Consider the following 144,179-nt stretch of genomic DNA (forward strand, 5'->3'; position numbering starts at 1 on the left):
AGATTCAGAATCCTAGGAAGACGGAGATCATTCTCAGAGTCCGCCTTACTTTGAGAGAGTTTCACGGAGTCCTTATACCTCCCCCAATGTGGCTATCTTTCACTGTATCTCAGCCAGCCCTCTCATCTCTAGCTGAAGGACTCAGTGTTTGTTACCTTCCCAACTCATCTGATGTTTCTTCTTCAGCCCAGTGTCCTGACGGCTTTCATGATGTTGGAGTCAGGGGAGGGCTGGCTGCAAAGACTGTGTGATAACTAGTTAGATCAGTAAGTAACCTTTACCACTAATGGGGAGGCTGGGGTTGTCTCTCCTCTAACAAAGACAATATTCTATATGGGTCCTCAGAAGGGATTGGATTGGACATTTGGAAATGGACGAGGATTCCAGGCTGGCAGGACTGGAAAACACAATAAAACCAAGAAGGGGAGAAAGTCTACAGGATGTCTGAAGGATTGTGAGTAGATGTCATGGGAGGCAGGAAAAGCATAATTGAAAAAGTGATTTGGACCTAGTTTTATTAAACTAGGTTCTTAAATGCTAAAGAGTTTGTATTTTTTTAATTTTTTTTTTTTTTTACAGTTTTTGGCTGGGGCTGGGTTTGAACCTGCCACCTTTGGCATATGGGGCCGGTGCCCTACTCCTTTGAGCCACAGGTGCTGCCCCCAAGAGTTTGTATTTTATATAGGATGCAATGCCTGCGTGATACTCTGGGGAGAGGAAAAAGAGACCTAATAGGGACTATGATTCTAGAAGTTACTGAGTGTCCTGTTGTGTAAACCAAGTTGTAAAGGAGATCCTGGAAGTGGGGAGATGATGTATGAAGCCGGTACAGTCCTCTAGATTCCATCCTTAGACACAGAGAAGAGGGATCTCTTTTTCAGGTCCCATAGTTTCAAAGTTCACCTGTCTCAAATATAATAAAGAACCAGACAATCAGACACTTTAATGCATCTTTCACCATTAACACAATGGGTCCTGTAAACATGTATGTTAGTTCTTATGAAAAACACCTTTCAGACTTCAAGCCAACACTTCTCTCTTGCCTGTGGCATCAAAATAAAAATTGGCTCCTTTGGAATATGTGACAGTTTTTCACCTGGCCCAATAATATTGCCAGAGATGATCACTGCTTTTTTTGAATTTGAAGAGGATTTGAGCAGAAGTGCTTCTGTAAGAAAGAAGACAAGTGTGGCAACTTGTCAAATCCTTCCTCTTGTATTGCATGAATGCTATAGATTCTTGCAAAAGCAAGTGTTGTTTTCCTGTAGTGCTGTCTACTTTGACACCCCTCTTCACACTTTGATTTCAGAAATACATAAGACTGAACTTGGTAGTGGCAACAGGTTCACATGAGCCACATTTTGTAGTATTAAATACTTCAAGTTACTTTTATATTTATACATCTGTGGGTCTTGATGTAGCGTGTGATATGTGATGCTAATTAGAGCTGACTTTTATTATCCACAGTAGTTTCCGAGTTGCCTCGAACACCAAATTAGCCAATATTAACTGTGGCTTATAGATGAAATTTAGGGTAGGGTTCACAAGAGTCTCTGTTCACAGAGATTTTTGTTGACCCATCAATATAACCTTGTTTTATGTGTTTCTCTGATTAAAAATGCCTTATTTAATATATTTTCTTGGTACACAAATGCTAAACTTATGGTCAAAAGCACAATAACTCATGGCTGAACAAAGCTGATCTGATACATATGCTTTTTTTTTCTGATAGGAACAAAAAAATGCACATCTTAGCCATCTTGTGCTTAGATATATTAGACTGCACTTCTGCAATATACTTGTTGGCAATTTTCAACAGCAAAATCACCAACTAAAAGCACAGAATGCAAAAAAATGCGGCAGTAAATAGATCGGACAAGGATTCTTGTTTATGAAGGCTTTAACAAGAAGGCAGAGCTTTGCCTTGCTTGATCTCAGGCAGAAATTCATGCTTCAGAAATCCCATCTTTTTTTTTTTTTGGACAAGTCCAGAAATTATAACAAAAGCAATGTTGATTTAAGGGTAACAAATATATGTTAGTGACTAAGAGACTCTGCGAATATGGAATGCACAAATAATATGCATCTAATGTAATTATATTCACAACTGGATGGATATTAAAGAATGAAACTGTCAATTGGTTTTCTAAATTATTTAATGAGTTGGTTAATTTTTTTCTTTTTTTTTTTATTGAGGGCACAAAGAATCAGGTTACACTGATTGCAGTTGTTAGGCAAAGTCCCTCTTGTAACTGGTTAATTTTTTGTAAATAAATAAAAATTTTATCTTGATTTAGGTAACTTAAGATATTGGTATTTATTGGTGGTTTGTTTTATAATACAATTAATACATGAACTATATATCTTTGAAATAATTTATATTTTCATTATTAATCTTAATGAATTTGGATATTTAGATAAAATTAACTTTTTAGAAGATGGATTTGAAAAATAACCTAATTTTTTTTATTTTCTACATTTGTTATAACACACATTTTATAAATTTATTTATTTATACCCTATCACATTTAGAGCCTCATTCTCCCATGCTCTTCCAATCTTTGGGAAGTTTTGTGAACTTTAACTCATACTTTAATAAAATATATTAAATTTTGCTTAGTTTGAATACAGTTTCATTTTAAATTTTTTAATTACTTATGTAACATTGAGAATACGTGTAAGTCGAGATCAAGAGTAAAAGGAAAACAAACAAAATTTGGACTCAGACAAGAATTTTTTTTTTCTTTTTTTGAGAGTCTCACTCCGTTGTCCAGGCTAGCATATCGTGGCATCAACCTAGCTCACAGCCAGTTCAAACTCCTCAGTTTGGGCAATCCTCCTTCATCAGCCTCCCAGTAGCTGGACTACAGGTGCCCACCACAATGTCTGTTTTTTTAGTTTTTTAGACTAGTTTTTTTAATTTTTAGTAGAGATGGGTTCTTGCTCTTGCTCAGGCTGGTCTAGAATTCCTGAGCTCAAATGATCCTCCCACTTTGGCCTCCCAGAGTGCTGGGATTACAGGTGTGAGCCACCATGCCTGGCGGGAAAAGAATTTTTAAAGAACTAAAGATAAATGTTTACAGCTGTTAGGGAGGGATATTAAATATATTATTTTGCTTAAGAATTTGATCTGTAACTTTTAATTAGATGTGAGGTGTGTGAGCCTTCATTTGTATTCTTGTTCTGGATCCAACAGAGTCTGATGGGGGATTTACAGCTGGGAGAAAGGTGTGACTCCAGTAAGGAGAGAAGCAACATTCAGAATATCCACTGCTGACTGTCCCCTCTACCCCATATGCTGATTGCTGTTCCTGACACTTGTTGCGTGGCAGGGTGGGAGTGGGGCAGGGGGGTCCTATGGTTGAAGCAGGTGGAAATTAGCAAAGTCAACTTCAGCAGAGGAAGGCTTCAAAAAAAAAAAATGGTGAGATTTGAAGGGAAGTAGAGAAAATAGTTGAGAAAAGCACCTATCACTATAGAAATGAGTTATAAATTTAAATGCCTGATTATTGGGATTAAAAAGAAGGCAACTTCAGAAGCTCTACTCCAATTGCAAGAGCTTATTATTTATAATGCTTTGTTTAGATTAGGAGCTCAATGACACAGAGCTTGTTTTTATCAAATGCTAATAAGTAAGAATTGCTATTATCAGTAATACTACTTTTCATAATGACACAGTGGAATCCCTCTTTATGGCATCTGTTTAGGATATTTGTGGACAGTCTATAATGGTAAACAATTTTATGGAGAGACAAGAACACATGAACCTTTCAAAGGCGCTATCACCATATAGATAGAAGTAAAGCACTGTGAATAACAATACTGATTTTTCAGATAGATTTACCTGAGATCAAATCTTAAGAATGCCATTTATTAAGCTGAGCAATGTATTCAACCTTCACAAGACTCAGTTTCTTCTGATGAAAAAATAGAGATAAGATACTAATATTTTGCAGTGCTATGACAATTAAATGATGTACATAAAGCACTTGTTATGGGCCAAAGCATTCGCTAGAGTGAGACTTGACTAATAGCAGTATTATTAATCTGTTAAAATAAAAATCAGATCATGTCACCACTTTGCTCAAAGCTTCTGAGGGTGCCTCATCCCTCATGGAATAAAACTGATGTTATGACCATGCCCCAAGGAGGTGTTTGTACTCCAGCTGTCCCCTTTCCCACTCCCTCAGCCCCATATCTCTCTGAAGTCATTTACTGTCCTCTGCTGAGATTTCTCCCTCAGTCAGGTCTCGCTGTTGTTCTGTAGCAAGGTCAGACACGCTAGGCCGAGGCATCTGCGTTTACAGACTGTATCCTGGAATACTCTTGTATATGTACATCCACAGTTCAGGCTCCCTACCTCCCTTGGTATTTACCTCTATGTCCCTTTCTCAATGAGGCCTTCTAAGACCACTGTACTTAAAAGTGCACCCCTCCTCCTAACAAGCCCATATTCTTTTTGCCTGAATTATTTTTAATGCTGTTTATCATCCCTTCTACCACAACCCATCTCTTATGACATCCATTTTTTCTCTCTCCTTCCTGGAAAATAAACTCCCTGTATTTAGGCAAAGTATTTAGGTCTTATTTGATGACTGCTGTATCTATTGTGCTAGAACACAGGCTGGCCTGTCCTAGACCAGGCTTACCTATGATGGTGATGGTTATAACAATGACAGTAATGATGATGATATTAACAAGAAGGAAATGCATAGTCAGTCATAGCATCTACCAACCTTGTTTCACTGAGTTCTTTAATTGCAAGTCTGATTTTGGGGATGATTAGTGATGTTACTGAAAATCTCGTTAAGACAAGGCAGAAAACACTCAAGAGGCCAGCAACTGGAAAGTTAGCCCTGGTCACACTGCCAGGTAACCACGTGCCACACACAGCCATCACTACCTCTTTGTCTTAGGTGCCTCATTGGAGAAGAAGATTAGAGACCAAGAACTTTAGAGGATTTTCATGCACTGGCATAATACGATTTTATTGTTTTAATGTCTTGCTTCTTTATTGGTAAAATTATGATATAATCATACTTAAATATTTGAAATAATAACCTCCCATTTGTACCATTCTGCTTCTTAACATCCCACCCCAAATTTTAGTTTGCATTCTTATGGGAAATTATTTTACCTTAAAGCCTTTAAATTCAGACATTGTGCAGAAAACTGTTATCTGTGTCCTCGATATTCATTTTCCAATTTCCCCCTATAGTAATAGAATTTTTAAACTTGACACATAGCTGCCCAGATAAAGAATACATTTCCCAGTGTTATTTGCTAGTAGTCATGGCCACATGACTGGGTCTATGTTCTGGCCAGTGAAATGTTAGTGAAGGGGATATGTACCACTTCTGGATTTGTGGGTTTGAGAGGGAGTTGCTCCCGTTGGTGTGACAGCTAGTTGCTTTTGCCTATGAAGATAAAGATAACACCCTAAAGATTACCAAGCAAGGATCTTGATCCTCAGGACTCTGGAGCTATTCTAACTACCCTGGGATGCCTTCCAAAATAGTTAGATTTAAGAGAAAAATTGACTATGTCTTGATAAAGCAGTATATTTTTTAGTCTTTTGTTATAGTAATACAACTTCTATCCTAGCAGATACAATGGAACACCGTGTTTATAGCATTTTGTTTCTGAATTGTGTTGTCGAGAACAGTGCCACTATTAAAATAATGTGCCGTATTTACTGAACCGTCCCACATGCTAGAAATTCTCCCAGCAATGATCATCTATAACCTTCAAACCCATCCTATAAATTAGGTATTATCCTAAATTTATAGGTGAGGAAGCTGAGGCTTTGAGAAGTTATGCAGCTAGTTCCAGTTTGCCTTGTCAGCTAAAAAAATCACAAATACGTTTATCATTTCCACAGTGTTTCTTGTTACAGAGACCCCCATCCTGACTGCCCTAAAAGAAGTAATGATTGAGCTCAGAACTACAGAATGAGAGAGATTTATTCTGTGAACGAGGAAGGGAACAGTATTGCAGGTAGGAACTGCATGTGCAAAGGACACCATTGCAGAAGTGAGCATGGGAAGAGTGAGGGATCAAGAAAAGAGTCATGTGATTCCAACTCCTTTGGATAAACTTCTAAAAATGGAATTGCCAGACCATATGATAGTTCTTTTTTTTGATTTTTTGAGGAATCTTCATACTGATTTCCATAACAGTGGCACCATTTTTCATTTTCATCAGCAGTGCACAGGAATTCTGATTTCTCCAAATTCTCACCAACACTTTTTTTTTTAACTATAGCCACCTTAAAAAGTGTGAAGTGATAATATTCTGACTTCCATTTCCCCGATAAGCAGTGAGGCTGAGAATTTCTTCATATACCTGCTGACCACTTATATGTCCCCTTTGGAGAAATATCTATCCAAGTCCATAGCTATTTTTAATTGGAACATTAGGGCTTTTTTTTTTTTTTTTTACTGAATTGTAGGAGTTCTGTATATATTCTGAAATTTAACTTCTTACGAAATATATGGCTTTCACATATTTCCTCTCATCCTGTGGGGCGCCATTTCTCTCTGTGTATTGTTTTCTTAGCTATACACAAGCTTTTTATTTCGATGTGATCCCACTTGTTTATTTTTGCCTTTGTTGTCTGTGCTTTTCAAATCAGAATCTTGAACAGTTGTTCTCATTCCCATGTTGACCACTCCATTGTTTATAATCACCAAGATGTGGAAATAGCCTTAATGTCCACTGGAAAAATGTGGATAAAGAAAATACATGTGTGTGTGTATTGAGGAAATTATGCTAAGTGAAATAAGGCAGGCACATAAGGGTAAATAATGGGTGATATGAAGTATTTAAAACAGTCAAATAACAGAGAGAGAATGGTGGTTGTCAGGGCCAGGCAAAAGGTGGAAATGGGATGTTACTAATCAAAGAGTATAAAGTTTCAGTTTTTCTGGATCAGTAGGTTCTAGAGATCTTTTGTACAACATTATACCAATAGTCAACAATGCGGTATTGTACATTTAAAAATCTGTTAAGAGGGTAGATCATATGTTAAGTGTTCTTACCAGAATAATTTTCTTTTCTTTTTTTTTTGTTTGAGATGGAGTCTCACTCTTTTACCTGGTGTTGAGTGCCATGGCATCATCATAGCTCACAACAACCTCAAATTCTTGGGCTCAAGTGATTCTTCTGAGTAGCTGGGACTACAAGCACCCACCTCAATGCCCATCCAGTTTCTCTGTATTTTTAGTAGAGATGGGGTCTTGCTTTTGCTCAGGTTGATCTTGAACTCCAGAGTCCTGGGATTATAGGTATTAGCTACTACACCCAGCCCACAGTAATGTTTTTTAAAAAAGACATTACTGTGGCCATACTAGTGTGAGAAAGATTGGAGTGGGAGCTGAGAATGGAGAAGTAAAGACCTGTCTCTACAGAGTCCTAAATGATACATTAAAGAAATGTGCCTTTGAGTACTTGATAGCATTTAAGAAATAAGTGGTACACTTTGATTTGTATATTAAAATAAACACTTTGCTATAAGAGGAGGGAATAGATTTTAGGAGAAAATAGTGTGATTATGAGGCTCATTGAAATAAGAAAATATATGATTTTAAAAGGTATGATGGTATCTTAGTTTAACATATTCATAGTGGATGTGAAGAAAAGTGGAGAGATAAAAAATTTTCAGGAAGCAAATTGAGACAATTTGATGATGATAGGAGAAACTCCTAGCATCTCCATAGATTTGTTCCATCTTGCTACAATCTCCAAATATTTACAACGCAAATAACAAGCAATTCTGAAGATGGGGATACAGATGCAAAAATAGGTGGTCTGCATACTCAGGACTGAACCACTAATTCTGACCCTTCCTTCAAGCTACTTCCTTTATGCCAAAGGAGGAAGGAAAGATCCCCTAAAGTGTTTGCATTTGAACTGAGCTTTGAAGAATGCAGAAGTTCCTCATTAGGCAGGGAAAAAAAAGTTTTGTCTATTTAACTTCCCTTCTCTCAGAAGCCCAGGGTACCTGTCATTCTGTCTGCACCATTCTTTGCCTGTTGTTTGCTCCCCATACTTAGTATCCTACACACCTCCTACTTAGCCACCGCTGATTATATCCAGGAGTCTGACTTAAAGGCTGCTAATAATGGCTCTTCTCTAATGTTTGCCCAACAAGCGTACAAATTGGGCAGATGCCACGTCTCTGTCTATATCTTTGTGAAGACTGGCTTTAGCAATGGGAGTAACTCAATAAATGAGTCACTAGTGGCAGATGAGAAAAATAGCTCAATCATTTTAATGATGGAGTTTGAGGGTGAATGGCCAGAGATTCCTGTTTTTAGGGCTTGCTCATATAGCCAGAATTCAAGAATTAGTACCAGATAATATTTCATTTCTCCATGTAGACTGGCGATGATGTAGTATTTCAGAAATTTTCCCACTTTCCTTGATTTTCTGACCTCTGCATATATTTATTTATTGCAACAAAATGGTCAAATTGATTCTAAATATAGAAATTATATGCCATTTTAATATCTCACCTATTTATCACAAAATGAAACGTATCTGAGGCTTTAAAGTTGCAAAAGATACTTTGCAAATAACAATGCTTTTATTAAGTAGAAACAGTTTAATACTTTAAATTAAAATATACAGATTGTAATATAACCATGTCATAAAATTCAGAAACAATTTATAAGTGTGAAAATGTTGAAATTTCATTTTTTCCCCTAAGGATCCTTTGGATACGTAGGTTAACTGATGACAAATAATCGGTACCCTCTGATCTTTTTAATGTCTTGATGCTGTGTATTTCGGTGAGAAGATCTACCTTTTCCAAATCGATATTTAAATATCTTATAACTGTTTTAAAGAGGTCAACTTTTTAAATAATTTTTGTATGTAATTAATTCTTTATGATGTACATTTTCTTCAAAATCAAGACTAAATATTTATGGTTTTACCGGAAGTTACCAATATATTTGCAGATAGAAGGAAAATATACAAATTATAGTAACGAAAAGTTTGGTGTCATTAATATTAGTTGAAAGTTATTTCCTATATTCTATTTCTTGAACAGTTGTTTCACCAAGTTATACTAAAATAATCACCAACTCCAATGGTATTCTAAGTCCTGCAAAAAACTGAGATTTATTCTGATTGAGAATAAAGAATAGATCTCAGAATCTTACCACAGTTTCATACAAAGTCTGCATCAAATTAAAATACTAGAAGTTACGTTTAGAAATCTCAGCCTTTAGTATTTTCTGCCAATTGGTTTTGTGTAAGTAGGTAATTATTTTAGATTTGTGTCTTACCTATGTTTTCTTTCACTTACAGAAAAACATGTAAAAATCATGGAAAGGAACTCCCTTAATATCAAGAATTTCCATTTGGATTTTTAAGAAGTTTCTGGTAACTAGAATTGCTTTTTATGCATTATTTATATTTTCTCACACTTTTTTTAGTACTTTTTCTTTATTAAATGAATTCATATAAATGGCTGAAAAGTTCAAATGATACTATGAAACTTATGAAAGGCTAATGCTTTCCTGCTCAAACACTTTCCTTTTTTAACTGTTATTTTTGATATTTATGTTTATGTTTTCTAAATAACATATTCTAAAAACATATTATTATTTTATTTTTTTTTCAATTAAAGATGGTGTTTCTTGCCATTCTTCTATGACATCAAGAAAGGTTTTAACATATACATAAAAACTGTATCCACTGTGGCTCATACAGAGGCATCTCCATTCCTCCATTTCCCCAATATAGTCCTATCACAGTTTGTGATTTAATCAGTAGTCAGTTCATATACATAGTTGTGTCACACTGTATTAAGATTAATTAGTTTTTTCTATAAACCTTTTTGTTTTCCCTTGAGTTAATATTTGTCTTTTCATAGCTTAGTTTCTATGTATTACCATTAATTATCCTCTTAAATTCTTCACCAACAATGTAAAATTTATATCAATATACTCAAACACATAGATATGCTATTAGTTCTATCAGGGTTTTATTTGGGGGGAGAGGGGGAGCTGTTGTTCTGAGTTCTTTTTTCCATTTGCCTCACACTTGATAGATTACCTCTTTGCAGCTCTTCCTTCTTTCATCTGCATCATGGAAATTGTCTTCACTTCTCATTTATGCAAAGTATAAACCTTGACCCTTACTTAGCATCACACACAAAGATAAACTTACCATGGATCCTAGACTTCCATGAAAGCATTGCAACTGTAAAACTTCTAAAAGATAACATAGAAAAAAATAATGAATTTTGGTTTGACAAAGAGTTTTTAATAGAGTGTTAAAAGCACAAAGTATGAACAAGAAAATAGATAAATTAAAATTCACCCATTTTTTAAAAAAAAAAAACTTCTTCAAAAGATACAATGAAGAGAATTAAAATGCAAACTACCAACTGGGAGAAAGAATTGACAAAATATATGTTCAACAAATGAGCATAAAGAATATATAAAGGAAAGGAACTCTTACTACTAGATAACATGATGACTAATCAATTAAAAATGGAGAGACACAAAGATTTGGGTAGACACTTTGCCAATGAAGTTATATGATCAATATAAGAAAATTTGTTCAACATCATTTTTCATTAAAGAAATTTATACTAATACCACAATAAGGTACTGTTTTGTGCCATTATTAATCTATTGCTTTATAGCTCTAAGTTTGCCCTTTGGTACCAGATGTGATATTGGGCTGGGTTCCTTAATAATTCTTCCTTTACAGTGCCCAGACTGCTAAACATTCTTACTACAGGGCTCTTGCAATACACTGCAGGAGGAAGGAGGCATCTGTTGCTCATTCTATCTACTACTGTGGACATTCTCTGGTGCTCAGACCCAGCCCCCCGTCCAGACTTTATGATCTCTCAACACATCTAGAAATGCATATTAAAATCAGGAATAAGGACAAGGCATCTGAGGTATCTATCGGGGTCTGAGAGAGGATGACCAAGAAGAGCCAGGACTGGGCTAAAAAATGGTAACTTCTAGAGGAATGAACGAGAGGAAATGAATCTCAGAAATTAGTGGAGATAAGAGGTGTTTGTTTCTAACTTACAGGTTTTATGACTATATTTTAGTGAAGCCAAACTAGACATCTTTTGCTAAACAAAACAGTGCAACTAACTTACTCAGATTCTTGCATCTAGTATATGGAGGAAAGTGGATTTTAATCTAGATTTAGTAAATTCTGAAATTTGCCAACACTACAAATGCATTTAACAAACTGTGTTTTGTAGAATACTTCTTTGCTCAATGACAATAGTTATTATGCTGGGAGAGGGCTTGAGGAGAAGGGGTCTCATCTGCAATTAATTGTGGGAAATGCTGGTAAAAATTTTCTTAATTGGAGTTTTTTTGGTTATACAATGGTTGCAGAAGACACAGAACATATGTCAGATGTATTTCAACCTCAGAAATGTTTTTTCTTAAAGGAACATCTTTTAGGATTGGTGTTCTGTGGAACACAATTTGGAATTCTCTTTTTGTGCTTTACAGGCATAACACTATGTTCTCAAAACAATTTCAATAAGAGAGCCACCATTTACTTATTCTGAGCTTGGGAAATGTAAATTCTTTCACTTCGATGTGGTTTATAATACTCCAGCCTCCTATAAACAGGGAAGAGAATCAGGCTAATATTTCCTTGGAAAAGAAAATCTAGATAGCTGATGATTACTTGAGCTTGTGCTAATTACTACCTCTTGCGAAGCCTTCCTAGATATTTAATGAAACATATACTGAATCTTGTAGCTCTTTCCACTGCATTGCGGCTTTATCTTTGACAGTTTGAGAGACTTCTAAGGATTTGCAGGTTCCCTCCACCACCACTGTTTTTTGAAAACACATCCACTTCTCTAGGCTCTTCTAAAGGTTCTTCCCAGTAGTTACTTAAGCTGTGTTTTCAATTTTCCTCTCAGTCGTTTTCAAGTGCTTAGCGATATGTAGTCTTCAACTTTTAAAATCCTTTTCAAGAAGAAATAGGTTTCAAGAGAGTTTGTAACCCATTGAAGAGTGGCAAGAAACAGTTCTAGAGAACATGAACTACACCCAATATAGAAGGTGATGATAATACTTTAGCAATCTTGTAAGTGTTTTTATTAAAATATAAACACATCAGAAGCAATTAAAAAAACAGAAAAGAAGGCATATAATTTCACTGCTCTGATTCAGTACTGATGAGTGTCTTATAGTAATTTTTTCTTACTCATTTTTACCTTTATTATTCACTGAATTTTCTTGCAGTATTGCATCCTATTTCACTTGAGTACATAAACATTTTTTTCATGATGTTTCCTACTTTCCATAACCAGAACTTTAATGACAGAAGAATATTCCAGTGGTTTATTTAATTATTCCCCTCATGAAGCATATTTGGACCATTTTCAATTTTTTCTCTGTAAATACTTCCGTAATAAACATATGGCACACAAAGATTTTCACGGTATTTTGAACTCTTCATGCTAGTTTCAGTTAAGTAGAATTGCTGGGTCAATGGACATGAACACTTTTATAGCTTATTATCAAACAGTTAAGAGGTTCTCCCAATTTACAGTGCTACCAAAATCAGTCATATTAGATCAATCTTACTATTTAGGAATTTCTCAAAGATGCTAGTTTATTCAATCTTTATTTCCATTTTTTTATCAATATGCATAATACCAATAATACAAAGAGTTAGTTAACGTAGATTTTGAATATGTGTTATATATTGTATACTTACAATAAATTAAGCTAGAGAAAAGAAAATGTTAATAAGAAAACCATAAGGATTAGAATATATAGTATATACTATCCATAAAGTGGAAGTTGATCATCATAAAAGTATTTACCCTCATCGTCGTTACACTGAGCAGACCAAGGAGGAGGAGGTGGAGGAGGGATTGATCTTGTTCTCTCTGGAGTGGCAAAGGGGGAAAAAATTCTACGTGTTTAAGTGGACTCTTACAGTTCAAACCCAAGTTGTTCGTGGGTCAATTGTACATTTAAAATCAAAACATTCAATCACTACCTCTTACATAGTCTTCTACATGTTGGGGAATTAAAATATGAAGTGTGGTAGAAATGTGTTGGGGTTCCTGCCCAGTCCATATTGATTCTGAACTACTATGGTTCTTTAAGACAAGTTCTATTTATTATACTGGCTCTCTCCTTCCCAGTGGTAGCACTGGGAATTGACTTCTACCTGACCTGGATTCCCTCTTTTAAGGCCTTGAACTCAGAGGCTCAGAAGCTTTGAGTTGGTCACATTTTCCCTGGAGGTAAAAGTGTATGAAGATCCCAGAGCTGAGCCCCTGTTTTGTAGGTCCTCATATGCTGATGAGCAGCAGAGAGAGGGTTGGTACAAATGAACGGAACACATGAATGACATTTATTCTTTCCTGGTACAAATTAATAAAATTTATTCTTTTCTGTTGTACAAATCTATGAAATTTATTCTTTCCAATTGTAGTTGTTATATCATGATCAATGTGTTCACCGGGAAACAATTGGAAACTAAAGGAAAGCCAGATGCTATACAAAAAGAAGACATGTTTCTTGCCTTCAAATGGCTTACAATATAATAAAGATAGCAATTTTATTCATTGTACTTGCATTTATCACTTACATCTCCAGGAATTTCATATCCTTCTTTGGATAGCTTTTTTTTTTTTTTTTCAAGAAGTGACCATCTACCCTAGTTATGATTTATAAGACATATCCATGATTTAGTACTACTTACATCTTGGCATTTGATGTTAATGGGTTTCCACTTTCCTCCTTGGTAACTAAGCACCGTTGTATTCATGCTTTTTAGTACATTTTAATCTTGGAAGTAATTGTACTAACACTCTCTCCCCTTCCCTGAGAAATACTAACTAAATCTAAGTTAAGTACTTACCTAATCTTGAATGTATACTCAATCCAGAAAAAGCTAAGCTTGTAGAGAAGTCCAAATTTCAATAAGTTCTCAAAATTTCTAGCTGAGTCCTAACTTTCCAAGCTTTAAGATCTGTGAATAAATATAGTTTCATGAAAATACAAGTCTAGTGAAAAGTGCCAGCCCTCATCCGTGTAAGAGAGGATGACACTTTAAGCCAAGAGCCTATTTCCTCTTCAAATCTCTCTGAGCTTTATCCTTTAACCGCCGATGCGGCCTCCTCCTCGATGTATCTTTCTCCACTTAATCTCTATTCCACCTCTGGGCCATCACTTTGAAATATATAGTACCTGGGAAAAGAAGGCCTCAAGAGAAGATATGATTCCTTAACATATTTTATGGGTGAATCTACAGGAGGAAGACATAAAATTTTTTAAAAGCCCAAGATTTAATGAAAATGGGAACAAATCATAGTGGAATGCTGTTTCGGGTGTGAGCTACAAGCACATTCAGAAACACTGAAGGTGAGTTTGCTTTATATTCCTACTGTCTTGAGCACAGTGTGATTTAAAATGGTCATTAAAGATTCTGCAAAATGTGCAAAATTAATGGGTGATGATTTGCCTTTTGGTGAATCTCTTTTTTTCACTGTCCTTTTCCGCCTTGCCTTACTTTCCCTATTCTGTCTGCTAGCTTGCATTCAAAAACAGCAAAGTCGACTTATTTGACCTTGTGACCATGAAGTTTAACTTTGTAATAAAAACCACGTGGCAAAGTGGAAAGAGACAAGCACTTTAAAGTCATTTTTTAAAAGAGAGAGAGAGCTTCAGATCCTGGCTGTGTCACATGTTGTTTCTCCACATACAAATTTGTCTGGTTCTTCTGGTTTAGGGAGATAAGTAAGAAACCTGCTTGTTCATTTGCAGTTATCGTGAGGTTTACGTGAAATAACACATGTAACGCATATTAAATGTTATAAAGTACAAATAGCTCTTTTAACATTATAACAGAATTATAAACTAACCTTATCTTTCAATTATTGACAGTTCTGGGTAAAATGTTTGTTTGTAATTTTATGTATACATATGCAAATTAAGGGAGAGGGCCACATTTTCTTTGTAACTGTCTCCTCTCAATTCCTCAGAGCATCTTAGTCATATTTTAAGTAAGTGATAAATAAGCATGGAACAAATTTCAAATGATGAAACATAGTCATAAATTATGTATGTATGTTGCATTATTTTGTATTTTAAGATTTTTAGGCATTTAAAAAAATGAAGGAGTGTGTTAACAGTTTCGATTATTACAAAAAATATGAACTGCAAATGAATGACCATTGTAAAAACCTAACAGTGAAGAAAACTGGGTGAAATGTAGCTAGGCGTGTGATGGCTAATACCTGTTATCTGAGTACTTTGGGAGGCTGAAATAGGAGACTTGCTTGAGGCCAGGAGTTCAGGACTTCAATGTTAGCCTAGGCAACATAGGGAGACACTATGTGGGAAAAAACAAAAACAAAAAACCCCCACAACAACCAAAAAGTACATTTGCCAAAAGTACCGACACGTACATAAAGTTTTATGTACTCAGGAGGCTGAGGCAGGAGAATCACTCAAGCTCAGGAGTATGAGGCTGCAGTGAGCTGTGATAACACCACTGAACTCATGCCTAGGTGACAGAGGAAGACCTTGTCTCAAAAAATTAATAATAATAGTGAAATCTGAGGATAGATGTACCAATATTGGGAAGTAGGTTATGATCACTTATTTAAAGCAAGATATGTCATATAAGCTTGCTGGGTCCTTGAAGAACAAATTTTATGAAATACTATCTGCAATTATAGAAGGTCAGCTCCTTCCATAAATACGTTCTTTTTTTTTTAATGTAAACGATGTAAAGTTTATTTATTTATTAAATCATAGCTGTGTACATCAATATGATCATGGGGCACCATACATTTGTTTCATAGAATATTTGACACATTTTCATCTCATTAGCTGACATAGCCCTCCTGGCATTTTCCTAGTTACTCTGCCAAGACATTTACCTTCCATATTTGCCAAGGCTCACATGTACCCTTGTAAGATGCACCACAGGTGTGATCCTCTCAATCCCCCTCCCTCTACCCTCATCCCCCCTCCCTCCCCACGCATTCCCCCTTCCCCCTATTCTTAGGTTGTAACTTGGTTATAGCTTTCATGTGAAGGTCCTAAGTTAGTTTCATAGTAGGGGTGAATACATTGGACATTTTTTCTTCCATTCTTGAAACACTTTACTGAGAAGATAATGTTCCAGCTCCATCCATGTAAACATGAAAGAGGTAAAGTCTCCATCTTTGTTCAAGGCTGCATAGTATTCCATGGTGTACATATACCACAATTTGTTAATCCATTCGTGGATCGATGGGCACTTGGGTTTCTTCCATGACTTAGCAATTATGAATAGGGCTGCAATAAAGATTCTGGTACAAATATCTTTGTTATGATGTGGTTTTTGGTCTTCTGGGTATATGCCCAGCAGAGGAATTACAGGATTGATTGGCAGATCTATTTTTAGATCTCTGAGTGTTCTCCATATATCTTTCCAAAAGGAATGTATTAGTTTGCATTCCCACCAGCAGTGCAAAAGTGTTCCCTTTTCTCCACATCCACGCTAACATCTCTGGTCTTGAGATTTTGTGATATAGGCTAGTCTCACTGGAGTTACATGATATCTCAAAGTAGTTTTGATTTGCATTTCTCTGATGATTAAAGATGATGAGCATTTTTTCATATGTCTGAAGGCTGCTCGCCTGTCTTCTTCAGAGAAGTTTGTTTTCAATTCTCTTGCCCAGCCTGTGATGGTATCCCTTGCTCTTTTCTTGCTAATGCGTTTGAGTTCTCTGCAGATTCTGGTTATTAAACCTTTGTCAGAGACATAACCAACAAATATCTTCTCCCATTCTGAGGGCTGTTTGCTTGCTTTACTTACTGCTTCTTGGCTGTGCAGAAGCTTTTTAGTTTGATCAAGTCCCAAAAGTGTATTTTTGAAGCTGCTTCAATCGCCCGGGGGGTCCTTCTCATAAAAAACTCACCCAACCCAATTTCTTCAAGGGTTTTCCCTGCACTCTCTTCTAGTATTTTTATAGTTTCATGTCTTAAGTTTAGGTCTTTAATCCAGTAAGAGTCTATCTTGGTTAGTGGTGAAAGGTGTGGATCCAGTTTCAGTCTTCTACAGGTTGCCAGCCAGTTCACCCAGCACCATTTGTTAAATAGGGAATCTTTTCCCCACTGGATGTTTTTAATTGGCTTGTCAAAGATTAAATAACGGTAAGTAGCTGGGTTCATCTCTTGGTTCTCTATTCTGTTCCAGACATCTACTTCTCTGTTTTTGTGCCAATACCATGCTGTTTTGATCACTATTGATTTGTAGTATAGTCTGAGGTCTGGTAGCGTAAATCCTCCTGCTTTGTTTTTATTTTTGAGTAATGTCTTGGCTATTTGAGTTTTTTTCTGATTCCATATAAAACGAAGTATTGTTTTTTCAAGATCTTTAAAGTATGACAGTGGAACTTTAATAGGGATTGCGTTGAAGGTATATATTGCTTTCGGTAGTATGGACATTTTAACACTGTTGATTCTTCCCAGCCATGAGCATGGTATGTTTTTCCATTTATTAACATTCTCGGCTATCTCTTTTCTTAGAGTTTCATAGTTCTCTTTATATAGATCTTTCACATCCTTTGTTAGATAAACTCCCAAATATTTCATCTTCTTTGGCATTACTGTGAATGGGATAGAGTCCTTAATTGCTTTTTCAGCTTGACTATTGTTGGTAATATATAAAGGCTACTGATTTACGAATGTCGATTTTGTAACCTGAGACGTTGCTGTATTCCTTGATTACTTATAAGAGTTTTGTAGTAGAGTCCCTAGTGTTTTCCAGATATACAATCATATCATCTGCGAAGAGCGAAAGTTTGATCTCTTCTGACTCTATGTGGATGCCCTTGATCGCCTTTTCTTCCCTAATTGCAGTGGCTAAAACTTCCATTACAATGTTAAAAAGCAATGGAGACAATGGGCAGCCTTATCTGGTTCCTGATCTAAGTGGAAATGATTCCAATTTAACTCCGTTCCATATGATATTGGCTGTCAGTTTGCCGTAGATGGCCTCTATCAGTTTAAGAAATGTCCCTTCTATACCAAGTTTCTTAAGTGTTCTGATCATGAAGGGATGTTGGATGTTATCAAAAGCTTTTTCTGCATCGATTGAGAGGATCATATGATCTTTGTTTTTTACTTTCTTTATGTGCTGAATTACATTTGTAGATTCATGTATATTGAACCAGCCTTGAGACCCTGGGAAAAAGCCAAGTTGATCATGATGTATGATTTGTTTGATATGTTGCTGGATTCTGTTTGTTATGGTAGGATCTTGTTGAATATTTTTGCATCTATATTCATTAGTGATATTGGTCTATAATTTTCTTTTTTTGTTGGGTCTTTTCCTGGTTTGGGGATCAGGGTGATATTTGCTTCATAGAACGTGTTGGGGAGTCTTCCTTCTTTTTCTACATTTTGGAAAAGTTTGAGTAACATAGGTACTAATTCCTCTTTAAAGGTTTGGTAGGATTCTGACGTGAAAACATCTGGTCCCCGACTTTTCTTTTTTGGGAGGTTTTGTATGGTTGATGTTATTTCCGAACTTGAAATGGGCCTGTTCAACATTTCCACTTGTTTCTGGTTAAGTCTTGGAAGGTGACGAGCTTCCAAGTATCGGTCCATTTCCTTCAGATTTTCATATTTCTGAGAGTAAAGTTTCTTGTAATATTCATTAAGGATTTTTTGGATTTCTGAGGAGTCTGTTGTTATTTCCTCTTTGTCATTTCTGATTGATGAGATTAGAGATTTAACTCTTTTTTTCCTGATTAGGTTGGCCAATGGTTTATCTATTTTGTTGACCTTTTCAAAAAAACAGCTTTTTGATTTATTGATCTGTTGTATTGTTCTTTTGTTTTCAATTTCATTTAGTTCTGCTCTGATATTGGTTATTTCTTTTCTTCTACTGGGTTTGGGGTTGGAGTGTTCTTCCTTTCAAAGTTGCTTGAGATGTCCCATTAAGTTGCTAACTTCCTCTCTTTCCGTTCTCCTGAGGAAGGCTTGCAGCGCTATAAATTTCCCTCTTAGAACTGCCTTTGCGGTGTCCCAGAGGTTCTGATAGTTCGTGTATTCATTGTCGTTTTGTTCCAAAAATTTGGCAATTTCCTTCTTGATCTCTGACCCAGCTATCATTCAGCATGAGGTTATTTAACTTCCATGTTTTTGTATGATGAGTATGTAGATACCTGTTGTTACTCAGCTCAAGTTTTATTCCATGATGTTCCGAGAAGATGCATGGAATAAGTTCTATTCCTTTAAATATACTGAGGTTAGATTTGTGACCTAAGATGTGATCGATTTTGGAGTAAGTTCTGTGGGCTGATGAGAAGTATGTGTATTCAGTTTTGTTAGGATGAAATGTTCTGTAGATGTCTGCTAGATCTAAATGCTGGATGGTTAGATTTAAATCTAAAATTGCTTTACTCAGCTTTTTGTTGGAGGATCGATCCCTCACTGCCAAAGGAGTGTTAAAATCTCCGACTATTATGGAGCTGAAGGAAATCAAGCTGCTCATGTCTGTTAGAGTTTCTCTTATGAATTGAGGTGCATTCTGATTGGGTGCATAGATATTAATAATTGAAATCTCATCATATTGAGTATTACCCTTAACAAATATGAAGTGACCATTCTTGTCCTTCCTTGCTTTTGTTGGTTTAAAGCCTATTGTGTCTGCAAATAAAATTGCAACACCTTCTTTTTTCTGTTTACCATTTGCCTGAAATATGGATGACCATCCTTTCACCCTGAGTCTGTATTTGTCTTTTAAGTTAAGATGTGACTCTTGTAAGCAAGAGATATGTGGTCTGAGTTTTTGTATCCTGTCAGCTAACCTATGTCTCTTTAGAGGACAGTTTAAGCCATTCACATTAGTGGAGATTATTGATAAGTTTGGTGAAATTTTGGGTATCGAGTTTTTCAAAAGTCCAGTGCACAATTTTAATCTTTTCGCCATTGTAGAAGTTGGAGTTTGATCAGGAGTTTCTGAGTGAGTTTACGTTTGTAGTAGAGGATTGGGTTGGTCATTACGGAGGGTAGGTCTGAGAATATCCTGAAGAGCTGTTTTGGTTGTGGCAAATTTCTTCAACATATGAATGTCGTTAAAGTATTTAATTTCTCCATCATAGATGAAACTCAGTTTAGCTGGGTACAAGATCCAGGGTTGAAAGTTATTTTGCTTTAGGAGATTAAAAGTCGATGACCACCCTCTTCTGGCTTGAAAAGTTTCAGCAGAGAGATCTGCAGTCATTCTAATGTTCTTACCTTTGTAGGTAATGGCTTTCTTTCACCTGATAACCTTGAGAATTTTCTCCTTCATGTTGACTTTAGTGAAGGTAATTATGATATGTCTGGGGGATGACTTATTGGGGTTGAATCGTGTTGGAGTTCTGAAACTGTCTGCTATCTGAATTTCAGAATCTCTAGGCATGTCTGGAAAATTCTCTTTCATAATTTCATGCAGAAGGGCCTCTGTGCCCTTCAATGCCACTTCATCATTATTCGTATATTTGCCTTCTTCGAATTATCCCAGAGCTCTCTAAGAGAAAGATCTGTTTTTGCTCTCCATTTCTCTTCCTCTTTGAGAGTTTGGGAGCATTCAAAGGCTTTATCTTCCATGTCAGAAATCATTTCTTCTGCTTGGTCCATTCTGTTGCTGAGGGATTCTACTGTATTTTTCGTATCTTTAAGGGCTGCAAATTCTTGCTTCAGTTTGTCTAAGTCTTTGGTGGTTTTGTCTTTAAATTCATCAAATCCTTGAGACAACTTTTGAATTTCTCCTCGGATTCCTAATTCCATTTTATCAATCTTGTATGCAATCCAAATTCTGACTTCAATTTCTGACATGTCTGCCAGTTGTTTATGAATGGGAACTTCAATTACATCCACCATTTCTTTCCTTGGGGGGGTTGATCTATTCTGGTTATTCATGTTACCGGAGATTTTCCGCTGATTCCGCCCCATGGTTGTTTTACTCCCTTTGATTTTTCCCCTAGGGTTTTGTTGAGGGCCCCTTCAGAGTTGTAGTCTGAGAGACTGGGGCCCTTTCTGGTGTGGTGGGGCTGAGTGGTTCTGACTTATTGTCAGCTGGCTTCTGTTTGACCTCAGTGAAGCACTTACTCTGGGTTGAAGTCTCAGTTCTCTGAGTCAGCCCTACCTGGATGTTTTCAGGGTCTGTGAGTCACCTCAGGCAAATCCTATACTCAGGGGTGGCCTCCTCTGGTTGTCCAGGGAGGCAGGGGGTATCGCTTCAGCTGCCTATGGAACTGCCGCTCTGATGTGGGTCTCCCCCAGCCTCACTCCTGTGTCCCAGAGTCAGGACCGACCAGTCGCAGTTCAGGCACTGTCCACGGCCCGACAAATCCCTCAAGAATCTGGACTCCCAGGGGACAGGCCTCCAGATCCCAGAGTGAGGGTGGGGTTGGGTGCTGGGAACTCAGAGCCACTGGCAGCAAGCTCACTCAATTCCTCCCAATCTTTGGCTCTACCGCACCACTGCAGCCCAAGCCTCCAGGTTTCAGAGTGAGGGCGGGGTTGGGAGAGCAGCTGGAGCCCAGACTCAGCTCCACCCAGTTCCCTGCCCAGCCACATGGCAGGCGCTCAGGTCTCCAGAACATAAAGCGAGGGTGGGGGGAGCGTCAGGAGCTCAGAGCCAGCAGGGGCTCTGAGCTGCAGGTAGCCCAGTCAGCAGTGAGCAAATTTAGTTCTTCCCTGTCTCTCGCCCGGTTGTACCACTGCAGCTCAAGCCTTCAGGCTTCAGAGTGGGGGCGGGGTGGAGGGATGGTCTGGAGCCCAGAACCGCTGGGCAGTGAACAGATTCAGCTCTACCCAGTTCCCTGCCCAGCCACACGGCAGGTGCTCATGTCTCCAGAGCACAGAGCGAGGGCGGGGGGAGTGCCAGGAGCCCAGAGCCAGCAGGGGCTCCAAGCCGCAGGGAGCCCAGTCAGCAGCGAGCAAATTCAGTTCCTCCCTGTCTCTCGCCTGGTTGTACTGCTGCAGCTCAAGCCTTCAGGCTTCAGAGTTGGGGCGGGGTGGAGGGAGCGGCTGGAGCCCAGAACCTCCGGGCAGCGAAAAACAGACTCAGCTCCACCCAGCTCCTTGCCCAGTCACACGGCAGGCGCTCAGGTCTCCGGACCACAGAACGAGGGCGGGGGGAGCGCCAGGAGCTCAGAGCAGCAGGGAGCTCAGAGCAGCTGGTAGCGAGTTCTACTCAGTTATATGCCTGGTTGTATTGTTGCCCAAGGAGGGCTGCTGCACCTCGCCTCGGGGAAGCGCCGCCCTGGTGAGGGTCTCCCTCCGCTGAATGTCCTCACCTCTCTCTCATGCCCCAGAATCAGCGCTGACCAGCCGCAGCTCAGGGACTGTCCTCTCCCCTTTAGGAGTCACCCAAGAATCCGAACTCCTGGGGGACAGGCTTTCAGATCTCAGAGGGAGTAGAAGGAAGTGCTGCGTGCTCAGAGTTGCCGGCAAAGGATATTTACAGATTTATACAGTTTTATGCCTGGCAGGAGAACGCCTAGGCATCCTAGTAAGGGAGGTAGGTCCAGTTTATAGTAGGTCTCTCCCGTGAAGTGTAGTGGCATGGCCTTTGATTTCTGCCCTTTTGTTTGTGGGGCCTTTAAGCCGATCAGGTGGGGGAGGGGGACTCCCGTCCACTTGGTGATGGGTTTTGTACCTTTTGTTTGCTTCCTTGTGGTCGCAGCTCTCCTCAGTGTGGTTGATGTGCGTTCTTCAACTTTCTCGCTTGGTGTTGCTTGAATCCATCAGGTTACTTGCTAACTTTTTGTCCCCTAACTCTCCTTCAGGATGGGAGCCTCTGTGGAAAGCTGGCTTCAGTCTGCCATCTTCCCATCATCCCCCCCCATAAATACGTTCTTAGTGCCCAAAACAATGCCTGGTCCATGGTAATGCATGAGGAATATTTACTGAATAAAGAAAGAATGACTTTAATTAGTCTCCACTGATGGGTCTTTATTTATTATTTATTTTGTTTCTTTTGTTATTTAAACAATGCTTTAATGCACGTGTATCTTTGTATGTATCTGTGTATCTTTAAGTATATATGTGAAATTTTCCATAAAACTAATTTTCCGATGTAGAATTGATGCATATATGGAAATATGCATTTTCCATTTTGATAAATGAATAATCTACTAATTTATTTATCCCTGAATAATTTGATAAATTAAAAATTCAGCAAATCGATTTTTTCTTTGAACCTCAGTACCATTTATTTATTTTATTATTATTAAATCATAAACACATAGATCTTGTATACATTAATGCATTTATGGGGTACATTGTGCTTATTTCATATTAAATTAGGCATGCTTATTGATTTTTGTTCACATGTATGGGTGGATATGTAGTTTTAACAACTTGTAGAAGTTAAATCAAATGCAAACACCAGGGCAACCCTTACTCCGGGAAACCTGGTAAATGGCCCAAGTTTCTCATCAGAATTTTCTCCTAAAAGTCACACAATGCTATAGAAAGACAGACAGCTTTGCTTCCTACCAAGCAAATTCTGATTCCAAAAAATCAAATACTGATTCTTTACCAAGTAATCAGCACTTGGTAAAAAGTAATTTCTATTTGGGAAGGTACCTGTAGAACTTTTATAAAAAAGTTTTTTTCCCCAACAAAACAACTCACTTTCGGTGGCTTGGAATTAACATTGAAAATGTTTAATAAATCTCCATTTGCTCAAGAGCTATGTTTTCTTTGAATTATTCTCTTCCGGACTAAATAATGTTTTTTGTTTGTTTACTCAGGAAAAAACAAAAATGGTGGTGTAAACATAGAAAGAAAGGAAAATATCTTTTTAGATATGTCAACCATTTGAACAATAAGAAATTTAAATATCGATACTGAATTTACCTACCGAGGTAAAACAAAACGTTGAAACAAATAGAATAGTAAATTTGAAGAACTGCCCTAGGGTCATTATAAAATTAGTACCATAAGGCTACATGAATCTCTTTTACTGTTGGTACACCACTGCAAACTTCATGATGGCAATTTAGGAAAGGTCGGAGCCTAGTAGCTGTTGTGTGGTCATGAGGGTTGATGGAAAATCTTCTTTGCCCACCTGGATCTGATTCCGGTCTAGCACCTGTGTGCTGAAAAGGAAACTTTTAAGTGCACCCTCAATATTAGGAATCTGTGCAATTTCCGGAAAATTCTACTGGAGCAGGACTTTCTGCAAACCTCTGCTGACTTTAGAGACTCTGCTGAGAAACAAAGTTCTTAACTTCTTTTGTTGTTTCTTTTAAATATACACGTATAGTATAATAAGAGGTGACCTTTTCTTGTTTGTAATAGAAAACAGTTATATTCCCTCCCACCCCCACCGCCATGCCCCGGAACTTTCAAAGAGTTACAAGGACTCCAGGATATGTAGGTTAATATTTACTTATATTATGCTTATTTATTTTTTCCTAAGTGAAATAATACTATGTATTTTCCTAAAAAGCAGTACAAAACTCTCAAAGCACTTTCTAATGCTAAAATACTGTATTTTTTTCATGCTGTTCTCCAGGCAGACTGACAGTTTACTATTTTATCTAATTGACAAATGAGTAAAACTAAGGATTGAAGAGGATCAATTAGCTTGCCCTAAACCACAAAATGAATAATAACAACACTCTGTGACATTCTTGTTGCTTTGCAACATGCTTTCACTCATTACTTAATTATCAGTGTCAATCATTTTAGGTAGATATTTTAAAAAATATGTCTTTTATGTCCTCCTGTGAGGACTTGCTTTACTTTTCTAGATTTACCATTCTCCATCTTCCATCCCCCCTCGCTAAACTCAGCTACATCCACACTTAACATAGTGACTACTTGAGAATTTAGAGTCCTCACACCTCTGTTTTTCTGGCTTGGGATCCCTCCATTCCTGAATAGGTAATCATTACCTAATACTCTTTGTAGAATTGCATCTTCCTGTCCATTTCTCTTTCTTGCTTTCTTTTCTTCTTACTTCTGACATGTACTCAATTTTAAGGGCTGATTTGTTTATTTAGCATGGCAGAAGTTAAACTCCTTGAGGAAAGACATCTTTCTGCCTTTTTTTCCTCCTCCTTATCCTCCATGCCTTCAGTTTTGCATTAGCAGTTGTTGTTTAGTATGTGTTTTTGAATCTAAGGTTTGGACAGAGCTTCTGAGGTGTGTCTTTATTTAATAGCACTAACAGAAAGTAAACCTGAATACATCTCCATTTTACATTGAATCTCTTTTAACTTTTACATATAGCTTATAAAGTAATTGTCTTCTATGCTCATTTTGTATGTCCAAATGCTGAGGCTCAGAGAATTTATAAACTTACTAATGGTAACAGCAGCAGTGGTAGTGTGAGATTCAAACCGAGGTCTATCACATTCTAGAGCTTTCACTCTTTTCCATGATTACAACGTTTTGCCTCCCAGGAAGTATCCCACAAATATTTAACACATTTCATTTTCTGTTTGTTTTGGCTGAGAATTTCGTCTCTATGCTTTAGTGATCCAGGGTTCTTGTTAATTGCAATTAAGGAAGGACGGCAATATAAACCAGGATGCACCACCTTTTTATAAAACTTCAACTTATTTATTACATTTATTGATTTGCCTATTCCTCAGATTTGTTCCATAAAGGTATATGGTTGGAATTTACAACCACAGGGTCTCCACAGAGGTTAAGCTTACTGGTATGGGAATAAGAGAGGTAGAGGGGGGCAAAGCTCTTGAGGTACGGAATATGGTAGAAAAAACAGGAATGGACTGTGAAAGAGAAATTTTGCAATATTACCTAATCCTCACCACAGGAAGCTTTGGTGGGAGGAGTTGAAAAAGGGAAAGCGGTGGAACCAATAATTTCCTTTTTTCTTTTCTTTAAGTAAAATTACATTTGATAAGCACCTACCTTACATTGATTTTTTTTAACATCCAGCTGTAATTTGAAGGATATGAATTGTGACTTAAAAGAATGAAACTAAACCATACCCTTCCATTGTTCTAGCCAAAGGTATGTTTCACTCACTTATACAGATTATTGTATATTTAATTACATGTATTTTAATTAATTGTTCTAAATTGCTCTAATGGAAGAATAAAATCCCTCTCAACACAATGAAGACATACCAATATAACAGCCTCAAGGAGAACCATGAGGTTCTTGGAAAAATCCATTGACCAGCTCTTACTTAGTAAATAAGTGTTTACTTAACTCAGTCAGTTCACCAAAGATGTCTAAACAAAAAGAAGTTTGTTTTAATGTAATCTTACACTGTTAACCTGCATATTACCCTTTTCTCATCAGTAAGATCTAGCTTATTTTATACAATTTCAAATTATGGTTTAGAAACACAAAAATGGAAAGGGTCCAGAAACCAGCCTCGAATAGTGAGAAGTAGATGTCTATTTTAATGAGATATGAAGGAAAACATTAGAAGGGATTGTTCATTCTCATTGATTGCTTACCTTAATATTTGATCTTGGGATGGACCTAGCTTGGATACATAATGTGCAAGTTTTGAGCTATTGTGGATTAATAAGACGAGGTCAACCTCATGCCCCCCAGGACAGAGTACTTATCATTGTAACAATGACACACGGAGACCTGGACTTCAGAATATTTTTCTAGAATGAAACAGAAGTGCTTTAAAAGTTGATTGCCTTCAGACTGCATTTCTGATCTTTTCTCTTTGCTTCTTTATCAGCTACCTAATTTTGGATTCAAGCTTGCTTTTCTTTCTTTTCATCTTCCCAGGGTTTCATTTCCCAAACTTTCGATGTCCTTAACTTCTTCAGATCTCTCTTGTGGCATCAGCTTTAGCCATTATCTGTGATGTATTCCCCTATCAGCCTCAACACACTCGACTCCCCATCCTCAGTAAGAGGTCTTTTACATATTGTATTCTATCAACCACAGAGAAGACGGACACTTTGGTTTTGCAACCTAACTCTGTCTTGCATCCTTCTATGAGACTTTGACATGGGCCAGTCATTCAGAGTTAAGTGCCAATAGTCAATGTAAAACACATCTTAATAAAAACAGATACAGTACAATGTATAGCACTACCACATTCATTTGTCAATAATATTTTACAACTACCCTAGGTAAAGATAAACAAGTAGAATTGTGGGCAAAGTGATTTGCCCACAGAAGTTGCTGTAGGTAGGGTGTGGTAACTCTAGCCACTGCCTATGTGGTTCTTGTCTCTCACACTTAAAGTTAGTATTTTCCTTCTTTTTTTTTTTTTTTTTTTTTGCAGTTTTTGGCCAGGGCTGGGTTTGAACCCACCACCTCCGATATATGGGGCCGGCCCTCTACTCCTTTGAGCCACAGGCGCCACCCTCAAGTTAGTATTTTCTTTCTCTGATAACCTACTTTGAGGAAAAGTGCTGACATTGCTTCAAATTTGCATCCCCTCAGATCTGAAGCTTCAAGAGTATCAGGTTTTTGCCCTAGAATCATTTTCACAAGCCTTTATCACTTTTCCCCAGCATTGTAAAGAAAGTGAAATCATGCCTCAATTACTGAAAAGAAGGATTTTCTTTTGTTTTCACTCCCAGATTGTTACCTCTAAGCTGGAATACTGAATGCTGCTGCCACCAAAAGATTAATTTTTCATGCCTGACAATTTGGCAGATAATGTTATTTCTTTATAACAAGTAAAAATTGGTTGTTACGGGCTCAGACCTTCATCACCAGCCAGTCATTCTCTTGTGAAATGGGAGTATTGTGTGCTGGGAAGACCAGGAAACAGCCACACCAAGGCCTCTGTGGGTCCAACAAGGGGATCCACCATTTTCTATTCATTTCATTAGAGAATGACAGCTCTCTGATGAGGGCCAGAATCCAGTGACCTTCTTCCCCGATGCTATCAATCATGTGCACTGGAGTTAGGTGGCAATTCCATTCCACAGGCCTGGTGAGCCGTCTGCTAATGGATTTTGGCACCCTGTGTATCCACCAGAGTCACTGAACATGACAAAGCATCTGAACTGTGTGACTTCAAGGGAAAAATCTACCCATGTGAATACCCATGTTTTTCTTCCCTCAACTGCAAGGAGTTTGCTAATTTCCTAAGCATAAAGCAAGTTTAATTAAAGTCAGAGGAGCACGGGAGCGCCACAGTTGAACGCGTTTTTATGTGGCTCACATCGTTGGACCCAGGCAAAATATGAAATGTGATAATGTAAGTTTTGTTTGGTAAACAGTCTCACTCACAGCAGGCACTTCCCTCAGTCGCAAGGGGTACTTTAAGGTATTTATTGAATGGTGTGCCAGCTCTCCTTCCTCTTTGTAGTCCCGGCTCTTTCTGATGTATTAACAACTACATTCTGCTTCCAGGAAGCATAAGCCAGAAGCGAAACGACAGGGAAAGTGCCTCCGTACTTGACTTTGGCAGGACTCTGGGCTATGTCTGTTCCAGCAGCTCCTTCTCCCAGCTTGAGTAGAGAGGTGGTTCTGAGACTTGATTCAGGATTCCCATATAGGCTCTGGTGCCTGGGCAACAGCGTCCTCCTGTTTGCAAAGAAATCAGTTTTTGTTTTTGTTTTTTTAAACTTTCTAATAGTACTTATCCATTTGGAGACAGACTTTTTTTTTTTTTTCATTGCTGTTGTTTTGTTTTGTCTTTTTTTTTAAGGTTAGAACATCATAAAATGAATTTCTGCTTACTTTTACAGAATTACTTAGAAAATAGGTGTGAAAAGAGGACATGTAATAAGGGAAGTTTCCATCTATCAGTCTAGTTTATACTAAAAATTTTATACACTTGTACCATGAAATACATTTTCTATTTATATATGCGATCATATTTCTATGTGAATTCAGACATTTTATTAATAACTTATTTTTATTAATAACATTTTTCACTGGGTTTGGAAATGAGTAGATTTTGCGAATCTAAGTCATATTCAGAAACGTACTAACTCAGACATTGATGAATTAAATTTTCTTTTTTTTTTCTTTTTTTTGGCCGGGGCTGGGTTTGAACCCGCCACCTCTGGCATATGGACTGGTGCCCTACTCCTTGAGCCACAGGTGCCGCCCAATGAATTAAATTTTCAATAAATTGCTGAATGTTGGCTGTGTGCCAGTCTATTATTATAGATTATTGAGATTCAGGAGTTAAAAAAATCTCCTCTAGAGTTTATATTCTAATTGGGGGAGATAGACAATAAACAACATAAGCATTATGCAGGGAAATAAATGGGGTAATGTGACAGGTGCTGGGCACAATGGGTGCAATTTTAAATATGTTGAGCAAACAAATTCGTGTGAGGTAATATATTCTTAAAGCCTCAATAAGGTGAGGAAGAACAGAGTCATGGAGATATCTGGAGGAATTACTGTCCATGTAGACAGACACATACACTTGTGGCCCTGAGGAGGGACACACCAGCCAGGCTTGAACTCAGAAATCTGCGTAGAGCCCAGCGGGCCTGGATACAGCGAATGTTATGGGATGAATTGTGTACCTCCAAAAATTCATATGTTTATGTCTTGGTCTCCAATATTTCACAATGCCACTACATATGGAAATAAGGTTTTTAAAGAGGTAATTTAAAGTGTTGATTAAGTTAAAATGAGTTCATTGGGGAGAACCTCATTCCTATGTAACTACTACTTATATAAGCAAAGAAAATTTTGGTGTGCAGAGGAAAGACCATGTGAGGACATACAGAGAAAGTGGGCCATCTACAAGCCACGGAGAAAGTCTCAGAAGGGGCAAACCTTCTAACACCTTGGATATGGACTTGTAGCCCACAGAACTGTAAGAAAATGAATTTCTCTTGTTTAAACCACCCAGTCTCTGGGATTTTTTTATGGAAGGCCTAGGAAACTAGGAAAATCAATGAAGGATTATGCAGTAGAAAATGAGGTCCAAGAGCTGAGAGGGCAGGGATCAGACAGGCTGTGGGCTGTCACTATCAGGACTTTGGTTTTTACTCTGATTGAGATGAAGAGTCTCTGGGCGGATTTTTGATCATAAAATGCTTCTCAGTAGCTAATGCATTATAAATGGACCATATAGAGGACAGGAGTGGATGCAGAGAAACCATTTAGGAACCTCAGTGATATAATTGAGAGATGGCGGAATCTTGGATCAGAGGGTGGTAGGGAACGCAATAAGACGCAATCATATTCTGAATATATGTTGAAGGCAGAGCTGATAGGATTTGCTGGCAGACTGGATGAAGAGCATTGAGAGAAAAGAGTCTATCATTCAAGGGGGTCAATGACACACATTACGATGACACATGGCACAGAGGCAACACAGACCTTGTGGGAGATGATCTGACAAGCAGAGAATTAGCAGAGCACTTGCCCTCCTTTGAACTCACATAATTTCACAGCGCAGCACAGGCCAACCATAGCTGCCCTGCGTGTACTGAGCAGGAAGGGTCTGTCTTAGCCAACAGGCTGCACAGTTGTCTGAAACAGAGCTCTGAAAGAGAGAAGGGGCTTCAGCCCTGTAATTATTCTGATTGTGTCTCCCAGCCGTAAGATGTTAATTGTCAGGTAGAAAGATGGTCCTGATTCACACTTAGTCAATTCAATACTCTTTCTCAGAAATTAAAAGTTTCAAAAGGAAGTACAAATATATTGCTGTTGAAGCAGAATACAAGAAGGCCAGACCTGGAGGGGTGGTCCCTGAGCTTCCACTGATGGCTTTCTCCAAGCTGCCCTAGTTCTCATGCTTCTAGAAGCCAGTTCAGCTTTCCTTTGATTCTGGGAATCACCTCATTATCCTTCTAACTAGCAAGCTTTAATTCAAATAAGCCAGGGCTCATTTCTGATGTTTACAATCAAAGACCCCTGACTGATCCACTCAGAGCTGCACATTAGAATGTGGACTTTCTGGTCTCTGCCACAGTTAATTCCTAATAGCAACCTTAAATCTCGTTTTATCTCTGACTTAACCTTAAATGTAAGGAAGACACTATTCACTTGAAAGTACTCAAGAAACCTAGCTGCATAATTCATCCGGTCCTCCTTGGTATTCTCATTTTATCTTTGAGGACCTTTTGGCGGTCTATTAAAACGGTGAGCATGAATGAGTATGAGCTGAATTTTACCAAACACTCCTACGTGGATGGTATTAATAGTGCACTTTTGCTAATACAGCATCTTTAATAACTTTACTGTTGATTTTTAAACACATTAAAAATCCATCACAGAATTAATGTTTACGACACTGACAACAAGAATTTTTTTTGCAGTTTTTGGCTGGGGCTGGGTTTAAACCCGCCACCTCTGGCATATGGGGCCTGAGCCCTACTCCTTTGAGCCACAGGCACTGCCCGACAACAAGAAATATTTTATAAATGGGTCACGGTTCTTTTCCTACTTTCCTTTACTGCCAAATTCATAAAATGCATAGTGTGGCCTTTGCCTTATAAACACATTCTCTCTGGGTTTAGTTTGTTATTTACATGCTATTATTCTTTTAGGCTCACTTCAAATTACTGAAATTGCAACCATACATTTGAAAATAAACAAATTAGATAGCGCCTGTGGCTCAGTGGGTAGGGCACCAGCCCCATATACCGAAGGTGGCGGGTTCAAACCCGGCCTCGGCCAAACTGCAACAACAACAACAAAAATAGCTGGGTGTTGTGGCAGGCGCCTATAGTCCCAGCTACTCAGGAGGCTGAGGCAAGAGAATTGCCTAAGCCCACAAGTTGGAGGTTGCTGTGAGCTATGACGCTACAGCACTCTACTGAGGGCGATAAAGCGAGACTCTGTCTCTATAAAAAAAAAAAAAGAAAAGAAAAGAAACAAATTATTTTCCTTTGTGCTTTTTGACTTTATCAATCCCTCCATCCTGTAATTTTTTTTCCCTTGACTCCAATATATTATCATTCCAGCTTTCTGATCATAAACGTAGTTTCTCACTATTTATTGACATTCTGGACAATAAAAGTCTTCTGATCATTACTTCCATATGCAATAGTTTTCAATCTTCCATCTATATGCAGTTGGAGGGAAAGGCCTCTACTGCTGTAGGATGATCATCAACCAAGGGTAAGCATAAGACGCAGGGTAGGATAAACAAATTCTTCCAGACATTCACACAGATGATGGCATTTATTTTGTCCTAATCCCTGAGCTGATAACATTCAATTTCAGGAACTGAGAAGTGGGTTTCTGCTCCCTGATTCCTGCAAATGGGATTTTGATGAAGACTTATTTCCTCTAGAGAAGCAAGGTGACAAGAACGTATACCTATACATATATTACATTAGGGAAACAATTTATAGAGAAGGGAGGCATAGACTGGGGAGAAACTCTTTGAGACTTATCTAATATGTAATCGCAATGAGAGAGACATGCTTGCTTCAGAATAAATTTACAACAAAGAAAAAAAGATCAATCAGGGGAGCAAATATCTGTGAGTGGTTTGTTTTCGTTGTTTTATTTTGGGGGGCAAAGTCACGAGTTAGACCAAATTTCTTCATGTCCCTCCCCAAATCCTCCCAAAGGCAACTTTCTCAATCCCATTACCCTAGGTTTTAAATTATATTACAATTTGTTGTGGTTAAAAATAAGGAAGACAGAGGAAAAGATAGATATGGTAAGACCAGTACAGGTGTCAGTATGGTTTTGTGTGTATTTGAATTCAGTATTAACTTGCTTTATTTGACCAACTTCATGAAGTTTTAAGCTACATAGTATATAAGTTACATTTATAAAGAGAAATGCATCACGACTATTTCTTTTAAGCAAGTTTTATAGGCTTCTCGGTAAAGCCTGTAGATTAAATGTTCCCATTAATCTTGCTATCAGCTAAATACTCAAGAGAATTACCATAAAGCCAAATTTCAAAAGCTAAAACGTAAAAGAACAGGAAGTCGGTAGAGTAGACAACAATTAGGAAACAATAAGCCCTACTGCAGGCAGCAAATAATGAAATCTCCAACTAGAAACACGAGAAGGGTGGAAACCTCAACAGACGCAGAAGCCAGTGCCACTGAGTGCCTCTTTTACTGATCTGTCCTTCCTGACTCTGTGGTGATGAAATTCCCAGTCTCTGACCTAACGCCAAGCAACCTGAATCAGCATCCATCACTCATTTCGCCTGACAGATGCATTCTCCAAGCAGGTGTAAGCACTCAAATTAGACCACATCGAGCTCAGCACATTGAAATAAGAAAGTATCTCACTCCTACTGATCAATTATTTGCCACACGTCTCATACCTATCCTTCCCTTCAGCCCCAGCAGGTGCCCAAGATGCATCAGTTCTGTGTTTCCATCTGTCTTTCAAGACCTTGCCAACCCAGCGTAGTCTGGTTTCCTGTTGAGTCTCCACATAAATGGGTTAGCTGTCCCTTTTTACTATAATGAAAAGTGTGCTTGCATTTAGACTTAAGATATTCTATTTTTCTTTTTTTTTTTTTTTTTTTTTTTTTTGTGATTTTTGGCCGGGGCTGGGTTTGAACCCGCCACCTCCGGCATATGGGACCGGCACCCTACTCCTTGAGCCACAGGCACCGTCCAAGATATTCTATTTTTCATTGTAAGTTTTATTTTATTTTTAATTGACACATAATAATTCTACATACTGGTGGGTACAGTGTGGTGCTCTTATACATGTATACATTGTTTGAAGATCAAATGTATTATCTCAAACACCAATCATGTCTTTATGATGAGAACATTCAAAATTCTCTCCCCTAGCTATTTTGAAATACGCAATATATTATTATTAATTGAACTCAGCCTACTATGCAATAGAAAAGCAAAATTTTTTCTTCTATCTAATTGTAATTTTGGTAACTACTATTCTTCTCTCAAGTTTTGTGAGCTTAATTTTTAAAAATTACACATAATTGACATCATGTGATATTTGTCATGTGATTGGCTGATTTCGCTTAGTATAAGCTCCCGTGTTGTTGTCATTCTATTCAATGACAGAACAGTACTCCAGTGTGTGTGTGTATAGCACTTTATATACTCATATATATATGAGGCAGCATTTTATATACTCATATATATGTGAAGTAGCACTTTTTTTTAAACCAAAGTACCTGTTAGTAGATCAACTTAGGTTGACTTTAGATCTTGGCTATTGAGAGTTCTGTGATAAACATGGGAGTGCAGACATGTAGCACATCTTCTACATACTGACATCACCTCCTCTTCCTATGTAACAGTTAGTGGGGTTATTGAATCATACGATAGTTCTATTTTTTAATTTTTTGTTCACATCTCCATACTGTTGACCATCATAGATGAACTCATTTACAATACTACCAACGGTGTAAAAGAATTCCCCTTTCTGCTTAGTCTTGTCAGCATTTGTGATTTTGTTTTCTTTTTTTTATATTAGCCTCTCTAAATTAGGGTGAGATAATATCTGATTGTAGTTTTGATTTGCATTTCTCTGGGATTATTGATTTTGAGCATTTTTTCTTTATATATCTCTTAGCCATTTGCATATCTTCTTTTGAAAAATGTCTGTTCAGGTTTCTGCCCATTTTTAACGGAATTATTTGGGGTTGGGAGATTATTCTTTGCTATTTAGTTGTTTAAGCTTCTTAGGTATTCTGAATGCACCTTGTTAAATGCATAGTTTGAGAATATTTTCTCCCATTCTGTAGGACAGAGTCTTACTGGCATGCACTGTATTTTACAACTAAAAAAATTATAATAAGAATAAGCCAATTTATTATGTCTTAATATGTTGCAATCACCATAATATATTTTTACATAATAAGAGCATAATGCAAAAAAGAATTTTTATAGTATTCTACTTTTGAAAGAAATGAGGAGGGTGGTGGAGATAGTCCTTATGTGCTTCAATATGCTTCAGTATCTTCAAAAGAATACACAGGACCATGCCAACACAGGTCACCCCCACAGTGGCTGGAGGATGAGACAAGGAAGGATTTCATTGCAAATTCTTTAGAACCTTTTGGATTTTGAACCCTGTGAATGTATTGCCCCATACAAATTTTAGGAAAATGAAAGAAATGTTGGGTATAAGACGTGCATTTAGCTTATAAATTCTCCTTCTTAAGTCCAACGCCTTAATCACTCGGCCATCCCGGTACAGGCTAAATTCTCCTCCTTAATGTGTATATTCTAAAATAATTGATGCAATCAGCATTATTTTTACTAGGTATCTTTTTACCTTTAAAAAAAAATAAGGTTATGGTGGAGACTTCCTTTGAATGAGTTTTGGCTTGAGTTCAGGCATTCATTTTGCCCTTCGTACTCCCATCCTTGCTATTTTCGTTCCCTTACGATAGCTGCTTAGTTATTCTGCTATTATCTATCCTCTGGCCATGGTCAGTCAGCAGAACTGCAGGACAGTCTATATTTTATTAATAAAGGGGACCTGTCTATTGTCATGACCCTCCCTGTGAACAATCCTCTCTGTTCAGTAGGCTTGGAATTGACATGAATCTGAAAGAGGACCTTTGTCACTTAACTTCTTACAGGATTTATGCAGGTTGGAAGAGATGCTATGGGAACCGATCCTTCCAAGGGCTCCTTTTCCCTCTAGTATCATGTCAGTAACACAGAAAAAGAGCTGAAGCTCAGGGACACTGATTCTATGAAAAGAAAGAACAGGCCAGCAATCAGTTTCTCTGAATGCTTATAAAAAATTCTCCATTTCTCTGTTTAATAATGTCATATTATTTTAGTCAGGAATTGTACATGCAAATCATTCTGTTTTAAGATAACAGAAATTGTTCCAGATCAAATGCATGCTGTGAAATAATGAGAGTTTCTAAAACGGAATTAACATAATAAGACTTCAATAACTTCAGATGTGTTGGACTGGTCAAAATAGAATGAAAAAGTAAGAAATGCCATAATAATCTAAATTGGGAGAGGAGTTTAGTAGTTCCATTAAGAGTATGGATTTTGGGTGAGTTAGGTCTGGTTTCAAATCTACTTTATTTCATTTACTAGGTGTCTGATTTTGGTAACATTGTATAAAGACATAAGCAGACAGGTGTAAACACATAATATGCTTATTTGTTTTATGCAACAAGACCTATTGGGTTAGATAGTCTAGTATTATCAAGAAATGAAATTTCTTTCTTGTTTGTTCTTCTATCCTTATTATATGGCTGTTATATTTTCATAATTACAAGATAGCTGCTGGACCTCCAGACATTACATCCATATTTTGGAAAGGAATAAAAGGAATGGTGAAGGGTAGAGGGCAAAGACTGAGGTGAACATGATAGTCCACATCTTTATATATTTTATTTTTCTTTTAAGCTTTAACCTAAGCTCCTGTGAGTAACTTTTGCCAACATTTTCTTCTTCTTTTTTTATTTATTTTTATTAAATCATAGCTGTGTACATTAGTATGATCATAGGGCACCATACACTTGGTTCATAGATCATTTGACACATTTCATCACACTAGTTAACATAGCTTTCGTAGCATTTTCTTAGTTAGCGGAGGGAGGGGGATTAATGGGATTACACCTGCGGTGCATCTTTTGCCAACATTTTCCTGGATAGAACTGATTGACATGGTCACGTCTACTGGCAAGGACAGTGAATTGAGGAAAGGTAATTTTTTTTCTGCACATAATGCCTTATTTAACAAATTAGTGTTCTGTTTCTAATAAAGAAAGAGAGAATAGATATTAGCAGAGTCTACCACACCATTTCCCTTTCAAAGTTCAGTTTTCAGGTACTAGATGTAGATAAAGATGCTAAATGGAATTGACAGAATTCAATGGGATATTGCAGATAAAGTATACATGAGTTGCTAGTAATACTCTGTAACGCTGGATATTGGTATTAGTATTTGAAATTCAAAATCAGTGCAAATTCATGACTGAAGTGTGGCAAACAAATCCTGAATTATCATGAAGGATTCAGGACCTGCATTATCATGAAGGATTCAGGACACCCTTTGTTTATATGGTAACACATTTCCTGTGTGAGGCTAGCCTCTAGAAAGCACACTTTCCTTAAAGCTAAGTCTAAAGTCTTATCCTGGCAGTTGATCCTTCTTTATCACCAAAAAGCAAACTCTGTGTGTGTGTGTAGACTCTACCGAATAAGGAGACCCAAGATTAGAACGTTTTCTTCATACTTATTAAATATATATATATATATATATATATATATATAGCCACGGAGTAAAAACCCAACAGCCAAGACGATGGCTTTCTAAATAAACTATATGTGAAACCATCTACCAAAGCCTTCTCTTTCCCCCAAAGGACAGTTGGAAAAAGAAGAGATCCATTTTAATTAAAGTAGTCATTTTAAAAAAATTATTTGAAAAAGGTAAATAATAAGGAGTAATAGATCTTTTTCAGGCTGTTTTAAAGTTTGTTTGTTCCCAGATGACAGGGAATGTACCTGTGGATCTCGTAGCTTCCCTTCTTAGTACAGTTGCATGAGTTTCGTGGAAATAAGGGCTTTGTCTTCTTCAGCTTTGTCTCTTTAACATCAACATCCATTCCTGATGCACAGGAAGCTTTTCATAAATATTTACACATAAAAGTGAGAAGGTAGAAGGAAGAGAGAAGCTACCATTGACTGAGTTGTCTGTTACGCACCTGACAAAGCACTTTCTTTTACGTGATGAATAGAAGTCAAACCGTGAACAGATAAATGGGAAATGCTTGCTCAGTAAACCATGGAAGTGGCAACAGTGGCCAGGGACAATACTATTTCCTCCACCACAACCTTCATGCCAGCTCACCTCTGTCTTCCTTTACACAGGCTCCAAGGATTTAATTGTTCTGTAATTGAAAGTCATCATCACCTTCTCATTTTCTACTTTGTTTATTTCTCTAAAACCTAAACTTCACTGTTGCCCCAACAAGCCTAAGTGTCCTAAGTGCTTAAGGGATATTATTAAAGCCTAATACAGAAAGTATTTTTGATAGAACACATAATTTTTTTTTTTTGTAGAGACAGAGTCTCACTTTACTGCCTTCGGTAGAGTGCCATGATGTCATAGGACTCACAGCAACCTCTAGCTCTTGGGCTTCCGTGATTCTCCTGCCTCAGCCTCCCCAGCAGCTGGGACTACAGGCGCCTGCCACAATGCCCGGCTATTTTTTGGTTGCAGTTCAGCCGGGGCTGGGTTTGAACCCGCCACCCTCAGTATATGGGGCCAGCGCCCTACTCACTGAGCCACAGGCGCCACCCAGAACGCATAATTTTTTTAACAGCTAAAGTGTATTCAGTGTTATAATGTATCAAGCACAGTGCTAGGTGCTTTATAGGCATCATCTCCTTGCGTCTGTACAGCAATGCTCTGAGTTTTTACAGTGTTTCATTCTATAATAACAACACCTGTTATTATATAATAACATAATAGAGCCTGAGTCAACTCTTCTTTAACACAGAAAACAGCCTATACAATCTTTCCTCCTTTCGGCCCCAATTTCCTTTTTTATACCACTTTTCTTCCAAAGAGTAACTTACCACTTCTCTTTTCACTTTATATAAACTCTGGGTCATTCTTTCTCATTGACTGATAAGTTTAGCACATAGTTCATTATTTTTCTTCTCTGCTTAAAATCTGTGATTTCAACATCTGCTGGAATTACCTTTTCTTTCATATGGGTACGTAAAGCCTTTCACTTTCATGACCTTTTCACATCCAGTGATTTTTTTTTTTATTCTATTTCATTCTTATAACCCTTGACTTTTACAGTTGCCATTAATTGTATCACTTACAAAATGTCAAATTCAAGTATTATCATTCTGGCAGCCTTTTATTCTTTTGTATTCTTTAGCAATGAGTAGGCTTGCATATAACAATAACAAAACAAAAAAGCAAACTAGCAAATTAAAGTTTGAATTATACCTGGTAGAAGTGCTCATGTAAAACAAGTTCAAACAAGTTCAAGTTTAACCACTGGTTAAATAGCTTCCAGGAAGAATCAACCTCACAAGTTCCTACCACTTTGTTCCTCTGTTATCGTTAATGTGAGTTTTCCACTTTATGCTCCAGGATAGTTGCTTATGCTTCAGCCATTGTATCATCAAGGAAGGTTCTTAAAAGCTGCACATGATACTTTTACTCACTTCCTATTAGCTATAATTTACAAACCTAGCAACAGTGCAACTTCTTTGTTGTGTTGGCTATGCACTGTGCTAACTTTTTGATTTGTTTTAAATTTGAAATAAGTTTGGGGAAATGAGTAGATACTAGAAAACAGCATTTTCTACTACTCTTCCTGGTCATATACTCTAGATGTCCTTCATAGCATTCTTTGAATGCAATAGATCTCTAAATTCATTGACACTTACACAAAGTTTCTCCCATTCACAACTGGACAAGGACTACTCCTCACCCCACCCCCCATTTTCCAGGCCTAAGCAAACACACTTTTTCTTTTCTTTTTTTTTTTTTTTTTTGTAGAGACAGAGTCTCACTGTACCGCCCTCGGTAGAGGGCCGTGACGTCACACGGCTCACAGCAACCTCTAACTTTTTTTGGGCTTACGATTCTCTTGCCTCAGCCTCCCGAGCAGCTGGGACTACAGGTGCCCGCCACAACGCCCTGCTATTTTTCTGTTGCAGTTTGGCCGGGGCTGGGTTTGAACCCACCACCCTCGGCATATGGGATCGGCGCTGCCCACAAACACACTTTTTCTCTTCAAGTTGTACTCTCTGAATACAAGTAAGACAGTAGAAAAACAGTTTTTCCAGGATTTCATGTAAGCTAGGCTACTTCTGAAGTAGATTTCCTACCACTTTTTCCCCCAGAGTTAAAAGAACTGCATTCATTTGTTAATACCCTCATTCAGTTGCTAATCAATATTGAAGTCTGCCAAGTCCTCACCAAGTTTAATTCCCAAAACAGTATAAAGAATGTACTCAGCCCTACTATGAAACTAATTTATGGCTTTCACATGAAAGCTATAACCCAGTTATAACCCAAGAATAGGAGGAAGGGAGAAAGGGAGGGAAGGGAGGGGGGAGGTGGCTGGAGGGAGGGTGATTGGTGGGATTACACCTGCAGTGCATCTTACAAGAGTATATGTGAAAGTTAGTAAATGTAGAATGTAAATGTCTGAACACAATAACTAAGAAAATGCCAGGAAGGCTATGTTAACCAGTGTGATGAAAATGTGTCAAACGGTCTGTAAAACCAGTGTATGGTGCCCCATGATTGCATTAATGTACACAGCTATGATTTAATAAAATAAAATAATTTTTTCTTAAAAAAAAAGAAAACAACAGTATAAAGCCCCTAAATGAAAGATTTAGGATTTCCCACTTGGGTCTTCCCCCCTCTTCCAGAAGTTCTGGTGCCTTTCCTTTCTTCTCTCACTTTTTATCTAATAAATCTTGTCTTATCACTGATCTTTGTGGTCTCTGGGTTCATTCTTTAATCCTCCAAGGACCTACTGCAGAAAGAAATTCTGGAAACAACACTACTGTTTTCATTATCCATTATTTTCCTCATACCTTGATTTTCCTATATAGCCCAGATAAAGTCAATAGTCCATGATTACATTCACTAATATCTTAATTTCCTTGTCTTTTCCCTATCATTCTCACTTAACTATGCATTAAATCAAGTTAACTTTCTGCTCAAGTATCTAAACAGCTATTCTTTTCTGAAGAAAAACATATCTGTGCTTTTTGCTATAGTTTTTAAATCATGACTGCATTCTTGAGAATTACAACATATATGTTAGTTATATTCTGTCTCTTTACTCCTAGAATACAGAGGGTGCAAAAGTTGTATGTACATTTTAAGAAAGGAAAAGAAGGTATTAAAATTGTAATACTCAAGTCATGTTTGACTTCTGCATTTACAAGAGGTGCTCAAATGTGAGTTGTATTCATCTTTTTTATCAGTATATATTGAGTATTACAATTTCAATATACTTTTTCCTTTTTTCTTAATATATGCAATACATTTTTTGTCAGTCTGTGTACATGCTTTATAAGATCATAAACCATGTATGTGTTGGTCTCAGATAAATTTTCAGAACCTCCAATGTTGTCTGGCATATACTTATTACTCAATATATATTTATTGAATTAGTTAATCAATGAATGGATTTCAGCGCCTAAAGAACCAGGCAATAATAGCTGCTGAATGACCATAATAAGAGTAAGCTATTTTTCTCCATTACTAAGGCAAAAACTATTTTTGTAAAGTATATTCTTTTTTTTTTCTTTTTTATTAAATCATAGCTGTGTACATTGATATGATCATGGGGAATCATTCACTAGCTTCACAGACCGTTTACCAAGTTTCACATATACCCTCTTGATCTTCTATGTCTTCTAAACTTTTCATTCTTTATTTCTTTCCAGGCTTTGGAGCAAAACAAAAAATTAATTATTTCTTTTTCCCCTAAGTTAAAGATCTGAATCTATCCGCCTAAAATCCATTTCATTATGCTATTGATAAATTACATTAGAATTTCCCTAGTGGACCTAAGTAAAATTAACTGAGTGAATTTTATATCTCTCACACACACAACAACAACAGTAACAACAACAACAACAAAAAAAAAAAATTGGACTTGAACATTTCATATGAATGAAATCAAAATTGCTAATATAATAAGATGATAACACTAGAATATCAAAACCTTCTCTACCAGACTTAATGTATCTATATCCTTCTGTTGCTCTCAGGGAATATTTACTTTCCTGAAGTCTTAAGATCTGTTGCACTCTAAGTAATTTTCCAATCTGTTTATCATTTGGCAAATAAATTAAAATTGGGTTAGATATGCTTTCGGTAAAGCAACAGGGATTTCTATAATTCTATTTATTGGCTTCCAGAATTCAAAATTCTTCTTCAGTCTCTCTTTTACTTCTAGCCCATTTTTTCCAGCACCTCATACCTACCTTTAAGAAATATGTGATGATTAGCCTCTTTGTATTGGCCAGGGCCATGGCAGGTTATAATGCAAAAAGTACCCTACCATTTCAGCTTAACACAACAAAGTGTCTTTTTTTCTCTCTCTCTCTGTCTCTCTTTTGTTCTGCCATGCAAAATCCACTACAAATCAAGACAACTATCTAGGAAAATGTCTACCATGTAGCAACTCAACAATCCAGATTTCTTCAACTCCATAATTTTATTATTTCAACAACAGTTCCCTTAGGTTGATGAGGTAGGGAAGAGATTACCAAAGAGCCATGCCCTAAATGTTCTATGCTTTGTCTTGGAATTGATGTACACCATTTCTCCCCAGAGCTCATTGACCTTAACCAAGCACATGGCTCCATCTAGCTGCAAGGAAATTAGAAAAATGAGCTTGCTGTGTGACCAGAAGGTGAATAAAACTGCATATGGTTGAGCCCTACAATTTCCTACTGTATCCTCCCAATCCCTTCTTCTCTTACTGCTGTAAGCCTGTTCTAGCTCAGGTCTAACTAAGCAATTAAATTTTTACCTTGCACCTTCACTTTCCTACTGCCAAGACCTGTGTGAGACCCGGCCATGAGGCTGCAAGACTAACGAAGAGGGCAGGGACTTCTCTGTTTTATTCATCAGTGTGTTCTTAATATTTAGCACCATCCATACCCAAATTATAATCGTCTCTCAGTAAATATTGCTTAAATTAGTTAATTAAGAGATGTGTTTGACATTGTCTAACTGCCGCACCCACGGCACCACAGCCGTAGTGAGGCGGCGCTGTCCGCGTTCTAGAACGACGGGAAGGTGGATTGTGCTCCATGGAGCTTTGCCCCCAGCGCCCCCAGTATGCACAGCATCAGAAATGTTGCCTAGCATGCTCAGTTACCCGCTTAAGTTTAAAGATTGTGGCATCTAGTAGAAATATGTTCATGTGATTGTTGTTCTGTGTGAGAAGTCTGTTTGTACTGATAAATGAGCAATATATACTTTGTCACGAATGAACACAATGCGCTATTGATCCAGATATAGTACAACTTTACATAACCTCCCACAATAAGGTTTTGTTCAAAACATCTTACTTCACCAATTTTTCATAATTAATAGAAATCAATAGAGTAGTTTAATGTTTAACAAGCATTCAATTATGAATCAAAGTATAGTTACTAATAGAAATAAAAACATATAGAAAATATATAGAAATAGTCAAACATTATACATAAGGAATATGTCAAGCTATTTTTAAAAGATTACGGGAAGCTAAGAAAAGTTGCAAACATTGACATTCTTAAGATAAAAAGAAGTAAGCAGGTTTCACTGATAACCACCACCCTCCAAAGAGTGGCCTTGAAAGCATGTAATGCATGATAAACCGCATAACCGCATATCTGAGCACAAAGATAACGTGCAAGCGTAAACAAAATAAAAAGTGCATTGTTTAAACCCTGTAAAGAAAATGTATAAATACCAACATGTGCTCTCAGTAAAATTGCAGCTGCATACTCCAACCTGTAGTGTGTCAGACTGTCATTCCTGCGCCGACCTCTCAACCTTCCTCGCTCCTTCTCCCTGCTCTCCCTCGGACTGAAGCCCACCGACTGGGTGGTCCGTGGCATCTAACAGACCTAGATTCATCTATTTGTTAAATAATTAAACATACTTTGATTGCTGATGAAGCACTCTATCTATTGATGCTACAGAATAGGTGAAAGAAGAGCACAGGTTGTGATACACATAAAAGAAATATGATCTGATACTTTCTTCTTACAGGATTTCTTTTTATTGGCGGCGGACATAGATAATGGCATGCATCTCTGATTCGACCTATATTAACTTTGCAATTTCTACTTTTATTAGTTACAGGGGAATTATTATTATTTATAGGTGAATCTATCCACCTAAAATCCATTTCCTATATTAACTTTGCAAATTCTACTTCCAAAGGGTCTGAGAACACTGACTATTGATGTACAAAAGTTTGGCGTGCTCCAGAAAGGAATTAGTGGGCTCAAGAAGGCAGTCTTGAGTCAACACTGTACATTTCATCTCCGTGTTTGAACTTCTTGCCTGTGTTCCACCTCTAGCCTCTGGTCCCAAGAGCATCTTCAGTTACCTCAAGGTGTTTTGAATTCCAAAAAAAAAAATTTCAACACAAAATTAAATTTAATTCTTTTTAACTTGGCAAAAAATAAATAAATGGTGTTGCAAAATTGAACAATAGGATATCACATCTATAAAAGAACAGTGGGAAGAATTAGTATTCTTGATAGTATGTCTCCAGTTGATTACAATGTCCATGTATTTGGAAGGCAGACTCCTGGATAACCATCTTGATGTCTCTGGGTCACCATTTGTAAGCATCTAAAAGGGAAAATCTTGACATGAATGTTGAAATAAGAACAGAGAAATGTCAGAGATCCAAAGGGATAAATGAGAAATAAGGTATCTGTGGAGAATGTTTTTTATTTATAAAAAGTGTTTTTACAAGGAGACATACACATGTAAAAGAACATATAATAATTCATACATGCTACGCCAATAGAAAATTGTCTGCTTTCCTTCAACTTACACATATAATTATTTAATTTTAATTTCATTTTTAAAAATATTCAGGGTTTCCATAGTCTTAACAAATCTTTCTGACATACCATAATCAAAATAAGCTGAATGCAACTTAATGCATCCTCCTAATGCAAATTATATTTCGTATTTTGCTTTTACTCACTTTAACCTCCCCTGTGAAGTAAGTATTGCAAAGTCAAAGTGAACATGCAGTAATCCGCTGTTTAATATCCCAAATTTAAGTCACTAAAGTGTTCTGGAAGGAAAAGATACATAAGTGGAAAAAAATCAATAAGACGATCTCACTTCATATGGCAGATTCCTATCATTCTGCTTAAAATGGGAACTTCTGAGAGTTTGAGAAGCCACCCTGTCACCCCACATCTGTCAGAGCTCAACAAGTTTTCCAGCTCCCTGACCCCATACACATCTGGTGGGGGGAAAAATCACAATATTCACTGATTCTATAAATTCTTATTAGTCTATTAACCAAAAAGTCAATCTTTAGATAGAGATATTCTTCTTAAAGTTTATTTTCCGGGAAGATGGCAGACTGAAGCCAGCTTTCCACAGAGGCTCCTGTCCTGAAGGAGAGTTAGGGGATGAAAAGTTAGCAAGTAACCTGATGGATTCGAGCAACACCAAGTGAGAAAGTTGAAGAACGCACATCAACCCCGCTGAGGAGAGCTGCGACCACAAAGAAGCAAACAAAAGGTACAAAACCATCACCAAGTGGACGGGAGTCTCCCCTCCCCCACCTGATCAGCTTAAGGGACCCACAAACAAAAGGGCAGAAATCAAAGGCCATCCCACTATACTTCACGGGAGAGACCTACTACAAACTGGACCTACCTCCCTTACTAGGATGCGTAGGCATTCTCCTGCCAGGCATAAAACTGTATAAATCTGTAAATATCCTTTGCCGGCAACTCTGAGCACCCAGCACTTCCCTCCACTCCCTCTGAGGTCTGAAAGCTTGTCCCCCAGGAGTTTGGATTCTTGGGTGACTCCTAAAGGGGAGAGGACAGTCCCAAGCTGTGGCTGGTCAGCGCTGATTCTGGGGCACGGGAGAGAGGTGAGGACAGTCAGCGGAGGGAGACCCTAACCAGGGCGGCGCTTCCCCGAGGCGAGGTGCAGCAGCCCTCCTTGGGCAACAATACAACCAGGGAAATAATTGAGTCGAACTCGCTACCAGCTGCTCTGAGCTCCCTGCTGCTCTGAGCTCCTGGCGTCCCCCCGCCCTCGTTCTGTGGTCCGGAGACCTAAGCACCTGCCGTGTGACCGGGCAGGGAGCCGGGTGGAGCTGAGTCTGTTTTTTGCTGCCCTGTGGTTCTGGGCTCCAGCCGCTCCCTCCACTCTGCCCCAACTCTGAAGCCTGAAGGCTTGAGCACCACTGTTGTGGTGGTACAACCGGGCGAGAGACAGGGAGGAACTGAATTTGCTAGCTGGCTACTGGGCTCCCTGAGTCTCGGAGCCCCTGCTAGCTCTGGGCTCCTGGCGCTCCCCCCAACCTCGCTCTGTGCTCTGGAGACCTGAGTGCCAGCCGTGTGGCCGGGCAGAGAACTGGGTGGAGCTGAGTCTGTTTGCTGCGTGGCGGTTCTGGGCTCCAGCTGCTCCCCCCACCCCGCCCTCACTCTGAAGCCTGGAGGCTTGGGCTGCCGCCGTGCAGTGGAGCCAAAGATTGGGAGGAATTGAGTGAGCTTGCTGCTGGTAGCTCTGAGCTCCCAGCACCCCACCCTACCCTCACTCTGGGATCTGGAGGCCTGTCCCTGGGAGTCCAGATTCTTGAGGGATTTTTCGGGGCGTGGACAGTGCCCGAACTGTGGCTGCTCGGTCCTGACTCTGGGACACAGGAGTGAGGCTGGGGGAGACCCACATCAGAGCAGCAGTTCCCTGAGGCGGCTGAAGCCATACCCCCTGCCTCCCTGGGCAACCAGAGGAGGCCACCCCTGAGTATAGGATTTGCCTGAGGTGACTCACAGACCCTGAAACATCCAGGGTAGGGCTGACTCAGAGAACTGAGAGTTCAACCCAGAGTAAGTGCTTCACTGAGGTCAAACAGAAGCCAGCTGACAATAAGTCAGAACCACTCAGCCCCACCACACCAGACAGGGCCCCAGTCTCTCAGGCTACAACACTGTACGGGCCCTCAACAAAACCCTAGGGGAAAAATCAAAGGGAGTAAAACAACCATGGGCGGAATCAGCAGAAAATCTCCGGTAACATGAATAACCAGAATAGATCAACCCCCCACCCCAAGGAAAGAAATGGCAGATGTAATTGAAGATCCCATTCATAAACAACAGGCAGACATGTCAGAAATCGAATTCAGAATTTGGATTGCAGACAAGATTGATAAAATGGAATTAGGAATCCGAGGAGAAATTCAAAAGTTGTCTCAAGAATTTAACGAATTTAAAGACAAAACCACCAAAGACTTAGACACACTGAAGCAAGAATTTGCAGCCCTTAAAGATATGAAAAATACAGTAGAATCCCTCAGCAACAGAATGGACCAAGCAGAAGAAAGGATTTCTGACATCGAAGATAAGGCCTTCGAATGCTCCCAAACTCTCAAAGAGGAAGAGAAATGGAGAGCAAAAACGGATCTTTCTCTTAGAGAGTTCTGGGATAATTCGAAGAAGGCAAATATACGAATAATAGGAGTTCCGGAAAATGATGAAGTGGCATCGATGGGCACAGAGGCCCTTCTGCATGAAATTATGAAAGAGAATTTTCCAGACATGCCTAGAGATCCTGAAATTCAGATAGCAGACAGTTTCAGAACTCCAGCACGATTCAACCCCAATAAGTCATCCCCCAGACATATCATAATTAGCTCCACTAAAGTCAACATGAAGGAGAAAATTCTCAAGGTTATCAGGCAAAAGAAAGCCATTACCTACAAAGGTAAGAACAGTAGAATGACTGCAGATCTCTCTGCTGAAACTTTTCAAGCCAGAACAGGGTGGTCATCGACTTTTAATCTCCTAAAGCAAAATAACTTTCAACCCTGGATCTTGTACCCAGCTAAACTGAGTTTCATCTATGATGGAGAAATTAAATACTTTAACGACATTCATATGTTGAAGAAATTTGCCACAACCAAACCAGCTCTTCAAGGCATTCTCAGACCTATCCTCCGTAATGACCAACGCAATCCTCTACTACAAACGTAAACTCACTCAGAAACTCCTGATCAAACTCCAACTTCTACAATGGTGAAAAGTTTAAAATTCTCCACTGGACTTTTGAAAAACTCGATACCCAAAATTTTACCAAACTTATCAATAATCTCCACTAATGTGAATGGCTTAAACTGTCCTCTAAAGAGACATAGTTTAGCTGACTGGATACAAAAACTCAGACCAGATATCTCTTGCTTACAAGAGTCACATCTTAACTTAAAAGACAAATACAGACTCAGGGTGAAAGGATGGTCATCCATATTTCAGGCAAATGGTAACCAGAAAAAAGCAAGTGTTGCAATTTTATTTGCAGACACAATAGGCTTTAAACCAACAAAAGTAAGGAAGGACAAGAATGGTCACTTCATATTTGTTAAGGGTAATACTCAATATGATGAGATTTCAATTATTAATATCTATGCACCCAATCAGAATGCACCTCAATTCATAAGAGAAACTCTAACAGACATGAGCAACTTGATTTCCTCCAGCTCCATAATAGTCGGAGATTTTAACACTCCTTTGGCAGTGAGGGATCGATCCTCCAACAAAAAGCTGAGTAAAGCAATTTTAGATTTAAATCTAACCATCCAGCATTTAGATCTAGCAGACATCTACAGAACATTTCATCCTAACAAAACTGAATACACATACTTCTCATCAGCCCACGGAACTTACTCCAAAATCGATCACATCTCAGGTCACAAATCTAACCTCACTAAATTTAAAGGAATAGAAGTTATTCCATGCATCTTCTCGAACCATCATGGAATAAAACTTGAGCTGAGTAACAACAGGAATCTACATACTCATACAAAAACATGGAAGTTAAATAACCTCATGCTGAACGATAGCTGGGTCAGAGATCAAGAAGGAAATTGCCAAATTTTTGGAACAAAACGACAATGAAGACATGAACTATCAGAACCTCTGGGACACCGCAAAGGCAGTTCTAAGAGGGAAATTTATAGCGCTGCAAGCCTTCCTCAGGAGAATGGAAAGAGAGGAAGTTAGCAACTTAATGGGACATCTCAAGCAACTGGAATAGGAAGAACACTCCAAACCCAAATCCAGTAGAAGAAAAGAAATAACCAATATCAGAGCAGAACTAAATGAAATTGAAAACAAAAGAACAATACAACAGATCAATAAATCAAAAAGCTGGTTTTTTGAAAAGGTCAACAAAATAGATAAACCGTTGGCCAACCTAATCAGGAAAAAAAGAGTTAAATCTCTAATCTCATCAATCAGAAATGACAAAGAGAAAATAACAACAGACTCCTTGGAAATCCAAAAAATCCTTAATGAATATTACAAGAAACTTTACTCTCAGAAATATGAAAATCTGAAGGAAATGGACCGATACTTGGAAGCTCGTCACCTTCCAAGACTTAACCAGAATCAAGTGGAAATGTTGAACAGGCCCATTTCAAATTCGGAAGTAACATCAACCATACAAAACCTCCCCAAAAAGAAAAGTCGGGGACCAGATGGTTTCACGTCAGAATTCTACCAAACCTTTAAAGAGGAATTAGTACCTATATTACTCAAACTGTTCCAAAATGTAGAAAAAGAAGGAAGACTCCCCAACACGTTCTTTGAAGCAAACATCACCCTGATCCCCAAACCAGGAAAAGACCCAACAAAAAAAGAAAATTATTGACCAATATCACTAATGAATATAGATGCAAAAATATTCAACAAGATCCTAACAAACAGAATCCAGCAACATATCAAACAAATCATACATCATGATCAAGTTGGCTTTATCCCAGGGTCTCAAGGCTGGTTCAATATACATAAATCAATAAATGTAATTCAGCACAGAAACAAAGTAAAAAACAAAGATCATATGATCCTCTCAATCGATGCAGAAAAAGCTTTTGATAACATCCAACATCCCTTCATGATCAGAACACTTAAGAAACTTGGTATAGAAGGGACATTTCTTAAACTGATAGAGGCAATCTACAGCAAACCGACAGCCAATATCATATTGAATGGAGTTAAATTGGAATCATTTCCACTTAGATCAGGAACCAGACAAGGCTGGCCATTGTCTCCATTGCTTTTTAACATTGTAATGGAAGTTTTAGCCACCGCAATTAGGGAAGAAAAGGCGATCAAGGGCATCCACATAGGGTCAGAAGAGATCAAACTTTTGCTCTTCGCAGATGATATGATATTATATCTGGAAAACACTAGGGAAACTCTACTACAAAACTCTTAGAAGTGATCAAGGAATACAGCAACGTCTCAGGTTACATAATCAACATTCATAAATCAGTAGCCTTTATATATACCAACAATAGTCAAGCTGAAAAAACAATTAAGGACTCTATCCCATTTACAGTAATGCCAAAGAGGATGAAATATTTGGGAGTTTATCTAACAAAGGATGTGAAAGATCTATATAAAGAGAACTATGAAACTCTAAGAAAAGAGATAGCCAAGAATGTTAATAAATGGAAAAACATAACATGCTCATGGCTGGGAAGAATCAACATTGTTAAAATGTCCATACTACCCAAAGCAGTATATACCTTCAACGCAATCCCTATTAAAGTTCCACTGTCATACTTTAAAGATCTTGAAAAAACAATACTTCGTTTTATATGGAATCAGAAAAAACCTCGAATAGCCAAGACATTACTCAAAAATAAAAACAAAGGAGGAGGAATTACGCTACCAGACCTCAGACTATACTACAAATCGATAGTGATCAAAACAGCATGGTATTGGCACAAAAACAGAGAAGTAGATGTCTGGAACAGAATAGAGAACCAAGAGATGAACCCAGCTACTTACCATTATTTAATCTTTGACAAGCCAATTAAAAACATCCAGTGGGGAAAAGATTCCCTATTTAACAAATGGTGCTGGGTGAACTGGCTGGCAACCTATAGAAGACTGAAACTGGATCCACACCTTTCACCACTAACCAAGATAGACTCTTACTGGATTAAAGACCTAAACTTAAGACATGAAACTATAAAAATACTAGAAGAGAGTGCAGGGAAAACCCTTGAAGAAATTGGGTTGGGTGAGTTTTTTATGAGAAGGACCCCCCGGGCGATTGAAGCAGCTTCAAAAATACACTTTTTGGACTTGATCAAACTAAAAAGCTTCTGCACAGCCAAGAAGCAGTAAGTAAAGCAAGCAAACAGCCCTCAGAATGGGAGAAGATATTTGCTGGTTATGTCTCTGACAAAGGTTTAATAACCAGAATCTGCAGAGAACTCAAACGCATTAGCAAGAAAAGAACAAGGGATACCATCACCGGCTGGGCAAGAGAATTCAAAAGAAACTTCTCCGAAGAAGACAGGCGAGCGGCCTTCAGAGATATGAAAAAATGCTTATAATCTTTAATCATCAGAGAAATGCAAATCAAAACTACTTTGAGATATCATGTAACTCCAGTGAGACTAGCCTATATCACAAAATCTCAGGACCAGAGATGTTGGCGTGGATGTGGAGAAAAGGGAACACTTTTGCACTGCTGGTGGGAATGGAAACTAATACATTCCTTTTGGAAAGATATATGGAGAACATTTAGTGATCTAAAAATAGATCTGCCATTCAATCCTGTAATTCCTCTGCTGGGCATATACCCAGAAGACCGAAAACCACATCATAACAAAGATATGTGCACCAGAATCTTTATTGCAGCACTATTCATAATTGCTAAGTCATGGAAGAAACCCAAGTGCCCATCGATCCACGAATGGATTAACAAATGGTGGTATATGTACACCATGGAATACTATGCAGCCTTGAAGAAAGATGGAGACTTTACCTCTTTCATGTTTACATGGATGGAGCTGGAACATATTCTTCTCAGTAAAGTGTCTCAAGAATGGAAGAAAAAATATCCAATGTATTCACCCCTATTATGAAACTAACTTAGGACCTTCACATGAAAGCTATAACCAAGTTACAACCTAAGAACGGGGGGAAGGGGGAAAACGTGGGGATGGAGGGGGGAGGTGGGTAGAGGGAGGGGGATTTTAAGGATCACACCTGTGGTGCATCTTACAAGGGTACATGTGAGCCTTGGCAAATGTGGAATGTAAATGTCTTGACACAGTAACTAGGAAAATGCCAGGAGGGCTATGTCAACTAATGAGATGAAAATGTGTCAAATATTCTATGAAACAAGTGTATGGTGCCCCATGATCATATTGATGTACACAGCTATGATTTAATAAAAATAAATAAATAAATAATAAAAAATAATTAAATTTATTTTCCTATTCTCAACTGGAATACTACAATTCTGGGATGTCCATGCCCTAATGGGCTAGGGCCTTGAATCAGCTAGAAAATGGAAAGAGTAGCCCAAGATAGTGGATTATGCCAACATAGATGGCATAATTGATATATTGGCCCCAGAGAAGTAGAAGAATGAAGGCAAAGTTAAGCAAAGAAATGAAGGGATGTAAGGAACAAGACTGGATGGAGCTAAGTATTTTCAAAAACAGTGAAGGGTTTGAGATTTTATTTTACTTGCTAATGAAGAAGAGGCAAATTTGCACTAAAGGAAAACATTATCTTTCTTACTCTGAACAGTATGCAAACCTACCCTGTTTCAGAGGGCGATGCTATCTCCATCTTCCAAGGCTACTTACTGTGCAAACGTCCTTGCAAAGATAATTCTAAGTAAAAGAGAAGTTAGTGTTGCTGCTCCCAAATGTGGCATTGCATGAGAGACCAGTGGATAATCAGGTCATCTCCCTGGTGTGTGCAGCATTGAGAAAGGATCTCATTAGATGTGAACATTATTTCTAAATTTCTCTTATGTTTCCATTACATTTTTATAAATCACAAAGATACATGCACACACATATACACACACATTGGACCCTTCTGTACTCACATGCACAGATTTCTGTCCTGAGGCCACCAAATTTCAAAATCAGAATTGACTGAAGAAATGTATTTATTTTTTCCCTAAGTATTAAAGGTCAGCACAGGCTCAGACACTTTAATTAAAGTAACTTCCTTAGTTTTCTGTAGTAAAGTAATTGTTACCTTTTGATACCACTCACTTATTTAGAAATCTAAATTTGTTGATCTTCTCTAGACAAAAGCAAAAACACACACAAAAATTGTTACATATGATATCAGAGATTGAAATCTCTAAGCATCCCATTCACAGGTACCATTGGAGAAATATCATTGGTTTTGTAAGAAGAATAATTCACATTAAATGTAAAATGATCTAGATTAATAGGGATTTGCTAATAGTGGTTAGGTTCAAATGAGTGAATTTTCTGTTTAAGAAAAAGAAAGGAATGTTTGTTTACCTTTATTTTGAAACTTATTTTAGAGTTACTTGTAATTAATAATGTTCCACTACTGTGACTTTGAGAATAAACTTTATTGGAGGTTCAGATTCTTCCCCAAGTATTATAACTAGGAAATGTATTTTTCATGTAAAAACAATGAGTCAGTTGTGCATATATCAGGACAGGGTTCACAAATATGATTGCTTACAATGGTCACAGAAATAAAGTAAAATATAAAGTCGAATTGGTGTACAAAGAGCAGTGTGGTTTAGTCAGAATGAAATAGTGTGTGATGATGGATGGTAAGTGACACTCAACTTCAGTGTAAAGGGTAATGAGGAGTAGAGGGGACTGTGGCAAACTAGGGTGTATATGTACAATTGAAAGTAGGCAGCTGCCAATCAGCTATGGCAAATCATTGGCCATGCTACATCCTGTATCTATGTTATAAAATATTCCTTTTATTTTTGAAGAGATGTTGCAGGTATAGATTTTTGTATAAAATCTCCCATTTTACACGTTTTAAGAAACAGTTTTAAGATTATATATTAAATACTATATAGGCAAACCCAACCCCTTCTGATTATATTCTACCTACAGCAAATAAATCACTGTTTAGAAGATTAAGGTAAACGTATTTTATCCCTGAATTTGCTTTAATGGTGTTTTTAAAAATTAAATCTATGTGGATGGCATTTTAAAATTCTAGTTATTCATGAGTAATAAAATAAGGTTTTACTAATACTTTGCATTTAGCTTTTTCTCATTGATAGTTTTTTCCTATACCACATCTTACTAGGCCCTTTAAACACCTCATGATACATTTACAGCAGTTAAGCAACATCCCTGTTTATACATAAGAATTTTTAATTTGGAGTGAGAGCAAGACGGCAGCTGAGTAACAGCTTCCCTGCAACTGGGCACCATGAGTCTGGGGAGATAAGACTCCAGGCATCTCTGGCTGGTGGGATCTGCCTATAATTATCACTTTGAGGATACAGGGAGTCAGCAAGAGACTTCTGGACCCCAAGAGGAGGACAAAAACTGGAAAACTGGCAAATGATTACATGCATCCCATCAGTCTAATCCCGCCGGCAGCTGTAAGTACAGCAGCGGAGAGACTGCAAACTGGAAAGGCCTTACCTGTGAACTGTTTTGGTGTTTTTGGACTTGGCACTCAGTTGAACTGCCTTGGGGAGAGCTTGAACAGGAGTGCGGAGAACTTTGGGCACTGTCTAGGGCCCCAGACTGAGCCACTGAGCTGGAGGAGCTAATAGTGTTCAGCTGTGGGCTGCAGGGAGCCATTGTCAGAGAACTGCCCCAGCAAGCTCCGCCCTAGCAAGCTCCGCCCTCAGAGTCTCAGAGCAACGATCGGGTGGAAGCTAGTAACCTAGTGACTGAGCAGCCTAAAGGCAGGGACTGAGCCACCTTACAGCCTTAACGCTTAGGGGCAGAGCGAGACCTGTTTTGGCACACTGGGGAAGTGGATAGCCACTTCAGAAGTGATCCTATTGACAAGTGCTTTCCTGGGAAAGCTTCTGTTAGCCAAGTTTAGAAGTCAATTAGGAAACTTAAAGATGCAATGGAAAGTATCAGCAACAGGTTAGACCATGCAAAAGAAAGAATTTTGGAGGTAGAGTACAAAGTTCTTGAGATAACTCAGATAGTTAAAGAGGCAGAAAAGGAGAGAGAGAAAGCATAACATTCACTGTCAGAATTATGGGGCTTTATGAAGCATTCCAACATACGAGTTATAAGAATCCCAAAAGGGGAAGAATAATGCACCAGAGGAATAGAAGCCATACTAGAGAATATAAAAAATAAAAATTTCACAAATATCACCAAAGATTCTGACACACTGCTTTCAGAGGGATATTGGACCCCAAGTTACCTCAACTCTAACCAAGCTTCTTCAAGGCACATTGTAATAAACCTGTCCGAAGTCAAGACAAAGGAAAAGATTCTGCAAGCTGCCAGGAGTAAGCGCCAGTTGACCTACAGGGGCAAATCCGTCAGAGTGACTACAGACTACTCTAACAAAACTTTCCAAGCAAGAAGACAATGGTCATCTACCTTTAATCTACTTAAACAGAATAATTTCCAGTCCAGATTTCTATATCCTGATAAGCTAAGCTTTAAAATTGACAGAGAAATCAAATCATTTACAGATATACAAAAATTGAGGAAATTCGCCACAATAAGACCAGCTCCACAGGAAATACTTCCACCTGTTCTACATACTGACCATCACAATGGATCAGCAGCAAAGTAAGAACTCAGAAATTAAAGGACAGAACCTAACTTCCATACTGTTGGAAAAAATAAAAATAAGCAATGGACTCTCACAAAATAAGATGAATACAATACTAGCACACTTATCAATTATCTCAATAAATGTTAATGGCTTGAATTCCCCACTGAAGAGACATACATTGGCTGAATGGATTAAAAAACACAAGCCATCCATTTGCTGTCTGCAAGAAACACACCTGGCTTCAAAAGACAAATTAAAACTCCGAGTCAAGGATTGGAAGACAATTTTTCAGGCAAATGGAATTCAGAAGAAAAGAGGAGTTGCAATCTTATTTTCAGATACATGTGCATTTAAAGCAACTAAATTAAACAAAAGACAAAGATGGTCACTTTATATTGGTCAATAGAAAAACACAACAAGAAGATGTTTCAATTCTAAATATTTATGCACCCCATTTAAATGCTCCCAGATTCTTGAAACAGATCTTACTGAGTCTGAGCAATATGATATCCGATAATACCATAATAACAGAGGACTTTAACACTCCTCTTACAGAGCTGGACAGATCCTCTAAACAGAAATTAAACAAAGATATAAGAGATTTAAATGAGACCCTAGAACAACTGTGCTTGATAGACACATATAGAACACTCCATTCCAAAGATAAAAAATATACATTCTTCTCATCACCCCATGGAACATTCTCCAAAATTGATCATATCCCGGGACACAAAACAAATGTCAACAGAATAAAAAGAATTGAAATTTTACCTTGTATTTTCTCAGACCATAAGGCACCAAAGGTGGAATTCAACTCTAACAAAAATGTTTGACCCCACACAAAGGCATGGGAATTAAACAACCTTCTGTTGAATAACAGATGGGTGCAGTAAAAAATAAAATAGGAAATCATTAACTTCCTCGAGCATAACAACAATGAAGATACAAGCTACCAAAATCTGTGGGATACTGCAAAAGCAGTTTTGAGAGGAAAATTTATGGCTTTAGATGCCTACATTCGAAAAACAGAAAGACAGCACATCACCAAACTCTCAAGCCATCTTATGGAATATGAAAAAGAAAAACAATGTAAGCCTAAACCCAGTAGAAGAAAAGAAATATCCAAAATCAAATTAGATATCAGTGAAATTGAAAACAAAAGAATCATTCAGAAAAATTAATGAAAGAAGGAGTTGGTTTTTTGAAAAAATAAATAAAATAGATAAACCATTGGCCAGACTAATGAGAAATAGAAAAGTAAAATCTCCAGTAACCTCAATCAGAAATGATAAAGGGGAAATAACAACTGATCCCACAGAGATACAAGAGATCATCTCTGAATACTATCAGAAACTCTATGCCCAGAAATTTGACAATGTGAAGGAAATGGATCAATATTTGGAATCACACCCTCTCCCTAGACTTAGCCAGGAAGAAATAGAGCTCCTGAAGACCAATTTCAAGCACTGAGATTAAAGAAACAATAAAAAAGCTTCCAACCCAAAAATGCCCTGGTCCAGATGGCTTCACACCAGAATTCTATCAAACCTTCAAGGAAGAGCTTATTCTTGTACTGCAGAAATTATTCTAAAAAATTGAGGAAGAAGGAATCTTCCCCAACATGTTCTATGAAGCAAATATCACCCTGATACCAAAACCAGGAAAAGACCCAAACAAAAAGGAGAATTTCAGACCAATATCACTCATGAATATAGATGCAAAAATTCTCAACAAAGTCCTGGCCAATAGATTACAGCTTATCATCAAAAAAGTCATATAGCCTGATCAAATAGGTTTCATCCCAGGGATGCAAGGCTGGTTTAACATACGCAAGTCCATAAGCATTATCCACCATATTAACAGAGGCAAAAATGAAGATCATATGATCCTCTCAATAGATGCAGAAAAAGCATTCAATAAAATCCAGCATCCTTTTCTAATTAGAACACTGAAGAGTATAGGCATAGGTGGCACATTTCTAAAACTGATTGAAGCTATCTATGACAAACCCACAGCTAATATTTTACTGAAAGGAGTAAAACTGAAAGCTTTTCCTCTTAGAACTGGAACCAGAGAAGGTTGTCCTCTGTCACCTTTACTGTTCAACATACTGCTAGAAGTTCTAGCCAATACAATTAGGCAAGACAAGGGAATCCAAATGGGAGCAGAGGAGATCAAACTCTCCCTCTTTGCTGATGACATGATCTTATACTTAGAGAATCTCAAAGACGCAAACACAAGACTCCTAGAAGTCATCAAAAAATACAGTAATGTTTCAGGAAATAAAATCAATGTCCACAAGTCAGTAGCCTTTGTATATGCCAATAATAGTCAAGATGAGAAGCTAATTAAGGACACAACTCCCTTCACCATAGTTTCAAAGAAAATGAAATACCTAGGAATATACCTAATGAAGGAGGTGAAGGACCTTTATAAAGAAAATTATGAAATCCTCAGAAAAGAAATAGCAGAGGATTTTAACAAATGGAAGAACATACCATGCTCAAGGATGGGAAGAATCAACATTGTTAAAATGTCTATACTTCCCAAAGCAATCTACCTATGCAATGCCATTCCTATTAAAATACCAACATCGTACTTTCAAGATTTGGAAAAAATGATTCTGTGTTTTGTATGGAACCAGAAAAAAACCCGTATAGCTAAGGCAGTTCTTACTAACAAAAATAAAGCTTGGGGCATCACCATACCAGATTTTAGGCTGTACTACAAAGCCATAGTTGTCAAGACAGCATGGGACTGGCACAAAAATAGAGACATAGACCCTTGGAATCAAATAGAAAACAAGGAAATGAAACTAACATCTTACAACCACCTAATCTTTGATAACCCAAACAAGAACATTCCTTGCGGGAAAGACTCCCTATTCAATAAATGGCGTGGGAGAATTTGATATCCACATGTACAAGACTGAAACTGGACCCACACCTTTCCCCATTTACAAAAATTGATTCAAGATGGATAAAGGACTTAAATTTAAGGCATGAAACAATAAAAATCCTCAAAGAAAGCATAGGAAAAACACTGGAAGATATTGGCCTGGGGAAAGACTTCGTGAAGAAGACTGCCATGGCAATTGCAACAACAACAAAAATAAACAAATGGAACTCCATTAAACTGAAAAGCTTCTGTACAGCTAAGGAGACAACAACCAAAGCAAATTGACAACCTACTTAATGGGAAAGGATATTTACATGTTTTCAATCAGACAAAAGCTTGATAACTAGGATCTATAGAGAATTCAAATCAATCCACATGAAAAGAGCCAACAATCTCATATCTCAATGGACATGAGACATAAACAGAACCTTCCCTAAAGAAGGCAGATGAATGGTTAACAAACATATGAAAAAATGTTCATCATCCATATCTATTAGAGAAATGCAAATAAAAACCACCCTGAGATACCATCTAACCCCAGTGAAAATGGCCCACATCACAAAATCTCAAAACTGCAGATGCTGGCGTGGACGTGGAGAGAAGGGAACACTTTTACACTTCTGGTGGGACTGCTAATTAGTACAACCTTTCTGGAAGGAAGTATGGAGAAACCACAAAGCACTCAAGTTAGACCTCCCATTTGATCCTGCAATCCCATTACTGGGCATCTACCCAGAAGGAAAAAAAATCCTTTTATCTAAAGACACTTGTACTAGACTGTTTATTGCAGCTCAATTTACAATCGCCAAAATGTGTGGTTCCTGATCTGAGTGAAAATGATTTCAGTTTAACTCCATACAATACGATATTGGCTGTGGGTTTGCTGTAGATGGCCTCTATCAGTTTAAGAAATGTCCCTTCTATACCAATTTTCTTAAGTGTTCTGATCATGAAGGGATGCTGGATACTATCAAAAGCTTTTTCTGCATCAATTGAGAGAATCATATGGTCTTTGTTTTTTAATTTGTTTATGTGCTGAATTATACTTACAAATTTCGTATATTAAACCAGCCTTGAGACCCTGGGATAAAACTGACTTGGTCATGATGTATAATTTGTTTGATGTGTTGCTGGATTCTGTTTGTTAGGATCTTATTGAATATTTTTGCTATCTTCATTAGTGATATTGGTCTATAATTTTCTTTTTTTTTAAATTTTATTTATTTATTATTATTATTATTATTATTATTATTTTTTGTAGAGACAGAGTCTCACTTTATGGCCCTCAGTAGAGTGCTGTGGCCTCACACAGCTCACAGCAACCTCCAACTCCTGGGCTTAAGCGATTCTCTTGCCTCAGCCTCCCGAGTAGCTGGGACTACAGGTGCCCACCACAATGCCCGGCTATTTTTTGGTTGCAGTTTGGCCGGGGCCGGATTTGAACCCGTCACCCTCCATATATGGGGCCGGTGCCTTACCGACTGAGCCACAGGCGCCGCCCGGTCTATAGTTTTCTTTTCTTGTTTGGTCTTTTCCTGGTTTGGGGATCAGGTTGATGTTTGCTTCATAGAACATGTTGGGTAGTCTTCCTTCTTTTTCTACATTTTGGAACAGCTTGAGTAATATAAGTATGAGTTCCTCTTTAAAGGTTTAGTAGAATTCTGACATGAAGCCATCTGGTCCCGGGCTTTTCTTTTTAGGGAGATTTCATATGGTTGATGCTATTTCCAAACTTGATATGGGCCTGTTCAACATTTCCACTTGATTCTGGCTAAGTCTTTGAAGGTGACATGCTTCCAAGTATTGGTCAATTTCCTTCAGATTTTCATATTTCTGAGAATAAAGTTTCTTGCAATATTCATTAAGGATTTTTTGAATTTCTGAGGAGTGTGTTGTTATTTTGTCTTTGTCATTTCTGATTGATGAAAGGAGATTTTACTCTTTTTTTCCTGGTTAGGTTAGCCAAAGTTTTGTCTATTTTATTGACCTTTTCATAAAACCAATTTTTTGATTTATTGATCTGTTGTATAATTCGTTTGTTTTCAAATTCCTTTAATTCTGCTCTGATTTTGGTTATTTCTTTTCTTCTACTGGGTTTGGGGTTGGAATGTTCTTCCTTTTCCAGTTGCTTGAGATGTCTCATTAAGTTGTTAACTTCCTCTCTTTCCATTCTCTTAAGGAAGGCTTGCAGTGCTATAAATTTCCCTCTTAGGACTGCCTTTGTGGTATCCCAGAGGTTCTGATAATTCGTGTCTTCATTGTTGTTTTGTTCCAAAAATTTGGCAGTTTCCTTCTTAATCTCATCTCTGACCCAGGTATCATTCAGCATAAGGTTAATTAACTTCCATATTTTTGTATGAGTATGCAGATTTCTGTTGTTACTGAGTTCAACTTTTATTCCATGGTGGTCTGAGAAGATGCAAGGAATAATTTCTATTCCTTTAAATTTACTGAGGTTAGACTTATGACCTAAGATGTGATGTGATTGATTTTGGAGTAAGTTTCGTGGGCTGATGAGAAGTATGTGTATTCAGTTTTGTTGGGATGAAATATTCTGTAGATGTCTGCTAAATCCAAATGTTGCATGGTTAGGTTTAAATCTAAAATTTCTTTGCTCAGCTTCTTATTGGAGGATCTATCCAACACTCCCAAAGGAGCGTTAAAATCTCTGACTATTATGGAGCTGGAGGAAATCAAGTTGCTCATGTCTGTTAAATGCCCACCAACCCAGGAATGGATTAACAAGCTGTGGTATATATATACCATGGAATACTATTCAGCCATTAAAAAAAATGGAGACTTTATATCCTTCGTATTAACCTGGATGGAAGTGGAAGACATTATTCTTAGTAGAGCATCACAAGACTGGAGAAGCATGAATCCTATGTACCCAATTTTGATATGAGGACAATTAATGACAATTAAGGTCATGGTGGGAGTGGGGGAAGGGTAGAGCAGAGAGAGAAAGAAGGAGAGAGGGATGGGGAAAGGAAGAGCAGAGAGAGAGAAAAAGGGTGGGGGCCTTGGTGTGTGCCACACCTTGTGGGGGCAAGACACAATTGCAAGAGAGACTTTACCTAACAAATGCAATCAGTGTAAACTGGCTTATTGTACCCTCAATGAATCCCCAACAATAAAAATAAAATAAAATAAAATAATTTTGAAATTAAAAAACAATTGTAATTCAGACATCACACCGGTAAGGGAGATACAGAGGGAAAAGAAAGAAATGAAGCCTTGGGACTTACATTTAAGAATTGTTTTTCTATTTTACTCTGTCTTATATACTACCTGTATCCATCCTGTGTTCACTATTCAGGAAGATATAGATTTATTGAATACCTACTACGTATCAGATACTGTGCTAAGCATAATAAGTGCTATGGCACTTCATACATAAAGAAACTGAGGTGTAAATACTAAGGGACAAAACAGTCTGAATTAAAATACAGTCTGAATTTAGAGTTAGTCTTCAGGCTGGAAATCTTAGTGAACTCGGAGTAATGCTGATGACAGAAACTCCAGAGGAAGAAATGTGTACCAGAAGTGATGTCCTAGCATCTGCTCCATGGAGCGTACAGTTTGTTGAATAAAGCCATGTGCTTGACTAGAGCTGTAAGCTCTAGTTTGATAATAGCCAACTGGGGCACTTTGGATGCCCACCCTGTGCACCATCAGGTCATAGATAGAAGGTAGTAGTCTAAACCCAGAATTTACCTTTGACTCTGTTGAGTTTTTTGTTCCCTTGGCACAAGAATGAGAATTGTGACCACACTGCTCATATCCCAACGTTAAATAGTCTTCACTTCTTACACTTCCAATGGGGCAGGGTTCACTACCACCTGACCTCAATCTCTGGCCAAATCTTGAATAATCTATGGGAAGAAATCTAACTAGGTTGGGCCAATTAGCAAAATTTCATTTTGCTAGAAATTGGCAGGAAGTAAAACAACAACAACAAAAACAAACAAACAACAACAAAAGCGCTGCAGAAGTAAACAGTATTGAGCCTGCTTGAATTCTAAAGTTGTGTGGACTCGGGGCCTGAGGCCACCATTTAGATCAGACTTCATGCACCTTGCCCACATAAGAGTGAGAAAGAGGGTTTGCAGAAAAAGAAGGAGATAAAGACCATATTTATATTGCATATTATTTGCTAGGTATTATTCAAGTTAGTTTCCACATTTATTCCCAATGACAATTCTATTTTATAATGCAGAACAAGAGAAGCTAAGAGAATGCCTAAGAGCACACAGCTAGCAACAGGGCAAGGCTACAAACCTCAAACGAGCATAATTAACACCCGTGCTCTGTTCTAATTATGCATGTCAATCTTTGAAAGTCCTTGTTCTCTTTGATTCTCAGCAGCATCAGATACAATGACCTCTTCATCTTTGGCTTTCATAATTTGACACTAACCTGACTCTACTTTTTCTTTTTCCCAGCTCTGAAGAATGTGTGTTCCTCACGTCCTGACTTATTCATCTTCTCACCATTCTCATGATTTATACTTAGCTGCTCCTAAAATGTTATAGCTTTATGAGGCTATAAGTCGTAGCATCCTATCCTCCCCAAACATTAGTTCTTTCTTCTAAATGTTGACGTTTTGAGTCCATGGATACAATATTTATTCTGTAATCTGGTTCTCAATCCCCATTTCTGGTCTAATAATTAATATATGTAAAAAAATCATCATACAAATTTTAAACTATCCATCATCTACTGATTTTTCCATTTTTAATTTTGTTTTGTTTTGATTTGGTTACTTATCATACCACAAACCTGTAGTCACCATCACCTAAAAACACTTAAAAATTTTGGAGCTTATCCTTTGACCTCCCAGTTTTCTTGTCTTCTTCTCTATTTTTTTCCCCATTGGTATTAAATTCTTACCCTCAGTTTGTTTCTCTCTATAAAACGTTGCCCAGTCTTCAAGGCCCAATCAAGTGTTGTTTGTTTTCTGATGTAAATTTTCTATGTAAGGGAGGCAGTGAAGTTTTTTCTATCTAAGTACTTATAGTATCCTTTGGTACATATTACTACAGTGATAATATATACCATAGATATATATGGCCCTATATATATTCGATATATCTATTGAAGTTCCTATAGTATCCCATGTTGGTAATATATACCATAGATATATATATATATAGCTTTATGTATTTAGGTACATATTTACATTCTAACCTAGAGTAAGTTCCTTGAGTATAAGGAATTTGTTGCCATGGCTATATTCCTCATTTTACTTGGCATGATGCCTTGCACATTAATTAATACTACCTTTCACTATTGTCATTATTTACTTAGCTTTCAGCAGTCACAGTCTCTAGGTAAATGAAATGAGGGGAAAAAAAAGGAAAGGAAGCTAGAAGGGAAGGAAGAAAGGAAAGAAGAAGGAAAAAAAGACAAAATAAAATAAAAATCCACCAAAGAATAGATACTTATTGAGGTAATCTTGTTTTGGTGAATAAACCCCATGCTTTGATCAACAAATATCTAAACACTATGGGCTTATGATTTTTCTGCTTGGACCCAGATGATATTTCATAGATCAATGCACCTGTCAGGGATCTTCACAGTTGTAGCTATGCACACTTTGGATTGTATGAACATCGTGAAAATATATGACTTCCATAAATACCATTTATGGAACATCTGCTGAGTATTACTGTGCTTCCAATGTGTGTCAGAATGATGTTATCCTGTGGGACTTCAGTGAGAACATACAAGGGATATTAAAGTATGTTTGGAGGTGGGCTAGATGAGGGGCATCTTGCATCCAAAGCCAAAAAGCCCATACAGAGCCAGTGGAGTCTCACCCACACTGAAGTCGCTTATTCTTGGTGTCATGGTCAGACATTAGTGATCTGTGACAGATGTCAATTGTCACTGTAATCATCCAATAACTTATACTAACAATCTGTGTCTGCTTCTTCTGTATTGCCACCAGATGATATTGCCCCAGAAAATGCATTCATAAATTAAACACTTTTGCCCCAACTTTAGTCCTACAGAAAGAACTTAGTCCACATCCTAGTACAGAGACCCATGCTATGTATCAGATTTCCCACCTAGGGGTTAAAAGAGAAGAATTTTGAACTCCAGTGGTTCCCTCTATCTGTCTGTTGGACACTGCAGTCCTTGGTGAAATGCTGGCTTTGGTTATTGACCTCAATTCCGTGATAAGGACCTGAGTTGGACCTAGACACCTCTGCTTTGTATAAAGAGGCTTTATCACTTCATAGGTAATCACATTCAGCTCCCAACACAACAGGAAGAAATTACAAGTGAGACTGATTTAGGGAATCCTTGTAAGCCCTTTAGGGAACCGATCATACTCTGCTGTTCTTAATGTTTAAATGTCTGTTGCCTCAAAAGCTTAGCCTTGAAATTGCATTGCTCCCTCTTTAAGGATTTTAACAATAACCCTCCAGGTCTTTAGTCAGGAGGAGCTTGGCTGATTAAGTTAGATTTTGGTCTCTGATCTTTATCCTCTTTGACTTAAACAGTGAAAGTGACAATTACATAAAGCTTCCTAGTCATTTTTTTTTCTTTCTTATATTAAATGATCTCAAAGCTGGTTGATCTGTTATCCTTCTGAAGTGTGAGTGGTAACTGATACTTAGTAAAAGGTCTCTAAATTGAGAACATAACTGAATACCATTAGCTTCAAAGGATCCGCTTTCTCAAATTCTTTCAGTCTTAGCAGGGGTGCCTTAGAAATTGTCAGTGTAAAAATGCCTATTTCCCCTCAAAACACTGTAATGACTGAATTAATGATTGGTGGCACTGGTTTATAAGACCTAACTTGAAAAGTGATTTACTGAACACTCTTGGCATTCACTGGGAAACTGAGTTTTCAAAGACAGATACTGTGACTCTCAAGTGCTGACTATAAACACTTGACTAGAAACAAAACAAAACAACACAACTCCCTGTATGAAACATACACTGAGAAAGGAAAGGCAGTGGTAGCCAGGACTGATGGAAAGTGATCTGAATGGAAGGATAGAATGAAAGAAAAAACGGGTATTTTTTCATCACTGATAATGTGTCAGGCACTATGACACATTATCACTTATAATGTGTCATAGTGCCTGACACATTATCAGTGATGAAATAATAACTGATAATTATTAGTTATTCTTGGTGTCATGGTCAGACATTAGTGATCTGTGACAGATGTCAATTGTCACTGTAATCATCCAATAACTTATACTAACAATCTGTGTCTGCTTCTTCTTAATGCAGTGTGTTAATCACTGCATTAATCTTTCAACACCAATAAACCTTAACTCTTAATAAATTCCTTTTCATATGAGGGATATTCAATATAGAAGAGTTAAATAACATCCCTTAGGTCACACAGCAATTCAGCCTCTGGGAAGACCCTGATATCTTAAGCTCCAAATCTCCAGCTATTTCACTTCATTTTCCTCCCTCAGTTCTCAATATAGTCATTGCACATTTCCTTGAGATGTGTTCTTATCCTTATTATTTTACCTGGAGAAAATTAGAGGGAATAGAATAAAAAAAGTAGATACATTAAAGGTATTAACCTGGCAAGTCACTTTCATGTAGTTCTCCATTTCTCTTTCTGGTGGCCACCTTGTACACCACCTTCCCTGACTCACGTTGAATCAGAGTTATCCTTGCATCCCATCTTTCCTCTCTGTCTTTGTTCCAAGAGAGCTTTTCTCTTCTTCCTTTTAACTCTAAAATGTACTCTAACCTTATCAAACCCAGTGCATCTCCATTTTTATCCCTCAAAAGAGAAACAATTGAGAAACAATATGGATATTCATGCTTGAACTCTTAGCAATTTGAGAGGCTCAGGTGCGAGGATCTCTGGATCCCCAGAGTTCAAGACCAATCTGGGAAACAGAGCAAGACCCTGTATTTATAAAAAAAAAAAAAAGTAAAAAATTAGCTGTGTGTGGTGGTGTGAGCTTATAGTTTCAGCTACTTGGAAAGCTGAAGCTTGAGAATTGTTTAAAGCGTAAGAATTGGAAGTTAGGATGAGCTATGATTGTGCCACAGCCTGGGCAACAGAGAAAAACACGATCTATGAATAAACAAAGAATTAAAAAAACAAAAAAGAATTTCATTCAGATTTTTAAAGTGTTTTTTTTTAATTACATACATAAATTAAAATGAGATTTTTGAGGCGTAACACATTATTAGTTTGTTTTTTGTTTCACCGGCATTCCTTGACTCTCTTCAATGACTAGCACATTTAGTCACATTATGTCATATTTTAAATTTATTTTTCTTCAAAAATGGATGACATCTTTGCCTCTACCACAGCCTTCTACATCTATCCTTTCTCAGATACAAGTGATTGACTCGAAAATCGTGATTCTGAAATAGAGCAGGCCCATCCATAATGCCCATTAATGCAGTGTCCTCTAGCCAGACAGCATCATTTTTAAATCTGATAGTGAGGCTGGGACAGCTCCAAATCTGCAGCTTCAGCTCACCATTTTATGCAGCCAGAGCCAATGTCTCTGGCAGTCAGAAATCTCCCAAGGAGTAGTAAACACACAAAAAATAAGAAAGAGAAGTGGATAGAGGTGTTCATATAATGAGAATCAGATCAATGAGAGTATAACCAACTGGAAAAGTAAAAACCAAGGAATCAGGTCAGGTGATGATTTAGTATATATAGGATAAAAGAGAAACAAATGTTCCATAAGGATCTTAAATAGTTCTTTCTTCCTCATGCTATTTGAATTCAATGTGTTTATTCACAAAATTTTTGCCCAGCCCAACACTTGTAAAAAATGAGCACTTGATAAATTATGTCAAATTAATTAATGATTAGTATGCCACTGGATGTTTACTAATTAGTTTCTGAGCAATGTCTTACACGACAAGAGGGGTTTGAGTGGGAGAAGCCTTATCTTACTTAGAAGAGAAAGTATGTGATAGAAATTAATAGCCATAAATAATACTACTGTCACTGGCTTCACAGCACAATATGCTTGCCTGTGTCTGAAAAGCAACGAATAATTGTGAAGAATTTGTTAGGGCACAAAAGGAAGGCAAGGCCATGGAATTTTGATTACTACCTACTAGATACTTTCTACCATCTTTAGAGAAGAATCTTGCTTCTTCAACATACTCAGTTGATGCATGATATCCTAGTCTCTTGGTGGAGACTTGAATTTTCAGACTGAATAGGTCTGCCAGACGCTGAGCAAGAAAAGTTAAATAGACACATGCAACTAACTTATAACTGACCTCAATTATAATCAAAATAAAACCTTTAAAGTTTCATAAAGAAAACTACACTAAAACAAAACCATTTTTCCTGCATCATAATGAAACTCAGCCTCTAATTTCTTTCTTACAACATAGAATGTAGTAAACAAGGCCGGGCATGGTGGCTCATGCCTGTAATCCCAGCACTCTGGGAGGCCGAGGCAGGTAGATTGCTTGAGCTCAGGAGTTCAAGACCAACCTGAGCAAAAGTGAGATACCATCTCTAAAAATAGCTGGGTGTGTGGTAGGTACCTGTAATCCCAGCCACTTGGGAGAATGAGATAAGAGGATCATTTGAGCTCAAGAATTTGAGATTGCTGTGAGCTGTGATGTTAGAGCACTCTACAGAGGGTGACAAAGTGAGAATCTTTCTTAAAAAAAATGGGAATAAACAGAGAATTATTTGCAAAGATTAAAGGGTAAATTAGAATGTTATCTAGATAAGCAAGCATTCAAATTAGGGATAAAAATGGATGTGTTTTTCAGACATGTAATAACTCAAAAATGTATTTGGAAAAAAAATTTGAAGGATGCATTGCAAAAGAACAAAACGTGATATACTAAAAGAGAAGGAATAGAGACAAGAAATAATTGTACTCAAATTTAAGAAACATGAAAGGAAAAGGTGGAGATAGTAAGTGAAAATGGAGTGAGGTTTTGTTTTGGTTTAGGGGTGGAAGTAGGTATAAAAACATATTCTTTTTGAATGTTAAGGGAAGCCAAAAGAAGAATGGTAAAGAATGTTTATTTTCCGAACTACTGAGCAATAAAAAGAATTAATAAAAAATGTAGTTTTTAGTCCATTAAACTCTGAAATGGGCAAAAGAAAAGTAATAACAAAAATCTAGTATACTTGATCTTAGCCAAAAGGCCAAGAAGTGATTAGTAATACCAAAAATGCATGCTCATTGTGAGTATATCACTAATCCCAATACATTTAGTTAGATTAAACTTTCCCACTAAACTCTCCACTGGATTTTAAAAAATCTAACTGCATGCTCTCTTCCCAGGACACATCACATATACAAAAAAATTATACAATAAAAAGGTAAAAATAAAAAGATGAATATGATGGGATGGAGATATCTGTAGATGGTACATTGAAGAGACTATCAGATTTAGTTGGTCAATTCTATACACAGCATCTGGAACTCAGTTAAGAGATTTGGGTTAGAGATTAGATTTGGGATTTATCACCAAAGAGAAGGCAATTGGAACTGTAAGAGGTAACCCAGACGTGGTTGAAGGGAATAGACTGAAGAAGAACCAGTTAAAATAGTTCAAGTGATGGTTGAAAAAGGATATTCAAGACAATGACTGAGGAGTTACTAGATAGAACAAATGGGAGAGAGTGTTGTCCTGGAAACAAGAGGAAATAGTTTCTGAACTTTGGTAGCATGAGACAAAGTTTCTCATGTAGCTCTCAATGGTCTCAGCCTCTTGGTTTACACCTGTCTTAGTCCATTTGTGCTTCTTTAACAAAACACCTAAAAGTGAAGGTAAATTTATTTCTCACTGCTCTGGAGACTAAGAAATTCGAGATTAAGGCACTGGCCAATTTGGTACTTGGTGAGCCCTTGCTTGCTGGTTTGGAGATTGGTACCTTCTCACTGAGTCCTCACATGTTGGAAGGGGCTAGCTAGGTCTGCAGAAACATTTTTTAAGGGCACCAATCAATCTCATTCATGAAGGTGGAGCCCTCATGACCTAATCACTTTCCCAAAGCCCTCGCCTCTATTGCCATCGCCTTCAGAGTTAGCATTTTTAACTTACAAATTTAGGGAGAAACAAATATTCAGTTGATAGCAATGCCTGTGTGTGATCTACTCTCTCTGAACCCAGTGACTTGCTTGTAACAAATAGAGTATAAAAGACTAAGGCTCCCATCTTGCAGACCTTCACCCTCTTCTACTCTCCCACTTTCTCAGTCCCTGGGAGCCAGGTGCTGTGTTATGAGCTGATCTATGGAGAGACCCATATTAAATGGCAAGGAAATAAGGGAGGCATTTGATGAGCAACTGATGACAACATAAGGCCCCTGGTGCAGCAATCTGTGAGTAACTGAATCCTGCCCACATGAGTGAGCTCAAAAGCAGATCCTCTTCCAGGAGAGCCCTGGGATGGGCCCCTGCTGATACCGTGATTGAGCCTCTAAGAGACTCTGAAGCAGAGGACCTAACTAAGCCAAACCAGAATTTGCAATGCACAGAAGCTGTAAGGTAGTAAATAATTCTATAAGCCATTAAGTTTTGTGAAAATTTATTATACAGCAATAGATAACTAGTATAGGTAATACCAAATGTTACAGAGGAATCAGAGAATAACAATAATTCTAGGCTGGGTGCAATGGCTTACTCCTGTAATCCCAGCACTCTGGGAGGCTGAGGCAGGTGGATTGTTTGAGCTCAGGAGTTTGAGAACAGCCTGAGTAAGAGTGAGGACCCATCTCTACTAAAACAAAAACAAAAAAACACTAGCTGGTCATCGTGAAGGGTGCCTGTAGTCCCAGTCTCTTGGGAGACTGAGGCAGGAGGATCACTTTAGAAGAAATGAAAAAAAAAAGAACTATATTAATCCCCTTGTCATGGTTTTGAGGTTGCTGTGTGCTATGATGACATCAAGGCACTCTATCCAGTGTGACAGAGTGAGACTCTGTCTAAGAAAGAAAGAGAAAAAAAGAAAGAAAGAATTCTATTAGCACAGAATGTGCTAGTAATCCAAAAGAAATAGTAATCCAAAACTGAATGCAAGAAAGAAAGAAAAGAGAAAGAATTCTAAAAATGTGAGAGAGGATGACATCCAGGGTGGGCTGTTTTGAAATGCCTGGAGGCTTTAGAAGTGTTCATAAAAATTGGGGTGTGCTATTAGTATTTGGGGCCCCTGGGGCCAAGGATGTTATATATCTTGCAGACAGTACACAGTCCTTTACAATCAATAATTGCCCATGCCAGATACTAATAACATCCCCATGAAGAAATGCACAGCAAGTCCTTTGCCTTGTTGAGGAGGCCAGGAAGGAGACGGACAGCTGGTTTGCGGATGGGCATAATGTGGATGGAAGACGTAGCAGAGCAAGAAAGTGTCTGATGTATTGAACTCTGGAGTATTGAACTGAGTTTTAAATATACAACTGATAAAGGGCAGGATATATTTCAGATAACTCTCATGGGACTAAGATAGGGGACAGTAAGTAATCAAAGCTATTTAAATACGAGGAATGAAAACTACAAGAACCTTCCTACTCTCTTTAATAACAGTGCCTTTATCATTATTTTGACTAATATCTGTGTGCCAGCCACTGGGCAATGTGCTTTTCCACATTTAAGCTATTTTGCCTTGTGTCCCTTCTTTTCCTAGCCACTGTTAATATGGCCAAAAGAAGGCCGAGGCCTTACTTACTTTGTTTTGTTTTGCTGAGAATACCTAAATGAAACAAATGGTACCTATATCATTTGGCATACCGCAGAGAATAGCACTGCCTGAATCTTCATATGGAAATTTGAAGGCTGTCCACAAGCCTTCCAGCTCAAGCTGATGCCTCCAAAGTGATGCAATCCCCATGTATGTCTGCTTAGAGCTGATGAAAAGGCTGTGCTAGCAGAAGCTGTTAGCTGGGAAAAGAGCCAGACCTATTTCACCCTGTGTTCTTAAGTCAAATCCCTATAGGCGTGAAGCCAAAAGCAATAACAAAACCATGACAAGGGGAATGATATAGTTCTTTTTTCCCCCTTTCTTCTCTTTCTTATTTCTAACAAGGCCACCTTCTTTTCTTCCCTGCCCCAAATTTGTGAGCAAGGAAACATATGGCAAACTGATTTTGAGTCTGTGCTTTAATAACCAGATTGTTTGTGAATATAAGCTGTATTGGTCTCTGTGTGTAATCAAGAGGTCTCTTTTCAGGAAAAATCTGAGGACATTTTTGCAAGGTAAAATAGTAATACAAAACTATTTCTATTTGTATTTATAGGCATCAAATTTAAATTGCTGGTCAAAATACTACTACCTCAAGCAGTCATACATGTATTCCAGGCACAAGTGTGCTATCTGAGCTCTCTGAACAGCCATTCAATTTCCCTTCCTTTTATATGAGCAATAAAGGCACTGGATGGACTAGGTTCAGTGATCTCTGTGTAGTAAAAATCCTGCACAACCAATGCTTTCCTAATTATGTGCAACTTGCACCATCGAGAGGGGAAGGAGAGGAGATTCAAGATTGACTGTATATAACCGAAAGCAGAAGCCCTTAATCTGTGTCTGCTCTTCACTATCTGAATGCTCTAATTATTTCTATGAGGGAAAAAAGTCCGCATATACAAATTGTCCACTGGAATCTAACGCCACATGAAAAGGAGCATGAGATTAAATAGAAAAAAGCATAAAGTTGGTAAAATTATATTCGTTTCTTTTTAAGGTTGAGTTCACATTTTTTGCTCTTTCTTGGTAATTTATTACCCAGAGACAAGAGATCATGAGATTGATTGATTGATTATTGATCAGGTTATCAATTCATTCTGCCACATATTCAACCATCCATCACTTACTCTGCTTTCTCTGGTTCTGCTTGGGCTAGTCACTGAATTGAGAAGAGTAAATATTATTTCCCTTATTTCTATGTAGCTTGAGAAGGAACTTTGTTGAGAACTTACTGTCCAGGAAGTCGACTACAACTGAATAATTTTGATGTCTGGAAGAATTTTGTTTGAATTAGTTTCACGATGTTTGAGGGGAAAAAAAGAAAAAAAAAACCTAAATCACCATAGATAATTGGTGAGTGAGAGTCAGTATTAGACAGTATTAGAAAGTAAGGCTTAGAAGCAGGTACTGCAAATTAATTCAATTTACTTCCAAGTCAAGGTCAGGCTTTATGCTTGGAAATTGATTTTGAAAGTGTTTGTTGGATATATGAGGGTAAACCCCAAAGCTTTTACCCTTTCACTCTGCTGGCTTTTATAAGAATATCTGATAGCCACAGGGCAGGCATTCATGTTTTGTAATGTCTTTTGTGTAGCTTGTGATTGTGCTCCTGTATGGCAGTACCAATAATAATGATAGTAAAATAGCTATCTACATGTTGAGCACTTTACATGTAATATAATTCATTTAATTTTCTTGACTCTCTGTGGCAGATACTATTATTAACCCCAGAAAGGATGCAATTTCTTTGAAGTTGCACATGTGTTTGATAAATTTATGAGCTGGTTTCTGGGATACCAGCAATTAAAGAAAAGGAAAACTCAAGATAAATTAAATAAGAAGTTATATGTTACACAAATAATTGGGCTTAGGGTGTAGATAGAAGTGCTTCCAAGGAGCCAAAAAGCAGAAACCACAGCAGCAAGCACTCAGTCAGGAAGCTTCCATAAAATAAATAAGTCTCCACTTGCCATGCATATGTTTCATGGGTCAAGTAGGATGGGAAACGAATAGATTTGCTACCAAAGGCTCTTGGAATGGGAAGCAGGTACCTGAATTTATAATCCTGATAAATATATGTATATCAAAATATACTTGTTAAAGGGAGATCAGGGTGTTCTTAGAAAAGTGGGGAAATGAAAGCCACGGACCCTAGTACAGGGATGGAGCCATTGTATTTCCCGTGCACTCAAACAGGTTTAGAAGCTATATGAACATCCTGTTTAAAGCCCATTGGAAAATTCTGTCAACATTGTATTGTAGAAGAAATATCAGTAGCCATCAAAAATTCGGAAGGTTTTATTTCCAGTATAGAAGTTTTACTTTACACTTCAGCTCTTTGAAGACATTTACTTCTTTGAAGCCAGTATACTCTTTAAAGAGTATATATGAATTTATACTTATTTCTCTCATGGATAATTTATGAATGCATCATAATCCTGGTAGAGTCTGGGTGTCAATACTGGTTCATATACCAGTATTTGGGTACTGCTCTTGATTCTTCACAGACATTACAGTGCCAGGAAGTTTTATTTCTCTCTCTGTGTCTACTCTTGTCAACCCACCTCTCTAGACATTCTCATTGCTTAAAAACACAGTTATTCCAAATCCTTTGAAGTTTGGTGTATTTTCTGGTCACCAAATGCACATTATTTGGAATCTCTACCCTTGCTCTATTCATAAATATGCATTACTTTCTAAAATATCTCCAAAGACAGCTAATTGCACATTACACAGCCAAAATATAAACCATATGGAAAATGTCTCAGTTCCTCACTTGAATCTTTATACTTTAATCATTCTTCTTCAGATTAAAAGGAAAATCAAATCTTTGATAACATAACAAGTTGCTAACAGTATCATTTCTTTCAATCACCATTCATTGACATTATTCTGTAATAAATAAAATAATTACAAAATTAATTTGTGGTTAAGTTTATGTTAGAAGCACAAAGTAGATACCATAATGTTAGAATTCCCTTCAAAATGTTTTTATTCATATATATTCTCAAGTGGAAAATTTTGTTATTAATGGGAAAAGACATATAATTTTATAAATTAAAATAAAAAAGTAACAGCCTCCTGTTGTAGACTGGAGCTCTAAAAGATTGTTTTTATTTGTGCATGTCATCATCAAAACATCTTTTACTTTTCTAATTGTATAGTACTTTTAAATCAAAGGCATTGTCTAAGAAAAAATGTTCCCTGAAAAAAATGTTCCCTGATCCATGAATACTGTGAATATTGCTTTATATGACAAAATATGTGATTAAATTAAGATTCTCATGATGGGGAGACTGTTATGGATTAGCCATATGGGCCCTAAATATAATCATACGTGTTTTGTTTTTTTTTTTTGTAGAGACAGAGTCTTACTTTACTGCCTTCAGTAGAGTGCCATGATGTCACAGGACTCACAGCAACCTCTAGCGCTTGGGCTTCAGCGATTCTCCTGCCTCAGCCTCCCGAGCAGCTGGGACTACAGGCGCCCACTACAACGCCGGGCTATTTTTTGGTTGCAGTTCAGCCGAGGCTGGGTTTGAACCCGCCACCCTTGGTACATGGGGCTGACGCCCTATACCCTGAGCCACAGGCGCCACCCTAATCATATGTGTTTTTATAAGAGAAAGAAATTGCCTTCTGTCTTTCTCTTATAATCATGTGTTTTTATAAGAGAAAGACAGAAGGCAATTTGACACAGACAGAAAATGAGAAATCAGTATTTCAACAGAGGCATAGACTGAAGTAATGCAGTCACAAATTAGAAAATTCTGACATCCAAAGACACTGGAATAGACAAGAAAGGATTTAAAACTAATAGACAGACTAATGCCAGATAAGCTCAATAGCACAAACTCTGGATATGAAGATAAGAATAACAACATTAAAACAAAGAACAAGAGATTGAATCCATTCAAACTTCAATCAAGTATCTCCTCTGAAATTCTAGCTAGAGATTTCTGGACCCTGAGTATAGAGCATTAGGTGCAACAAAATCGCTACCATGGTGGAGCTTGGAGTTGAAATGTACTAAATTTGGAGTAGGTGAAAGCATGAGCACATAACTGGACTAAGTTAGAAGAAAGGAATTCATTGTCAACCCAAAACAAGACTGAGCAAGGAATGGTATGAATTGACTGTGAAACATGAAAAACAATTTATGGAAATGATTCTTAGAAATTTAAATCTGCAAAATATATTGTTGATATATTTGGGGAGAAAAGAAACATATTTTGTCTCTAAATAACGTCAGTAAATACAAAACTCATTTCCTTTTTCTTTTCCTTTTTAAGACAATATCAAAACATAAAAGTATTGAGCTATTCAATTAGCTATACCTTCAGAATAAGTTGTCACATTTCCTATGTTTGTATTGAAAATATTGAAAATAAATATCTAAGAATAAAATATTCTTTTTTCTGAGAGACAACTTTTCAGTTGTTGTGGAGTATAAAGTTTTCAGTGAAAATGAACAAATTATTTAAACTTATATAAGTTGTATATTTATTGAAAAAAGAAGCCCTGTAGAAATCTTAAATAGGATCTTAAATCAAATTTATTTGATTTATTTATTCTGTAGTATTGGCACCTACTATGTTGGTTACGTGTTAAATAGTGATGATAGGAAATGAAATAATAGTCAAGTCTACAAATAAATAACAAACTTTGAAAAATGCCATAATAGAGCCTTTTCAACAGCATAATATAGAGCAGCCATATAAACCAACTGGAGTAGATTTAATTTACCTAGAAGCCAAAATCTGAGTAGATCATAAAATAACTATGGGGAGAAAGGAAGGAGAGATGAACTGGATAGATAAAATAGCATATATGAAGTTACAGTGGAATGAAAGTATGGATTAATAGGGTAATTGGGAAACATTTGTTGGTGCAAAATTATATAAGCTGAAGAGGGAATTTGAAGATGAAAATGGAAAAGTAGATGGGGGAATTGCCTTGGAAGTCCTAGTGAGGTGTATATATAGGATTGAACTTTACATTTCAGATATGGAGAGACCACTGCAAATATTTAAGCAGTGAACAGTGCCATGATCAAATACGAAACTTAGTTATTGCATTGGTGGTAGTGAAGAGTAAAGCAAGAGTCTTTAAGTACCTAGCAGATAAGAGTAGCTAAAATTTAACAGGAGATCAAGAAAAAATTGTTTAAAAGCTAAGAAACAAGAAGGTAGATGTCAGCAAGATGGCAGGCTAAAAAGCTACAGACCTGGCTTCCTTCACAGAGACACCAAGTTACCAACTGTATACCAATGAGAAAACATCTGGCAAACTCTAGAGGCCAGTTGAGAAGCTATAGCATTCCGGTCGTTGTATAAACAAAAGGATTCCAACCAAAGGTGTAGGAAAATGTTTAGTGTTTGGCATGCTGTTTTTACCGTTTTCTTTATGCAGCATAGCACAGAAGAAACAGGAAGAATCCCTCATAAGAGCACCACTTCCTTAGGGAATAAACAAAGAGTCAATTGTATGTCATTTTTTGTGGCTTAGCTGGAGGCTACATGAAAAACAGTTTCCTGTCTAACCAGAGTTGAAGGTCTAAAATAAATAGCTCCAGAGTTTGAAAGCCTTTGTAGAAAAGAATTGAAAGCATGTTAGGGCTCCAGTTCTGCAGGAAGATGCCAGGGAAGGAAATAAATTACAAAAGATTATAAAAACAAACAAATAAACAAATGAATAAATAAAGTGAGTAGTGAGATTATAACCAGGTTGATGGGTGAGTGGTCTTCTCCTGCATAAAGCCAGTGTGCAAACACTGGGAGAAGTAGTTATTTTTTCCAATGCCCAAAACCCAACAAAAGTGACAAGAAATAAACAGAAACAGGGAAACCTGGCCAAATCAAAAGAATAAGCTGAAACGGACTCTAAATGAAAACAGATCTATGAGCTTCCTGATAAAGAATATAAAAATAATTGTCATGAGAATACTCAATAAACTGAAAGAGAATACTGATAGACAACTAAACAAAATTAGGGAAATGATACTTGAACAAATTAAGAATATCAAAAGAGATAGGAACTATTAAAAAAAAATCCAAATAGAAGTTCTGCAGCTAAATTGAGAAATGCATTACAGGAGTCCCAAAGTGACTTGATCAGGCAAAATAAAGAATTGTCAAACGTGAAGAAAGATCACTGAGATCATTGGATCAGTGGAGCTAAACACATATGAAGGGAAAAGAACCTTTGGTACTTATGAGACACTATTGAGCAGGCCAATCGTGGTAGTTGCAGAAGATGAATAGACAAAAAAATAGGAGGACAGAGAATTTATTTGAGAAATAATGTAGGAAAACCTTCCAAATCTGAGAAAGAACTAGACATTCAGAGTCAAGAAGCTCATAGAACTCCAATTAGGATAAATCCAAAGCATACCATACTGAGACATATAATATTTAAACTTCCTAAGTCAAAAGCAGAGAGAGAATCTTGAAAACAGCAAGGGAAGGGGGATTCATTACATACAATGAAGTTTCTGTAAGATTATCAGCAGATTTTTCAAAAGAAACTTTGCATAAAATTATAAAAGTCCTAGAAAAAAGGGAGGGAAAGCTATTAACAGGGGTCCTGAAATTGCGGCCTGCGGGCCACATGAGGCAGTGTGACTGTATTTGTTCCCATTTTGTTTTTTTTACTTCAAAATAAGATATGTGCAGTGTGCATAGGAATTTGTTCATAATTTCTTTTTTTTTTTTTTAACTATAGTCCGGCCCTCCAACGGTCTGAGGGATGGTGAATTGGCCTCCTGTTTAAAAAGTTTGAGGACACCTGTGACTTGACAATGATTTCTTGAGTATGACACCAAAAGCACAGGAAGCAAAATGAAAATTAGACAAATGGGACTGCACCAAATTTAAAAACTTTCATGTATCAAAGGACACAATCAACAGAATGAAAAGGAAATTACAGAATACAAGAAAATATTTGCAAATCAAATGTCTGAAAAAAGGTGTACCCAGAATATATAAAAAACTCTTATAAAATATATAAATAACTCAATAAAAACAAACAATACTAAATAACCTGATCTAAAACATCATATAAACGATTTGAATGAACATTTTCTCAAAGAAGATATAAGCATATGAAAAGAGGCACAATATCACTAGTTGTCTGAAAAATATAGTACAAAACAAAACCACAATGAAATATCATTTCACACCCATTAGGATGTCTTCAATAAAAAAAAAATAGAAACTTTGAAAAGAAAAACAAAACAGAATATGACAAGTGTTGGTGAGAATGTAGAGAAATTGGAACACTTTTGTACTATTGATTGTAATATAAATAGTGCAATCACTATTTACATATGAAAACAGTATGAAAACTGGTCAAGCAATTAAAAATAGAGGTACCATATTATCCACTAATTTCACTTCTGTATGTATAACTGAAATAATTCACATTGCTGTGAGCACTTCAGCAGCACATATAAATAATAATATATAAAATAATTGGAATTGTGGTCTCAAAAAGTTATTTGCACATCAGTTTTAATGAGAGCACTAGTCACAATAACCAAGAGGCCAAATATCCATCAATGGATGAATGAATAAACAAAATGTAGTATACACATATTATTAAATATTGTTCAGCCTTAGAAAGGAAGGGAATCCTGTCACAAGCTATAAAGTGGATGAAATTTGAGGACATTAGGCTAAATGAAGTTAGTTAGTCACAAAAAGACAAATATTGTATTATTTTATTTATATGAGGTATCTAAGTAGTCAAATTCATAGATACTGAAAATGAAATACCAGGTGTATTGGGCTGGTAGGAAAGGAGGATTCATTTAATCAGAATAGTTTCAAATATTCAAGATGAAAAGTTCTCAAGATCTCTCTCATAATAATCTGAATATTAACACTACTAAACTGTACATTTAAAAGTGGTGAAGATGGTAAATTTTATGTTTTGAGATTTTTTTAACTGCAAACAAAACAGAAAACAAAAATGAAATGAAAGTATGAAAGTCATCAGATCTTTCCTTTAGGAAAAGTACTATATCTCATTATAAATACATATTTCCAATATCAGTTAAGATCTAGGTCCAATGTTGAGCATGCATCCATCCCTGAGATTGATTGGTGGATTATCAACAGGCATGTAAAGGTAATTTATAGTTCAGGTAAGGGCTTTGATGATGCTAAGGTGATGCAGAATTATTCAATTCTTTTCTCAAAATAATATTTAAGTATGTTGTACTAAACCTAACATACTCTAGAGATTGTTTTCTCTTCTAATGCTATTGAAGTTAATTTCCAGAACATCTTGACTTTAATTACCTCTTCACTGCCTTCTGTAAAACTTCTTTGCTAAAGCAGGAAATCAGAAAAATGGATTGTTAATATGTTTGTTGTTTAAATTCATCTTTTTTTTTTTTTTCTTACCTGAGCTTAGAGACTTGAGCTTCTTGCAGGCTGTAATTTGAAATGACTGCCCAGAGGATTCTTCTTCTATCCCAGGTATGTGCCTTTGAGAGTCTGGGCTGGTCCTGCCTCTCTTAATCACAGCTTCACTGTATGATACGGCACATATGCGACAGATATAACTGTCCTCCGCCAGCCATTCATTCCCAATTTCAAAGCATATGTGAAACGTAGTAGCCACATTACACTGCGGATTGTGATTCAAATGGGAATAGTCTGGATATTTACTCAATCATCCCAAATCAGCAGAGATTCACCAAAGAGTAATAGATTTTAAGAAGTATTTTCTTGAATACAGAGAACTTGAATTTTTATTAAGACTGAAACATGGGGAAAAGTGAAACCAATATATGTTATCCTGTCCAGTCAGAGCAGCAGTTCTTGTAAGAATACAGGATTTTATATTTTAGCAAGAACTGAAATAAGAGTATGACTGTGAAACTAATCATAATGATACATTAATAAACCCAGAATTGTCACTAGAAAAGAGATACGATTCCTTCAAGAGGGGGGCATGTTGTTTATTGGAACAAATAAAACAATAATTGAATTTAAACAAGTATTCCTCCTTACAGAATGAAGCAGGCAGTGGAACATGCCTTAGGCCAGAGGGGTTGCAAATTTACTAGGTTCTCCTGATGTTCCCGGGAATCCTTTACCCAGGGCTTTAACCTCACTGACAGGTATTAAAAGTTGGGTTCAAATTACAAGCTGTCCTGTTGCTCCACACCTCAGGTGAGAGAGGAAAAAGAGACTTCATGTCACTCTTTGCTTCCAGGAACTTGTCAACTAGAAAAGAAAATAAATTTAGAGGATGCTATCTTGAATGGAGACACCTGCATAATCAAGATGTTTGTTAAGCAAAATCAATTAGGCCCTAGTAGAATGGTTGGCTATTTACCTTCCCCTGAAATGTTACCATTCTTATTCTGATTCCTGTTGTATATTTCTTTTATCATCATAGTTCCTCTAAGACTATATTGCTATTGTTTAACTTCTAGATTTTTATCTCTATTTTATACTTTGAAAGCCTTTTATTCTTAGTGCCGGAGGGTCACAGCTCACAGCAACCTCTAACTCTTGGGCTTAAGGGATTCTCTTGCCTCAGCCTCCCAAGTAGCTGGGATTACAGGTGCCCACCACAGTGCCTAGCTACTTTTTTTGTTGTAGTTGTCATTGTTGGTTAGCTGGCCCTGGCTGGGCTCGATGCCACCAGCCTCGGTGCATGTGGCTGGCGCCATAACCACTGTGCTATGGGCACGGAGACTCTTTTATTTTTTTTTTAATAATTTTTTTTCTAATTCTAGGGGTGTTATTTATCTTCTTTTTGTTTTCCTGTTTATTTAATTTGTTGCCTTCTAATGGATGCATTAAAACAGAATTTAGTTTCTTTAAATTGACAATTTATCTAATTATTAAAATTGCCTCATTAGAATATTTTATATTTTCTTAGCTCTTAATCTTTTTCTCATTTTTTCTTAATTTTAAACCAAATAACCATTTATGCTTCCTTTTATGCTTCTTGCTATTCTGCTCTTACATTTGTTTTTATTTTCTAGCACAGCCCCAGGATTAGTATCCTACAGGGGTGCTAGTCACTTATAGGATATTTTAGAGGCTTTTTTCTGCTCATCTATTCCTGAAACCACCATAGTCTGGCTGCTTCTAATGAGTCTCCCACCTATTCCAAGGTTAAGTCTACGAAAAACTCTTGCCCCATACAATCTGAAAGATAATCTGGCTAACTCTGTTCAACGTACGACAACATAAGACATTTTCTTGCACTTTACAATTCTCAATATCAATGTCATTTCTTGCACATTATAATTCTCAATATCAATGTCATTTCCCTGAGAATTCTTTAACTTCCCTAGTTGCCTACCATGTGTATTCCCACAATCCCCAAGTATTTCCTCTAGTCTGGCATGTACTATACAAAAACCATGTACTATACAAAAACCATGTTATTGTTACTGTTGCACCCACACCACTTAGGACAGTCTTACTTCCTAATAGAAGCTCAGTAATTGTTGAATAAATGAATAAAATGGACATACCTGATTAATTGGGATGATGTTGTTTCTTTTCATATTATAATATTTAGTGTTACTTGAGGAGCCCTGGATTTTTGACATCTGTCATCATTTTTTTTTTTTAGTTGAATAAAAGTGCATGTTGATTCAGAAGGGAAGTTTCTGCATAAAAGGCACTTCCAAGGAAATAAATTTGATTTATACAGAATCTAGTAATTTTGACTTGACATACCAAATTAACTTGTTCTTATGGAGACAGTAGATTTAAAAGATGCTCTGCCTCATAACCAATCAACCAAAAAAAAAAGTTTTCACTCTTAAAATTAATAAAGACTTTGAGATTGCACATTAGAATATTCCCTCAATTATCACTCTCTCTCCACTGAACTGTAAATTGGTATAGTTTTAATTTTAATTTTTAAATTTTTTTTATCCATAGTTAAGAAGTATGATGGATTTATTTTCTGATTGAGTTCAGCATCATATGACCATGGGAGAGCAGGATTTGATTTTAGAGCATTGATGGTTCTGTGTTCATGATTTCAGATGATTTCTCTCTAGTTGTGAGGAGATTGATTGTTGAAGGGCAAAATGTCGCTTGTAAAATTTTACTGTTTTTAACTTCATGGTAATTATGTTTCTTACCATAACATAGACATTTCCCTTTTCTTGGCTGTTATTTTTGATCCCTTGGAATACTGAACTACATTTTGTGTTGACATGTGCGTACCCTGTTTCCCTGAAAATGAGACATCCTCTGAAAATAAGACCTACTTACAGGAAAGATAAGACCCCCCTGAAAATAAGACCTAGCGCATCTTTGGGAGCACACCTTAAAATAAGACACTGTCTTATTTTCGTTGAAACAGGGTACATTGGTCAAAGGGTTCATTTCTTCCTAATGCACAGGGCAGACTATTTTACTAAAACAGCAGAAATCATTTTATTTTTTCTTGATCCAAAGTAAAGTTATTTTAAAATTATTTAAAATGTATTTCAACTTCCTTCTTGATGAATTGGGAAAATGTCTGCTTTTGAACAGATTTTAGTCTTGGCTTATAGACAATTCATAATTTCTCTTAATAGCAGAGATATGTTAGAAATAACCTAATATCACTCACATTATGCAATGTTTAAAGACGTTTTATAGTTCTAGTACTTAACTTTTCTATTACTGAACTCACTAGACAGAATGATTTAAAATCAAAGTAAATGTGGAATAGAATGAAAGTCACTTAAAATTACACTCTGCGCAGCAATAACGGCAACTATTAACTTTGTATTTTCTTCCGTCTTCAATTAATTTCTTTTGAATATGTTCATATAAACATTTTGAGAACATGCTGTACATAATAAACATTTGTCCACACCATTAAAAAAAATCTATGAATTTTTTTATTTTCAGACATGTCATAAATTATTCGATCATTCCCTTTAATGTTGTTTTCAATGTTTGACCACCACAATGGATCAGCAGCAAAGTAAGAACTCAGAAATTAAAGGACAGAACCTAACCTCCACACTGATGCAAAAGATAAAACTAAGCAATGGACTCTCACAAAATAAGACGAATAGAATACTACCACACCTATCAATTATCTCAATAAATGTTAATGGCTTGAATTCCCCACTGAAGAGACATAGATTGGTTGACTGGATTAAAAAACACAAGCCATCCATTTGCTGTCTGCAAGAAACACACCTGGCTTCAAAAGACAAATTAAAGCTCCGAGTCAAGGGTTGGAAGACAATTTTTCAGGCAAATGGAATTCAGAAGAAAAGAGGAGTTGCAATCTTATTTTCAGATACATGTAGATTTAAAGCAACTAAAGTCAAGAAAGACAAAGATGGTCACTTTATATTGGTCAAGGGAAAAATACAACAAGAAGACGTTTCAATTCTAAATATTTATGCACCCAATTGAACTGCTCCCAGATTCTTGAAACAGACCTTAATCAGTCTGAGCAATATGATATCTGATAATACCATAATAACAGGGGACCTTAACACTCCTCTTACAGAGCTGGACAGATCCTCTAAACAGAAATTAAACAAAGATATAAGAGATTTAAATGAGACCCTAGAACAACTGTGCTTGATAGATGCATATAGAACACTCCACCCCAAAGATAAAGAATATACATTCTTCTCATCACCCCATGGAACATTCTCCAAAATTGATCATATCCTGGGACACAAAACAAATATCAACAGAATCAAAAGAATTGAAATTTTACCTTGTATCTTCTCAGACCATAAGGCACTAAAGGTGGAACTCAACTCTAACAAAAATGCTCGACCCCACCCAAAGGCATGGAAATTAAACAATCTTCTGTTGAATAATAGATGGGTGCAGGAAGAAATAAAACAGGAAATCATTAACTTCCTTGAGCATAACAACAATGAAGACACAAGCTACCAAAACCTGTGGGATACTGCAAAAGCAGTTTTGAGAGGAAAATTCATCGCTTTAGATGCCTACATTTGAAAAACAGAAAGAGAGCGAATCAACAATCTCACTAGAGATCTTACGGAATTGGAAAAAGAAGAACAATCTAAGCCTAAACTCAGTAGAAGAAAAGAAATATCCAAAATCAAATCAGAGATCAATGAAATTGAAAACAAAAGAATCATTCAGAAAATTAATGAAACAAGGAGTTGGTTTTTTGAAAAAATAAATAAAATAGATAAACCATTGGCCAGACTAACGAGGAACAGAAAAGTAAAATCTCTAGTAACCTCAATCGGAAATGACAAAGGGGAAATAACAACTGATCCCACAGAGATACAAGAGATCATCTCTGAATACTACCAGAAACTCTATGCCCAGAAATTTGACAATGTGAAAGAAATGGATCAATATTTGGAATCACACCCTCTCCCTAGACTCAGCCAGGAAGAAATAGAGCTCCTGAACAGACCAATTTCAAGCACTGAGATCAAAGAAACAATAAAAAATCTTCCAACCAAAAAATGCCCTGGTCCAGATGGCTTCACTCCAGAATTCTATCAAACCTTCAAGGAAGAGCTTATTCCTGTACTGCAGAAATTATTCCAAAAAATTGAGGAAGAAGGAATCTTCCCCAACACGTTCTATGAAGCAAACATCACCCTGATACCCAAACCAGGAAAAGACCCAAACAAAAAGGAGAATTTCAGACCAATCTCACTCATGAATATAGATGCAAAAATTCTCAACAAAATCCTGGCCAATAGATTACAGCTTATCATCAAAAAAGTCATATAGCCTGATCAAATAGGTTTCATCCCAGGGATGCAAGGCTGGTTTAACATACGCAAGTCCATAAACGTTATACACCATATTAACAGAGGCAAAAATAAAGATCACATGATCCTCTCAATAGATGCAGAAAAAGCATTTGATAAAATCCAGCATCCTTTTCTAATTAGAACACTGAAGAGTATAGGCATAGGTGGCACATTTCTAGAACCGATTAAAGCTATCTATGAAAAACCCACAGCCAATATTTTACTGAATGGAGTAAAACTCAAAGCTTTTCCTCTTAGAACTGGAACCAGACAAGGTTGTCCTCTGTCACCTTTACTATTCAACATAGTGCTGTAAGTTCTAGCCAATACAATTAGGCAAGACAAGGAAATAAAGGGAATCCAAATGGGAGCAGAGGAGGTCAATCTTCCTCTTTGCTGATGACATGATCTTATACTTAGAGAATCCCAAAGATTCAACCACAAGATTCCTAGAAGTCATCAAAAAATACAGTAATGTTACAGGATATAAAATCAATGTCCACAAGTCAGTAGCCTTTGTATACACCAATAACAGTCAAGATGAGAAGCTAATTAATGACACAACTCCCTTCACCATAGTTTCAAAGAAAATGAAATACCTAGGAATATACCTAACGAAGGAGGTGAAGAACCTCTATAAAGAAAACTATGAAATCCTCAGAAAGGAAATAGCAGAGGATATTAACAAATGGAAGAACATTCCATGCTCATGGATGGGAAGAATCAACATTGTTAAAATGTCTATACTTCCCAAAGTAATCTACCTATTCAATGCCATTCCTATCAAAATATCAACATCGTACTTTCAAGATTTGGAAAAAGTGATTCTGCGTTTTGTATGGAACCGGAAAAAAACCCATATAGCTAAGGTAGTTCTTAGTAATAAAAATAAAGCTGGGGGCACCAGCATACCAGATTTTAGTCTGTACTACAAAGCCATAGTGCTCAAGACAGCATGGTACTGGCACAAAAACAGAGACATAGACACTTGGAATAGAATTGAAAACCAAGAAATGAAACTAACATCTTACAACCACCTAATCTTCGATAAACCAAACAACAACATACCTTGGGGGAAAGCTTCCCTATTCAATAAATGGTGTTGGGGGAACTTGACGTCTACATGTAAAAGACTGAAACTGGACCCACACCTTTCCCCACTCACAAAAATTGATTCAAGATGGATAAAGGACTTAAATTTAAGGCATGAAACAATAAAAATCCTCAAAGAAAGCATAGGAAAAACACTGGAAGATATTGGCCTGGGGAAAGACTTCGTGAAGAAGACTGCCATGGCAATTGCAACAACAACAAAAATAAACAAATGGGACTTCATTAAACTGAAAAGCTTCTGTACAGCTAAGGAGACAATAACCAAAGCAAAGAGACAACCTACACAATGGGAAAGGATATTTGCATATTTTCAATCAGACAAAAGCTTGATAACTAGGATCTATAGAGAACTCAAATTAATCCACATGAAAAAAGCCAACAATCCCATATATCAATGGGCAAGAGACATGAATAGAACTTTCTCTAAAGACTACAGACCAATGGCTAACAAACACATGAAAAAATGTTCATCATCTCTATATATTAGAAAATGCAAATCAAAACAACCCTGAGATATCATCTAACCCCAGTGAGAATGGCCCACATCACAAAATCTCAAAACTGCAGATGCTGGCATGGATGTGAAGAGAAGGGAACACTTTTACACTGCTGGTGGGACTGCAAACTAGTACAACCTTTCTGGAAGGAAGTATGGAGAAACCTCAAAGCACTCAAGCTAGACCTCCCATTTGATCCTGCAATCCCATTACTGGGCATCTACCCAGAAGGAAAAAAATCCTTTTATCATAAGGACACTTGTACTAGACTGTTTATTGCAGCTCAATTTACAATCGCCAAAGTGTGGAAACAGCCTAAATGCCCACCAACCCAGGAATGGATTAACAAGCTGTGGTACATGTATACTATGGAATACTATTCAGCTATTAAAAAAAAAAATGAAGACTTTACATCCTTCGTCTTAACCTGGATGGAAGTGGAAGACATTATTCTTAGTAAAGCATCACAAGAATGGAGAAGCATGAATCCTATGTACTCAATTTTGATATGAGGACAATTAATGACAATTAAGGTTATGGGGGGGGGAAGCAGAAAGAGGGATGGAGGGAGGGGGGTGGGGCCTTGGTGTGTGTCACACTTTATGGGGGCAAGACATGATTGCAAGAGGGACTTTACCTAACAATTGCAATCAGTGTAACCTGGCTTATTGTACCCTCATTGAATCCCCAACAATAAAACAAACAAACAAACAAAAAAACACGCATCAGTGAACATCTCTGTAACTAAGTAGTCATGTCTATGTTTTTGATTTTCTTAATGTTCTGCTTCTAGGCGTATGAGCATTTTAGTGCAAGTTGTTTCCCTGTAAGTTTACACCAATACACCCTTTCACCTGCAACGTACTGGAATTAGTCTTTACGTCCTTGCAATTGTTACTTTAAAAAAAACTGGCCAATGTAAGGGAAAACAATTGTGTCTTATTGTAATCTGTAATTCTTTGGTAATTGGGGGCTCTCTCTTTCAATTAACTAGGCTGTTCCTTGCACAGAACTTTCCTGCTCTTTGGCAATTTCTTCAATGTCCTACTTTTTATCGTAGAGGGAAAAAAATCCAGAACCTTTCCCATTAACGAGTAACAGAAATGTGTTAATCCATGTGCACTTCTCAGAAGCACCAACATCATGTAGATATTTAATAATTGCTTATTATAGGCTTATTAGAATAGTATATTCTATGATATTGCTATTGATAGGATTATTAGAATAGCATATTCTATGCTATTGATAATTATTGATAGGCTTATTAGAATAGTATATTCTATGCTATTGATATTTTGCCAAGAAACATTGGTTTCAAGGAGAATTTTCAGGTGTTCTGTTAAAAAGAAGGCACCATGGTCAGATCTGTTGAAAAACAGTTAAATACAATTTGTTAGGTTTTTGGTGTGGAATTTTTAAATAGTCTTTATACATAATTAAGGTATTAGCTTTATATTTTTCTGATTATATTTATGCATAATTATCTCAATAAATCCAAATAATACATAAAATTTAAAGATGACAGCAAAAGCTGTCCATCATTGCAAGATAGCTACCATTACCATCTTGTTATCTTTCTCTTGGTATATATTACATATTTTAGAAAAGTGAAATAATAATATACTTAAAGTTGTTTGATAACAGAATTAAGTTATCTGTAGTGGAAGATTCTTCATTAGTTCTTTTAAAAAGTTGGATCATCTTAACTTTCTCATTTAAATGTTTTTGCAGGAAGACTAGTATTACTCTAATTGCTTCTTTTCGGTCGTTGCATTGCTGTAATTTGGCCATTCTCATTCATTTCAATTTTTTCTTCTGGATATATGTTGCAATATCTATCTATCTATAACATCTACCTATATAAAAGTAAGCATTATAAAAACTATAAAACACAATATCTATATATGTATCTGTATAATATCTATCTATATAAAACTATACATTATGTAAACTATAAAAAACAATATCTGTATCTATCTATTTATCTATCTAAAACTGTACATTATATTAACTATATAAAGTATACATTTGCTTTAATGAAATATTTCCAGAAAGGAGTTTCTGGATAAAAGGGCATATATGGTTTTAATTTTAATGAATATTTGCAGACAGGTGGCCTAAAAGGCTATAATAATTCACATTTCCATCGCTATTTATATGTGAGTATTCTTTACTACACCAGCATTCCTGGCTGCTAGGAATGCTGATCATCTTTTTTTCATATATTCATTTTCCATGCAACATTATTCTTCTATGAAGCTCCTATTTATATCATTCCTGTTTGTATCTTTTTTGTTTGTTTTTCACTGAGTTGGTCATCATGACTTAGTTCAGTTACAGAGAGTTTTGGGTATGAAATTGATGTCAACCCTCTTTTGGTAGCCAGAGTGACTCATTTGGAAACTAACTCAGATAATGCCATTCCCCTGCTCAAAACGCTCCATGGTTTTGCATTTAACATGAATTATTAACCAACATCCTTTTCATGTCAATTAGGGCAGTGCATAATGTGATTCTTTATACCTATCCTTCTTCCTCTCTGACGTTCCCTCTCTTCCTCACTCTATTCCACTGTGCTGGATTCTTGCTGCCTCCACACTGGGTCTTCTCCACTTTGTGCTTCTGTTCTGGTGCCTCTTTCCCCACAGACTGGCAGGTTGTTCACTCCCTCACTTCACTCAGCTCACTGGTCACATAACGCCTTAATAGAGAGGTCTTCTCTGACCCTTCTATCTAAATTAGTGCCCCATCACATTTTCTCTCTCTTTATCCCGTTAATGTCCATTATTTTTTTCTGATAGAACTTATGACCTCCTGACATATTTGTTTATCTCTTTCTTTTCTGCCTCCTCCACCTGACAAGTTCCCCCATGAAAGTACAGACCTGGTGTAATTCACAGCTTTATCCTCATCTCCTTGAACAGCTATAGGTGCCACCCAGGAGCTCAACATTCCTTGAATATGTTGTGAATAAATGACTTAATTTTCCATATGTGGGAAGTGAATACTCTTCTGACACCATGGTCTATTGTTCATAAATTTTTTTTGCCTATGGTTTCTATTATTCTATAAAACTTTTCATTTTTATATAGGCAAATGTGTCTATATTTTAAGCTTACTGTTTTAATTACAAAGGTTTCTTCATTTTCGAGGTTGCAATATAGCCTAAATGTTCCTTTTTTTTTTTTAATTTTAACTTTCAGTTAAATTCTTCTCTCAGAATACTAGTTATGAAAGAATGCTATGTAAGATAAAACATTTGGAATATGTAAATCTTCCTGCTTTACTTACTCTTATTTTTTCATTTTAGATTTGTGTTATATCAATATTAATTTAGTCATGACAAATTCACATGGATTTCTTTTGTTATAGTAGATGAATGATAACCTTGAGTGGAAATAGCATTTTTAGATGGAAGTAATTTTCCTTCCTATAGAACTATAGTTATTATATGACCATCTTTGAGATTCTAGTATGATCATTCTGATTTTAATGCAAATCTTTTGCCCCTATATATTTTTAATTTTAAATGATTTAATTTGTAAATACATAAGATTTCTCTTTATTTTTGGAGTTCCAGAAATTTTGTTAAATTAAATGTAGGTATATATCTTTTTCATCAATGTTGCTTAAAAATTCTATCAGTTCAGATCGAATCCTCCTATTTTATAATCTTAGGGTTAAAAAATGTATTGCCTCTGATTTTTTTTCTCTACCTGACACTTCTATTGTTTTTGGATTATATCCCAGAATCAGTCTTCCAATGTCATTTTGTTTTCTTATTTCTATTTTCTCTTCCTCCCTTCCCTTTTCTTCTTCAATCTTTCTTTTTTTCTTTCTACTCTCTTTCTCTCCTCTTTATCTCCTCCCTTTCCTTTCCTCTCCTCTCCTCTCTTCCCCTCCCCTCCCCTCCCCTCTCCTTCCCCTACCCCTTCTCCTTCCTTCCATCCTTCCTTCCTTCCTCTGGAGAGCTGTGAGGCTGGGGCTAAGGGGCATAAGTTGATAAGATTGTCTTAAGTTTTTTGTTTGATTTAATTTTATGAAGTGATTTATGAAATAATTAAAGGTGGGTTGCAAGGCAAGGAACAAGGGGCCAATGGAGAAAGGAACATTTGTGGGAAGTATGTCTGTAGGGAGACCACGATGCATATAGGTAGCCCCCAAAATCTGTTGAAAATGACAGTAAAGGTCTTAGAGAAACAGACAAGAAATGTCTCACTGAGACCTGACATTTTCCCTACAGAAAGCTTGTACAGAAGTCTCTGTGGGCTAATGAGTCACTGCAACATGCTTCAGGGACAGTGTAAGCAGCTGGTTCTCTGATAAGAGGAAAAGTGTCTTGGGGTTAGATAAGGTACAAAGCCCCTTTTCTCCCCAGCTCCTGATATGGGTGTGGCATCAGCCTCTCCCTGCCTCTTGTGAGAGCTGCATGGGTAGTCAAATCTGCCACTACTTTCACAGCCTACTTCAAACTTTCACAGCCTACTTCAGAGCCTGGCTCCTTGTTCATTAAACCACATTCCATTTCTTTAGTTTATGTTTAGAATAGAGTGGTATAGTAAGGATCATAAAAGTTAGTTAAAGAGTAGCTTAGTTGAAATTATGAAATGCCAGAAGAATGACAGCATAGGATAGAAGTTTTTTGTTCTTTTTATGATTATTCATGTAACTGATTTAAATGATAATGCATACAATAAATATGGAGAGAACCTACAGTTCTGGGCTTTTGCCATCTCTCCCTTAAGTGGTATTGGTCACATGGGCCCACTTTTTAAAAATCTAACTCTGTGTCTATTTTCTTTATTTCTTAGTTATCTCATCACCGCTGAGCATTGGGGATACTCACAGGTCGTGTGGGGCTGGTTCCTTACACCCCTTCTCTCAGCAATGACTATCCTGTCTTTTAAATCATCTAAGTTGTCTTAGTTTCTGTTCTGTCAAGTACATTATATTAGAAGCTTTTTGAGTACTCTAGTTACTTTTGTAATCAAATACTTATATATCAACCTCAACAAGATACCTTTTGATCCGAATGTATGGCTTGCTCTTCCCTCAGATTTCTGGGCTGCATTGCTATAATATTTTGCCTACTGATGCACAGGTACTTGTTTATTTTATTTTATTTTATTTTTTAATGAAATCATAGGTGTGTACATTAATACAATCATGGGGTATAATTGCTTATTTTAAACAATGGCAACCCCATAAATGTCAATTGATATATCGGAGTTGCTGTGCCTGTGGAATGGCTGATTAAAACTGTTTGACTCTCTCTTAGTGCCTAGAAGAAGCCTCAACCATAGCAGTAGCAGGAAGACTCTCTGATCGTGCTTTTCAGCCACAAAGGCTGCCGCCCTCCTCATAATGACACTAGAGCTGGGGACGAGTTAGACTTGGCTACTGTAGCTTTCTCTTTCCCCTTTCCATAAAACCCTTCTAAGTACCCAAGAATAAAGGGGACCTACTCTTGCCTTTCCTCTTCATGGTCCAGATCTCTTCAAGAAACCTTTGATGGATCTTTTAATTATGGCTTTCTGTTGCTAAACCCAAGATTCTCGAATGATACAGACAATAGTGTTGAATCTATATTTTTCTCCATCTGGGGGCCCCAACAGATACACACCTACAAGATCATATTCAACTTTAAGTGACAATAGTTGTATACGACAGGGAAAGTTGTTGTTATAATAACTGAATTTATGAATCCAGGCGGGGAATAAATTCATACTGGAACACAAAAAGGTTTTTTTTCTTGTCACTAGTTTCCCAGTGTCCCCAGCCAGTTACTGATCTAGAAGAATCTACTATGTTCCTTCCTTAGTTCATAAAGGAATCTTTCTCTCTTTCTCTCTCTCTCTCTCTCTCACACACACACACACACACACACACACGTGTACACATTTGTGAAGCTTCTATCAATGCTGTGAAGAACTATTATCTGTGCCATTTACAAAATCTGTGTTGCACACTACATTACTGTGGATTCCCTGGGGAAACTCACAATAATTGTATGTACTTGAAAAAATTTAGAAGAGCTATTCAGAATATATGTTAACTGGCTTCTACTTGTCATCTTGATAATATTTTTCCCTTTGAAAGTTAAATTTCTGCTTTTAGGAATTTTCTTGACTTTAATCTTTCTCAATATTTTTAAAAAAATCTTCTTAAAAAGAATTGTTAATGTGCTTTCTATGTTGCCAATTTCTAAGATATAACATCATGAATATTTGGTAAATGATTCTTTAAAAGAATTCATTTCTGTGGCAAGTTGCTTCAGTACAAACATTTCTTTAAAGAAAAGCAGAAAAAAATTGAAAAGGTATCCTATTAAATAAATGCTATGGTGAGAGTGGAGATATGATTTATTCTGGGGCAAAATTTCTCTCTGGGAAACTGTGGAATGAGACAAGTTACCTGTTTCCAAAACACCATGATGAGAAAGAAATAGGATAAAAGTTCTCATTCCAAAAGGGAGAAATAGTAGAAAGGAAAAGTGGTCATAAGTGTCAAGAAAGTCTGAAAATTACCAGCGCAAATTCTATTAGATTTGCTTTTTTTGCTAAAGAAATAATGAAATATTACTTTTATTAAATGTTGATTTTTTTTTTTTTTAATTTTAAGATAGAGCCTCACTCTGTTGTCTTGGATAGAATTCCAAGGCATCATTGTAGCTCACAGCAACCTCTAACTCTTGGGCTCAAGTGACCCTTCTGCCTCAGCCTCCTGACTTGGGACTTCAGGTGCCCACTACAATATCTGGTTAGTTTTTCTATTTTTACTAAAGATGGAGTACTGCTTTTGCTCAGGCTGATCTCAAACTTCTGAGCTCAAGCAATCTACCTGTCTCAGAGATAGAAGTGATTTATAAAGATAAGCTGGAATTATTCTAACAGAATATAATCTCCTACCCTCCTCAAACACAAATAAAATTTACCATGATTAATTTTCTAGAAAAATGCTACCTATGAAAATTGATCAAAGGATGGGCGGCGCCTGTGGCTCAGTCGGTAGGGCGCCGGCCCCATATACCGAGGGTGGCGGGTTCAAACCCAGCCCCGGCCAAACTGCAACCAAAAAATAGCCGGGTGTTGTGGCGGGCGCCTGTAGTCCCAGCTACTCGGGAGGCTGAGGCAAGAGAATCGCTTAAGCCCAGGAGTTGGAGGTTACTGTGAGCTGTGTGAGGCCACGGCACTCTACCGAGGGCCATAAAGTGAGACTCTGTCTCTACAAAAAAAAAAAAAAAAGAAAATTGATCAAAGGAGAGGTGAAAAACTTGGATATAATCATAGCTGTAGAAGGAATTTAAAAGTTAATAAATGTTTTATCTTCTTCAAAAGTCACCAAATAATGATTTTCTAAGAAAATTGTACCAAACAGAGATTTTTCTCTCACCGAAATTCTTTGAGCCTTGACAAAGACAAAGCTTTTAACAACTTATCACAGGTTAGTGACCTATCCTCACAAGGATAGCACAAGAAGGAATTCCTCACCTTAGAACCACCTTAAGTTTCAATTTAAAAATTCACATTCCCAGACTACAATCCACTGCTGCAGAATCAGAATCTTTGTGATGGATGAGAATGACTGGGTGGGTAGATATAAGGCTAAGGGAGCTATGTTCTTTTAATAAGCTTTTTAATAAGTTTGTTATGTGATTCTGATGTATGCATATCGAGATTTAACAGCACTATTACAACAAATTTAAACAATAAATATAGTAACATGTATTCTGTAAAATGTAAGAAAACCAAATCTAGCACAGAAAAATTGCTGGAAGAATACATAACGAAGACATAAATAATGATTATTTTTAGACAGTAATTTGGGGAATTCCCAAAGAATTCCAAGCAATTTTTCTTGATTTGCTTAGGTAGAATACTAATATAATTTATATTGTTTTTATTAGCCAGTTTTAAATTAAGATTTAAAAAATATATTTTACATTGAAATTTTATTGTAATAATATTGGTTGTAACTTAATTTGAAGTGTCTAAGACAGACTGAAACAAAACATTCTTGCATTTCAATAGGTGAAGGTTATATAGGAGAGAAAAAATATTGACATTTTGTGGAGTTTACAATATGACAGATACAATTTTTTCATTCCCATTTTGTAGAAATGGAATCAATAATGATCTATGTAAATTGATTTCAGTCAATTCTGTAGCAGGGTATTAACCAAAATGACATTTAAATTCCTCTTCTAATTCTAATTTTTAAAAAATTCCCATTATGCTTAAGGTTTTACCAGCAAATGAGAAATCTATATACATAATTGATTGGGTTATATTATTTCATAATGATAGGGAGCAATTTACAGTCTCAGATGCTGAGTACCTTGAAACAACTATGATGAATATTTCCCTGATCAATAACTATTTTAGATTCTGTTTCATATATTTCCAATACTGATCTGCTTATATATGTTGATGGTTCAGAGAGTGGTCGAAGCTATTATAAGAATTGATAATGAAGTATGTACAATGTGCCATTTACATCAACTATGCAGCCCAGATAGCTAAAATTACATTCACTTTACTTATTACCCCATATTATCTGCTAATTGAGCAGCATACTTTAATGAAATATTTACAAGCTTTGCCAATAGACTTGCATATAGTTGTTCCCCCAACCCCTGCCCCAGCCATGGCTTTACCAAGCACACTATAGTAAATCTAACATTTTATTTTCTGCTGGATAATTAGAATTACTCTAGGGAATCCAGTTTGTGAGTTATCTTCTTTACAAAAAGAACTAAATAATCTTGTAGATTGTGGTGGGGTGGAGAGATGTTTGTTTCCAAATCAAAAAGATATTTAGAAAATTAAAAAAAAAAGATATTTAGAAAATTATAAAAGGTAGAAAAAATTGGCAGTATCATTTTGACTAGACACATTGCTTGCTGGGATCACAATTCCTTGGAGGAATGATTATGAAGGTAATTATAAATAAGAAAATTAGACCATTAAGGGCTGTGAAGAGTAAAGGATTGTAATGCCAATGAAAGAATAGGTGTTGTTTTGGGAAATAGAAAGAAACAGATTCCTCTGTTTTAGGGAGAGGCATCAGCATGAGAGAGCTGAAGCTAGCAGAGCTAAGTCAGATTGCTCTAGAGGGCATGCTTGGTACTAATTTTATGAGAAGAGACTCATCCTTTAACTCTGTATACTGGCGAATGACTTGTACAAAGTATCCTGAGTACATATGGGCTTCCCCCGATTACGGTTGGATTTCTTCTGATTAACTGGACTAAGTGTGTTTGTATGTGTAATTCTATGCCTTCCCTCTGTCAAATATCCAACACAATCTTTATTTAAACAGCTATGAACCATTAGGAGAGCCAGGTATCAACCTAGTCAGTGAATATTGACTAACCAGTGAGTATGCTCAGCCATATATATGGTATCTTATCATTTATATTTACAAGGTAGCATTAGTCAAGAAAGTGTAGATTATTATAAGCCAGGCACTTTATATGAATTTTTTCTGATTCTCACATCCATCCTATAAAATAAGAATTATATTCCAAGTTTTAGTTTTCTAGGCCTGCACAAATGGGCCTTTTCTAGATTCTGTTCAATGAACTCAAGCAGAGTCAGAGAAAAATAGCCTGACTGGTATCTTATCTGGGTTGTCCCTCCTGGAAATGAAAAGAATCTTACTGCCTTACCTGGGACTGGCACTGTAAGGACCATATTCATTTACTAATGCTTCATTTGCTGACTGTTTTATGTCTGCCTACCCCAGGCCCACTGTGACTTGTTTAAGACATGCATTCCCCAGAACACCCTGCCTGTAGGGAGTATAGGAACCCCTAGAGGGACTTCTCATTTGGGTTCCCCCTCCACTGCCAGAGGTTCTGTTGCCTTTCTTTGCCTTATTTTTTTATTTCTCTGTCAAGAAACTCTGTCCTGTCATTTATCCGCATAGTCCGCGGTTTCATTCTTTGAAACCCAAGACCAAAATAACCCAAAGGAGACACAGAGAAACTCCAGCAATAGTAGGATTTAAATTCAGACTTGTCTTTTTCACTATGAGCATTTTCATTTCTCTTCACAGGCTCAACTTTTTAAAGTGAATTATTCCATTCAAGTATTCAAGCTTCTTTTCATTTGATAAACTTATCAAGTGACTACAGTATTGCTCTATTCTAACTTAGCTGTCATAAATTTTAGCCTTTGAAATAAATTTCATAGAATTACTAAGCAGTCATTTAAAGCAAGACATTCCAAAATATGTATTAGATTGCTCATAATTCAAACTAATGTTTCCCATTAAAAAACTATTATAGGCAATGAAAAGAATCAACATTGACCCTTCAAACTGAATGCGCATATATATAAAAATAAACACCATAAGACCATTATCAGATAAAGAATGAAATTTTAGTGACATAATTAAAGTAGAAAGCTATGTATAAAACACATTTGACCTTGTAATTCATTCCATTTCATTATTCTCCTAATGTTTTAACCACATACTTGTAGTCAAACCTATATATCACAATCCTGATTTTTTAAGTAACCTCTTTATGTCTATACTACCAAATCCAAATCTTGAAAATTAGGATTAGAACTCTTCTAATACTCAATTCATAGGTGATAATCAGAATGGCTTTTTTTTTTTTCTTTTCTCATTATATGTGCCTAGTTATTAACCCAAGTGAGCCAGGGAACATATATGAGATTGGTAGAATTATCAAGAAGAATAATCTCCAGGATACCTAGTTTCAAGAAAGGTATTGAATTTCTTTTAATCACCTGATTTCCTGATTATAATTTTATATTGATTATAAAAAGAAGTTTAAAAAACACAAAAAGAAAATAGTAGCCATTTATAATTCTAACCATAATGATAATTATGTTTTTCATGTAATGTTTTTCAGCCGTGCACATCTATGTACAGTTCTACCTTGTATAAAATAATGTACTTAGAGCTAATGTATATTTCATATGAAATATAGCATTGCTCTAACAATTTTGCCTGAAAATTGCAATAGACTAAATGGTGGGGGTTAGATCTCAGAAATAATGCAGATGGAAACAGGTCAGGTAAATGTGGGCATACTCATGATGTGAACACAGAGGTTGAGGAAAAGAAATCATGTGTGGACCTCAGATTTCTGAGTTAACCAGATATATTCATAATAATATCCTTTACCAGGAAGGGGAATTCTGAACTGAGTTGTGAGAACAGGATCTGGGGTAGAAATTTACATGTCAAATGAAATGAGAAGTAGTCAGCAGCTGCTGACTCTGAAGTTGCTTTGTGTGTGTGTGAGCATTGTATGTGTGAGTGTGCAAGTGTGTGCATGTTCATGTGTGTTGTGTGCATGTGTGCATATGAGTGTAAATGTGAATGTGTATGAGTGTGTGTGCTTGCAAGTGTGTGTGTGAGTGTGGTGAGAGTATGTATGTGTGTATGTTCTGTGCATGTATGTGTATGTGTGCGAGAGTGTATGTGTGTGAGAGTGTGAGTGTGTGTGCCTGTGTGTGTGTTTTTGTATTGGGAAGAAAGACTGTGTCAATTACAAAAATACACTACTCACTTCATTTGATATGTAAATTTATTCACAGAGGAGAAGTATGTTGAAGATGTAGATTTGGTCTGCATTTGGATGACATGAAAGTGTGAAGATGAATATTAACTTGGGTAAGACAAGCAGTGAAGTAAACTAAAGAAACTGAGAACAATGGGCCAGTGAAGGAAAAAAGGAAAATTGGAAGAGTATATTTTCCTTAAAGTGAAGGAAAGTGTGTTTCAAAAAAGGTGCAAAACAAGGTTGAGGACTTTGTATACTATTGATGACTCATGGGAAAGAATAACAGCATAATCCCTGATCGGACCTCAAATCATAGGGATTTTATTAATTTTGCCAATACACATAGTTCTAGTATAGCAAAAACTATACTGGAGAGACTGAGGAATGAATAAGAAGTATTTTAAGTTCTAGCTATATTCATATTATATACTGGATAACTTGGAAACATTCTCTATGTTGATACCTAAAATTGTTATGTAAAATGTTATGTAAGTTAATGAAAATTCAAATACGAATTCCAGGAAGCTATAATGCAAGAGGCATTCTAGTCATCACAACAATGAAACTGAATGGTGAGTTATAAAAATGTAAGCTGAGTCTGTGGTTGCTGTGTGTGTGTGTGTGTGTGTGTTGGGAGAGAAAGACAGTGTCAATCACCAAAATAGAAGAGTTTGGGTCTAGAAATTAAGGTTCCCACATATATCCCAAATACCTTAAGAAAAAATGCAGACTAGAAATAATCTGCTAGCAGCCAAGAAGGGTAACAAAACTATTTACTTACTTGCCCCAGCCTCAGTTTTGCACTTAAAAAAAAAAAGTCCTTTCAGATAAATTATACCCATAGGCCTAATACCTACAGAGATTTATATTTCAAATTAACTATGTCAGAGGGGGAAAAAAGAAAAAACAAATACCTCACTACCACTCTTCCAATTCCTGAAGCCAATGGAAAGGTCAAGACTGGAGGCTGAGTTCCAAATGAATGGTGTTACTAACATCCATTAGTGAAATCCTCATGGGAAGGTAAAAGGCTTCAGTCAGAAGGACTGTCTGCACGGTGCAGGAAAATGAGGACCGATGCAGAGAAAGAAACACCCGAATATCCATGTTTAAAAGAGAAAAGGCTTTATTTCAGCTGGCGGAGCTGGGCAAACTAGAGTCCAAAATGGCCAAGATCCCCAACTGGCCTTATCCTTTCCCTTTTATGTCCAGCCAAAGATTGCTTGCCCATGGGTACCCTTCTCATTGGTCAGGGTACCTTCTCATGGGTCAGTCTGAATTGAGCCAGAGAAGGCTGGTGAGGGCTTTTACAGACCAGAAGGAAGCATTAGTGTTGAAGTCCCAGGAAGTTAAATTTCCAGAAATTCCTAAGAGTGAGTCACCGCAGGGAGGACTGTGGAGGAGTGTCCTTGGGCTTCTGAGAGAAACCTTTTGTTCTCTCAAACTGACTTTTTCTGGGTATCCTCTGTCACCCAGAGATCATTGATAAGGAAATTCTTTGCCAAATTTCCACATGAAAGTGATACAGGGTTTCTCTGTTCAGGGCTAGACAGGGACCCACAGTTTTTAGGCCACAGGCCTTCTCAGACCGCACTCTCTGGACTCAAGCCTTATCAGAGAAAAGGAGCTTGACCAGGATCTCATCTGGGCGGCCCTTCCTGAAGTGAAAAACATACACCCTGCTGCTTTACCTGGGACAGGAACTCAGAGAACCATGTTCATTTGTCTGCTGGCCTCTGGCCAAGTGTGACATGCCTTTCCAAGACCTCCCCCTGCTCACAGGCAGTACATGAACCCCCTTACACAAAAGACCCATGTGGGTTTTCCCACTTGGGAATCCCCTTCTATAAATAAACTTTGTCCTGTCATTTATTCACATCATCTGGGGTTTCATTCTTGAATCTCCAGACCAAGGACCTGCTGCAGAGAGAAAAATGCCACCAACTCAAGGACATGCAAATTGTAACTTTGAATCTACAAGCTAAGTGTAGTTCCTAAAACAAAAGTCTGTTTGATTTCACACTAACAATGTTGATTACAAATTTATCTCCCCAGGTGCAAACTGTAGACAAGACAAGATCAATCATTCTTTCTCCCACCCAGGGATATCTACATAATTGATTCTTCCTTCTCTCTGTTTCCCTTTTCTAACATTCTTCTTATCTAATGTAAAGTGTAGGTTTTCTGGGCCTTACAAGAGTGTTATCATTTGTCTCACTGCCTACCCTCCTCTTCCTTTTCTTATTTCTGTGTGTCCTATCACCTTTAAAAACTGAGTACCCAAATCCTGCTTTGGAAAAACAACCACAGACGTGTCTGTAATTTGTGTCTTTCCCTGGCAAGTTCTCAAGATCTGGCTTAATGAACCTCCATTGATTAAGATCATTGCTTTAGCCCCTTATTTTAGCTTGTCGCTATTATATGTTTCAGGACAAGAAGAGGGTAGAGTCAGTGATTAACTTTGAACTTTAAGAATACATAGGATTTTTTAAATTTTCAGTAACAATAATAGAAGAGTAAGCTAACAACTAATGCATTAGAAAATGAATGGGGAAATAAAACGTAATTGAATAACGAGAAAACAATAAAAAAGAAAAAATTAAAAAGAAAGCATAAGAAAAGCATTGCAACCAAGAGTAAGAATGCAGAAGATAAAAATACATCAAATACATTAATAAATAAACAATGCATGTTAATTAAAAGCTATAAATTTTTATATTATCCTAAAACAAATTAAATCTTATTACATACTTCTTATAATAGATAATTTTAAATATAAAGAAACAAAAGATGAGAGTAAATTGATAGGAAAATACATAAACAAAATAAACCAGGGCTAGCTGTATAAATGTTAGACAAATAGATTTAATATTTTAACAAGTACTTTAAAATAGTTACTACAATTGAATGATTGTAGTATTATATGAATACTATATGTGAATATTATATTCACAAGGTTTTGTAAAAATTCGAGCATATGTGAACCATATAATTTTGTCTCCAAATACATAAAATGAAATCTGATAATTTTGCAATGATAAAAATACAATTGCACTAGGAGATTTTATCCATGTAAGTAACATCTAAGTAAGACCAAGAATTAGCAAGATTAGAGACTATTTGAAGCACAAATGAACCATTATTACTTTAATAAACATAAAGCATATGCGTGTGTGTGTGTGTACTCTATATATACATATATGCTTTATGTATGCACAAACACACTTTTGACTTTCAGGATAAATAGGCTTATTAAAATTATCAGTACCAATGACAATAAAAGTACAGCTAACAACTATTATTAGAAATTGATTTTAGGGACAAAGAGGGGCTATAAGGAATAAGAGAAAAGTCTGGTCTCATAGATAACTATCTATGAGGCCAGGCACAGTGGCTTACACCTATAATACTAACACTCTGGGAGGCTGAGACTGGTGGATTGTTTGAGGTCAAGATTTTGAAACTAGTCTGAATTAGAGTGAATAGCTAGGCATTGTGGCAGGTGCCTGTAATCCCAACTAATCAGGAGGCTGAGGCAAGAGGATCACTTGAGCCCAAGCGTTTGAGGTTGCTGTGAGTATGATGCCATGACACTCTACCAAGGGTGACAAAATGAGACTCTGTCTCCAAAAATCAATCAATAACTAAGGGCCCTGCAGCAAACAAAGAGCTTCAGTCGTGACTCAGTTGATCGAGTGTTAGATGGTTAGTTCAAAACAGCTCTCCTGGGAAGGAGGACAAGGGCTGAGCCTCTTGGCTGCCATCTTGGTGCCACTCACCTTAATTTTGTCCCAAGTGATTGTTCACACCTGGAGAGGAAAGATCACCCTATCAGTCTACCAATCAGAATTTACCATCCCAACTGCAAAAGGATATAGAAGACTCTCTAGTGTAACAACAGGTACAATAGCATCTTCAATGTGACCTAATATTAAGACTAATTATCATATCATGAGGTCCACCACCCCACCATGGGTTCTCAGAGAGGCTGCTGGGAGGTCCACCTGTAGAGTAAGACTCTGGTGACCTCTGAACCACGAGGTAGGCCTGACCCAGGTGGTTTAAAAAGGAACCCCTGGCGATAGTTAAAGGTCTCTTTGCCTCTCTGCCTACTTGCCGTGCAATAGAGGCCCGTTCATTGTTCATAGTGAATGTATCTTGCTTTGTAAGCCTGTATCTTGCTCTTCCTCTGTAAACTTTCCTTTCTTTTCCTCAATAAACTTTGTTTTGTTTCCTTACTGTAGGGCATCTGATCATTTATTGACCAAGAGCACTTCAAGAACTGAGGACCCAGGCAGTTGCCTGAACCCCAACATTTTAGGAACCAGACAGCTGACTTTGAAACCCAGTAAAAGTATGTTCTGTCAGTCACCACTATACAACTATCAGTGAAATAGCAACTTTTGTTAAGAGAAAAGAAAAACCGGCACAGGTGGTAACCGAGGTAATCTGTGACCAGTGAAAAGTGGACAAGATACCTAAAGACCTTGGAGATGAGTAAAAAGCTTTATAGATGATTATAGGGGGAACTAAGATAAGATAGTGATGCCAGGTTTTGCCTTTGGGACAGTGACTCCTCTCACTCATGAGGAGTATCCTCTTCCTCCCTCTTGAAAAGTCTCTGCTTTATCTATGCTTTAAATAAATTAAGTGCACTGGAGAGTTCTGGCTGCTTAACTTCCCTCTCCCTTTACTTTACTTTCAATTCTTCTTGACCCAACTTGCTACTTTTGCTGAGTGACCAGACCATGTCTACTGGACAGCTCCAGGGTCTTAGAGACCCTTGACAGAAAGTAAATGAGAAAATAATAAAATGTACCTTCCTCTTGAGAACATGTGAATTATTTACCAAAATCAACTTTCTATTAGGCCATAAAGAAACTATCAACAACACAAAATATTCTGGGTCCTACAGACCAGTTTCTGCACCAAATCTTACTCTCGCCATATATCCCCTAGCAAAATAGCAAAAATACAACAAAGAAAAAATAAGTTCAATAGTTTGAAATCTCAGAAAAATATAGTTTAAAAGCACTTGTGGTATAATAGGTACTAAATATTTAGAACTGAATAATTTGGAGATACCTATTTGGTGGAAACTATTATAGCAGTACATATGAAAACATTTATAACCTCAACTAGAGTAGAAAAGCAGAAAATTAATAGGTTGGCTGTTTAAAACAAGGAATTAGAAAGTGAGCAAGTACAAAGAATAAGGCAAGAAATAATAGAACTAATACAAAATATTCATAAATGAAAAGAATGAAACTATTAGGGTGGTCAAGAAAACCAAAATACGGTTCTTTGAATAGACTAATAAACTAGTCAGATATTTGTTAAAATTTATAAGGAAGTAACAAAGAGTCATGAGTATATGTTCTTAGAATGGGAAAAAGGAAGCAAAGCTATAGAGGATTGCCAAAATCTAATTATTTAAATATGTTCACTTCATAATTCTCAACATTTAAATAGAATGAGCATGTCCTTGGAAATATACACCTGCTGATGACTGATTGAACAAAGAAGAAATAACACTGCATATATGTTTTGTTATTAAAGATACTGACTCTACAGTCATAATAAAAAGACGCAATCATTGGAGGGGCTCTGGAAATTTCACTGCAAAAATATGACTCTTTTATATAAAGAATATTTTGAATGAAAGCCCTTGGAGATCAACAAGTTTTGGAAGTAGCTTTTTGTCTACATAAAATTAGATGAATCCATTACACACACAGGCACACACAGGATCACACATACACACACACACACACACACACACGCGTGCACACCTTTTTCTCCCCTCCCTGTTATCTCACTATATTGCAGGAAAGAAGATCAAGAGTGTAACCACACCTGGACAAAACTATTTTGAAGACGGTACTTATCTCTCAGGTTAATTTAATTTCCAAAGAAAATCATTTACAAGTTACTCTGTTTTCCTTTACCTATTCATTCTCCCAAATATTTATTTATTCTCCGTAGTAACCATTTATTGCCCCTAATCAGATTACCTATATTCCCCTTCTCCCCTTCCCCTTTAAAATAAAGGTATATAAATTTCTGGACTCCATTGTGATACTGGATAATCACTCTGTGGTTCTCCATGTATTCAGGGTAAATAAATCTCTTTCTTTTATTAACCTGCCCTATTGTGATTTCTTCTTTTGGGGAAAATTCTGGGAGTGAAGGGGAAGTTTCCCTTTACCTGGACATTATCAGGGTTAGAGAATTTGAACATATAAGCTTTCAAACATTTAATACACAGATAACCTCAACTTAACACAAAACATTTCACAGAATATAAAAAGAAAGAATAACCCATAACTTGATTGATGGGCATAGTATAATCTTGATACCAAAGACAAGGTAGTATGAGAAAAGTTTATTCCAAATTTATGAAACTATTGTAATGACATTTCAAAAATAAGTAGTAACCTATGGCTTAAATATAATATTTACGAAATACAATTCATTGTTAAATTTATTAACAATAATAGATACTTGAACGTCGTTTCACACCTAAGTATAATTACTCCTACCAATGTATTTGGCTTTAAATTAGAATTAATGACAAGTGTAAATGGGGCTGAAGCTTTTCATGGTCTGCAATCAGGATTTGCATCCTGAAATCATTAGAAAGATTGTGATTTGTCTTCTATAAGAGCCTTTCTTCATCTCTTGTCCCTGTAGATTTGAATAGCAGGGGTGGATAGGATTCTTCTGGGAACTTTGCTCATCCATACGTACTAAGTAATGACTCACTTATTCCCTAGACTCTCCATCCAGTAGTCTCATCTAAATTAATAATTTAGAATTATCCATTTGTTCATTTCATCTGAAACCTAGAGGAGGGCAAGTTAAATTCATTTCGAAATAAATCTCCTTAGCAAATGGAGAAATGTAATTTATTTAAACATACTTTAGCATAGACAGTGCTGTGCTCTGAATGGGTTGGTAGGTTAATTTGTTTGCATCTAACTCTAGGTGGATTTGAATGACGTAACTGGAATTTACATTCCAGTATTGGTCAGGCACACAGTAATCCTAAGGCCTACACTTTAGAGGCAGCTAGAGCTTCTGTCCTTCTATTATTTTCTCAAACCAGAGGTTTTCTAATACTATAATACCATTAGAAATGATTTCCCTCAGTCAAATTAAGGATTTATTACTTAGTATACAGGCATAAGAAATTGGCTTTCCTTGATAGTTCACATGAATGGGTTGGTTAAAAGGAAAGGGGAAAAAATGACAAAGCTTCTTATTTGTATGAAAGAAGCCTAAAAATCTAGAGATAGCTGTACTCTTACGTATGACACCTAAGACTTTATCCCCAAATGGCCTGTGTCCAGCCAAGCAGTAGGACAGCCTAGTTGCCTACCTCTGACTTAAGAATATACATGATTGTCCTGCTAGAATATTGTTGCATCTGTTCTGAATGAAATTTTGATGTAGTTAGAAAACCCAAAAACAGAGTTAGAATTATATTAAGTTTAAGTAAAGGTTATATGAAGTTTAAGGAAAGGTTATATTGCTTAGTGCTTACTTGCTAAACAAATACTTTTAACGTAATTGCCAATTTGTGGCAGAATTGTGTGACCTGCTTTTCTTAGAATATACGACTTGTAAATTTTTGGCATTATTTTTGTGAAAGAATGACCAAGTTGGCATAAAATAGTCTGCAACTTTGTGCTTCAAAGAATAGTGATACAGCATTTGTAAAAGCTAAGAAGAGTGCACGTGTGTTTTTTTGGATAAAAAAGATTCACTTCTATTAATAAAGTTTAATTGGATATAGAAATAGACCACAGTTTGAATTGAGGGGTTTAGTTTGTTTGGGGTCATCTGCAATATATCTTTTCACTGCTCTCTTTCTCTCTCTTTTTCCACTTTCTATATTTTGTGTCTTTGTTTCCTTATAAGTTTGACTTAGGTTCCACTTCACTAATTTTCTCTTCAGTTTGTTTAAGTTCCTGTTTAAACCCACCTATCGAGTTCTTAATTTTGTCATTGCGTTTTTTCAGCATTATAATTTTTGTTCAGAATTTTTTTTCAGTCACTACTATTTTTTAATCTCTGTCATCTGTAAAAATTTCTGGACCAAGATTTTATAGCCTTGAAAATAGAAATGCTACTTAATTCCAATCTTTAATATCTCTGTCTACCAATACACTCCTTTCTGCTTCTAAATATTAATCCGCCTATCAAAATTCCCACTTCTTTTAACCTCATTTTTCCCCTTTATCCATCATTCTATTTTTATCTTACTGTCCAAGTTCATAAACAGATAATTTATACTAACTGTACTTATTTCCTTTCAAATAGTTATTTTCCTGCAATCTAGTTTTCATTCCTACTACTGTTTTTAAAACCACTTGAAAAAATATTAATAAAATCTTTATAATGAAAAATATTCATTTCCAAATAAAATACAAAAAAAAAATGACACCTATGTTTTCAATTCCCTAATTCTGTTGACTTACTTAAAAGCAATGCATGCAAGTTGTTTTTTTTTAAATTAAAGGTTAAAGAAAGATATGAATGCAAAGTTACTTTCCTTAAAGAAAATCACCATTCCACACTCTCTTGTAAATATATGGAGAAAAAAATGTGTGCATACACTTACTGACTGCGCAACGAAACATTAAAAGATAAGGAAATTCATTTGTTTCCCCACATAACCTAGCTGACTTAGTGTTAAGCAGATCTTCTGACTATTCTGGACAGTGGGGTGTGATTAGCAGTGAGCTGCTGAGTGTGGTCTATGTGCTTTCCACCCTGCTATAGCAGGTGGGCAGGCTGCAGTTTGTGATACTAGAATGACTGGACTGCAGTCCTCTGCTTTGTTGAGTCACTGTGGAGGACAACTACCCTGAAGAGCTGCCAAACTCAAGTTCTATTTTTAGTTTTCCTAACACATTCATAACATTTTTGTTACGTGTCATGTCACAGTAGAAATGCAACATTGATGATAAGATATGACAATATTTTAGAATATAAGACATGTAATTTTTGCCATTATTTTTGTGAAAGGATGACCAAGTTGGCATAAAACAATCTGCAACTTTTTGATACAGGGGACTTAACATGAGTGTTAAGATACAAAACAACTGTATCTTAACACTCATGCCAACTGTTCAGCGATCAGGAAGCAATATTTTTAGTATGCCACGTTATATTTTGTATGTGATTTATACAACACACTTACATACACACATATGTTTGTGGGTTTTACTGTGCTTTAGTTACCGTATTAGAAATTGTTAAGCGCTTTGTTCAGAGGTTAATACACTATGACATTTCACATTTCACATGGTGGGAAAGAAGTTCCTTTTCATTGTCTTGTACAGAAATTCTGATACTGAGAAGCAGATTGCCCATGTTGAATGAGGGATGCCTGGGTATGCACATGTATATAATTCTTCATTATCAATTCCACTTGCACTTTCTCAATACTGAGAAACAAAACACTTCTGTCACTGGAGCTTGCCTATACTAAGGGGGACATCACATTAACACTGCTCAGTTAAGTTCTCTCTGCAGGGATCTGGCTTCCCCCACCCCCACCCCCCGATTTATCTTCCTGTATTTTTATTTTCTCTTTCTACCTAACATCAATGCTCTGAGAGTTCTGTCCTAAACCGTAATTCTTTTTCTTTGTTTAGCAATAGCATTCATCTGAGATCTGCGTTCACCACCATGATCTCCATCTCCTTCATATTTACAGCTGTCTCCCAGATTTATAGATTTCATAAACTTTTCCTTCCTACACATGTAAATCACTGTTATCTGTTAGATGTTCGCGAGATTTATAAATTGCTGTAACCACACAGAATGTTTCATTTGGTCACTCTTTGGAACATTTAATTGTTTTCTTCAAATAAATGATCATTTATTTTATTTAGATCTTGAGTTATAGGTGGAGATAGCTGGTATTTTGTCTAGAACTTTGAGGGCAGGATTCTGTTTGTTTATATTTTATTCCAAACCTCCTTTAATGTAAGAGTATGTACGACTCACAGTGAACAGTCATGATTAACTTATACATGTTATCATTTTGGTTGACAACTGTCATAAAAGATGGTCAACGCAAAGTTTTTATGCAATGTGTTTTGGAGACCACTTGGTCTTAAGTTGCCTTGGAATTTCCTAGTTTTAACGTTGATAGTTCAGGTTCAAGGAAATCTTTCTTCATCTCAGGCAGATGAAAACATTTGGTCGCCTTTGAGAGAGACAGAGAGAGAGGAAAAGGGAGAGTTATATTAACTTTGTTTAAAAGGGGCAGTAGGACAGAATTGAGGAGGAGGCAGAGAAAGCTGGAACTTTGAACACAGGGAACATGAATCCCACTGTCTCAATTAAGATTCCAAACTGAAACATGGTGACATCAAAGTGAATAGAGGCAGGTATCTCATGTCCAGGTAGCTGTTCTTCTCCATTTTAACCAGAAAGAAAAGAAAATATGTAAGACTAGAAGTAGAGAACAACTTAGTGCTTGGTACAGCAGTACAGACTCCATCTCTGTTTACCAAAGGTAACTCTAAACCTCGGGAGTTCAGGGTGCAGAAGTCTGGAAGGAAGGGGCTTCTGGGAAAACTAATTTTGGCCTAGATCCAATCAACCAACTCTCTCTTAGTTCTACTGGAAATACCTGAAAATGATTCAACCCTGCAATGCAAAGCAGAAGACTTCTATTTCTAAATTCCTAAATCCTTTAAGAAAGATCTCTCATAAAATCCTCACTGGCTTTAATCATATTGACTCAGTTATAAACAGAAAAACTGTATTTAGAGAGCAGTGATGACACAGGGATAAAGCCAGCAGAGGCGCAAGGAACAACATCACTTTAAAGAGATCGACCTATTCATTGCAAAAGGTATGAAATTGCCAACAACTAATCATTGGCCTTGCTAGATCCAGTTTTACCAACACTTCTGTCGGCCTCTTAACTCACTTTCCCATTTGCATGAAGAGAAATCTTTCATGATTTCTCTAGCATTGGGGAATGTTGGAGGGAGAAGAGCCCTTATGTCAGTGATACGGTCTGGATGTTTGGCCCCTCCAAATCTCATGTTGAAATTTGATCCACAGTGTGGCAAGCATGGCCTGGTTGAAGGTGTTTGGGTCACAGGGGTGGGTCTCTCATGACTGGCATGGTGCCCTCCCTGTGATAATGAGTGAAGTCTCGCTGTGTTGGTTTATTACTAGATGTTTAAAGGAGTCCAACACCTCTTCCTCCCCTCCCTCTTTACTCCTTCTCCCACTATCCAACAAGGCTCCTTCCACGTTGATTGGAAGCTTCCCAACCCTCAGAAAAAGTAGAAGCTGGAGTGATGCTTCTTGGAAAGCCATGTTTCCTGTATAGTGATGTTTCTTGTACAGTGGTGCTTCTTGTACATAGCCGTGAACTGTGAATAAATCTCCATTCCTTATAAATTACCCAGCTTCAGGCATTTCTTTATATTAGTGCCAAATGGACTGCTGAGAGAGCACTCTGAACCCAGCAAAACAAAAGATTTGGGAGGAGTCGAGTAGGGCAGAGCATTGCGGGTAGCTTGCCAATGCCCATGGATCACATGCTAGCAGGAGGAGCTGTTTATTTGAAACAGGTTCCAAGACTGTCAGAAAAAATCATATTCAAATATAAAAATCAAATCTTATTCTAGGACTGATTGAATTAGTCATGATTATGAAGTAATGTGATAAGATTGCTAAGACATGCTGGCATATACTCTATGCCAAAGGTAAGCATCCTTTTGAAGATATTCACCCCCTTCAGCGATATTACTACACTTCAGAATTTTGTTTTGTGGAAATGCTATCACATTTTAGTATAGTCTTTAAAAGAAAAACACGAGGGTTGATAGATCTTCATCTGATTCATTCATTGATGTTTGAATGTTTGAAATGTGAGGATGTATTATTATTTGTTATGGAGAGTTTTTCTTTTCTGTGTGACATGTGTGGTACCATCTGTGGCCTCTATACCTTTGATATAGTAGCACATACTCTGTCTTTTGGTTATGATAAACAAAATATCTCCACACATGGCCAATTGTCTTCTCAAGGACAAATTCACTCCTATTGAAATATAAAGAGTTAAAAAACAGCCCTCAAATTAAGCAGTAGGAACAGACCAGGTTTTGAGAGATCTGAATGTTATACAAAAAAAAAGAGAGAGAGAGAGAGAGAGAACAAAGTAGTGACTTCTAATAAAGTGCAGAAGTGAATATTTATTGGGCTGCACCTATGGCTCAAAGGAGTGGGGCACCGGCCCCATATACCAGAGGTGGCAGGCTCAAACCTGGCCCTGGCCAAAAACTGCAAAAAAAAAAAAAAAAAAGTGAATATTTATTTATAAAGAGAAAGTTAATCACTGAAATTTTAAGTAGCTGACATACACCACAAACAAAATCTAAAGCTATGCTTATTAATTTACAGTGTGGTATACATCTGTAATGTATTATTTTTAGTATTTGGCTTCATATTTTATACTTTGGCTGCAACTTTCTAGATGACAATAATTTTGTTATATTATTTTTTATGAAGATAATAGAAAAATAAGTAATACTTCCATTCAGCAAGTATTTTTTCTACTATGTAGATATTTTCAATGCTGGAAGTCTTAAGACATGCTTATATTGACCTCTCACTCTGCATTTATTTCATGAAGCTGGTGCCTCAGCACAGTGGACAGCAGGAGAAATCCTGAAACACATTCCTACATTGGTATGGCAGCAATTATTTAATTATGCACTCAAGTAAGAGGAAACCATTATGATATCTTCTAGTTTAACACACCAGGATACCTTTTTCTTTATTCTGGTAACAAATCTATCTTCCATATGATTTAGGTATGATCCATAGACACAGGACAGGGAGATAATCAATGTGAAAATCAAAATGTTCCACTCGTATGACTGTTATAATTGATAGGAGAATGGGCAGAAGTCATAAGTTAGAATATAGGAATTTTGAGGATTCTAATAAATAATACCATCTTTCCCTCTGGGTTCGAAACCAAAATGAAGATAGACCCAAGGTCATTCCTTTTTTTCCTATGCATGACTTCTGAAAAGAGTAAATGAGGGGCAAGGAGTCAGTAACATCATCATCTCTGAGTCACCTTGAGCTCTTGTACTTCCAACAAAATAAAACAAAGGCAAAAACAAGTGTCCAAAAAAAAAAAAAAAGATCCTATAATGAGTGCGTATCTAGGCTACGTGTCTACTAATTAAATGGATGTGGTGAAGTGCTGATTGTGGACTTTTTAATCCTTTTTAATCAGGTGAAGGAGTCAATAGGAAAAGACAGTGAGAGAAGTAAGGTCACAGAAGTGACACATTTTAAGGTAGCATGCCCTTGAGGTTCCACTGAGATTAATTATGCATGCGTATTGCTATCATTCTTTGATCAGATAACTGGGGTGTGGTATGAAAAAGATGGTTTAATATCTCATAGAGTGATATATAGATTAGATCATGCATTCCCATTTTAATGCATAGACAATCATGCAAAAATCAGTTAAGTAAATTATCAAGGTGTCAAAAAATGTATGTGGTAAATTTGGGAGGAGGCATCCGTCAAAGCCAGAGGTGAGTGATGATTCTATGTTGAATATGTATGTCATTTAGAAAACTTTAAAGGGTTTGAGCAGTGTTTCTCCTTGTTTTCAGATGTGGTCTTCCCGTCCCAGATCTCCAAATTATTATGCCATAGTCTGACAATATTGAGAAGTCAACAGTTTTACTGTGAGTCAAAAGATGTGTGTTAAAAGAGCATTAAATCTGTGAACAGGTATGGGATTTTACTTCCCCTTTCAAAATCTAGTTATACAGTCCAAGTACAGTTCTATCTAATTGAGAGAGAGTTCTATTCAGGTTTTGCCTCTGATTTCAAGTAAATTTATGAACTTAATAAAGTAATTGACCTCGACTACAGTTTTTGAGCCTTTAAAGCATGAGATTCGATCTGGAGATGACTATATTTTCTTCCAGCTCCTGCTTTTTCTACTTTTGACTTGTACTATAAGATTTGCATCTAAAATTGTCATATCACGTTATTAAAATATATTTCACATGCACAGGAAAACTTAATCATAAAATCAAAATTATTGTACCTGCCATCCTTTTCCACAACTCCTAGTTATTTTTAAGAATTTTTAAATTGTGTTTCTTTTATTTTTCCACAAAATTATATGTTTTCTTTAGCTGTCAAATTTGACAGGAAGTTATTTATTATCTTGTGTTGTATAAAATCTAGATTCTATTTCTAGTTATATTTAGTTTTTTTTTTTTATCATAACACTTGTTCTACCTCCCCCCCTTCAATTATTTGGTCTTGACAAAGATTTGACTAATCAATTGGTATTTAAAGTATCAAAATTTGGATTTGTTGATCTTTTTAATTTTTTTTGTCTTGCTTTTATTTCATCTTTCTCCTTAGTTTATCTTGCTTATTCACTTGCTTGTAGAGTATAACTATTTTAATCTTTCTTTCTTCCAAAGGCATGTTTTTCAAAGATCACATTATTTCACAAGTTTTCATTTGTAATATGTGAAAAATGTTATTCTTGTTCCCAATTATCTGCCTCTTCTTGTAGAATAATTCCATATCTCTGCTTACTGATATTTGATTTAAGATGATACTCTGTTGAGGGAATATCTCTTCTCTTCCACTGACATGGGCTTGCTCACATGACTTGCTTTATCCACTAGAAGTAGCTAAAAAATTATTGTGTAGATCACCTCTCCTAAACCTCCAATGTTCTCATCTTTTCTCTTTGACTGCCTATCTCTTTGTCCCTTTGCCTACTTTTCTGAGAGACTCTAGCACTATTATTTTCCAACCTGTCTTTTGAATATTGGCTCTCATTTTTCTATCTTCCAGTATTTTGTCTAGAGAATGCAAGTCTGATTCCCAGCTTTCTGAGAACTGAATCAAGAATAATTCTGGGACTCCCAGTCCTGGCCTGTTACTTTTCATTCAGTCCCCTATTTTTAGTTTTATACCCTTGCTCTCCATTATACCAGCTGCATCTCAATCTAGAAATCTTTTGTTTTGCATTCTTTTTTTTTTTTTTTTAAGGGCAACAAAGAGAGATTTTATTTAGGAAGAACAAAGAGAAAGTCTAGAACACTTCCAAAGAGAGTTGGAAGTGGGTCTCTGTCATGAAGGAGAGAAGGTGAGAGAGACCCTGTTTTATATTCTTCAAAGAATAACCTCAAGTTATCTCTCAGCGCTTCTTTCAGGTAATATACAATGCCAAGTCAGTTATCTCTGCTCTTTTTTTCCCCTAGTTTCTAAAACGTTGTGATTTTCTTCTTGTTCTCGTTTTCTTATGAGTTTTTGACATTTGTATAAATCTTTTTGGTTATATTTTCAATGGATCATTAGAAAAGAGGGAACATATGTGTATATGTTAGCTCTGCCACTTAAAACTAATTTTCGCTCCCCCCTCATATTTTTTAACGCATATTCTTAATTTGGGTTATCTCCAAAAGTGGGGACTAAGAAGGATTTATATAAATGGAATGTGTGGAAAGGGCAAAACTGTGGACAAAATAAAAAATCAGGGCTTCTTAAGGAATTGTGGGGCAGGAAATAGGGACAAATGGTAGATTACTGGGGGCTTACAGGGTGGTGAATCTATTCTGTATGGCACTGTAATGGTTGATACATGTCATTATACATGTATTAAAATCCAAAGAAGGTTCAAAGAAAGAGTGAAGCTTAATGTAAAGTTTGGACTTCAGTTACTAATAATGTATCAATATTGGCTCATCAGTTGGAATCAGTATACCACATCAATGCAAGGTGCTATCATAGTAATTCAGGAAACTGTGTGTTGGGGGGGGGGTGTATGGAGAGTATGTGGGAACTTTCTCTTACTTCCAATGAATTTTTCAATAAACCTAAAGCTGCTTTAAAAGATGAGGTCTATTAATTAAAATAAAAAGAATCTAGATTTGTTCTGACAAGTGGCTATGTTACTTGTGACTCACTTTGATGATTTGGAGACTGGTTTTATACTTCGTTGGGAAGTCCAGATGCCTCTAATTCAGGGTGTCTCTTCTGAATGCTGTGTTCTCCAGTGAGGCACTCCAATTCAGCTATTCAGAACTAAAATGTCTCAAAGATAGGCAAGCTTTGGTTGTGGTTTTACTTGTGACTTCCTAGCAATTGTTACCACTGTAATATATGTTGGCCTTGTGGAGTCTGAATTTACCCACATACAACGTATTACTCAGCCAAATTCTGAAGGTGACCTCTCTGCAGATCTCTGAAGCTATTTTGTCTTTTCTCTGCACCACAAATTCTAGTCACTTACTGCTTAGGTCCTCTGCAGACTTACTTATCTTTTCTTTGTGTTATGTTACCATCCAAAAAGTGTCTCTGGGTAAAAATCCGGGGCAATAATGGGGCTCACCTATTTGTTTCTCTTCTCTCAGGCATCAAATTTCTGTGGTTTCTGTTATAAAAATATAACATTTATTTCCTCTTCTCTTCTCTTCTCTTCTCTTCTCTTCTCTTCTCTTCTCTTCTCTTCTCTTCTCTTCTCTTCTCTTCTCTTCTCTTCTCTGACAGAGTCTCACTTTATTGCCCTTGGTAGAGTGCCATGGCATTACACAGCTCACAGCAACCTGCAACTCCTGGGCTTAGGCGATTCTCTTACCTCAGGCTTCCAAGTAGCTGGGACCACAAGTACTCACCATAACACTGGCCAGTTTTTGTTGCAGTTTGGCTGGAGCTGGGTTTGAACCTGCCACCCTCGGTATATGGGGCCAGTGCCCTACTCACTGAGCCACAGGTGCTGCCCAGCATTTCCTTTTTTTAATGGCTGGGGGCCCAGTCTGATCTAGCTACTCTATCTAGATTAACAGCATGAGTTTTAACAAATAATTAAAATCTTTGAATGTTTCTATTTTTTTTTTTTTTTTTTTTTTGTAGAGACAGAGTCTCATTTATGGCCCTCGGTAGTGTGTCGTGGCCTCACACAGCTCACAGCAACCTCCAACTCCTCAGCTTAAGCGATTCTCTTGCCTCAGCCTCCCGAGTAGCTGGGACTACAGGCGCCCGCCACAACGCCCGGCTATTTTTTGGTTGCAGTTTGGCTGGGGCCGGGTTTGAACCCGTCACCCTCGGTACATGGGGCCGGCGCCTTACCAACTGAGCCACGGGCGCCGCCTGAATGTGTCTATGTTTTAATTGCAAACACTGGTGACAGTCTTTCTTATCTACCTCATTTTTTTTTTTATCATTCCTGTATTTTGCTTTGTAATTTCTTGCTCTATTTAAAAAATATATATATTTTTATCTCTTGGAGTATTCTAAGTATACGTTGCCATTTTATTTTAGCATTTGAATTTTATGTAGACTAAAATCATCTTTTGGATCTTAACTATTTTTCTTAGTGTTACATCTTCCCACATGTTTTAGAATTTTGGTTTTCAGTCTTATTTTGACTTTGAAACAATGTTACTTCTCATTGACTGTTGAGTGCTGGTGTTTATTCTCTCATTCCTGACTCGTTCCTGTGTGGTGGATTTATACCTCCCTCCACCTCCCACCAAAACGACACACACACCCCCAATGCTTCAAATTAACCTTATGGTGTCCCAAGTCCATAAACTGTTTTCATTTAACATGTTTCACCAGGAACGGGCATGCCATGGAGAGAGCAAAGATGTTATCAATTGAGTTTTGGCTTCATTCAGTTTTTGACTCGAGTTGTCTCATTTCTTGAGTAGACGTGATATTTGCTTCTTCTTCTTTTCTTTTTTTTTTTTTTGCTAAGTATAAACCCAACATGAGCAATGCCCTCAGAGGGCAGCCTTGGTTTTTCTTGTATGAGTGGAAAAATCAGACTTCAACTCCTCATTTGTTATACCCAGGCCCTTGCATAGCTAATGTTGTCTTTTTTACCCACAGAAGCCAAACTCCTAGTCAGCTCTTTCTGCTTACAGACTGGTAGCACAGCTGTCTCTTGATTTTTTTGTCCTGCTTGCCTTTTCTGCTCCATTTCTGTTTGCAGAGACCTTTCAGCTTAATATGGATCTTATTTCCCCTCTTTAAATTTTTATTTTTTAATTCTTGCCATGTACTCTGAGTATAAACTTACAGAGCTGCTGTGCAGATACCTCATATTGTTTTTCTGAATCCTTCGAAGACCATATTATCTTATGTGAAAAATATCAGACCTTTAATTATGCTAAAATTTAGCTTCTTATCTGCTATGTCAACAGCAGACTGCAATGTCCTCCAACGTAATGCCTATAACTTAGGCACTTTACCTCCTGACACACTGTCTTAAGGTGTCCTTTTCAAGCTATTATCTCTGACAGTGTATTTTAGAATTTACCAATTCCTCTGTTCAACTTGAATCTACTATACCGATTCTTTTCATCTTAATACATTTACTGTTCATGGCTGATTAGCCAGAAAGTATTCCTGTTTTTAAATGAAGCTCTTAAACTCTTAAATTTATAAGAATTTCCAATTTTTAAAGAGACAGTGATGTTTTTTGACAAGAGTCCCCTTTTTGCATCTAGCCCGCCAGATTCAGTATTACAAGCGAAAGAGCAGTTACTGAAAGCACATTTTATGAGATGAATGTTACAAAGAGCAATGTCTTTAAGACATGAAATCATGATGATGTCAAGAATATCAATACTTGATAGATATCCTGAAAGTAAATATCACTGCCTGGGATTCCCTGACTTTTCCAAATCTACTGGAGAGAACGAAGATGTTTTTAAAAAGCTTATTTGACTTTACATTCTCATTCTTGGCATTGAGTTCTTCACAAAGAAGCCAAAGATTTGGTACTATTAACCTAAGGGTTATAATTAAGCCATTCCACTTTAACATTTTGTCTTGTTATTTTTTTCATAAATGTGTGTGGATTAGGGTAGAGACAAATTACTTGGCATTGGTGATGACAAGATGAATGAAAGCCCATTTATGTGCTAAGGAAATTTGAAGTCTGTGTCTTAGGACCCTGCAAATGCATAGTTGTAATACTTGAAAACAAGCACTAAATGAAAAACATTACAGGATCAATCAGGCTCGAAAAACTATTCCAGGGGTCATTAATTATGTCAAGTACTCTCGTAACAGATCAGCTAAGGAACTTCACTTTCTAGATGAGGGAAGGATGTATATAAAATAACTTGATGCTTATATGTGTCATCATTTTTATACAAAATTGAGTTTCTCATTTATGTTTGGCCACCGAAGAACACCTCAAAGTACTTTCATCCCAAACTGGCATATGCATTAGCAAATTTCAAACTCATTTTAACTCTAACCTAAAAATCATTCAGATATCAACTAAATCTATAGCGTCGAGGCTCAGAAAAAAATACCCCCAATGAAACTCTCAGAAGCCAAAGGTTTTCTCTCATCTTCTCCTGTTCTCCTGCCTCTCAGTTCCACTCTTTCCTGAGGTCAGCCAGAGAAACTAGAATTCATCTTCCTCAAGGCAGATTGTACAAGCCAGAATTCTTTCTCCCCCCTGAAAGCCAGCCATAAAACCTAAAGTTATTCTATGTAAACACTGGCCATAAAGAAATGACCTGACCTACCTTGTATGATTTTTATTTCTTAAGACCCTTTTTCCAGAGAAGACTTTGCTTCACACCCAAAAAGAAGGAGCATATGCTCAATAAGGCCAAGAAGAAGCTTGACAGACAGGCCTTGCTTGGCTTCCCTCCTCAGTCTACTAACATTAGATCCTAACTTTCCATCCAATCATATTGTCACATGAATGTCCATACTTTGTCAAACCTAAGTGTAAAATGAGCAAGTTCCCCTGAATCTTTGAGTCTTCATTTTGAAGGCTTTATGTATACCAGTTAAATAAATTTGTATGCCTTTTCTTCAGTTAATCAAAATGCCTCATGTCAGTGATTTTTCAGTGAACCTATATGGGCCAATGGCCTTGGTCCCTACCTTAGATTTTTTTTTTTATATATATACAGAGTATTACTCTGTAGTCCATCTAGAGGGTAGTGGCATCATCATAGCTCACTGCAACCTCAAACTCTTGGGCTCATGCAATTTTCCTGTCTCAGGCTCCAGAGTAGCTGAAACCACAGGTGCATAACACCATGCCTGGCCAAGTTTAAAAAATTTTTTTTTGTAGAGACAGGGTATTGCTGTTGTCCAAGTGGGTCTTAAACTTCTGGGCTCAAGTATGCCTCCTGCCTCAACCTCTCCAAATGCTAGTATTATAGGTGTGAGTCACTGCACCCAGCCCCTAGGTTGGCTTGTTTTAAAATAAAATTATATTTATATAATATATAATCTATAAAAATAGATGTTACTTATATGTAAGTTATGTCACATATGATAAAATGAATACCTGTGAAAATGAATATCATTTTATTTGTGAACTACAATACTATCAATATTAATAAATCCACTTAATTTTATGTTTATATTTTTTATTTTAATTTTATATTTGAAATATATCAATATGCATGTCTTACATGTATATATGTAATGCATGTGTATATATTAATGCATATGTGTATATGTATAAACTATACAATTTATTTTTCTTTGGCTTTGATCATTATACAAAATGCTATATTCTATATTCTTCCGTGATTTTTTTTCTTCATTATTATGCTTTTATAATTCAACCACGCTAATCTTTGCTAGAATACTTTGTTTTCATAGTAGGCCATAAAGTGAATATGTGATGATTTATCCATTCTCCTGTTTAAAGATGTTTGCACTGTCTTCAGTTTTTGCTTATTTTTGTTTTTCTGTGTTTGCTATTTTAGATTCTATTGCTTAGTATTCTATAGCCATCTCTTAATAAAAATGTGCAAGAGTTTCCCTAAGGTATAACCCCCGAGAAGTGTAATTGTTGAATCTGGCAGGATGTGTAAATGTTTACCTTTATAATAATATAATGCCACATTTCTTTCCTAAAGGTGTAACAATCCCATTCTCACCAGGAGTATGTAAGAGTTCCTGTTGATCCACAGGCTTGCCAATACTTGTAAGACTTAATTTGTCTAATACAATATGCACAAAATTAGATTTCATTTTAGTCTTAATGTGCATTTTAGTGATTTCAGGTAAGGTTCAACATCTTTTCCTGTGTTTATGGGCCAATTATATTCCCTATTCCGTGAAAATGTTTTAGTTCTATTTTTTTGTCATTTTTCTCCTATCAATTTAGGAGATATGAATCTATTGACATGTGATTATAATCTTCACGTTTAGCTGTTTGACCAGCTGACTACTTCTCTTCATGCTCATAGCTCACATGCTCCCCTTAATCAAAGCCATCATTCTCTCTCTCTCTGTCTCTTTTTTTCTTCCTTTTTCTTTTCTTTCTTTTTTGCAAAGAAAAATCCACTATTGTCTGTTGCCAGGAATATTACAATAACCTTCTAAAAGATGTTCCCACCTTCTTTAGTCTCCTTACAGTAGAATTGCCGGACAGATCCATTTATATATGAACAGATAATTTTGGTTCTTTTCTAGAATGCTTTATGATCTCCCATCTTACTAAGAAGAAAAATCAAATTGTTTAGTATGACTGAGAAAGCCCCTGTAATCTGGCCTCTAGTACTCTCTGTTCTTGTCCCCTCCCATTGCTCCTCTGTAACAGAGGGTATTACCTGAAAAACAAAACATTGTCTGTCTCTTGAAAACATCACCCACACTTTGGGGAACTAAACCCTGCATCCCTGCCTCAAGCCATTGGTCAGGAAGGACATGGGAATGTCATTTGTTTTATGCCACAGGAGGTGACTCAGCTGAACTGTCTGGATGGAGGCTCCAGTGGTGGAGAGTGGTGGAGGTAGGGTGGGCCTGCCGGGTGGGTAGCATCTATACATATAACCAGCATTCTAGCATATTTTATTGAATCTTTCTTCTTTTCACTAATTTTTACTGTGCAATCTCTATTTTATTATTTCTCTACGTACCCAGGGCTGCTTTTGGCTCCCCTATTCTTTACTACTGGATAAGTTTTATATCAGCATGCCATTACTATACTTTCTTATTTCTAGTAACCTTGTGACAAACAACCTTGATATATGCTTTAAAATATATCAATTTGGTCAGAAATGTTTTGGCTATTCTTAGACCAGTGTTCTTGTATAAATAGTTCGAAATTTGTTAAAACTTAAAAATCTTATTAGTATTTCAATGACATTTTATTAGATCCATTGATAGAGAAGAATTGGCATCATTGTGACACTTAGTTGAACCATCAATGAACATGATGTAGTTTTCTATTGAGTTATTCTTTAAGTTCTTTATAACATATGTTATATCTTTCTCTATATTAGCTTTGCATATAACTCTTTATATTTAATCCCAGATTTTTTGTAGCATTTGTTACTTGCATTATAAACCTATTGGTAACTAGTTGTATTAGTTTTCTGTGTAGCATAACACATCATATAAATTTCGCACCACACAGTGTTTGTGGTGCAGAAATTTAGATATAACACGTTGTGGTCCTTTGCTCGGAGTCTCACTGGCTGCCCATCTGGAGGCTTGACTGGGGATGAATCTATTTTGATGCTCACTTAAGATGTTTTGGCAGTATTCATGTCTTTTGTAGGACTCTGAGCTCCAACTTTTTTATTTTTTAGCTGTTAGCTGGTTGTGACTCTCAGCTCCTAAAGCCTGCCAATCCCTTCTAGATATTTCCCATAGTTTCTTAACACATGATGACCTAACTTACTCAAGCAAAGAGAGTTTCCAGAGAGAGTCTTCCAGATCCAAAGAAGTCTGATAATGCTACTCAATCATGGAATTGACTTCTCATCACCTGTCACAATTTCTGTTGGTTGATGGAACGTTATAGGTTTAGCCCATACTCAGAAGGGCATGAGTCTTCAAGGCAGTGGACATGGAATTTGTCAACCATAATAGGGTATAGAAACGTGATTGATGCAATAGTCACCTTGCTAGGCCAATACAAATGCTTAGTAAACTATTGTTAGATATATTCGGATTTCCTTTAGAACTGTAGATGATCACATTGCTCATAAAAACAAAAGTTTTGTTTCTTCTTTAATTCTTAATTTTATATTTGTTTCTATCATATAAGTTATACCTTGCCACTGATTTTAAAGAAAATGATACTAATATTTTACTTTTAAGTTAATAATTCCTATAGCTATTTCATAGACACCTCTTCATTCAAAAAAGTTGTCTTCTATTATTGTCATAGCTTTTGTTTGTAATCATAATTGGATTTTGTATTTAAACAGAAGACATATATAAATATGTTGAAATATAGTATTTTCTCCCATTAAGCTACTGATATGGTAAATTGCATTAATAGATTTTATACATTACTCTGCATTTCTGGGATAAATACAATTTTTTTTCATGGTAGGTACACACACACATGAACCAAGGACTTGGATTATCTTCCAGTTGCTTGCTGTTATAACACGTTACTACCAACTCCCTGGCTTAAATAAACACAAATTTATTACCTTACACTTGTACAGGAAAAATCTGAAATGGGTTTTATCAGGCCAAATATGGGGGCTGGTGTAGGGAGAATCCATTTTCTTGTCTTTTCTGTCTACTAAAAGCTGCCAACATTCCTTCACCCATAACCCTTCTTTCATCCTCAAAGACAGCAGTTTAGCACCTGCAAATCTCTTTTGTCTGATTCCTACTTCTGCCATCATATCTCCTTCTCTAACTCTGACCCTCCTGCCACCTATTTTCCTTACAAAGACCTCTGTGATTTCGTTGGGCCTACTTGGACAAACCAGAGTGATTTCCCCATTTCAAGATTCATAACTTACCTCTGCAAAGTCTCTTAGTCATGCAAAGCAGCATATCCACTGGCTCTGGACACTAGGACTTGGACATCTTCTGAGGTGGTTATTTTGTCAATGAGGTGATTAGATTCAGTTTGTGTAGAATATTTGTATCTACATTATTATTATTAATTACCTGTGATTTTCTTTATTCTTCCTATTTTTTTGTGTGTGTGATTTTGGAATTAAATTTACACTGGCTGCACATACTGAACTAGAGAATTTTCTTTCATTTCATGTTATATACATGATAAATAAGTATAAATAATTTGTTTCTTGAAAATTTAGTAGAGACTGTTTAAGTAAAATGGTCTGGGCCAGATGTTTCCTTTGTGGAATTGGTTTAAACTTTCTATTCCTTTAGGTTTTATATTTCTTCTTGGGTTAGTTTCATTAAGTAAAATGTATCTAGGAATTGATCAGTTTTATCTAATTTTTTTTTTTTTTTGACAGAGTCTCAAAAAAAAAAAGTGCTGTAGTGTCACAGCTCACAGCAACCTCAAAGTCTTAGGCTTAAATGAGTCTCTTGATTCAGCCTCTCAAGTAGCTAGGACTACAGGCACCCGCCACAATGCCTGGCTATATTTTGTTGTAGTTGTCGTTGTTTAGTGGCCTGGGCCAGGTTCAAACCCACCAGCCATGGTGTATGTGGCTGGCATCCTACCCAGTGAGATATGGGTAGGGTATGGGTATGGGTATGCCTGTTTTACCTAATTTTTAGTCTTACTCATGCTCAGGCTAGTCACAAACCTGTGAGCTCAGGCAATCCACCTGCATTGGCCTCCCAGAGTGCTGGGATTATAGTGTTTTCAAATAAAAAATTATTTTTATACTTTACACCTCTTACCTTCTGCTGTACTCTGCATATAAATTCTTCCCATTAATTAGCTCACTAATTCCCTTTTATGCTTAGCTTATTGGTGGTAAAACCATATATTTAGGTTTTCATACACATAATTCTTATTTTTAGGAAGTTCCAGTTGATCATTGTTTTCAACTTGTCAGTCATTTACTGTAGACTCATGTTGCTACATCAATATCAGTATTTTTATTCATATTTTAAATAATTCATACACATTTATTTTATATTTCACATTTGAAATTAGTGATATTCTGAGCCGACTGATTTGTTTTTCTGAGTCTCACTCATGCTAGTTTGTTTCATAAGAAAATTGTGTTCATCCCAGAACTGTAGATATATCACTTGCTCATATATCACCCATTAATAGACACTTACAATCTACTGAGTTGACATTCTGCCTTAGATGAACTAGACAGTGATATAAAGTATTTCTTTGCATATAAACTTCCTTGTTAGTTTCATGCTTCTTATTGTAAATGCAAATTTCGTTGATTGAACTCATGGGAATCTCTGCAGCCTGAGTGATGTTCTCATTACTCCCAGGAGCTATGTGGTGCTACTGAAGTGAGGCCATTTAGTGCCCTGCTGGTATCTCAAGTTTGGTGCAGGAGATGGAGTTTTAAGTACAGGTCTCCCATTTTGCCACTCACTGACTTGCAGCTTAGTCTGTAGTTTGCAGCATATATTGTATAAATATTTTCCCTCTGTTTTTTTTTTTTTTGTGTGTGTGTATCATCAATGTTCTCTGCTCATATATCACTCATCCCCCTCAACCCATTTTGAAAGGAAGTTAGTAATTTCCATTACTTTCCACCAGTCATAATATGTAATAAAACTCTGTTTAATACAGATTCTAATTCTACATTTAAAGTGGAAGAGCCTTAAGAGTGTTTAATCTACCATACAATTAGAAGTAGATTTTTTTTTAAATTAATTTTTCATTTATTTTTTTTCTTTTCTTTTTCTTTTCACAACAGAGTCTCACTATGTCACCCTCGATAGAGTGCTATGGCGTCACAGCAATCTCAGACTCTTGGACTTAAGCGATTCTGTTGTCTCGGCCTCCCAAGTAGCTGGGACTACAGGTGCCCACCATAACACCCAGCTATTTTTTATTGTTACTGCTGTTGTTGTCATTGTTGTTTAGCTGGCCCGGGCTGAGTTCAAAGCCACCAGCTCCCATATGTGTGGCCGGTGCCCTAACCCCTGAGCTACAGACTGAGTCAAAAAATTAATTTTTCAGAGAATGTATTATTCTGTGTTATATATATAATATATAATTAATGAGTATATGTGTAGATATTATATATAGAATGTATACACGACTATCTGTATTACACCCATTTGTAAATTTTAAATGGCACACAACTTTTGTTTAAATTGTAGATATAGAATTTGTTATAAAGATGTTCTAGTTGGCTTTTCAGTTATCAAAAAAAAAAAGAATTATTATCTTTTCTTTAAACCCCATTTGCAGATAACATATGTCTTTTTTAAAAATTGTATTTCAATTAATTAGTTTTATATTGTCTTTGACTAGGGGAAATTGATTTTTATTCTAAAGGCAATAGAAATAGTTGTAACTTTTTGCTCTTTGTCATGTTGAAATTATTGAAACAGAAGAAAATTAGACTTTATGGCTGAGATTATGTGTTAAAGGGTGATGTGTTAAAGGAGTTAAATTAAGTAACATATAAAATACAGATTGCCCTTTCCTCAGTTCAGTACTCATGGATTTGCTGGTATAAAATTTCATGGAGATATATATTTTGTAGATTTTGTGCTTTCTTTTTAAAGTCCTCTTGCTAAAACTGAAAGCATGTGTATTAGCTCCTACAGAGAACAGAATCAAGGCAGACCATATAAATTTTATTATCTGATAATAGCCTGATATATCAGGACTATATCATTCTTTTATCTAATTCTACCTTTAAGGAAAATAAATTATCTTGGGTGCTGAAATATTTGATCAAGACCAACTTCATTCTCCTGGCTCTTTAAAATATGTTGGATGTAGGCAATGGCCATGGCTGAATATTCGTGCACTAAAACTTAACACAACATACAAAAAATTATTGAGTAAATACCAGATTTGGGGGCCAATTAAACTCTCAAAATTTTTGCTTTATGAACACTTCAGAATTGTTAACCCCATCGTTGAATGTAAATAATTTGATATTAGGATGATTTCTATCTGTCTCTTACTGACACTAGGTTTTTGAATCATAACGTGAAATGCAGCTGCTTTTATAATTTCCATGTAGTTAAAAATAACAATTTCTCACTCACACAGAAACCATAGTAACTTATTATTTTGTAAATCAACCATGTTCACAACTGTTTCTAATATGACTTCATAGATGGTATATGATTTTTCCATATCAAGGATATCCATAAAAAGAAAAAATAATAATAACCTAATTGTATTAATTATCCAACAGTTAAATAATATTTAAGTTGAAAGCTTTAAAATATTGTACTTCTAAATTATTAAATATTTTATTTATTTATTTTATTTTATTTTATTTTTTGTAGAGACAGAGTCTCACCTTACCGCCTTCAGTAGAGTGACATGATATACACAGGACTCACAGCAACCTCTAGCTCTTGGGCTTCCGCAATTCTCCTACCTCAGCCTCCCAAGCAGCTGGGATTACAGGCGCCTGCCACAACGCCCGGCTAATTATTAAATATATTTAATCTTAGTAGAAGTAACAAGAAATTTCAAATTGTTAGAAACCTAACAAATGCATATCAACTGAGGAAATGATTTATGAGATTATTCAAGACAATAGACTTATTTTTTTCAAGACACATTGTCGTTGTAAGTGGTTAATACACCTACAATCTACTGAGTTGACATTTTGCCTTAGATGCAATAGATAGTGATATAAAGTTTTTCTTTGCATTTAAATAGTTTATATGCTAAGATTCCAAAAAGCAGTGTATAGGGCAGTGGGGCATTTTCTATACAAATTGATTTGCTCTGTTATTTTTCTTAGGATAATATTTATAACTAAGATGAGGAAAAGAGAAAGAGAGAGAGAGCAAAACTTTGTCCAATCTTGGCCAAATAAGATGGAGATGCTGAAATGAATCAATATGTTGTATATTGTATTTCTATTGGTGTCTATTAATGATAATCCACCTCAGACTCTATACGCTGATAAGAGATCTTTCTAAGAGTCCATCAGAATAGTATTTGTTCTATCAGAGTAAAGTCATAGAAGTTACATTGGATAATATATGTTTAATGCTCTTTATAATTGAAAACCTAGAGATCCATCACAGATGTTATAGCTAAAAATTGAGCCAGGTAATTCTCAGAATTTTTATAAAAAGTTATATCTTTTAAATTCAACACAAAAATATAAGATTTTGATTTAAACAACTTGTTTTATATTATATAGTAAGTCAATAAAATAATTATACCTAGTTGGTTATTCTAAGTATCTAAAAATACTTTTATTATTGGGTAGAGAGGATTTATTTTCACATAAACATTTATAGAACTCATGTTCTCTTTTCATGTTCTTTCCTAGTGGAGTCAAAGAAAAACAAAATATGAACTTTTTTTTTTTTTTTGTAGAGACAGAGTCTCACTATATGGCCCTCGGTAGAGTGCCGTGGCCTCACACAGCTCACAGCAACCTCCAGCTCCTGGGCTTAAGCGATTCTCTTGCCTCAGCCTCCCGAGTAGCTGGGACTACAAGAGCCCGCCACAGCACCGGCTATTTTTTTGTTGCAGTTTGGCCGGGGCTGGGTTTGAACCCGCCACCCTCGGCATATGGGGCCAGCGCCCTACTCACTGAGCCACAGGCGCCGCCCCAAAATATGAACTTTTAAAAAAGGGAGTTTGTTTCTAGTTTCATAATTAATAGTGGGTACAACTAGGAGGTGCTGTGTTCCTGGATTCTCTAATCGATGACGAATTTAAGAATTTTATGATTTCTGCTTCTGCTCAAGTAGGACTGACATCCAAGTTGAAAGGCTCTGAGCCCCACCTCCCAAGAGTAATGTCTGTGGGCGAGCATTTCCTACCTTTCAATCAGGGTGCAGAGAAAGGACTTGCCTTCCAAGAATCAGAATTTGCAGTCTTGCACTCTATTACCACTCTATTACCTGGAAAATTTTTCCTGCAGTCTCCATTAAGAATGCCTATGACGTTTTGTCTTAACTTCCTCAAAATGCTTTCTTGGTCTTTGGTGGTGTTCAGATCCTTCCGATTTATCAAATCCTAGTCTTGACCCTACCCAATTTGCACCTGTATTACAGTGCATCTTTGTTTTTCCGTCCTTCCTCCAACTTCTCATCATTTCTATTTTTGAACATGAAAAAAGAACATGAGTGCTGTATTTATGGGTTTGCTTTAGTATGACATCAGGGGACTAGGCTCACATCCTGGCCTGGTGTGAGACCAGTCCAGTTGGTTTTATTTCTAAGGAATTAGCTTTCTTATGGATAAAATGGTTGAATGAGATGAGGTTTTACAGTGTCTTTTAAGTACTATAACAAATTTGTCCACTGATTGTCAGGATAGAAATATCTATTTTTACAGATATGTTGTTTTCTAGCTTATAAGTAATTAAGACATAACTTAGGTCTTAGTTACCTATTTTTGAATGAATCTTAGCAATTTCTTTGCAATATGGAATTACTTTAAATAAATATTTTGGCAAATAGTTTTGCTTTAACTTGGTATACATCTCCATAAGTTTGTAATGTTTACCTTAAGTATGTTTTTCACTGACCTTCCCTGTGTTATGTTTAACTTTTTTGAGCCACCACCCACAGATATCTCTACTCTCTTCTCTCTCTCTCTGCCTCGTCTATGTCTGGTCTAAGAACTGGAGCATTAAAGAAGAAATCTAATAAGAACTCTGAGCTTGTTAATACTTTTTATTGCTGTCATTTCTCTGAGAGAGAATCATAGTGAGGGCAGGTCCACAAATTGAGAGGGATTCGGTTTCCATCTCCAAAGAGTATTATTATGTCTTAACATTACAGTAAAACTCCCTAAAATGAGAAGCATAAGCTGAACAGTCCCTGAGGTCCTTCTTAGCATGGAAATTTTATGACAGTAAAATAAAAGCGATCCTATTAAGAATACATAGGCTTCAATCCTAGATCAAACCCAGAAGGAATAAACTTACATATGCATCATTTGTCCAAAAAGAGGAAAAATGCAGTCCTCTATAGCCAACATTTTAGAGCTTCTGGGATCTCTTCCAGATTTCATGTCTGAATTTCTAGTGTGGTATGATGTCTTTGTCCCAAAGTTAAACATTAAGGAGCAACAGTCCTTTATATTTAGAGATATGCATGAAGGTCTGAGGATAAAATGCTTCAAGACAAACATCTTCTTTTTAAGAAATATTGAAATTGCTAGGTTATCTCTGCACAAAGCTTTTCCTAATCCTGTATGCCAGAGAAATCTCTGCATAAATACTTCTCTGCTTGCAAAGAATCTTGCCCTTTTCATCTTGACTCTTTAAGAGAGGAAATGATGTTCCAAGGCAGTCCTGCTTCAATTTTTCTTCATTCAGTAGTCCTTTTCCTCTGTTGCAGACCCCACTAGTTTATCCATGTACTGTCTTTATGCACAGCTTGACTTTAGCTACTCCCATCTCTCATCTGACCCAACAATCCCTATTCAAGTAATTTACATGAGTAGGTTCACAACAGTCCTGCGAAGACCCACTCTAGACCTTCCAAATATTTATCAGTCAATGTTTTTAGCCTTTCACATAATTATACCCTTTCAGGTAGTACCTTTTCTTTTCAAACTCATTTCTTCTTATTGTATTCTATGCCATTGTACCAAAAATCATCTGTTAGAAGTTTGCTTTCAGATTTTATCCAACAATGTCACCAGTAACACATTAAAAAAAAAACAAAACGGTTCATATAAATGGCCCAGAAGAGTCTACCTCTTAAGATGACAACACAGTAATTCTGAACACATCCTCATTGTTGAAAATTGCTAACTTCAGAACATTTGTCTTGTGTTTGATGTATCCGATGATGGTTAAATACAGTATATTCATTAGCACTTTCACAAAACTCTCTAATAGCACTTAATATGTTTTCTAAATAAAGTCTAATTAAAAATCTCACAGTGTGTATGATAGCCTAGTTTTGCTAAAGAATAGATTTAGAAAGGTTTAGATGAAAAGGAGAACTCTTCTAATGCCTATAAGACTCTTGATAACTTCAGTCTATAATGACCACTTAGCTGAGCTGTTATCTTAACACTTACAGTAGTACTGTTTACAGAGACATCATCATGTACATATTTTATTAAAATGCATTAAAATACATATTATACGGCTTCACAAAGAATTAAATACATCAAGTTTATTTTAAGATTAATTTAGAAAGGAGGATTGTCACTGTGAAAGATGAGTGGAACTAAGACCTATTTTAATGTTTTATGAAAACATTATTAAAAAATCCATCATTAGTTGCATTTTCCCTTGAGTCACTAAGCTCAGTTAAAATACATTAAGCTTGCTTTAAAATCAATGAAGTATTTTAAAAGGTTTTTTTTCCTGGCACAAAGCAAAAGTGGGATCATTTATTTTAATATCCCTTAAACGCCAGTATCTAATCCATCACTGGGTCTCATGTACTCACTAAAATATTATCTTGTTGAATAAAGCAACATTTCAAAGTGTATGTTTCAATTATTTTCTGGAATCAATAGGAAAATCTTGCTCCATACTATTTGAGTTTTTGTATTGCTTTGTACATTTCTCAAGGTTGATCACCTTTCTTTTCTCTTACCTGTTGTAAAGATCCCTGTGAACCCAACTTGAATAGGACACACAACTCAAAATATCTGTAGGGACACAAGAGGACAAACACTGTATGGTTCCAATATTCTAAAGTATATAAAGTAGTCAAAATCATAGAAAACAAGAAGCAAAAAGGTGATTGTCAAAGACTGGGAGTGTAGGTTGAGGGAGAATTAGTATTCAGTGGGTCTACAAGGATTGCAAGGGTCTTCAGGATTGCAAGATGAGGAAGTTGTAGAGATGTGTTCCCTAACAATGAGAATACACTTAACACCACTGAAAATGGGTTATGACAGAGAGTTAACATTATGTGTGTGTTTTTACATTTTTAACATTGTGAAGTTTAATATTTTTCTTTCCAAAGCATATAAAAGTGAATTAAGAAAAACCTTTTTTTTTTAAAGTGAGAATATTAATGACCATTAAAAATATAACCAACATCCACGCTCATAACAGCAACCTTGGCAAAGAGCTTTGTAGAGGTGCAAATAAGACTTTAAGGGAAGGGAACACCCAGTGCAAACAAGAACATTCAATGTTGGGGCTCAGTGTCTTACATTTCAATTTCACAGTGCTTTGAGATTCTCAGGAGGGCACCCCCATGTTCCCATGTATACCTGGTGCTGTGATATAAGGAATGTTCCATATCCGCGGCTGATCACTTCACTACGTATTTTTTTATCACACTTTAAAAATAAAGAAAGAAAGTTGTAAAGTGTGGCCACTCCTTTAAAAACAGGAACCCTTATTTTATTTTATTTTTTTGTTTATAGCGTGTCTTATATATTCTGCTTGTTGATTCCATTCTCCTCCCGTAGTCGACTAACTCATTCTTTCTTCTACTCTTTATATCATGGGTCTGTCTATTCCATCATGTCTAGGTCCTCACTGATTTGAATTATAACAAATATCCATAGCACAATTTCTATCCATTGTCTCCTCTCTGGAATGTCGATTGCTTGTTACTAATTTCTTTCTATTTTCTTCTGATTTGCCAGTATAATTCCAGAGAGAGAATATGGCTGTCTCAGCTCATTCTTTTCCACTAATGCGCAAATATAGTTGGTGCCCTTGTGAAGTAACTGCTCTTGACTTTGGCATCAAGCTCTGAGTCAATAACAGTATTTAGGGGAAATTATTTGAGTAATCACTTTTTTTGCATTTTTTTATTAAATCATAGCTGTGTACATTAATGCAATCATGGGGTACAATATACTGGTTTTATATACAATTTGAAATATTTTCATCAAACTGGTTAACATAACCGTTGTGGCATTTTCTTAGTTATTGTGTTAAAACATTTATATTCTACACTTAGTAAATTCCTCTTAAGCAGAGGGCGGCAACATCTCTTAGTATATATTACAGGTGCAGTGGGTTTTATCACTAACAGGTTGTGTTTACCTGCTTATTTTCTTGGCTTTCCCTTCTCAGTCAATCAATTTCATTTATTTTCATCCTGGCTTTATAATTTTTAGGACTCATTATTTCCCCAGAAGTAAATATATATTTTTTCTCAATTATTATACTTCTACAAAAGGATCATGTTTTATGTTTAGCTTCTAACAATAGTCAGGATGATTTCTGAAATTTTGCCAGTTGTATGTGTCAAAATAAAACAAGTATCTCTAGAATGGAGTGTGTAGTCCCTCTTCTGTTTATTTCTCATGTCAGAAATGATAGCCCTGAAAATATGGTCATAAATATATAAGTTATTTTCCTTTACAATATATCTTCCACTTTTCAGTGTTAATGATTTTCTCAAGTTCTTTATTTCTTCATGGAGACTCATGAAATCCTCCACTTCATCTTATTTGGATTTTATTTTATTCTCTGTAGAACCTATAAGCCATTTCTTAGGTTATAAGATAATTTACTCTTTCTTGTATTCCATCATTAACATAATAAATATGGCTGATTGTAGTTTTAAGGTCCGCTGTTGTCAATCCATAGAAGTGAGAGATTTTTTCCTATTTATTCTTTTTCTTTTAAAGCTATTTACTGTTTGATGACAATACCCCCGTTCCTATTAAACACCTCAAGCAAAATGTAGTCAATTTTTAGTGGCTCTAAAAGTCCTACGTAAATTATTCTTATTAAATTTATGAAAATATTTTCAAAGTTTAATTAATCGGGAGGAAAAATACCATAACATTTTGGTCCTTCTACCCTTTTTAGACATGTTAACTTGAACAAGGCATGTAGTCTCAGCCTTCCCATTCACACATTTGCGAAATTGCCCTCAGAAAGACTTCACTGTTGACCTTTTCAACAACTGAAAAGACAAAATCCTCTTGTATTGATAATCTAATTTCCATTTTGATTGCCTGTTATAAAATTCTCTTATACTTCATAAAATCATCGATTTTCATTTAGGGCCAAGACGGAGCATATAGAAGATACATAATTGTGTAGCATCTAATGGAAAATTTAACTAAATTCTTTTTCCTCTTAATATTTGCACATTTAATGGTTATTGTATAAACTTGTTCAAAAGATACTAGTTTATTTTGAGATTCAGTCAAAGAACACTCCACACACAGGTGGATCATTGGAACATCATTCTTCACTAAGACAATAAGATTTGACAGGGTAGAAAGTTGTTTTCTATCCATCCAATGAAAGGTTTGACTACTCTCTGAGCTGCATATCCTGTTAGATATTAATACTAATCTTTACCTAGTGTAAGTAATATCGAACTTGGTTTATTTGTGTAAGTGTTTAACGTATTTTCTCCTTCAAGGATATACTTCTACCCAGTCCCTTAGAAAAATAATGAAAACATCATGAAGCATAATATCATATGTGCTTTGCTTACTAACAGATCCTCAAAATTGAGTGAATTCAGCACACCTGGATGAGATAAATGTATTTTTTGACTTCTATGATGACCTGTCATTCTAAATACTGTTACTTCAGTTGCTTTTATCAGTATAATTCCCTCCCACTTGGTCTCTCTAAATGAGGTTCACATTTCAGTGTGGTCTCAGAAGCAATTTCCCATGGTTTCTAGCAGACCTCCAAAGCTCCAAACATTATTAAGTTTTTTTCATATATATTATAAACTTTTCTGCAGCATAACGGTGAATCATCATAATTTTGTTATGCCGAATCTGCAGATGATAGGAACAATAAGAAAGAAACCAAGAAAAGGCTCACGGTGCATTTTAGCAAATTATTTCTGACCAGTTTGACAGGTCTGTAAAGTTTAAAGGAATGTGCTCACTCTGCCCTACTCACAGCCTTTAATCTCGGATGGTGAGTGTGTATAGAGGATGTGTCACCTAGCTCCTCTTCTCACTTGCTAGGCTTCTCTATGTCAACCCGATCAAATACATCTCATACAGCAAAACTAAAGAGAACTTGGAAAATAGGGGAAGAATATTTTGCATGACACCATAACCAACATAATTTTTATTTGTCATTTTTGTGTCAATTCTCTTTAAGTCTTATTTTTATGACTAACTACTGTATTTTGGCACAGTTGCAGACAGTAGAATGCTTTTTTGTTTACTTTTGACATCTTTACCCAACTTCACATTGTTTGCCTTAGATTGTTGTGTAATATTCACAATTATATTTTGCAATAAATTTTCATTTCTCTTTGTATTTCTCTGGCATCATGCTAATCAGAAATTAAACATAAGATCTGTTTCATGGCATTCCAAACATATTATAAAAATTTCTGTTGTTGCTTGCCAAATTTTATATGACGAAACCATGTTTAGTCTCCATAGCATCGAGAAGAGATTTTATGCATTTAATAGGAATCAATAATATCTTATTTAAATGTACATTTCTTTAATGAAAACAAAGCTAATAGTTTACAGATACCTTTTAAAATTTTCTTATATATTATCAGTCTGTCAGAATAAACTCTCTTCTTTTGCTTATTTAAGTCCTGATTTTTAAATATTATTCTGTGAAATTTGTGTCTATCATATAATAAAATTCTATTCAATTTTAGCCATATTTCCTAAAATATTTTTCCCAGATTGTTTTTTTTAGTTGTATATTATCTTAGAAATGATATATATGTTAAGTGCTTGATCAGAACTTTTTTCTAATATTTCAATGACTCTTAGAAACACAGTCTCCTTTTGTCCTGCCTATGAGTTTTGTTAAATCTGAGTTACTATAGTACAAATAACAGAAGAAGACCTGAAGTTTCTAAAAATATTTTAATATTTAAGGAATATGTTGAAGCTAATAACACAGTGAATTCTTTTATTCTCCCTCTATTGTGAATTACTATTTAATAAAATCTCTTTAGATATGGGTTACTGAGAATATTATTACTTTCTTATTGCTATTCAAGAAGTCATTTAAATAAAACAATATTTGCAGGAGCTTGTGCTAATTAAAATTATTGCCTTAAACCAAAGGATTCTTGTCTATCGGGTGTCACTGATGAAACAGTAACATTTCTCTCTTTGCAGTACCCTATACAGAGAACCTATGTTGCTGCAAAAGGCTAAAAACTTTACCATCTGAAATACCTGCCCCAAACCTAGGCTGTACATCTTAAGCACCTTTTCTGGTTAATAGCACTCATTTCAAAACTGAAACAACTCCCAGCTTGATTCCCTTTGGAGATATTCTTTATTGACACATAATTTTTTTTTTTATTGTTGGGAATTCATTGAGGGTACAAACAACCAGGTTGCATTGATTGAACTTGTCAGATAAAGTCCTTCTTATAATTGTGATTCCTAATATTTTACACATTATGGATACACGTGGTATTTTTTCCATACATAGATTATGCTATTATAAATTCAGAGTATTTCCAGTGCCCGTCACATGGACACCTCATTATCTCTATGTGTTGGAAATAATTTGAGTCTTCTTTTCCAGATACTTTGAAATATATAACACATATTGTTAACTAGAGTTACCTTTCTCTGATGTCAAATATTTGAACATAGACTTTCTTCTGTGATCAGGTTGTGCACTCTGGCCTGGGCAACAGAGCAAAACCTCGTCTCCTAAATAAATAAATAAATAAATGAATACATAAATAATTTTTTACAAAGAACTTATACCCTTTATTTAACTGTATGTTTGTGCCATTAACCAACCTCTCTTTATCCCCTCTGCTGACCCCTTCCTAGCCTCTGGTCACCGTCATTCTACTCTCTACCTCCATGAGATCAACATTTTTAGCTCCCACATATGAATGAGAACCTGCATTATTTGTTTTTCCAGGCCTGCCTTATTTCACCAAACATAAAGAATGCTGTTTCCCCCTTGTATAAGTAACATTTTTTTCTTTGAACTCTCATATTTTTTTGTTGTTTTTGTTGATATTGAAATTTAGTTATTTCAGGGAATATGTTGTAGCAACTTAGGAAATTGATTCTTCCATGCTTGCAGGTTTGTTTTTCTTGTATTTCTCTTCTTTACTTCTTTACTTCTTCTGGTTGGACCATTTTGGTGAAATTTATTTTCTCTTCCATGTAAAGCATCTGATGCCAACTCCCAGCGAGTGCACTTTGGGCGTGCACACTGTCACAAGTGTGATGGCACTGGGTTTAGCAGGATACTCTTTGGTCTCGCTCCTCATCTGTGTTAAACTGTTGTCCTTTGCTGTTGTGACATCCAGCTCTTAGGGACCACTAATTGATGGTTGATTGCTCTATATTTTGTGATAAATTTTTCCACATATGATCCAATTAACATGAGGCCCATTTTCAGAGGTAGATTTTTAGGCAAGTCTTTATATCTTGTCCTCCTTAACAATTTAGCTGACCTATAGTTTAGCTTCTTGCTCTTATGCTTACCCACCAAAATGTCCATTGGTTCAGTCTTACAATGCTCCATACTCAAATAATGTTAAGTCTGTTGAGGAAAGATACAGACTTTTTTTTTTTTTTTTTTTTAAGTACTGCCCCACCTCCTGATCATGATCTCGGAGCCACTGCTCTGGAACTGGGTGCAATGACAATTGCTTGCTTCAAGTGTCACCTCTGCTTTATGAGCAGGATGCTGAGAGGGGACAGGGAGAGTGTTCTCTGCTTTGGGGGGCTTGCCTTTATCTATATGGAACCTCTTTTATATGAATGAGTTGAAACAGGGGCTATCAGGACTCCAGTATTCATGGCCTCCTTTCCTGGGGTCAAGCCTCCGTCCTTTGAATGGAGATAGGTAATGGGAGTCCTCAATCTCTTAACTGCATTGGCTAGAAATTTAGACTCCGAAACAGGCAGTTGGAGAGGGCGTGATGAGAAATTCTAACAGTCTGCTGTTCTTCCCAGTGAGATATCCTATCTCTTGCTTGGGGAACCTCCCTCTTTACCAGACCTGCCTGAATTAGATCTTCTGTCATTGTGTTTCACTGGGGGAGGAGAAGGGAGGGCTCAGGTGCCACAGACTCACATTCTTTCCACAGAGCTTTAGTAGATTTTCTTGAATAGATGTTCCTTCATTTGATACATGTTCACAGGAATATCTCCAGAGATTTTATTTAAAATAAAAATTTTTATCAGTAATGTCTGTTTTAGGGACACTGGGTCCATGCAGCAACTCCTCCTGCCTTTCCAGAAGTTACCTTTGTTTTCTTCACTAGCATTCCCCATACTCTGAGGTTGTTCTGTGTCCACTCAGTCTATAGTTTATTTATTTATTTATTTTTATTGTTAAATCATAGCTGTGTACATTAGTGCAATCAAGGGGTACAACATGTGGGTTTCATATACAATCTGAAATATTCTCATCAAACTGTTCAATGTGGCCTCATGGCATTTTCTTAGTTACTGTATATAGGCATTTGTATTCTGCGTTTAGTAAGTTTCGCCTGTACCCATTCTAAGATGCACAGTAGATGTGGCCCCACCCATTACCCTCCCTCCACCAAAACCTCCCCCCTCCCTTCCCCTCCCTTGGCCCTTTCCCCATAATTTATCACATAGGTAGATAGCCACAAATACTTATAAAAAATTGTTTTGTTGTTGTTGTTGTTTTGTTTGTTTTGTTTTGTTGAGATGGAGTCTTATTCTGTTACCACAGGCTAGAGTGCCATAGAATCAACTTAGCTCACAGCAACCTCAAACTCTTGGGCTCAAATAATCCTCCTACCTCAAACTCCCAAGTAGCTGGGACTACAGTTGCCCATCACAATGCCCAGCTCATTTTTTTCTATTTTTAGATGAAAGGCATCTCTCTCTTGTCCCAGCTGGTTTGGAACTGCTTAATTCAAGAGATCCTCCCTCCTCAGGCCTCCCACAGTACAAAGATTACAAGCATGAACTACCATGCCTGGCCCAAATTTGGGTATTTAACATTGTGGTTTTGAGTGTTACATATAGCTTTAATTAATTTTAAATTAACTAATTGTAGTATTGCTTATTTATGATTTTATATTATGCGATTTTACTATTCTATTCACTTAGTAAGAAACACAGATCATCTTTAACTCTCGGTACTAAGGCTTATATGTAAGTAGATTACTAATACCCTACTTTCTATTCCCATAATCCCCAACTACCATATGTTCTGATATAAATTAATGTCCTGGCTTTGATTCTTGTCTTCATTTCTAACATTTAATGGAAAGAATTATGTTAAATTACAAATAACAGGTATATTAGGAAATTCTTTTTATCTGACTTAAATAAATAGGAATATATATTTTACATAAGAAGAAATTTGATATTCTATCTTGAACTGGTACAGAAGTTCCATAAAACCATCATAGCCTATGGGTTATTCCATACATTTTTATATTTTTCTTAGCTAATAGCCTTTATTTTCAAAGATGATTGTTTCACCTCCAAGATCTGAGTTTCTCTTCCAATCAAAGAGAAAAAAGAAAGAATGAAAGGCCAAAGAAATACATCCGCTGAGCCTGTCACCTTTAAAAACTTTTCCCAGAACCCCAAGTCATCCAATTCTGCTGATACTTCAATGGCTTAAATTGGGTTATGTGGTCATCCTTTTATGTAATAGAGTCTAGGAGATAAGTCATTGTAGTTGGGAACATTAAATTCTGCCAGATGACATATGAAATATTATGTTTTTTTGGTAGCTCTCTTACATTCTTTGTTTTCATATTTAAAAAATATTAATAACTTTTCTTGATTGTCTTATGTCCATTTTTATAGTTATAGGCTGTAAGCAGAGGAATGGGATTTCTGACATATAATTCAGTCATGGTGCTGGAACAAATTTGCATTTATTTTAGATATATCAATCATTTGAGGCTGCCATTAGTTCAGAGCATTTGAGTTATCAAACTTCATTGTGGGATGCTTAGAGTAGTAGAGTTGTTAAACATCAATTCATTTGACTTTTCTCTCATAGCTAAGAAGACAGGGGATATGAAAGTATGATTCCCTTTCCTGAAGTAATAGCTCAGATGAAAAATCAGTTCTCTTGATTCCCAGTTCATCTAGTGTTTTGTCCATTGTAGTTTTAGCTGCCCCTTTTTTGGCGCCAGGGGGCTACAGAGGCCCAGTAACATTGGATACCTGTTTATCAAGGGCACATACCATCTGCCAGGCAACCTGCTAAGCACCTTATATGAGGAAGGTCTGTTTTCATTCCCCTTTCAGAGTGGAGCAGATTGAACCTCAGGGATGTGAATTCACCTTGTGGAATACACTAATAGGTAGCCTTTGAAATCCCTTTTCTACGTCCTCTGTGAAAATAGGATTGGAGTCAAGTGCAAGGCTGGCCTGTATTTCCCAGCATCCCGGCATTGATGTGGTCATGTGATGTGGTCCTCGAGTTACCCCCTTTTTTAACCTTTCCAATTATACCCCCAGTTGCTTGGGAGTGGAGCTCTGATTTAAAAACTTAAGTAATTCTTTACTCATTTAGCCTCATTCAATACCTAACATTTACATTTAATTTATTTTATTTATTATTATTTTTTTTCTCCACAGATGCTCGATTCATCTTGTTGATCACTAAAGCTTAAGAATTTCCCAGGGTAAATATTTTCTAAAAATTCTGAAAATTGCCAAATGGACACATCATGCAATAACAGGTTTGATATTAGAGGACAAAAGGCAACACCTAGGATTCAGTGATCATGTTATGCAACTGAAAGCAGATATAATCTCATGTATTATTATTTATCTCAAACATAATCAAGCTATTAACAGATCTTTCTATGTCAATGTTCCTATGTGAAAAAAGCTATAAGCAATGTAAGACTTTTTCTCAAGAAATTGAAATTATAATAATTTACTCATCAAATTCTAAGAACTGATTCCTTTAGTGGGCAGATTAAAAAAATAGACTCAGTAAATATTTCAGAGGATTCTGAAGAACATGTATAAACCTATTATTTTTATTGTTTCTTATAAAGAATAAGAAATAATGCCAAGTTGACATTTGAATGTTATGAAATCACGTAATAAATATTTCCACTTATTACTGAAGTAATTAAGTAAATTTAAAAAGAACTGAGAAAGAAATATTATAAAATCCTTTGTGTCTGAGGGTCAGTACACGCTTGTTTTTTGTTTGTTTGTTTGTTTTTTCAGAAGAAGGTAGGATAAATGCACTCTCTGAGAACTCAATAAAGGTAATTAACTCTGATTTACTGAAAGATATTCCTTATTTTTATTATATATATATCTGGAAAATAGCTGTAACCAAATTATTTTGAAGTGAAAAATTTTATCATTCGAAAATTTTAATCCATTTCTCTTTCCATTCAAATCTGTAAGAAAATATAATTAAGCATCCATTGCCTTTCTTCAATTTATGATACGTAAATAATAATAATATGCAAATAATATGTTGCAGATGTCAGGCATCTGGATTGACATTATTCCTATGTGATGAGATAATACTCACATGTATTAAATATTTACATAAAAGCAATTCTTGGTTTTGTTATTTAGTTTTAAAAGGGAAATGTACTGTCATAGAAGTGGTTTTTTTTAAAAGTGAGCTCAAGTAATGTTATTCTTCTTCTTACGTTTTTAAAATAAATGCAAAGTCTTTTTCCATCATTTTAAAACTCTATAATATGGTTCTTGCTTATTTTGACTTTTTATGGGGCCTATCTCACTCTCCTTGATTCAAGATATGCTTTTTAATTACTTCACAAATCCTTAGATTCTTTGTGCTATTAACAGAGCACTCTTTCCCTGACTTTATATGCCTAACATTTTATCATTCAGAATTTGGCTAAAATGACATCTTTTCTGAGATACTGTACTGCCACTCAATCTAAAATAGGCACCCAGGAAATTGCCTTTATATCATCTTTAACTCCCAGGGATTTTTACGATTATTTGCTTGATTTGTTTATTGTGTATCTCTGTCCCACTGACCTCCTTACTAGAATTTAAGCTTCTTGTGAATAGAGGCCTTTTTGTCTCATTCATGTTTGTTCTCTAATATTAGAACAATATGGAGACTTAAGAAATTATTGTAGAAATAATGTATTAACAACAAAACTTGACCCTGGAAAGCACATAGATGAACTCAAGCAGAAAATCTCAGATTATCAACCATAGAACCTTCACACTGAAAGGGCCTTAGGACACCCTAGTCTTTTTTCTACACATGGGGATAAAATAAGTCTGAAATTTGAGGTTTCTACTCAATCTTATACACTCAAAGGGGCAGAAAAACCAAGTACCATATCATGAAACTCCTCACTGTTCATTCTCTTAATACTAGATAACACAGAATTCCTGTCCTGCAGAAATAATGTACTTAATTTCATTGATGAGTACAAAAGTACATAGAAGATTATTGGATTAATTGTTTTATTTTACAAGAATTATATTGCGAGGAAAATAAGGCTTTAAAAATTAATATAGGGTAAAGATGAACAGTTGTCATGAAAGCTATATCTAAAGGACAGGTGAAATGTAACCAAGTCCTTGAAAATGAGGCAGAATAAATGCTCGGAACTGGGAGAAATCAAAAATCAAGGTATAGGGAGACAATGTTAACCAAAGCTGACTTAGGCATTTTGGGTAGAGAATGAACTTTGATAGGTTGTTTTGAATCAAATAATGGGAAAATTGAAGAGTCTAAGATGTTGGAAATTTACTCAGAAGATACCATAATAGAAACAAAAGAACTAAATTAATTTATAAAGGAAAAGCATGAGCACGTTTCTTTTATCCTTTCCCTGTGGTACAAGCCTCCTTGAAGTGGCCGTGGAGTTGTATAGCACAGCTGTGGATGTTTTGCAAATAAATACCCACTTCTGCCTCTAGTGAAAATGGGAGTAAATGAGGAAAAATTTTCCACATAGATTTTAATAACCTCTTGACCTGTTCCTCCATATTGAAAAAGTCAGTTCTATCAAATGTGTTTTCCTTAAAGCAACGGGAGTGACATTATATGAGATCGGTTATACGTACAGAAAGTGACCACCATGCTAAAGTTATTTGATTACTAGACAGGGTGGGCTTCTATAAATAAACATATAAATAATAAGTTAAAGATATATGTTAATTAAAGCCATCATAAAATGGAATTATCAATCTTAATGTTTAAATGTTTTCATATGTAATTTTAAAGACACTAAAGATCACTTAACAGTTGCTCACACATGGGAAAAAGTCAATCTCACAATTTATATATCTGTAGTTGCAATAAAGGGGGTAATAAAATATGTCCAAATGTGGAAAATAGTATGTACAAGACAAAACATTATACTTTTTATCTTAATTCTTTCCATTGGTTTTGTAGTTTCCCTCCAGGGATAGATATTCTTTTATTGTAATATATAAAGATCTTTATAGATACTGTGATTTCTAAAAATATCTCCTGAAAATTTAAGATACAAAGGTTTTTTTGGCTTGTGAAATTTTTTACACAGATGCTGTTGTATGTTATCTCCATTGTCTGCCTGAAGGAAGAAACTTACAATACAGAAATTTGTTCAAAGAAAAAGAATAGGACCCCTCAACATTTAAAGGGACTTATGATCTAAATAGACCAGTTATTGCAATATTTTCCTCTTTTCACCCCCTATCATCTTGCCAGAGTGGGAGGAAAGAGAGAGAGAGATTCTTAAGACTCTGTTACCAATTGCTGCATGAAAAAAATGTGTTACCAGTATCTTAAAGCTCACCAATTCATTTTCTCTTGAATTTGCAGTACGGACAAGAATCAGTGGGGATGTTTTGTCTATGCTCCATGCAGTGTTGACTGGGAACATTCAACTAGGGTACAGGTATCCAAGATGACTTCATAGGCCTGTTTTCTGTTCCCTTGGGGTAGCTGGAATGTCAAGAAATTGACTGGCCCTTATCTCTCTCTCTCTCTCCATCCATCCCGCCCTTTGTAGGCTGACATTATTCAAGGTCTTACAATGTTTTCTCTACCCAGCACAATAGTTGGACAATGGCTCAGAACTTCAAGAGAGCAAAAGTGGAAGCTACCGGACCACATAAGCATCATTTTACTTCTGCCCCTTTTCAGAGCTCAGAGCAAGTCATGAGGTTAGCTTAGGTCAAAGGTTACATAAATAGACCCTATTTTTTATGGAAATAACATTATGTATATTCAGGGATGCAAGAGGTCTTTAGTATTTATCTTTGCAAACTATCTACTTATAGAAAGAAAGAAGAATGAAAATAAAGAGGAAACAAAACATAAATTTTACAAAATATTGCTTTTCTTTTTTTTATTAAGTCTTTTTTACATAGATCATAAATATATTTATGGCCAATTTCAGTGTGTTGATTATTTGTACAAATTGGAGTGCTTACATCATACTAATCAACATAGCTTTCACCTCATTTACCCAATTATAACATTGGGACATTTGTGTTCTACACATGATAGATCCAACTTGTACTTGCAATGTGCTCCATAGTTGTGGTCCCCCTATTATCCCCTACTATCCTTCTCACCCCCTCCCCATCCCTCTCTCTCCCCTTCCCTCCTTCATCTAGGCTAAAGTTGTGTTTCATTTTTCATATGCAAGTGTGAATTATTATAAATTGGTTTCATAGTAGGGCTGAGTACATTGGATACTTTTTTTCCATTCCTGGGATACTTTACTGCAACGGACCGCCCTGTCGGTGGCCTTCAGTCCGAGGGGGTGCAGGGAGAAGGAACGAGGAAAGTTGAGAGGTCGGCGCAGGAAAAATGACAGACTGCCACACAGCATGTGATGAAGGAAGCAGCTGTGAATTTATTGGGTATACATGTTGGTATTTATACATTTTTACAGAGCTTACATAATGCAATCTTTTTGCTTACGTGTGCGGGTTATCTTTGCGTTTACAAGTGTGATTTATCATGCATTGTTATGTTTTAACGTTCCGCTTCCGGAGGGTGGCGGTTATTAGTCAACTCTGCCCGCTTTCTCCTATCTCAGTTTCTTACCATTTTTTTAGAACAGCTTGACATCTTCTTTATGTTAATGCTTGACTAATTCTACATTTACTATTTGATCTTATTGTTATTGATAATTATAATTTTGATTTAGAGTAAATTCTTTGACAAGTATTATTTTTCCTATTGATTTTTATTATGTGTGACAATTGGTGAAACAAGATGTTCTGAACAGGACTTTATGGTGGGTGGATGTGTTTCAGTGACTTTGTAACTTATGTAGATAATTTGTATTTCATGTCCTTGGGCTTATCGTCTTAGTTCACTGGTGGGAAAACATCTTTATGTGCTCATTGTTGGTGCCACTGAGTTTAGCAGCTCACAAGGCTGTGCTCTATCTGGATTAGTAGTGTATTGTGCTCATTCTTAGGAAAGCACATATTGACAATTTATTAGAACAAACAGACTTCTGGTACAGGATGACAAACACATGAGTAGACGCCACAATCTTTAAACTTAAGCGAGTAACTGAGTATGCTAGGCAACATTTCTGATGCTGTGTATACTGGGGGCGCTGGGGACAAAGCTCCGGGGAGCACAAACCACCTTCCCGTCGTTCTGTAACGCGGACAGCACTGCCTCACTACGGCTATATGCCGTGGGTGCGGCACTTTACTAAAAAGAATATTTTCCAGCTCCATCCATGTAAACATAAAAGAGGTAAAGTCTCCATTTGTTTTTTACTGCTGCATAGTATTCCCTGGTATACATACACCACAATTTATTAATCCATTCATGTGTCGATGGGCACCTGGGCTTCTTCCATGACCTGGCTATTATGAATTGAGCTGTAATGAACAATCTGGTGCAAATATCTTTATTGCCAAATGATTTTTGGTCCTTTGGACATACACCTAGAAGAAGAATTGCAGGATCAAACAGCAGGTCTACATTTAGATCCCGAGAGTTCTCCAAACTTCCTTCCAAAAGGAACGTACTAGCTTGCATTCCCACCAGCAGTGCAGAAGTGTTCCATTTTCTCCAGATCCACACCAACATCTGTTGTTTGGGGATTTTGTGATGTGGGCTACTCTTACTGGAGTTAGTTGGTATCTCAGAGAGGTTTTGGTTTGCATTTCTCTGATGATTAAAGACGATGAGCATTTTTTCATGTGTCTATAGGCCATGTGCCTGTCCTCTTCGGAGAAGCTTCTGTTCATGTCTCTTGCCCACAGTGAAATGGGATCACTTGTTTTTTTTTTATTTTTTTTTTTAGTAATATGTTTGAGTTCTCTGTGGATTCTGGTTATTAGACCTTTGTTGGTAGTATAACTTGCAAAAATCCTCTCCCATTCTGAGGGCTGTCTATTTGCTTTACTTAATATTGCTTTTTCTATAATGTATCCTAGTTAATATCTCCTCTACCCATTAAATTGTCCAGTTCAATCCTGCCTCTCAATCCGTCCTTACCTACACGTCCCTAAATCTGTCCGAGGGTTCCTCTTCCCCACCTTCTTCTCTATTCCAAGCAGGCTCCAGCCATCATCTTTATTCTGGAACTATTTTGTTTTAATCTGTTCCTCCTCCCTTCACTATAAGTTTCATACTATTATACCGTCATCTTTTCAAAACACAAACTTCATGTTACTTCCTCCTTTAAAAACCTTGAATAGCTCCATATCGTACAAACCATGAAATCTAAATTTTTTATCATTGCATGAAAGACACTGTCTAATCTCTCTTGATTGCTATCACTCTTTGAGTCTAGCTATTTCCTAAAAAAGACACAACTTAGACTCTTATTTACATTCCCCCAATGCACCATACTCCTTTTTTA

Source organism: Nycticebus coucang, chromosome 18, assembly GCF_027406575.1.
Source record: "Nycticebus coucang isolate mNycCou1 chromosome 18, mNycCou1.pri, whole genome shotgun sequence".
In the NCBI taxonomy this organism is placed as follows: Eukaryota; Metazoa; Chordata; class Mammalia; order Primates; family Lorisidae; genus Nycticebus; species Nycticebus coucang.